Source organism: Phalacrocorax carbo, chromosome 7, assembly GCF_963921805.1.
Source record: "Phalacrocorax carbo chromosome 7, bPhaCar2.1, whole genome shotgun sequence".
In the NCBI taxonomy this organism is placed as follows: Eukaryota; Metazoa; Chordata; class Aves; order Suliformes; family Phalacrocoracidae; genus Phalacrocorax; species Phalacrocorax carbo.
Genome location: NC_087519.1, coordinates 32492336 through 32636514, shown reverse-complemented (window position 1 = coordinate 32636514; position 144179 = coordinate 32492336). Strand labels below are relative to the sequence as shown.

The window sequence follows — 144179 nt, the reverse complement described above, 5'->3', positions numbered from 1 at the left end:
AATCCAAATTCCTGGGGAATAAAAAAGTGACCTCTCTTTAGAGCATAGACAAGGACTCTTAAATTAGTAGAGGCATTATAATACACCCACTGGAGATGGTAGGAAAACAGCAGTGTTACACCACAGTGGGACTTTTCATGAAATGTCAAATAAAAAAAAGGATTACATGAGTCTTGCACTGATTTGGATGTCTCACTGCTTTGAAAATATTTTTAGACTTTTCCATCCTATACTCAGAGATTGGCCAATATAGAGCATTTTGCTGACAGCATGTTTTCAGCGGGTAGGCGGCTGTGTAACTTGCTTTTAATTGTACTGATTATGCTCTACAGAGCTGGCATGCTATTTGTTTTACTGCCTGAGCTGTCATAGAGCTAAATCCCATGTTTGCCTTTCTGAACTAACTGGTGGTAAGACAGCCTTTGCTTGGTATCTTCTCTTGCGTAGCTACTCTAGGTTTCACGCTCTTATCTGGAGTGTAACTGGTAGCAGAGTTTGCATGCAAAGTATGAAAATTTTTACATTTCTGAGGACTGAAAAAAAGTGATAAAGACTAAGTAGCAGAAAAAGAAACTGGTTAATGCCTCTGCAAAAAGTCCTATGCTTTCTAAATGTTTGAGAAATCAAGATTGTCAGCGCTCACACAGATGTTAAATAACATGCATGATTCATTGGAAGATCACTATCAGAGGCAAAGCAGAAACCCAGTTGTTCGGCTAGTCTTTTGCTCTACCCTTCAGACTCATCTCTTTTGATGGAGCAGCCATTGAATCCTCCATCTCTGATACTCTCTGATGCTTGCTTTCGAATATGAAATCTGTTTCCTTAAGAAAATGGTAGTGTTTTAGAATATCATCTTGTTATAGAGTAGTTAACAGTTAGTAGTACTTATTAGTCTTTCAGTCTTAGTTGTGTGTGTTCTGTTTTTATAGTGTGGATATTTAATACAAGATCCAGAAATAGCATTTATTAAATGTATTTACACCAGTGAGTAGCTTCTCTGGAGAGTAACAAACAGTCACTGATTTTACTATTCCACATAGAACTAAAGTAACATCAGGTTATAAGAAATACCTTTGGAGTAAAAGTAATCCTCTTTCTATGTCTGTCTTGATATTATGGAAATTAGCTTACTCGGGGCTTGCTTTGCATTAAAAACCCCCAAACCTTTAGTCTGCTAGAAATGCCTATTATTTGCATATACTATTAATTTAAAACCTCTCAGTAAAATAACATGGATAGATTTTGAGGGAAACACAAATACCTGCCCGTGACAAGTCCACAAAGTCATGCTGATGAAGGTGAAACATTACCAATAGTATCTGCAAACGCTTTCCTCACCTGCAGGTTATGTTACCATCACCAGGTGCGGTCAAATACCATGAAACTTCATTTTCTTCTCTTTTGGTGTTGAGATGGTATCAGTCCCATGTGTGAGGGATATCTGTCAGCAGTAAGTGTGGCACACAGGGGCATCATTTACTTCTCAAGTAAACTAGACTGCCAGGTCTACCCGACTTGTGACTTGTGATATGTCAGTTGTACATGTTTCATTCTCAAAAAACTCTTGTGTGATTATGTGTTCTTGAGCAGAGGGTTAGATGAAGATTAGGGAGAACATCAAAGCTGCAGTTAAAATGAAAGATGAGTTAAGCCAAGTCATTAGAGATCCCTTTGAAGTGTTTACAGATTAAGCCCTGTCTCTTTTAAGTGGCATACTTATCTGCCTTTCAATATTTAAATAATAAGACATGACAGGCAGTGATTTTCTGAAGGATTATTGTATGCCTATGCTGTGTTGTAAGGCATCAGGCCAAAAGCAAGTGACTTCAGTTGCAGAAAAACTGTAGTAATCCTTTAAAGTCACTGCTGGAATATCTTTCTGCCAACGTTAAGCAGACATTTTGAAGGTGAGTAGACCACACAGTAATACACTTTCAGATGAATGTTGTAGATGATAATGTGACACCGGCATTGGCTAGAGTTGGGTATGGCTTTGAATGTGATGTTTATGTTTTAGGATAGATAATGGATCTTCCTGTAAGATATTTTAGTGACATGTAACAAGAAACAAATTTATTATCCCTTGATCAGATTGAAACGCTGCCTTTTCCTGCTACCTGTGCTAATCCATTTTGGCCTGCCAATCTTAATACAAGTGTTAGAACAAGCACAGGAGACCTGGTGGACTATAACCATGTATATGTTAATGCAAAGAAAGGCAAACTGAGTGTGACAGCTGCTTTTCAGGTGTGTATCTACATATTCAGAAAACTGTTAACATTTCCACTAGTAATTTTACATATTTGTAGCCATACCTAGAATTATTATTTTTATAGTGTGAAATTAAAAGTTGTTTTTTGGTTTTGTCCCTGCACAAAGCACTTTTTCCTGAAAGAACTTGCAGTACAAAAGTTCATTGAATCATAGAATAATTTAAGTTGGAAGGAACTTGCGCAGGTCATCTGGTCTAGCTTCCGAAGTTGAAATACAACAAGAGAAACAAACAGGAGGCAGCGGTGGAACAGTCAATATAAACACAAAAAGTGTGCGGTTCTCATCCAGGTCTGAATAGGACCAGTGACTGCCTATGAGCTGGTGGATGCAGTCGTCTGTGTATTAACAAGTAGTGGTGAGTTCTGACCAGTCCTTTGAGGGACAGCTTGATTGGTAGGTGCACTAATAAATGAATGGCACTGATGGAGAAGGGGAGGGAAAGGTAGGCCTGTTTCTGCTTTCCATTGTAAAAAAACCCATTCACCATTTTATAAAACTAAATTTACATTATACTGAAAGATTTCTGTGCTTGGTTTTAAAAGCAAGATACTACCTGTATGTACTGGAATGAAGTATACAGTTCTATCAAATAATGACATTTATTGGGAAAAAAAAATAATAACAATGGCTTTGCATAATTGCAACTCCATTTCATGTAAACATGGTACCATAGACAAATACCTTCTGTGCACTCTTATTACAGCATGTGTAGTCATCCTTCGCCTTGAGAGCTGTTGCTTATAATTTCTCCTGAGTCATCTCACAGACTCTTGTAGATGGGAGCGTATTAATGGCTGGTAGTAGATGGTCTGTCAGTAGGACACTGGCGTTAGCTGGGATGTTACCTTGATCTGCAGTGGGGGGTACAGGTTTCAGAAATAGTAACTGTAAAGTAAAGCTTCCTCTGTTTGAAAGAATCTCAAATACATACATATGCCCATGGTGGGTACAAATCCATCCTGGCTGCTTGTCAGCAGAAACTTGATTTCACAAGAATCTCCTCTCCTAAGGATCAAAAGTCCTTTTTCGTGATGAAGCAAAGACCGAGACCAGATAATAGAGATGTTGCTAAGCAGCTGGCATGCTCACTTCTTTCCAGAAGTCTTTTTCAAGAGGATGAACACTACAAAATTATTACCTGTAGGTCTTCAGGGCTCATTTAGTCCCAGGCCTGCTAATATGAGCTCAATATGCATCTTGGTTTTTGTGGGTCACTTTCGATAAAAAAAGCCCTGCATTGCACACCTTCATTTTCCTATTTCATTTTTTTAGTGCTTTTTAAATTCATCATTCATCTGCATTGATAATGATAGGAATATCAAACATTTATTAAGGTTGTCATTGCTGGAACTGAAGTTGCCTAATTGTAGTGCTTTTAGTATGATAAAGACTGGCTACCCCCTTCCATGCTGTCACTGTCCAATGTCATTGTCATTTTCTACAAAGATACCTGTGGAGTTGCTGTCAGGGCTTGTTGAAGCAGCCTACTAAGTTCTGAGAAGCTGAATATTTACCTTGCTTGATGTTTAGTTCTGATATAAAGAAAAACTAAAAAAGAGGGTACACAGCAACGTGACGAGCAAATTCATATTCAATTTAATATGTATCTCTGATAACGCTAGAGCTCTCTAGGAAAAAGTAGTTCTTGATTTCCCAAACTTCACAGTCCAATCAGAGCAACAGCCCCTGTGACTTAAAGCAGTAGCTGAAAAGTGCGGGCAGTGCAGTGCCCTCTGCACGTGCACAGGCCGAGCTGGTCGTGCCGAAGCAGGGCCAGTGGTACCAGTCCCACCCTGGGATTCTCTCCCTAGGGATGTGTCGGTCTCGCTGTGCATGTGGAAGCTGTTATATAGCATGTCTGTGCATTTTCACTTGTGCCGGAGCTCTGAGCCTGTGTGGCTGTAGCCATGGCAGTGTGGGTGTTTTTCCTTTTTTGGGTATATTTCAGTTTTGCTTAGAAGTAATATTTTCAGTTTAGCAAATACTCTTTGCTGAAAGGTTCAGGTTAAATTCCAAACAAAACTGCTGTATCATAATGAAATCCCCTGTGGTTTATCCTGGCATAACAGTAGCCGTGCAACTGGCAAACACTTCCCTCTGTGCAGAAGGTCATTTTTTGGTAATGTGCACATGACATATGATTTTCAAGTTAATGCAGTTTTCTACTTGCAACAATTAAAGGCACAATATTTGGCAGCATTCCTGCTAAGAAATGCAACTTTAGAAGATTGCTTTGTAATGATTTTTTTTAAAATTCAAAGATGTATTTGGATCTCAAGTTAAACAAAATGATAACTTTATAACATACCTTTGGAAACTATACCCAGACCCAAACTTCTAGCTTCTCCCTGTCAAACACAAAGGTACCATGCAAGTGGTTCCGTTACATGAGGGAAGTAGATACAAAGAAATTACAGAACTCTCACAGATGTTTAAAGGGGAATTGAAAAGTCTCTGCTGTTTCAGAGCCTTATGGGTATTGGATGTCGTATTGTATCTTGTGTAAAATGTTTTTCCCTAACGTGGAGATAACCATCAGTATCACACAATGTGAAAGCTTATTAATCATTCATGAATCTTGTATTGACTATTTCTAAATGTACCTTCACATATTATCCAGAAGACACAGGCAAAATAATTCTGAAGAAGGCAGTAATTTATGGCGAGAATTCCTATTTTTTGTCTGCTGCAGGTTTTAAGATTGCTATAAACTCTGCTTGCTTGGGGGACAGCTGAATGTCTCTCAAGCAATTTCCTGGTGAGTAGCATTTTTAGTTTCCATTATTTTTTGCCACTTCTCTCCAAAATTGTCAATATGTTGTTTGTTTGTCTGTTTGTTTGTTTGTTTGTTTGTTTGTTTGTTTGTTTGTTTGTTTGTTTGTTTGTTTTTCCAGTGGAAAGCAGGAGAGCGCTTGTGTTTCATTGCTAGGTTAGGTGGTTTGAGAAATGAGTTGCTGCTTATGTGTCAGGTGAGAAAAGTCCACACACCATCTTCATGGGCAACAAACCTAGAGAAGGAGCCTCCTGCTCTCAGGATGGCAGGGGGGCGGGGGGTGGGTGGGTTGGGTGGGGGGGCGGGGGCAGGCAATAACAGCTCAAGTTGAGAAGAGCAGGAAATAATGGCTGGATGAGAGTAGCTGTACAGCAGGGTGGGACAAGAGTGGCTTCCAGGATGGTCTGCCCAAGGTGTTTGGGTGGGAGACCACTTCCTTGGAACAGTTATTAAAAGCTGGGACTGTCGAGTTGGATTTAACACAGAGTTTCTATTTTAACTTGCTCTGTTTTACTGTTCAACTCTAACAGGATGTAAGTGAGGAATGCTGTCTGTCTGTATTCAGGTTCCCAGTCTGTTCGGGATTTAGCTGTACAGTAGATGATGTTATTTAAACAGAAAGTTTTCCTCTTTTGGTGCCTTGTGTTACTCTTGTTGTTTTGGAGCTAATGGAGGATGCTGCTTACCCGACTGGAGCTTTCTCTTCCAAGTATATTTCTAAAAATGAGTTTCACAAACATGTCAGACTTACTATATACACAGTAAAACTGTTCCCTCAAATTATAACTCATACTACTAAAATATGTGGCTCCCTCAGATATATTTCATCTGCCTGCCCTTTTTGTTTCACTTGGCAGATAGAAGGTGGTAAGAGAAGTCTTTAGGATAAATCTTTAGATTGGAGTTGTCAGAGCAGCCTAAGGGAATTCAGGTGTCCAAATCCCTACCCCAGCCAGAGGCTTTAAAACAGTATTTTACTCCTGCCTATCAGCTCATCAGCAATGATGGGGCCAGATTAAGTCTTTCCATTCAATCAGGTTTTGTGGGCTAATGTTTACTAAGTGTTTGACACTGAGCCACTGGCTTTTTTCTACAGCACCTGCTGTTACTCCCCAGGGTTTTCCCTTTCTAGTCAGGCCCACGTCGGCTTCACTCTAAGGTCAGGTACGTCCCACCCAGTGTGCAGTTGTGTGACTGTAAAGCACCATTTGCCAAAAAACCTCTTTTTTTGTAAGATTGGATTTTCCACATTGATTTTTATTGTAATGAGGGGTTATAGTACCTAAACAAAAACCGGTAGTGGTTAAGATAAACTAATTTTCATCTTGTTTATATTGCTGAGGATTGTGCCTATAAAGATTTTTATTGACTACAGCATTGTGGATGTCTCATTAAAAACATTCATCATTGCACGCTGGTATTTTTTATGATGTCATAAAACTGCAATGCTGCATAATGTCTGATTTTTCACCCTACCGTGGTATAAAGCTAAATCCTGCTTTCGTTTCAAAAGGTAGATAGGTAGTTTTAGACTAGCAAGATTAGTGCTAAATCTTTCCAACCTCAGCCATATTCCTCAGAGGAAGATGAAACAAAATTCAGTGAGATGGTTTTGAGGAGGAATTCTTCTTAATTCTTCTTAATCATAGTCTCTACCATCCAATAGGTAGTGTAAAGCAGGAAGTCTGTTAACTGACTTAAAGAAAAAGAGCTGCCTGGTTTAAATTTAAATTGTATTGTTCAACAATGTTGTGTAATTAGATGGGAAAGCAGGAAAGTCCTTTTATTAGAGATGTCTTTGTAGACAGTAGCCATGAAAGCCACAGTGGTTGATGCTAATTACCATATTTTGTTTAAACTTCCATCTAAATGAAAGGATCATTCAATTCAGAAGCTGTAGCCATACAAAAACCACAAGTGCAGTTGGACTACTGCTGCCAAGCAGATGGGGCTTTGATCAGAATAAGTTATTTGCAGCTTTATTGTCTGGCTGCCAGGGTGGAGCTTGTATTGAACCACCTCGCTCAGAAGGGGAAGGGGAGAAATGGGTCTCGCTGATCTAAGTTCATGGGAGATTTTTCCTATTCTTGGGTTATTTTTGCAGATGAAAATCCAGGCTTGAAAGGAACAGCAGTAAAGTACTCAATATTGGGCTATTCTAAAATGTAAGATGGTTTTGGTAGGAGTACGTTGGTATGTTTATTTTAGTTTCAGTATGGGAAGAGGGGGAACAGAGAGTTGAGCACTAGTGACTGCATATTTTTCCAAGGTAATTCTGTCTAGAGCATATATCAGTTAAAAGTTGCAGTACTGTACTTTTTCGCTCATGTATTTCATGCTGTATGGGACAGACAAAAACTTAGCAGCTTCGCATATCTGTGATGCTTTCTGCAAAGACAGTGTTGGAAACTGGTCGATTTACACAGACTCAAGAGAGTAGGATTGGGGTAAGTGAGAATGAATGCAGGAGGAGGGACAACAGCGTGCTAAAAGTTTAGTGATTTCTGGGGGAGTTGTTTCTCTTTTTTTCCAGTTATATAGTATTCCTGGAATGTATAGGGGGATCTTTGATTACAGCAATTTACTGATACAAAAACTGATTTCCAACAATGAGTGGAGAAGGTAGGAAACATTACCTGGCACTGTGTGGATATGAGGTGGGAAATCTGTATAGATGGAATATACTAAAGTATAAAAGTAGAAATGACCACTGTAGAACAGGACTAGCCTGGGCAATACAAAGCAAACTTATTTTCTGTTTTTAAACTATATTGATTGTCCTCAGTGTTGTCATCCAGTGAAAGTGAAAGGCTAAAAGTGAAAACTAATAATTGCTTCTGTGATCGTTAGTCAAAGAGATAGCTATGAACATGGTCCTATTTTGACTTGTACCATAACTACATTCAGGCACTGAAGTTTTCTCAAGCATGGAAAGTCTTTCACATGCAAAGACAGAAAGCAGGAGAGTGGGGGGTGGGGGAAAAGCCAAACCCAGACCTGATAATTCTGAATTTCTTCAGTGTTGCACTACAAATGCTGTGGCAGAATAGTATCATTTCCAGGCAATTACAACTGGGAATATTTGGAAGCCACTTCAGAATTATATTTTTTCACTTTTTTCTGAGATGATAATCCCGTTTGTGTGCATGTTGGCACATGATGGTGCTCAGAGTATTTGGGATTTGGCCTTCACCATGTGTATGAAGCTTGATAATGGTTTACCCCCAAATAACAGTGCATGGTCTTAAATTGGTCTAGATGTTGAGACCTGTGTGATTAGTAGAGTTGAAGTGGATTTGAGATAAAACCATAGGCTTACTGAGACTGACTTCCATTTTCACTTTGTCAATACAAAACCAAACCAAAACCCACAAAAAGCCCCGAAACCTCCAAACATAACCATTTTGATACATTTTGCTTTTTTTCTTAAAGTCCTTTCTCTTTCTTTTACAATTTCACTTCTTGTCATCTCTCTGAAAAAAAGATCTCCATGGTGCTTTACACATAACAGGGTTTCAAAAGAAAATGTTTTAACAAGACAGTCTTTGTGTCAGACTATCTTAAAAAAAAGCATGAGAAAGTTTAAAGTCAAAGTGTAGTTCTTAGCACTTAGAAATTTTAACCACATAAGTCAAGCTTTGTTTTAGAAGCACAGCAACACAGATGTCTTTGTTCTAAGTAAACTGAGTGCTCCTCCTAAAATAAATATGAAAACTATTTTTGTAGTAAAAAAGAGACCCAGATTTGAGATGCTGTGTTAAATAAAACAGATTTTGGATGCAAATTACTAAACTTGTTTCATAATTTTTACGGCCCCTCCCCCCCCCCGCCTCGTCTCCCAAATGAAACCATAGTAGAGAATATATTTCAGTACCGCAGTCGAGTGTTATCATTAACATTAGCCATCTGCTTTTCTAAGTGTAGTGAACACAGAGTTAAAGGAATCTAAAAGTATGTCCCGCTGTCCTAAGTGGTATGGTAACATATGAACGAGATGCCCAGCAAATCTCCAGCTCTTCTGCAGAGGTGACATGCCATAACTATACACGTATGAGTAAGACATTCAAATATGTGTTCCAAGATTGTATGAATCTGATTTTTCTGAAAGATCTTAAAGGAATTTGAAACATCCAAGGGCATAATTTTTGGAAAGTCTCTTAAACTGTAGGACAGGCTTCCCACCCCGTGAGTGGTAGTGGATAAACAAAACCTTTTTGGCATACTTTTTGCAGTACTATAATCTTAAAAAAAATAGGTGGGGGGCGGGGGGGGAATCCTTTAAAACCTACTTTCTATAAGTTTTGGCTTTTCTCCAGGTAAAGAAGGCATCAGTGGTGGTGCAGAGACAAGGCTTCGGTGGCAGGCAGGAAGCAGAGACTTTGGGTTTTTTGGTTGGTTTTTCCATTGTGATGGGAGAGTTTTGATTTCACTCAGCTGCACAATTTGGTCTAATGAAAAGGTATGGGTAAAAGGCTCATGTTTTGATCATATACAGCCTGAACTCAGTGTGCTGCCAGCATAACAAAATTTTGCTGTCTTGCTCTTGAGAAACGTAGAGTACATGGATAAGCAGAGTCCGGTGTCTGCCGAACACTCATGCTCAGGGTTGGATAGTAGGACACGTTTGAATTGCTCCAAGAGATGAGCCTGCTGCTTCTCACTCTGTTACTGCCTCATACCAGTGAAATAACTGGCGTAGACTGGGGTATATGCAGACAATCATGGCTGTTGGGTCTTGAGGATTTCACCATAATGTCAGAAAGCATTTCTTTGATCAGTAAAAACTTTTTATCAGTAAAATGTTCAGATCAGTCCTCAAACTGTATTTGTAGGTTACATGTTATTGCATAACTGAGATACTTTTTGCTATTTAAATAATCCTTGACATATAATAAGATTCAGTTCTGAACTTTTCAAAAATGAGATCGAGAATTTTTTAATGTTGAACTTGTTGTGGTAAAGAATAATACGCATTCACATACTTTATTGTTTAAAGAGCTGCACAGATGGCTAGTCCTTGCGCTGATCCTGTGCATGAAGCTAAGGGCAGACAGTGCAATTTGTTATCTTGACAGCACAATGAGTGTTGCCGTCTAATTTGCAATTTTAAGAATTAATGGTGAAGTGATAAGAGATGACAAAGGTCATAATCTGTGTGAAGTAACAAGGACCAGGACAAAGCTGTGTCATTTACTTTGATGCAAGTAAAGTATTTGTTCGGCATTGCTCTGGTAGTTCATATGAGGTAAAACAAATGCGGAAAATCTGGGAAAGCATGTTTATAAGCAAGTGTGTTTACCATAGATGTCCGTTGATCACCAAGTTATGCTAGAGACCAATATATCTTTCTTGGCTGGTTTATATCCTTATGTTTGCATATTTTTACAAGAATAAAATAAAAAATGATTAGCTAAAGAGCACTATACTTATGTAGCTTGTTTTCTTTTTGCTTTTTTTTTTTTTGAAACTTCAAGGTATTTCATGGGCTATTATCATAATGACCTTTTGGTTCACAAGTTTCTGTTCATATTAGTGCTTAATTTAAAAATACGAGGTGAAAGCTCTGTGGCTGCTGTAAATAAGAAATGCAGCCTTTTTGAAACCACGAAGGAGCAAAAAGCAAACCAAATTCCTGATCATGTGTAAATAATCTAAAACTGGCAGCAAGTCGGACAAGAACTTCCCAAATTGTTAAGTGTGGATTACAGCCATTTGGCATGTTTTTCTCAGTTGTGCAATGTCATGTAATACAGTAGCTGGATGGTTTTACCATATTTTGGGAGACTATGTAAGCACTTGAAAGCTTTCATGTAGTGACTTCAGTCTTTTCAGCCTCTCAGGAAATAGTTCTATTTTTGAGTATTCAAGTCTAATCGGTGTCTGTGAAAATCATTAAGGATTACTAAAGCAAAAAGCCCTCTGGCTTACAGATTTCTGTTCCTTAGTATCTGCAAAGCTGGTGGTGCATTTTGGGACCTTTTCTGATTTATTTGGGGAAATGAGTGTTCCATAGGTTGAGGGTGAAACTACAGTGTATTCATGCTGTTTTACAGAGCTTCTATCTTTAGACTCCTAATTGAGGCTCAGAGGACTCCCATATAGCTAAAAGTAAGACATAGGTACTTCCAGCAGGTGATTTATAACATAACTTTAATTGCTTTCTAGAGGAGTATGCCCATATCCATGTAGGAGGCACCCTACACATGTCTTATAGGGGGTTGTGAGGAGAGGAGTCTCTTCACATAGGTACATAAAGTTAAACATCTGAAGTACTCTGACTATCTCCCTTTGTGTCTAGCAGCCACGGCTATACAGGGGCACACAAACCAAGTCCCACGCTGCACATTCACACCGTTGCCTGTTAGGCACTGTCTTCCACGGGCGAGTGCTCAGTGAAAGGACAGGAGTACTGTCTGTCCTGGTTTTGAACACACTCAAACATTGCGGGCTCCGGACTTTCAGCCACACCTTGGCAGTTACGCTTCTTCAGATTTTCAGAGCCTTTGATGATCTCATTTTATAAACATACTTGTTAATGCCTCTGAATCAATCATGACAATCTGAGAACCTGTTGATGTGGAAAGGTTGCTCCATACAAGATTTTAATCTCAATGACGTGCTTTCACATAGATTATGTTTATTCAATGGCTGTCAGTTGCCCCATATGTAGTGAGTTATGATTAACTTCTGTTTTCTGCAGAGTAGAATTTTCATTACATAATGTTTAAAGAACAATACTTTTGCAAACAAATGTTCCTCATATTCATGACAAATCTGCCACTCATTTCAAAGTGAGCCTGTTTATACAACAAGTCTAGGTGTAATTAAGGAAATAGTTTTAAAAATTCCTGTCCTGAGAGTTCATAATAGTTTTGTAAAGTTTCACTAAAACTTGAAAATTTTACAGGGAAAACTTGAGTAGGGCATCAGTAGCATTTAATCTGGATGTATGGTTATGTGATAGATGTGTGAAAGTGCCTGTTATTTCTTATATTTTAAAAAACTAGATTAAAACTCAAAATAACAGATCCTAATCTAAGAAGAAGGTTTTCCTGCATATTACTAAAATTAATCTATTTCTGAGTAGGTTCATTAGAACAGTGAATAATTTTGGTAAACTGATCCTTTTTGCTCTGCTGTAGGAAAATCTGCATGGTGAGTTGCTTAAAGAATTGTAGTTAACTCATACGTTGAGGATTACTCTCCTCTATAGAGAACCTAATTGTGCATTTAACCAATTTCAGGACAATTTCCTTATTTAGAGCAGAACTTTATTTTCGCAGAAGAGGCCTGGAGGGACAGACTGCAAAGGAAACGGAGTGAGCTTCCTCTGGGTTGTTTTGTTAAGATGGTTCTTCCCTTACAAGAGTTTCTCCTCTCTATTGGCTCAAGGTCAGCAGTGACTTTCCTGGCTTGCTTGAAGCACAGCAGTAATGAGAACACACTTCTGGAAATGTCTTTGTTGTCTGTTGCCCTTGGAACTAGTCCTTAAAAAGGGTTTTGTCCTTAGAAGTGTGGAGGAGCAACGTTCAGCCTTAGCTGAATTACTTTCCATTAGATTCATAGTTTGTAGGATGGGAGACTGCATATGTTACTTATGCTCCCTGAAGGTTTCTTCCTCCTCTGTCCCCTCCCTTGCTGACCTTGCAGAGGTATTTGGCTGGAGCCAGCGCTGCAGTGGTGCTGGCTGACACACGTGAATGGAAGAGGGGGAGATCGGAGCCTGAACTGCGCAACTATTAAAGCCGCTCTTCAGTGTTTGCCAAATGTAATTCCACCAGAATTTTACATTCATTAAGATTTTGGTACATTGTCTTGAAGATTAGTTAATGCTGTTATTGTTATAGTGCTGCTGACTAATACAATAAACAGGTTTTTTTAAGAAATGAACAATAACAGAATTTCCATATCAGCTCATTTTTCACAAGCATCTTTCCTGAGCTATACCTTTATGGCAAGACAGTACTAAATGTGGCCCTCTGCAGTTCTACTCGGTTTAATTTGAAATGGCTTAAGGGGCCCTAAAAATGTATTTGACTTATAGTCAGCTTTGTAACATATTTCAGGTACCCGTACCACATCTCGATATTTTTTTAGTTTTTTTTTTTTTTAAATTTATTTCCATCTTCTCAAAGCAACACTACTTCAAATTACAAATTACAAATTCAGTTGTCGGCAGCATGAATGAACATTATCAGTCAATCTTCCTTCCTCCAGATAGAAATCTTCTAGAGCCTGCATTTTGCCATGAAAATAATGTTGATGCCTTATTTGGCTAAATGATAGTTGAGATTGTTATATATATGGTTTAGCTATTTTTCTATTTCTTGTGGCTCAAATTGATTATAACGGGTCCTACACTTAATGTTGTTTAGTTACTTCCCATCAGCATTTTAAGCTATATGTCTCATGGTCTTAATGTTATATAATTAAATCAGATCTTAATAATAAATGGGATCTTAAAATTATTTAATTCAATTTTTAACAGATACATTTAGTATCTGTTTTTATTTTAGTAATCTCATAAAGAGATCATCCTTTACTGAGGAGTCAAAAATGTTTTTGTTATCTTGTTAGTAAAAGTCTGTGGATTTGAAGTGGGCTTTTTGTTAGCTGGAATTTTTTGAGGGTGTAATTTTTTGTTCTTAGGATAATTTTTTAAAATGAGAAATATCAATACTTTTGGGTAGTGAACAAACCTTTTTGCTGTAGTAAAAATGTGTGAATATATATAGTTGAACTAACATTTTGAAATGTTGGTTGAATTTTATTTAATTTTTTCAGTTATCTGGATCCACTTGCAGGAAAAAACTGAGAACCTTCTCAAAATTTCCTTATTCAAAGTCAAGTGTTACTACCTAGCAGTCGAGAGAGAGAAACGCATTCACATGGAGCCATGTCTCAATAGCAAGATTTCAAATGTTTCAAAAGCAAACAAGCAGTTATTTAAATAATAAAACAAACACCTGCTCCTTAAAAGCCAAAAGCAAAGAAAATCCACCCCCCCCTGCAAAAACCCAAATCCAGAAGCATACTCTTTAGAAGAAAATTAATTAGTGCCTTAGGAGTTTGCTGAAGTGAAAGATTATTCTAATCTCACCAGTTGAACAAAATAGTTATGTTCACAGTCTTCACTTTAAATAAATGTTCTTTGAGTGCCTCCCTTTAGTGAACATGCTTTTTGTTGGTTTTAGTTTTTCTGTAGCATCCTCCTTTCATTTCTAGATTTTGAATCCATTTATGACAGTGTGATTTATGTTTGGCTAAAAAAAAAAAAAAAGAAGAAAAAAAAAAGCTTTATGCATCTTGTATTTGGGACTTCTTTTTAACCTAAGAAAATGGTGAAGGATCTTGTCAAAGTTCATTTCATTGTGTTGATCTAAAGAACCCAAGTTAAAAGCTTTTTGAAGTGTGTAGCAACTGCAGCAGCAATTTATATGGATGGGAGATCAGAGCTATATAATAAATAGCTAGCTCCTATATGACTTCTAAAAGTCTGCTATCTTGTCCATTAAATAACTTTTTTTTAATTAAAAAAAGCCTCTAATTAACCATGTGGTAATATTGTGGTATGATTAAGGGAAGTTTAATTTGAACTAGAATTCATTTATTTGCCAACGTGAACACAGTTTGGCAACATACTCTTTAAGTCCATTTCTGAATCGAGCTTTCTGTATCACAGTAATATTATTACAGTTTAATGATAGAGCTGCTGACTTACAATTTAACAAGCATGCAATTACAAAGCTCCTTGAGCAGCCTGTTCTCGTCCCCAGCTCTGCTTCCACGGATGACTGCCTCAGAGGTGGCTGACACTCTGTAGTCAGTTCACTTCAGCATCCCACTGCAAACTATTTTGGGGGGGAGAGGCCCATGTCCCTGAATTATTTCTGGAGGGAAGGAGCAAATATCCCACCTCTGCTCTGTTGTATCAGGTTTTAACAGGGACTACTGAAGTTCTAAAACTAACAGACCACAGCGAAATCTTCCTCCACACCCTCCACCATTGCCTGCTGTGACTGGGTGCTCAGGTTTTGCTTTGCTTTCCTCCTGCATAGCCTAGGGAAAGGGTATCCATGTATGATCACTGCCTGTCTAGGAATAGATGGGTGGTGAATGCAGTTTCACGCTCCTCTGACCTGCCTCTCTGGGCTCTCTCGAGTACCAGCCACCCAGCGCGGTACTTGTAGTGAAGATGGCTGGTGGAATGGGGGAGCTGCACTGACTTACTAAAGCCCACAGAGGTTACTGTCTTATCAGAAGCAAGTGTCCAGTTGTGCCTGCTCCTGCTGGAGGCACCTGGATGTTCCAGGGAGCTTATGCCCAGCCAGTACCAAAAGTACTGAGGACGTGCTGCTAGGACAATTCCTCAAACTGTCTCTGTGTCTGATGTTATGCTGCTGAATGGGATTATTTCAAGTCACATTGAAACACGAGTTGGTTTTGTGATAAAGTACCTATGTAGTAGACCTCTGAGCATCATCTGAAAATTAGAAGTCACATAAATTCTCTAATCATGTGTTTTGGGATTGGACTGACTGCTGCAGGATATGAGAAGGAACAAAATTCATTTGAACCCTTCTTCCACAGGGTTTGATGCTAAACTTTAGTTTCCTAACTCATGATTGAAATAGTTGTCTTTAATGCTTTCTTAATGTGAAAAATCTGTGGCAAAAGTAGTCAAGCGTATGATCTCCAGTAACATATGGGACATATAATTTTGATTTGGCTCATGCTGATGGTGTTCTATCTACTGTGTGAAAACAAGGAGAGGTAACAAGATGACAATCTTTGCTTCCCTTTTTCTGAACAAAGAGGATAGTTTTTCCATATGTCTTTCATACTAAATGTTTTAGGTCCCATCCCTTACTCATCAAATGTTCGGTCCTGGTTTTTTTGTACACCTGACATAGATTGTGTCTTTTATTTGTAAGGAATGCACCTGACTGTACAGAAGGGGCAGGAATTTGTCTTTCTGGCAAAAAATATCCTAAAAGTTGGGCTTAAAACAGGAAAATGCAGTTTTCTATGTCTGCATATTTATATTTAGGTATCATCAGTGATGTATATGTGTGCTTTGAAAGATCTGTTTTGTTTTTCAAGTATATGATATGGTTGGTAGCTAATGTAAGAGATGAACGTGGCCTCGCTGGCTGAGTGGGTATGTTGGCCAATGGTGGGGCAGGGCAGAGCCAAGTAAGTCAGGACCCTCGGTGGCACTGAATTGTAACTTGTTCTGTTTAGATCAAAACTCAGCAAATGAATGTTTGGGAATGTATCAGCATTTTTGGTGCTGAGTTTTTTTCTAAATGGTACTTCATAGGCTTCTAATAAAACAGAAGTGGAGCCTGTAAAGTAGTATTAATTATCCCCAAATATGTTGCAGAGTGAGTTAGTTAGTTTGCTGTTTTGGAAGCCAGTTCTGATGAGTTTTAGTATTCTGCATGTCTTCAAGACAGGTTTTATTGTTCTGGCAAACTACTGGCATTTCTCACTGCTTGAATATGCTATTATTATCTGCTAACTTTCTGAACTCAGTGAACAACATAGGATGGCTGTTACATTTTCTTTTTCTTTCTTGGCCAAATTGTTCTTGTGTCGTGACAGAATTGGGAAGAAGTTATTGTTCAAACATATCCATTTTTCTTGACAGAACTATCTGCATAAGATATTTTATAATATATTTTGGAGTATACCCTGAGGATATCATTTATTAATAAAGCTAAACAATGACTAATTTTTTTTCCATTAAAGATGCCTTTTGATAGGTTTCTGATTAAAAGAAAGAAAAAAACCCCCAGCTTTCTCAAAAAAGTGAAAACAGCTGAAATGCATGCAATTCAGCATTATGCAATGCATAATACTATGCAATTATTATTTTAGATACAAACCAGTTAATCTTTCAAAGGAAAGGAGTACTTGGCATATCCAATTTCACGTACTGGCTGTGCTTCCTGGTGTCACCAGGCAAGGTGCGTGACAGCACTTTTTCCAAAGAAGCAGTTCTCCTTTTAAAATGTTTGGATCATGGCATCCAGGAAGAGATCAATTAGAGGTGAATAGCTTGTAGGTAGGAATGCTGTGCTGCAGACAATGTGTTGATCCAATTAACTGGTGGGGGTGGGGGGTAGGGGAGAAAATTAGAGATTATGAAGTCTTTGTTTAACTTCCAGCACAGAAATATGTCAATTTTTCCTCCCTCGCTCTCCCCAGTTTCCGTTAAATGTCCTTTCCTCCCAGTGAATTCAAGGAAACTCAGGCTGTTAACTAGCTTGTAGGATGGTGTTTGTAGCATGCTGGAGTTTGTCTCAAGCTAAATGCAGACTAAAATGTGGGAAGCAGACTCACCTTAGAGATTAAATATACAGTAGCATTAACTCCTAATAAAAATAGGTTGATGGAAATAATGGAAATTCTGCTTAGCTCTTGGCTACATCAATATGAACAGGACCACTTAATATATGACTCCGAAGGTGGAAAAACAAAGCACATCCCCAACTGCACACATGCTTCATTTTCATTTTTGAGTGCTGGAGCTCTGCTGTAATAGGCATACAAAAGAAATCTTGGGTCTCAAGGTTTAGGGGCTTTTACACCCAAAATTGCAGATAACAAAGGGGACTGTATATTAGTCCTGAATAGCTTTTCCTTCTTTCCCTAAATAAATTAACATAATCTTGTTTGATTTCTTTTTTACATCTTTAAACTTGCTTTGTGTCTTCTCTGTGCTGATATGGCAGCAACACATTTCCATATTTGCTCATTTAGATCTCATTCAAAATTCACACTCTTCCTGAATATTAGCTCTCTTCGCTTTACCCCTCATCCTTATTCTTCTGTGACCTGCTACACCCATCGGAGCAGCTGTTACTGCGATACTACCTTTCCCCCCATCTGGAAGGCAGATGGGCTAATCCACAAAGAGCCACTATTTGTTCATGGATCAATTTTCAGAGACTCTAAAGTGAACAACTGACAACCTTCCCAAAGATGCTGAACATGTCCACGCCTGGGCAATGTTCCACAAAACAAGAAAAGTCTTTCAAGACTTTTATATATTCCTCTCTCTATATATAGGAGTAGGAAGGCAGACAGACCATGGTAATTTTTTTAAATTAGGAGATTGTTTTGCACACCCCCTTATGCAAGTGCCTCTGCATTTTTTTATTTCATTCTACTTTTTAACAGAGAAAATATTACAAAAGGAAAAAGGAAGGACTTACTCTCTTCCCCTAGACAACTGCAATAGCTTAAGTATTTTACAAATTCAGCAAGGATTGTGTCCTATCAGAAGACTAATGCTTGTTTATATTGACCTATGATCTCTTAGATTTTTCAGTTTTTCTGCTGGCATCCTGCTCTTTATTTAAATATTTGGGCTTTGTTGCCTGGAAAGTCACTATAATCTTGCTGTTTAAATAAGATGTAAAACTATCCTCTGGTTTTGGAAACTTTGGAGAAATAAAAGACAGGCTAGAAGTACACTTAGTCTGTCAGAGTTTAGTTAGCAGTGGGGTGTATGCCATAGCATATCTGACATCACATAAACTGCATATATGTTGCCATAAGAAAAAGCTCTGTTGGAGGGCAACTTGTTACTTTATGAATCCTATTCTTAAATCAGTCATGAAAGATTGAAAAATAAGTGAATGATGGTGTTCAGGTGTATTTTTTGGGTGAGTTAAATGATGAGATTTTTTCTTTGTTTCCTCAGACCTGGAGTTTCTGGTCTAAAAGACAGTCAGGGAGATGGGTTCCCCTTGACCAACAATTATGCCAGACCAGTATCTCTGCTGCAGTCAACATTGTTCTCCATCACAGAGATTGTACATCTCTTGTGAGCCCTGTGCCTTGTCCCAGGTAGGGCAGGTAATACTTTGGAGAAAACATTAGCAGAGAGTCTGCGTATACTGTAAGTTGCTGGAAAGTGGCCCTGTAGGTGTGACAGTCCCATAAAGAAAATGATACATTTTCACTTCACAACATAGGATGTCACAAGAGTTGTAGCACATTTTAATGGAGGAGTGGAACCGCTTTCTTGCATAAGCTGGCCCAAGCGCATTGTGTGCTTGTCACCTTTGTTCACCATCTGTCCTTGCTGGAGCTGATGTCTGCCATCTGAGGGCTGCCTCCCTGACGCTTAATTCTCTGATTAGATGCTTATGGCACCCTCAGAAAAAGCCCCAGAAAACCAAAGATAATCGGGTGTCTTTGTATGGTACACACTTCCATATCCCCACGGTGCTTTTGTGTGTACACCCTTACGAACAGCCTTTTGTGTGTCCAGACCCCAGATGGTTGCCTGCAGTCACAGCCTTTAGTAGAAGAATCATACTCAAATTGTCTAATGGATAATAAACGGTACTGACTTTGCTTTTGATGTGAATGGATGTTTTCAAGTTGAAGAAACAAAAGATCTCCCGGGGAAAATTACTGAAAATGTGTATCATTGTAAATCTTGAAGAGGGGGGGCAAGCTGAATAAATTACAACTGCTTACTGGGTTCTCTGGGGAAGCAAGCACTGCAGAAGTTGAAGATTAAAACCCAGAAAATACAGTGGAATTAGTAGAATATCTCTTAAATCCTGTTGTCTAGATTATTGCAGCTAAGCAACTAACACAGACTTTTTTGTGTGTTCTGATTTCACACAGGCCATATTTGATACCTGGAATACTTAGCAGTTTAATTTTACTGAAACAAAATGCTTTCAAAAAGAAGACTTTACAGTTGCTAGAGTATTCCCCTCCCCTCTGCCCTTCAAATCAGGGAACAGAAAAATGTGACACATCCTGAGAGTTTCAGGTGGAGTTTCCTGGAGTTTCAGATGTTGGTAATCAGTCTGAGCAGAAAAGAGTCCACATGGATATTAATCAGGCTTAAGCGGTGTTTTTGAGTAAGTATTCCAGGCCTGGGAAACTAAGTTGTGGGGTTTTTTTTGTCTGTTTGGTTGGTTGGTTGGGTTTTTCTAATATGATGAAAAATGTATTAATGTAAATTTTTTTTAATCTCTGAGGTATGTTGCTAAAACATCTTTTTCTAACTAAATAGTTTTTAAATCTTTTTAGAAGTAGTAATTAGCACCAGATTTTTTTTAACATAGAAGGTAAGATTATGAAACAGCAAAAGTTTTAGATAGATCTAATATTCCTGGAATATTTAATATATATATATATATAAACCCCTATAAAACAAAGGCGAATGTCTGGAATATGCAGGGTAACAGCAGTAGTGTATTTTTATAGGGAGGTTGTGAATAAATCCATCTTTGATACAGTTTCCACAAGTTTTGGAAAATGCAGGATTTTTCTTCCAGAAGCAAGGCAGAATGCAGGGTAAATGACCTTTTTTTGACCTGTCCATTTATCTGATAGCTATATTTTGAAATCTCAGTTAAATTATCCACTAAGTAGTTTAGGAAAGCAGTTTTGAAACAAAAAACAGTCTGTTTCAGTTAAAAAATTTCTGGGCACTGTGTATGAGATACACGTTATTACTGACATTTCTAGGAATACCTCATGGGGAAATCTGGGTGACAGATCTACCCACATTAGCTCCTCATGTCAGGATTTAAAAGAACAGCTAATGTGCTATGGTTTTGCACGCTCAAATTGCCTGTGATCCAAAGAATGCGTCTTGTGGCTTTCTGCAAGTAATTATTTTGGGACGTTGCATTCACATTAAAAGAAAAAGATAGGAGAGAAAGATCATCGCAGTCACTTCTCACTAACTATAAAGTAAAAACTTTTCCCATGCAAGGCCATAAAGACCTATTATCTCACTTGACTGGCTCAATGGACAAGTACCAATATTATCAAAAGCATCAATAATATCTAATCTGAGTTTCCTCCACATGGGTAGTAGCTGATGTAATAGAATGAATACACAGTGACCTAATGATTCAGGGGGTCAGATCAGTCATGATCCAGTCTAAATCAAGCTAAGATGACATTGATGCATTGAGGAGACTTAAGGGAGCTAATGAGGATCCACTTGCACCCCAGACTGGTCAGTGTCACTGTCCTTTTGCAGAACAAGCGCATTATGTACTGCAGGATTAGCAGTCTTGTATGCTGACTTTGTTTGAAGTGTTCCTGTGACAGCCGTCATCCCAGGCTCTATATCCATCTCTTCCTACTGAAAATTTTGTGTTTGATTTCTCTCCTGAAATGGTCCTTCCTATGGTTGCATTTGATTGCTATAATGTACTCTGGGAAGTGCTAGATAGTAACACCACTTGAAAATTAAAGCTAGTGCAAAATATGATGGCGTGCATTATTGGATTTCAAAGCAGAGACCACAATGCCAGAGTTTTGTGATGTGAATTAGTTGCCAGTCAGGTTCTGAGGGGGGTTTGTGGCATTGTAATGACTTGTACAGCTCTAATGTAGTTTCAAAGCAAGTTCTAAGAAAATGCCTCTTTGTACTGGGCTGCAGCAGCCAGTGGAGGTACTGGCTCTCTGGGCTTCCCAGACAGGAACTACCTCCTCAGAGCTCTTTCTCAGACAGAGCTTTCTGTGTTGGAATTCAACCACTGGAATTTGCCCTTTAGGTTGTGCAGAACCCAAAATAAGTAAGTAGAATGACTTTTGGATTGTTTTCAGTACGGTAATAGCTATTGCCATTGTTTATCAATTGGTTCTGTTGTGTCCTCTGTGATGTCCCTACCTTGTTTACTGCTGGCACAGGCCAAGTAGTCACTACAGTGTTTAAGAAAAAACCCTTCCCTAAAAAGCTTGGACTGTCTTGTTTCTGTGTTGGTGGAAACTTATGGCTGTCTATGTCCCACTAAATTTTGCATGAAGGAAAGACTCGATCAATTAGTTACTTCAGACAGTCCTGAGGCCATGAGCTCTTCTGAAGATAATACATGAGCAAAATGAAACGCAACTTGAGCTGCTTTCTTCTTACCTGAGAGTACTGTGTGTGTATAGTCTCAGCATTTTTTTTCCCTGTCTGGTGTGTTTGGGGAAGAGGCTTGACTGTGTTATAGGATAGGAAGTATATAGTAAGCTTTGGAAATACATCTGAGAGTATGGGTAGCTCTGCTTTTGGATAGGCGGACTTTTGACATTTTAAAATCAGCTACTTTTGCAATGTTAAGTATTTCTGAATGTCATCCTTATTTCTCAAATGGGGCATGCAGAACCTTTATCCTCTCTTTAGAATCTTTGAACTAATGAAACATCTATGCAAGCGCTAATTTCCTTATCTCTGTGCGTTTTCCTTGTTGTGGTTGTAGGGGGATGTGCTCTAAGAAGGTAAATTTTAACTTCTGCCCAAGGGCCTATGGGAGCAGATCTCAGTCTCAGTAGCAATTTGTCAATTTATTAAGAGATACACATTCTCTAGCTTCCTAGTTAATAGTTTTGGTAGACTCCAAGTAGAAGTGGTAAAGTCTGAATTCACTGTTCTAAGTACATGGCCGGGTCAGAATGAAAACACATGTGTAGCGAAGCTCTGTCACCAGACAGTGCTTTGAGTGGTTGGAGGAAGGTGTGTGTGCTTCTGTGTATGTCTGGATCCTTTGACAAATGTCCAGCACTGATGGAAGCAGAGCTTTGGGATTGGAGTACTTTTAAGACTTAAACATCTTTTGTGGGAATTCTGTGAACTCTAGACAACTATAGCTAAGGTCATGTCTTTTGATGTGTATATCTAAAATGTGTGAAAACAAAGATTTTCATCATAATTCTCAACTTTGGTTCCTCCATAAGAATGACGGTTGTAGTATTGCTGTACCTAAGAGGGCTGGTAGAAATAATATGCGTTGCTTAAGCACCTTAAATGGAATATGATGCAATGAAACATAGTTCTTTACAGTCCATAAATCTCAGTTGTGTATTCGTGCTGTCTTGTGGACTTCAAGGTGGGCTTTGTCCATACTGTTCATTCTGCAGATAACCTTTTATCTGTGGCCTCCCTCAACTCTCCCCCCTGCCCTTATCTGCAGCTTGCCCAAAACTCAGACCTGCATCCTAACAGGAAGAATTCCAGGGATGTAGATATATGGCATATTGAAGGAGTGCTCAAATGATCTTTTGGGTGAGCTGCTTCTGCCTGTGCTGCAAGGCAGCTCTGGCCAGAAAGCTGGGTGGCTGCAGGGCAGGTGGCCTGGACTGTCAGCAGAGCAGCTCGGCCTGAACTGAAAACCAGAGCAGGCGTTGACACCCGAAGTATAGCAATACCCAGAAACCAAGTGGAAAAAATAATAGTAATTGATTTGTTATTTAGGTGGATTGTAGGGTCAGGGTTTGGTACTCATTGCATGTGTGTAGGAAATGCTTCCTAATGACTTTCGAGCTGAATTGAGGGTGGATGAAGGCTCACCATGCAGTAAGCGTGGAACTTACCTGAAGGTGAGCGTGTATGGGAAGAACAAATTTGGGCAGTTAATTCCTTTCAGTCTGTTTGCCAAGCTCAAATGCCAAGACACAACTTCAAACTACGATTCTCATGTGTGATACAAGTAGAAAGCAGATTATTGCCTTCTCTGTCTTGATCTAAATCAAATTTCTTTCTCCTCATCTTTTTTTTTTTTTTTTGTTAATTGCACTTACTCTTTCATGGGCAGCAGCGGGCAGCTTTTACTCTCCACTGTCTGCCCAGCAATTCCAAGCAGATAGGAGAGGCAGAAGATTTCTCACCTGCCCCTCACCACCTAATGGTGGTATTTCCCAGTCACGTAGTGAAACTTATATTATTGTTAAGATTTCTTTTCTGACTGTGATTTTAATTTCGTGAGGCAAATCAAATCAGTGGAAGACTTGGGGAATCTGAGTAATGCAGAATGCTTGTGATAGAGCCTGGGTTCTGCCCGTCGTGGTGCACAGCACCAGGAACTGTACCAAATAGTTCCTTTTGTTGATTTTGTGTCACAGGGTTTACCCTGAAAGGTTCATAATGTTATACAAACGTGTGCCTTTTCCTCCCCTCCCCTCCCCAGGTATTGTATGAGATCAGCTCAAAAGAACCGTCTGTATCTATACCATGTTCAAAGTCTTTTTTAAAATCGTGTTAGTATCTTAAAACGTGATTGTTTCCTATTCTTTTAATGAGCCCTGTGGAGAGGTGTATATGCATTCTCATCTATACACAAATAGCACGGTCTAGCTCTCATTAATCAAAATGACACTTCCTACACCCTCAAGTGTTTTCATATTTGCACATGAAGTGTGTTCCCAAAACTCTGTGCTGCCTGATTGATCTCTGCATTGTTCAATTTTCAGACCTACATGTCTAAAGCTGGCTGAAAAGATACAAAAGTTGACTTCTAATGTGATTTCTTTAATCTTCTTTTGTAGAATTAGTATTACAAGCCATGTAGAAAGTCTTTCCAAGATCGCTTTTTGCATCCAGCTTGGCACAGGCATGAAGGAGCACGTCCCATCTTACACTGGAAAACATACTGCTTGCTGCCAGAAAAAGTGTTAGGAGACACTGCTGCTTTGGGAAAGTGTGTAAGAGAAATAAGTCTGTTAAAAACTGAGGAAAAGAAAGCAAAACATCCTTCAAGGCACAGGCTTGCCCCACTTACCCTGCTCAAACATTGCCGATTCTAGGGCTCCTCTCCCCAATGACTGCTGTGGCACAGATACTAGCTGGTGCTCACATCCAAGAGGATTTAAATTCAGTAACTTGTCTACTAGTAAAGAGCACAGACAACTACTCATTTCAAGACTCTGACATTTGTATATATGAACCAGACAAAGACTGCCTGGGGGAATGGGAAGCAGCAGAAAGCCTTTTCGAGGCTTACAGAACTGTGGAGCATATAGAAAACTCCCCTTCATCCTCTGTTTTCTATTTACTGTACTTCTACCAGTTATCCCAAAGGCTGGGGGCACGGGTGTGTATGCAGGGCCTGGAGAGGAGCTTGAGTTTAGTGCTCTTTTCTAAAACATTTCAGTAGGGCTCTGGAGCGTCTGGCCCCTGGAGGCACCCCTAGGTCCCCACAGAAGGGGTGCTGCCATTATCTGCTGCTTTTTCTGCCCACATGGCCTGTGTGAAACACACAGCCAGTTTTACTGTGGCTCGTGCTGAGGATTTCTCGACTGAAGACTCTCAAAGAATTTGCAGAATTTCCTCTCCATTTTTTTATGGTCTAAGCATGGGTATTTCTCTTGTCTGGCTCAGTTTTTTGCTAAAAGCCTCTCTGAAGATTTTAGTAAAAGAAATAAAAATAATGCAGAAATAAATATCACCATGGAAGAGTGTGTGTGTGGGGGACCCTTGCGCTCTCCATCCCCAGATGTATAAAGCATAGGCAGAACAGCAGAATTTGAGGAAAAATATTTCCTAATATAAGTTCTTCACACTGTAAGTTTTTATTGTCTCATCCTGCAAAGGCAGTTATTTTATGTCACCTTCCCAGACTGCTCTAAAATCTCTGAGAGAGTTGAATCTAGTTCTGGGCCGGGACGTGCACAGGTGGTGCGAGGAGAAGCAGCATCTGGCATTTCTTGTCGTGAGCTCTGACACAAGCGCTCTGTGTTCAAGAGGCAAAACGCAACATTTGTGTAAACCTATGCTGGTGCTCCTGGGGGTGGGGGATATAAGCCAGAGATTATTAGGATTTAAAAAGCACTGATTTTCAGGTTGGTGTTTACTGATATTTATCAGTTGCCTTTTGGGTGTTTTATAAACTGCACTGGTTTGACAGGACTTGCCTTGCCTTGCCTGTAGCTGCATAGAAGACTCGAGGCTTACCTAAAAGTGTGTTTGGTTTTGGCATCCAAAAGTGTAATTAGAGTCTTACCTGTGCAGATAGGGCCTAAAGAGATCAAATCATGCAGAAAAAGCCCTCCCAAGAATATAGACGCTTCGTTTATACTAAGCCCACGTGCAACCTCTGCCGCGGCCCCAGCCCTGGCTCTCCCTTGCAGAGCACGCGGTGCCAGCAGGAGCCCGCTAGCAGAAATTTTGGCATTTTCCTGTGCTTCCTCCCGGGAGAGGCAGGCTGGAAGCCTGCCGGGGGTGGCGGCTGCTCCCGGAGGCGCCGAGCAGCCCGCCGGGCCGGGCCGCGCCGGGCCCCTCGCCCGCTCCCTCTCCCGCTCCCTCTCTCCCGAAGGGCTTCGGTGGAGGAGAAGGAGGAGGAGGAGGAGAAGAAGGGCGGAGGCACCGCGTGTTGTCTTTCACGAAAAGTTTGCGGGTGCCCGAGGGCGAGTTTCCCGCGTGGCGGCGGGGCCTCGGGGGGCGGGGGGCTGGGGCCGGCGCTCCGCTCTGGCTCGGCGGGGGCCGGGCGGGGCCGGGCCGGGCCGGGGGGAAGGGGCGTCGCCATCTGTTGTTAATTCCCCGGTCATTGGATTAGTAACCCGCGGTGATGAGATCAGCGGGATCGGCTTTCGCGAGGGGGCACGGCGCTGGCCGCGCTGCCCAGCTGCGCCGGCTCTCGCATGCGGCGGCGGCGGCGGCGGGCGGCCCAGGGGGAGGCAGCGCGCACAAAGCCCGGTAGCCGCCGCAGGCCGCCTCCCGCCTCGCCGCCCCCGGGCACCGGGCACCGGGCGGGGCTCCCGGCCCAGCCCAGCGGAGCCGAGCCCAGCGGAGCGGGGCCGTGCCGAGCTCCGGAGCCGCCGGCAGCCCCTGGGCGCGGCTCCCGCCGCGGTGCCGGGCCGCGGCGCCTCCCGCTCCCCGCGGCTCCCCGGGGCGGCCGCTCGCCCTGGCGCGGCGGCGGTTGCTGGAAGGCGGCGGCTGGGATCGCTGTGCTCCCGGGGAGAGCCCCGCGCCGGGGGAGCGGCGCCCCCCGCGTCCCGGCGGCGCTGAGCTCGGCCGCTTGCGGGTCGCGCCTCTCCCTCCGGGTTCTCTTTCTGCTCGCGTAACGGATCGATAGAGGTGCGCTGGTGGTTTTTTATGGTAAGTTTGCGATGGGTGGGTTCTTCTGTTCGTGGGAATTCTGTGTTTCGTTGCACGGTATGTGGAGACGGAGTTTTTGTCCCTTGAACAGTGCTGGTTTTTAAGGAAAAACACTTCTGAAACGCTTTCTGGTCTATAATGACATGTTTTACAATAGAAATTAGTTTCCTGCGCTGTAAAAGAGAATCACTTCTAGATGCTTTAAATTTACGTTTCTTATAAACTGAGTTTATTTGACTTTGCGCTGGTGAGAGCAAAACCTCCTGCCTAATGATTGCCACAAGCTAATATTTTACAGTGGTTACTCGGTGCTTTTTCCGGCAGTAAAAGCCAGACCTCAGTTCAACTCTTTAGGCAGATCTGAAACACCAAACTATCTTCCCAGCAAGGGTAGGAGGCGAGCTGAGCCTTTGTCAAGCCAAGCCCGGATTCGTATGGGAGGCTTGGGTTCCAACAAAGAAAGGTATTGACTGAATTTGCCCTCGGTTACTCCTGGGCGCGGGCGGCCGCGCTGCGGCGGGGAGGCAGCCGCGCCGCGCCGGCCCCGCGGGGACCAGCGCCGGGCGCTGCCCTCGCCCGCCCCGCCTCGGGAGGGCTGCGGCGTGACGGCGGCCGCGGGAGTTGATGTGGCAGCGTCCACGCTGGCAGCGAATCGGCTTTACTTCTTTGTGTTTAGGACTTAGCGTAGGCTGCTACCGAGGGAAAAGCGTCCTGTGTAGGGAGATGGCCAGCTACTGCCTCGCTTTGACGTTGGTTACAGCCCTTCGGTGCTTAAGTCGTAACAGGTATTTTCGCGGGGCTCTGCCTTCGGTGACAGAAGCAATCCCTGGTAAGGTACCTCCGCGTTGCAAAAGAGCCTATCCTCTGGGGAAAACACGGCCCCAAAAACTTACTCTTGATGCCTGTGGCCGAAACTGGCCTGGCTGGCGCAGCGTATCTCAAAGGATGCTACATTTAAAATGTTGTTTCGGTAAGTAAAGCAGCCCATCGGGGACACGAATATTAAATTGCCGTTAGGTTATTTGGTGCTGCTGACAGAGTAATGCCAGATACCATACGTTCTCTTAACAACAAGCGGAAGTTTTGTAACTGGCTTTGGTAATGGAAGTCTGGCTTTCTTGCTAGCTAATATGCCTCAGTGTCTTGCTGCTGACTTTGGATGTCCTTGGATGACTGTCCTGTGCCTCAGTGTCCCTGCCAGGGCTGATGGGAGGCCCAGTACTTCCCTGCGTCACAGGGATGATAAAACTTCAGAGCTCCGTGCCTTGCTGAGGCCCTCCTGTGGGTGTTGCTCTGGAAGTACATACTGGCGTTGTTACGCTTAGAGCCCTGTGCTCACACTGATACCATCCTACCAGCGTGCTCACTGGACTTCTGTTTGTCTCTGCAAATGTCACTTCACCCAGCTTTGAAATAGCAAGCTTCCTGTTCAACAGGCTTTGGGGCTTGGGAGTGGTACAGCGGTGCCACCTTCTTGCAAGGGACTTTTCAGAGTTGTAAGATTTTTTTCTTTTTTTTGCATAGAAGGTGAAGTACTAACTGAGTATTTTGCTTGTCGAAAGAACTTCTGATTTTTAGTTTGACCAAATCACAGTCATCTTTATGACTCGTGCTTGTGCAGCATAGGATTTTCTGTATGATGGGCCATTTCTCCTGAGACTCCATGAGCAGCAGCTCATTAATTTGTCAGGCTTCATTGTTGCTGTGTAAACTTCTGCAATGAATTTTCCACGTATCAAAAAAAAGTAAGCTGTTTTTGTCTCACTTTCCTTTACAATCACTGGTTGCTCCCCTTCCGTGTATAGGTCACTGTCCTTTTTTGTGGGGAAGGAAAATGACTTTTGCAGTGGAACTAGATGCCATGTCGCAGGACTCTGTGATAGTTACTTTGAGTTGGCTTGTCTTAATTCAGACAGCTGGAGACTTCCTTTGAGGAGTTGTTTTGCCTACATGTTTGAGGCATAGTGACAGCAATCAAGGAAGAAAGCAGAGCATGGTTTTCTGAGGTGTTAATTGTTAAAAATACTTGATTAAAGTGATTAGCATCATCATGTTAGATACCCAGCTGTCCCACCCCCATAATTCTTTTCGGCCAAGAAGCAGAGGGTGGAAAGAGGAATGCCTTTACCAGATTAAGTTCTGTAAGCCATGCTGTGTTTTAGCTGTCTTCTGTCTTATAGTCTGCTTGGCTGCTCACTACTGCTGCACTGACATACCTTACTCGATTTGTTTTGTGCTGGGGCAACATCACTTCAGTGAAAATTTGAGGCTTTCAGAGCATTTCCAGGTATGGTAAATCCTACCTTGAATAATGGTAATGCAGAGCGGCCTCGATATTCGCTTCTATTTCCTCCCTTGGTTAGTGAGGATAAATGCATTCTTCTTAATAGAATATATGTGTAAGGGAAATCTAGATGTATTTTCATTTCAGTAGCTTTCCCAGGGTAGAGGTTTGATGTAAATGTTGCTGGACTTCGTAAGTCCTGGCTTAAGGCCAGCGCAGGACTGATGGTAGAGAGGAGCAGAGGCTGGTATTGTGGGAGTGCCGCCTCCCCTGACACCATCCAGGAAGCAAACCTGGGCTCTTGACTTGAGCAGTGAAGGGCTCCATGCTGGCAAAATTCTGTTTAAATGGATGCAGCTAATTTAGCGTAGGCTTGCTGAGCTATGTTAATACAGTATGCAACTTGACACTACTGGAGATGTAGACCACACGTGTTGTCCTGGGGTCTTAAAGTATTTGTTAAGCCATTTTCTGTGCTGAAGGCTGCCTGTTGAAGAGCTAACCAATCCTTTTTTTTTTAAAGTCAAAGCTCAATGTAAGGTTGCTATGTGTAACTAAATATTTGCTAATAATTCTGGAAGTTACTGTTGCTGGACTTAACTGTTTGAAAATAAACATGTGCTGTGGATTGAAACTTGCCAGACCAGATAGCTGCCTCACCCACATGTATTTCCATGGGGTTGTGTACCTGCTAGGGAATCTCTGTCACTCTCTGCAGCACACACATCCTAAAGAGGTGGCTTAAAGCTGTTGTTTTAACGTGCAATTTAGACAATTGGGAACTCTGTTAGCTGGTGTATGGTTTTGCTGTAGGATAAGGTATTAATACAACACGCACTCCCGGGAGAGGTTTAGGTCTTCAGACTTCTTTAACTTTACTCAACTTATGCTCAGGTTGTTTGTGGGGGTTGGTTGGTTGGGGCATTTTGCTTTTTTACTTTGAAAAGGTGTGTGTGTGTATCACTAACATGGTTGGTAGACCACATCCTACAGATATAGTAGGGTGTACCACTCCAAAAGGGCTAAATCCAGGGTTTACTAATAATGAAGAATCAGCTGTTGTCCTTTACTTAGAGGAAGTTATTTTGTTACACTGTTCGAGCTACTGTTGCTTGAAGACAGCTGTGTATTTGACCTGTGCTCTCTCCCGGGTAAAAGTATTCGGAATGGTGGGTGCTATCTGAATCCCACTTTAAGATGATGTCCGGTATGATGTCAGGAAATGCCTTTGCCTTGCCTCACCTCAGCTGCTTGTGCTGCTTTACAGTGCACAGTCCTTTAGACTGTACAGTGATAAAATTGGTGTTTGGGTTTTTTATGTGTGTGTAAAGCTGACAGTGTAATGGGTAGCATCCATGACCTAGCAAGGAAGAATCCTTGCCCTGAGGAGATTTAATTTCAAAGCAAAGCTAAAGAAAACAGTGTGCCCTGGTAGCCTGCGTGGCAGCATGGAAAAACACATCAAAGAAGAGAGCAAGAAAAATGTCGCTTATGTTTCGGGAGCAGTGCTTGTGGGGTGCCATGACTTTAAGCTAAGAACTGCAGTTGCAATTTGACTGGCAATTTGGTTAAAACCTGATGACTATATTTTGGCTACCTCCACCTTATTAAAGAGCAGGCCTGTCCATCAGGAGCATTGGGTAGAGCTCGCTTTTTTCTTCTTTTGGTTCCTTTTGGACCAAAAATGGAGGAGTGACAGGTACTAGCCTATTTAGGTATGTGCATGTGTATATATATATTTATATTTGGGGTGCCTGTGTCCTTTTTTTTTTTTAAAGGAATGTTGTCTTTGCCTCAGACACCAATGCAGTGCAGCTTCTAATATGTGTAATGACTAAAATGCAGAAATTTAACACAATTTGCTGTGGTTTGTCCATAGGGGGGGAAAAAAGCAACATGTGGGAGTTCATAGCTCTTTTTTTTCCTTAGCAAGAATTGAAGTACCTAGGCTTAAACATGGGTGCTTGGCTTTGACATAAATCTGTTCATATTGAAGTCAGTGAAACTTAGACCAATGCTGAGCTGTGTTTTGTTTAATTTTTTGCTTCTCGCTGTTTATTCTGTGTATCTTTGGGGTGAACATCACTGACAAATCCTGCTCATGATTGGCGTCAGATGACAGGTTTTATTGTGTTGCACTGCAGAGTGTGGGTGACTTAGCAACTTTATCTTTGAGGATTTGTCAGAGGCTGATGTGACAAGTACGCTTTGGTTTGCAGCACAAAGTGCGGCAACGTATGAAATCCATCTTTGAGCTGATTGCAAACTAATTCTTTCAGAGCGGTACAGCAGACTCCAGTTGAGTTTGCTTTCTTGATTTAAATATGTGCATTACCAAAAGCTTGTTCTAATACTGCCTTTCTCGTTTTACCCTATCACCAAAGTCTGGCGTGTACTTGTCTTCTGTTAGACTGAGTTGTCCCTTTCTGTGTTAACAGTTCGCAAAGAAGATCTTGCAAAGGGCTTTTGAGAGAGACAAAAGGTGGCCTGTGTTTCCTCTGTCTTGTCAGAAGAATGAGGATTTCCTTCCTGCAGAAACAGGTCCATGCCCTGGAACCTAACCAGGGTCGGAACTGCAATAGCTCTGTCTCCCAAAACCCCTCCTTGATGGGGCAGCTGCTGAGCTAGGCAGCCAAAAGTGGCTTGGAAGAAAGTTGGCTGTTGTTATCTTTGAACACTGACCTGTTCCCCAAAATCCTGAACTTATTTCAAAATTAAACTATTTTTGGTAGAAGCCACACAATGCAGTTTTGTCAATGGTGACTGTATTACTTCTCAGGTGAGAAAATGCTGTGACAGTCAAAACTGTGTGACCAAGGAAATAGTTGGATTAAGTGTTGGGTAAAGGGAATTTTTAATTTAGGGCTTTAACTATTTTGTAAGTTACCAGCTAAATTATAAAAGGTTTCTTGTTTTGAGAATTACTTTAAGGATAGCTTGGACACGTAGAACAACCTGGAGGCTAGTACTGATACTTTTGAAACTCGGAAAACAAAGTTAAATATTTTAGACTCCTTTTCCAGAATAAGCTCTGCTATGTTCCTTGCCAAAAGTTGTCATGTGCTTCTGGCAGCAGAATCATTGTAGTGTTTTGAAGTGAAGAGTTGCTTTAAAATAAAGTTCAAATATTAATGCGTTCATACTAGTAGTGCTTGCTCAGTGATGTCATTACATATAACTTCATAGTGTATCCTGTATTTGACTTCATTCGTGTGAATTGTTGGCTCAAGTTAAAAATTCTCCCAAGAGTCAGTGTAGCTAATCTGGGTATTTAAGAGTTAAAACTGAAATCTGGGCTTTGTGGCATTGTTTGTATTTGCTTTTCTGGCTGAAAGACACACTTAATTGAGTTTGAAAAAAAGCCCATTGAAATTAAACTACTCAATTTGTTCAGTTATCTTCAAAGTTTATCCTTATTTAACCTGTAAAAATGTCCTGTAGACGTTTTTTTCAGATTTGTGTGATATATTTGCATGGGAAATTGAGTATCTGTTCCCCATGGTTTATCACTGGTCTGTGTGGACTTAAACTGAGGCTTGTGATACTCTTTCAAGGCCCTGGGAATATTTTGGGGCTCCAGCTAGTTCACTTAGGCAGGGTCATTATTTTATCCTTTGCCTAGGAAAGAAGCAGCAGCATGCCCTTGGGCATGCCTTAAACCTCAGACTCTGTTCATAATTCTGAGCTTTGGTTTCATCCCATGCTTTAGTGAAGTCCCTGCTTGTGGAGCACAGCAGCTCGGTCATTAATTTTTGGGTGTGTGACGCTGCAAGGAGGTTTAGGTGCATTATGTCATCTTGCTTTCATAAATTATGATGCAGCATAAAGAAGCCAAAATACTATTTTCCCCATTGCTGTTGAAAACTGTTGTCAAGCATGTCAGAGATGCTAGAAGCTGTTTTGAACTGATGATGATGAGACATCGAAGTGTACAAGGGACAGGAAACATTGCCTTCCTGACATCATTTTGACTGCGTTGCTGCATATTGGTGTTACACCTGGTTTGTGCCAGCTATGGACTGTGTCCTCGCATTTCAGTATTGTCAGCCTCTGATGCTGTTAACACCTGGGTAATACTGTGATATTCTCACTTCTAATTCAGAGTGTACTGATAGTTTGCTAAATATTTATGTAGTCCTTCGTTTTGATGTTGCAAGATGAAAAGGGTGTGTTTTCTGTCATCTTTGGTATTCAAAGGCAAGTAGTGCATTGAGTCTACTGATTATTTAAAATGATTAAAATATACAAAGGAACTTCTTCATTTTATTTTGGTCAGTGCTGACGTAACTGTTTCCAGTAGTCTAGAAAACCTTACACGTAGTCCATTGATGGCTTGTTTAGACTAAGATGCAGTGTTGTAAGTGCATCGATCATCTACCAAAGATGTGAGTATGTGCTCAGGAAGGATTTGTTACAACATGTATCATATCTTATCCTTTGAGGTTTAAATAAAATGTGTTAAACAAGTATGAGCATGAGATCTGGAATATGTACTGGTTGTTCTTAAGTTCCTTGACGTTCATATTAATGGTATGTGAAGGAAAATGTGTGGGTGGAGAGAAGGAAGGGAAGAGAGGCTCACCTGTGCATTAACTCTCCCAGTAGCTGTGTACTGAAGTGTGGGTGTAGCAGGAAGAGGGAAGGAGAGGAACTTTCAACAGCACAAGTTCTTGGAGGTGCACCTGGAGAAAAGGTGATTAATTTTTCAAAGGGATTAAGCTTAAGTATTCATCAGGATTTAAAAATGAAATGGGGAGTGAAAATAGATTTCATAGGGTGCACAGATGAAACTGTCAGAGTTGCTGCAAGATACTTCTGTGATGCTTGAGCTCCTGTGAGAAGTGAGCACTGATGTGGTAACATACCTTCCCTCGCCCCAGGAAGCTGCGGTGGGATGGGAAAAAGTGCATGAGGCTGCTGCCTTGAATTCCTATCTAGGGGTAGTGGTTCTTCAGTTTACTTTTTTCCCCCCAGTGAGCCACATACAGCGTTGATAATTGGCTTGCGTTTCCTACTCTTAGACCCTGTAATGAGAATCAACAGTTTGTTTACTCATATGCACCTCCCTCTAGCAATGTTGAATGATAGTGCATGCGAAGAAAAAAAATCCATACGTGCCAGGCTATCTCGGTTTGACTGCTGGAAGAAGGCACCAAAGGGAAATTCAAGCTGAAGTGTATCAACGCTCCAGGGACGTGAGGCTGACTGACTGAGCTAGCTTTTACTACTCTGCTCCATCCACATCCTGCTGATGGAGGACATTGGAGCAGGAAGTCTTAATGAATACAGAAGCCAATCCTCTCCTTTTCATCCCTTTATTTTTTAGACTTTGCTTTCCCTGTGGTAAAGTAGTTTGGAATTTAGGGGACTTATGCCTGAGGTTGGGCAGAAATGTGACTTAGTGAATGCTGCCTGGTGTGCAGTTATTCAGGTGGTGATGGGGGAGACTATTTCTCTTTCCCTGTAGCTAGAGGTTGCTGAGATAGATTGATTGTTGGTGTAACATAATTCCAGTGTGTGGAGGCCTGACATCCTGTTTACTTCTGCAAATGGATGAAGATAGTGAGTTCATGCAGAAGTCTCTTTCTTTTCATTTTGGGTGTTGGAAAGAGTGGAGAAAACCACTGCCTAAATCTGGTATCTAAATTTCAATGTCTGAATAGCAACACAGGAAATGTAGTAGAGCGTAGCAAGCTGCTCAGTTCCTCCGGAGCAATGCTGGCAGTATAGACAACCCGGGCACTTAACTCATTCAGGCATCTAAACCGTGCAGAGCGGACGGCTCTCTACACCCATTGTGAAAAATGCATGTGGGATGCTTCCTCTGGATATCCTTACACCAAGGCATAACTGGCATTTTAACATACCTTTCATTGCAGAGTTCCCACTGAAGGGGTCTTTGTGATGGATTTTCTGCTTGTTCTTTCTTTCATCTGAATATTTGCATATGGTGGTTTCTGCTTCCACAGCTGCTCTGTGTTTGGTTTCCAAAGTGGTAAGAAATGTGGTATGCTGAAATCAAAGCTGAGCCTGGTAGTATAGTGTATAAATGTAATTGTAAGGGAAAATTTAAGCAGTTACTGTATTACAGCAAAGATGTGTGGGTTGATGGTCTTGGGAGAATTTAGTTCTTGTGTTTAGGTCTCTTATGGTGCAAGAAGAAATTTTTATTGCATGTAATAATTAGCTTTTGAAATAAAGGGGATTATCTTTCATTTTAATCACTCTGCCTTAATAGCAGGGAAGGAAAACTATTGTTTTGTAAGAGCCCCATCTCTGTTCTCAGTGTTTTCTAGAATGACATTTTAATTGTATTTTATATTTATGGGACTCATAACATGTCATTCTTGTGGGTTCTTACCTGTTCCCCCACTGTATATTAATTACGTGTATTTTTAAAGAGTGCAAGCTTCTGTCCTGCTCGTCTTACCAAACAAAAATTCAGTAAACAGGTTTTTTTGTGAAGAGAATTATAATCCTGGTGGTCATTTGTAATGTATAACTGTGATATCTAGCTACACTTGTTAAACACGAGACATTACATAGTTGCTTCATATGCAGTATGTGATTAGCTTGTAAATAAATAACAAAAGTAGGTTTTAATTTCATGCCTGTACTTAGCAAAACTAATGTCTGGTAATCAGTGTAACAGCTGATGATAGATTGTACTGTGCCAGCAGGGGAACTTGTGCCCAGAAAAAGTAACACGAGATCAGGAGTGGTGAGAGACTGGTTGGTGAATGTGGTGTTCTCCAGATGATTTCTTTATTCCTTCAATTGACTTGATTAAGCAGCTTAGCTTCAATAATCAGAATTTGTGACTTGGAAGTTCCCCCATGGAGTATTTTCCCATTGCCTTAGGAATTAATGCCTTTAATATTTTGTCTGTGTAAAGCAGATGGTCTTGGTTGCTCCTGTGTCTCGTACGGACATGAGATGGTGTATGCTTAGTATGAGCGGCACATACAGGGGTGGGTTTTTTCCTCTCTGCAGTTGGATCTAGGCAGAAGTCATAAATCATAGTGATTTCTGCACAGTGCAATTGAACGGAGATTACCTTATTTTTTATTGGCATTGAAAGTTCTCCCCTGCTTAGATCACTATGAATCCTTCCACAACAGAGAGGAGCATGCTCTTTTTCCCCCTTGCCTTTTATTCTACTAGAGCTGTGGTTTGTAGTGCAAGGTTAGCTCTGAATGTCATCCTCTGATAGCTGAGCTGGGTGGCTGTTATATCTATGGTAGAGCCTGGCCAAAGCAGTGACTGAGAAGATTTTATACATGGGATTCTTTGAAGAACGCTGTGTGCTGTCTTCCAGTTATACCATTTGAAGGTGCATTTTTTCATTGCTCTTGGATATCTGTGTTGGCTGCAGCTGTGGCACAGTTCAATTATTCTTCCTCTTACACTTGATGGTCAAGTGGCTGCTCTTGTATTCTTCTGACCACTGTTTTAAGGCAGTGCTTTCCAAGCAAGGGAATTGCTCTCAGGGACCATTTTGGAATATAATTAAACTTCCTAGTTGTCCCACCAGTGTCCTTACCAGGTAACCTGGTACATCCCCTTTCCTACCCAAAGGCTATATCTTCACAGTGCTAGATAGGGAATAGGTGTAGGGATGTTAGGGAAGTTAAGATGGTAGCACAGGGTTCCTGTCCATCTCTCTTGGCTTTCCTCAAGGTTATGTTATAGTGTCCTCTGTTTTTCAGAGCACAGAAAAGTGGCCTGAGATGAAACCTGAGGGTACTAGAGAACTCACCCATTAGTAACTCTGCAGCACAAAACCAGGGTTGACTTTTGGGTGTGGTGTAGCCTGGAGCTCCGTGTGGCTCATTTTCCATGTTTTCAGCTGCTAGCCCAACAAATTGTTGATATCCAAATTGTATAGGCCTTTCCATCTGGTTCTGGCTTGTGCTTCCAGCAGGAATATTCCCTCGGTTCCACTGTTACATGGCCACAGATTATTTTGAACAGCTTTATGAGTAAATACAAGTATTTTTTTCAGTATTAGAAGTAGCAGTGTCTCACAAAGGTTGTCTCTAAATTCATGCCATAGCTTTGGAAATGGGGATCTATGTTATAACTCTTTTCTTGTGAGAATTCCAGAGAAGACCCTGACACTACTGCTGCCTTTTCTCCTCCCCTTGATTATATTGTGCTAATCAAAATCACAACATAAATGTTTTGATAATTACTGGTGAGTCTGCAAATTGGGATTGAATCAGGTATCTGCTGCCTAATGAAAGGGGGTGGTTGAGTGTGCTTGTGTAATCTTGCACTTTCCAGCAGTGCCAGGTGGGCTGTACTAGCCTTAAGAACAGCTGTGGCATTGGAGGTAAATGTCTTAAAGATACTAAAATATGAGAAGAATGTCCGAGTATTTTTTAGTGTTCTTATGTGTTGGTTTCTCCCTCTTTCTCAATGCTGGTTAAGAGGAGAACATTAAATTGAATTATGTTGCTTCTGGAGGTGTATGAGATGAAATCCTTACTCTTCTTTCTCCTTTAATTTTGAAGATTCTCTTATGTCCATTGCAAAATGGGCATTTACAGGCCTGAATTTTATTCCAGTGATGACCTCATCTTCGTTATAGAATCTCGACTCAGGTGAATCCCACCTGTTGGGGTCTAGTTAATATTTGCAGCTCATTTTTATAATTTGGAAACAAGTGGCCTTTCAGGAATTGGAGTGGGCCAGTACCTGTGGTGAAAATAGGAGCAGCATCCACGTGATGATGTGTCTCTGAAGTCAGGTCAAGAAGACTCACATGGAAAAGAGCGCTGTAGGTGGGGGAGAGTCAAAGCCTTAATTCTTAAGAAGAGTAAACTCAACAGGAATACACGAAGTCTTTCCTTCTGTTGTATAGTGCAATGAGTTTGGTGTAGAATCTTGTGTCCTGGATGACTACTGACAGCCAGTTAGCTTTTATGAACCAGTCTTGCCTAACTGTAATTATTTTGGGGGTGTTTCAGCTTTTTGTGAATAGTTGAGTCCTAATATGAGAGCAGATTTAAGTCCTTCAGGAAGGCTGCATGATTAAGCAAGCCACATGTATCTTCCTGTATTAAAGTAGCTGAAAATGGGATGTGCAGGGAAAGGAGAGGGAGACCTGAAAGACCAGAACTATAACAGAAATCGCTTTGTAAATCTGTGATGAAGATAATATGCAGGGGAATTGAAAATACCTGGTTTTCATGCCTTCTCTCACTGTGGGGGAAGGTCGCTGTTCATGAGAGAGATTCTTCAGGTAATTAGAAGTGTTTGTAAACTTCTGGATTTTAACACTCAATTTAACTTCTTTACTGAATAAATTACTTTCTTCAAACTTGTCTGTGTTTGATCTGTCTTTAGTGTAACAGAGTTAATGATAAATATACAAATGCACACCTGCTGTTGATCCCGTGATTCTAGTAGCAATTTCTATGTCTGCACAATGTTTCTGGGAAAAGTATATGTCAGTTTGTCTTTTGAAAGAATGATTGAAATTTAGAATGCCACAGATTTTCTAGTATCTTTAGATATTCTTTTTGCTTAACCTGGTGGTCAAAGGGCTTGCTTTCCTCTACTGAAGTAATTTGTAGCGTGTATGCACCACCAATACGGTCTTACATTCAACAGAGTGGGGTGGTTTGTATGTGACTTCCAGGTCTTTTGCAGCAGTAAATCAGAGTTTCTTGATAAAAGCAAATTTGCATTTACGCTGATGTGAATAACTTGGTTAGATGTCAAATGATTCTGGAAGGATGTTTGTATTAATCAACTCAATCCTATCCTGTCTGTGCTGTTCTTGAGGATGTGGTAAACAAAACCAAGTCTAGCTCTGATAAAGTTGAGAAAAGAAAAATTCTTGCAGTATTTATTCAGGAATGTGGGCCATATTGAGTGTGGTATGGTTTTATAATGCAATGGGAAAATGATTTTTTTTTTCCCCTAGAGGTAGTCCCTTACTTTTAAAGACATTTCTAAATGGGACTTATATTCTTTATTATGCTGGAAATAAAGGTGGTCTGTATATCCCAATGCAATCTAGGGTTTCATTTGTTTTTACAGTATTAAAAACTCTGAACAATTTTTTTAACACTATAGAGCTCAGCTTGTATTTACTGACATGCTTTCTCTTTGTGTGTAGTGCTGCTGATCCAAATTTAGACTGAGCGTATTTTTCTTCAGGGCAAAGCAGGGGCCTACCTGAGTTATTGGAGAACTGGTGTCTGGCGAATTCAGGGGGTGTTCTGAAGATTCTTTGCAATAATATCAACTATAGCTTTTTATTTTTTGTGTGTGTAAAGATTAATTGGAGCATGCTCACTTTCATATCGCTTTTGCAAGGCTTCCAGAATGTGATGCAAGTTATTTTATTTCAGTGACAATAGAGATTGAGTAATAATACCTTTTTATTCACGTCAAAACATGCATCCTGGAACAATTTTCTTCCAAATAATTTCAATCTCTTTCCCTTTTCACCCCCAATGCATTAAAGAATTAAATATGATTTGTAGTTAATTGTTACAAACAAAATGCTGCTTGAAAGAAAATTCTCTGTGGAAGGCTGCTTAGTGGTGGGAGCTTCAGTGTGAAGTTATTTTGAGAAAGGCAGACTTTGCGTTTGAACTTACAGATCATAAATCAGCACAAAGCTGATTTATTTTCATTCATACATCTATTAGGAAGTCTAGTCTGGGTTTTTTAAAGTACTTTCCTGGGGTCAAAAATACCTGGAATTGTTGGCACTTGTAACATGAAATTCTTCTAGGATGTACTCTGTTAGGTCAGTAGCAGAGAGATTTAAACAGTACTCAGAATAGCAACTTCTTTCTCCATGGCTTTTCCTAGTTGCAGGCCCTCTCAGATTTTAACACTGGATGCAATCTGGGATATTTTTTCTCTGTAGAAGGGCCTTTGTTTGAAAAGGCAGCCTGTTTACCTCATCTGGCTCTAGGATAATGGAAGATCCAGAAAGAAAATAACATTCCGCATAGCCTTCACTGCTGCGAGACCCATCCTGGGGTCTCACCAAGGCATCCCTTGTGTCTCCAGGAGTCCAGACTCTTGACGTGGGGCCATAACTGGCTGTAAATCTTTAACTCCATAAATCCCTGTAGCCTTTCCCAGCCTCTACTGCATTACCAAGTGCCCTGTTTCCTAAATTAATAGCAAACACAAATGAAAATACTACTCTGTAAAATGGGAAAGTTTTGATGGACACAGAGAAAAATCAGCGTTGTTGCTTGGAGCTCAGGCGGTTAGGTTCTATGATATTACTTTCTCCGTCATCCTCATTTGTCTGTGCAATTGTTCTCTACTGACAGATGGGCTTTAGCAGAGGCATGTGTTTAAGACAGATGAAGTTTTTTGCTGTTACTTAAAAAAAATGTGGTGAGGCTTTCTGAGAAAACTTATTTAACAGCAGTTTGGTTTGTCTTTTTGTTAGCATTCAAAAGTTGCATGTAACTTCATTTATCTCCTCCTGGGAAATACAAAATCATCTGCATAACCTGAATTTTTGATGCTACCTTAAGATATATGAAGTTTGTTTATGTAATTTCTGTTCTTTAAAAGAAGTTGCTTTAGAAACTGCAGGACTGATGAAGCATTGCTTCCTGGATTTGTCTCTTGTGGCTGACTTACCTTGAAATCTTCAGGACACTGTGCAGTTATAACTTTGAAGTGAGCTCATTCTCTTCTGGGTTCCTTGGCAAGATGTGAACTTGCAGCCCAGCCTGACCTTCCACGGGGTTGCTTCCAAGATGTCTCTTCTCTCCCCAGCTGCCCCTCCTGTTCAAACATAGTTATCTTTGACCCTGCTGTTGTGTCGGGTTTGGCTGATGGTGGCTATTGGCTGAAATAGTTAAGGGGGAAGGGTTAGGCGGGATGCAGATGGTGTGATTGTGTAAGCCTATTTTCCTATTAAACAGAAGAATACGCTTTTGTTCAGGATTGAGCTTGTTCTCCTGTATTCATCTTCTCCATGTTTATGCAAGTACAATGGCTGGGTTACCTCCAACCCTGGCCTCCCCCTCTCCCAACGCAATCCTGAGCAGAGGGAATGGGCTTGAGCCCTGCATGCATTTGTGGCTCCCCTACAACAGATCACCCGTTGTTTGTGTGAGACAGACTTTCTGGGCATCATCATCTTCCGAGTCTGTTCAACTTGCTGCAGGGGGGAAGACTATCTTCAACTCTTGTCTGTTGTATTTGGCCAGAGGCACAATATGTTTTTGTCACTGGAGTTTGGCAGCACTGTTGGAAGCATTAAAGCCATCCAGGTCAGATCAGGAACTGGTTCTAATGGGCTGCTTCTGCTGGAGCATTTGCTGGGTTTGCTTCTGGCCCACCAATGGTGAGAGCATCTGACAGGTATTGTTCATATGCTGCTGGCTCAATTCAACTGAGAATTAAACAAAGTAAGGCTTAAAAGCAAAAGACGACAAAAGTATCTTGGCCATTCCAAGAGCGTTGCAAATTTTAAGCTGTTAGCAAATGTCTTTTTGCAGACAAAAAGGTAGAGAGGCTAAGCACTTGACTCATCCGTTGACTGCAAAGCATAGACAGGCACTGTGAGAGTGGAGCCATCTGTTGTAGAGTCTGGTAAGTCCACAGCAGCCATCTGATTAAAAAAAGGAGTGCTGCTGTTAGTGGGTATTCTTCCTTACCCCCATCCCCATCATGATACTGCCCCTAGAAAACCAGCTGTAGATCTAAGCTCCATCATGAATTACAGAGACTCACCAGGCTTGGAATACGCTGACATTTATAATACAGTAACTGAACCTTGAGCTAAGGGGCCACATTTTCACCAGAGCATATTATAGTTTCTGCAGTCGCAATGAAGATCTGGAGAGCTATTGTGTTAAGCTGGAGGAGCTCTTGTCTCTGATAGTCACTTTCTACCATCTTTGGGCCTCCCCTTGTTCCACTCAGGCGTCATCTCTGGCATGTCCCCTGGGTTTTGTGTCTGGCTAGAATAAGGAATGATGCTTTCCAGGAGTCTTTTTCTCATCTGCAACTTTAACTTTTCTTTCATTTTGAATACTAACTGGCTCCACAGTATATTACAGCAAAAGGAAGGCAGTGGGAAGATATTCAGCCATTGTGGTCATCATTTAATGAATTTGAAATTGAGGCTGTAGGGGTATTGATCCTCTACAAAGCTGTAGAGGTAAGAGTAAAATAAATTGTCGAAGCAGTGTTAGGCTGGTGAAAAGTAGTAATGACTGGAGAGAAATTGCAATATTGAAACTTAATTATTCTTTGGGCTTTAAATCTCACATGGTCTGACACCTATTGGTATTACTTATTTGGTGAAACATGGCTGAGTAGAAATGTAAAATGGCAAATGATCCTATAAAATGCAAAATAGAGCTGAAAACAATTCTGTGTTAAGCCTTTTTCATGTGTTAATCACTCTTTTAATATAACTCTGACACTTGAATATTCAAAATGGCTACACCAGGCATTCAGGAAAGACAGGAAGGTATTTACTGTAACAGAAGGGTGGCTGAAGGATGAAAGATGCATGATTTTGTGCAGAAAGGTGAGAAAGATGTAAGCAGAAGCTCACAACTGTACTGGATTTAGATGTAAAGTTCAGCTGTGCCCCTTAGGGCAACCTGAAGTGACTGGAAATTCTTTCCACAGCTTGGGCTGCCGCTTAAATAGATGGTTCTGTCTTTCAGCTTTTATTTTTTTCTCTTCCTTTCCTTATACCAGAGCAAGTGTTTACACGATGACTGTCTGATGTGCCAGATCAGAGGGCTTATCCACCTGAAAATAACCTGGCAAAATAAAATACTAGATTTTACCCACTTTAGATTTCTGAGGCAGACCTATCTCAAGGCCATTTGAATGCAGGTGGATGCAAGACAAAAGGGAAGAATGAATAGGAAGGGGTGGTAGAAGGGGATGTAACAGTTTGAACATCTGTAAGCTTATGGTAATTGTGGAATCACATGGGTATTCCTGTTAAATACCCTGAAAAGAAAGTAAATGTTTCCTTTCAGTAGCTTTAGAACGGGAATGTTGCTGTTCTAAAAAGTAAAAAGTACTCTAAAAAGTACTTGCATAGTAACATAATACAATTAAAATTACTTTTTTAACTATATTTGTTTTTTCAAATTACATTTCTGTATTCTGAGAAGTCATTATGCAAAAAACCTGTTTACAGAATAGAAGTGGCTTTTTGTCATCTTTCATGTTTCTTCAGAATGTAAATGTTTGCATTTAAAACCAACTTTCAGCACCAGAGAGGCAAATTCCAGAAGCACATGCAGAGAGGTAGAAGGCATAAAACCAACCCAAAACCTCAAATTGGCTCAGTTCCAAAGTATGGTAGATAGGAGTATTTAAAAATATACATTCCGCTGTATTCATAGCTACTCAAGATTCTTTCTGAATTCTTCATCATATGACTAAACTGCTTCTAACTCTGGTGGTACAGATGGTGTGGTTTTTCAGATTATTCTAATTCCAAACAGCTAAATGCACAGTCTGTTTTAATAACAAGCTTATCCTGAATTTTGAAACAATTACACTTTTGTAACGTTACAGAACAAGTTACCCTTTACGGAGGAATGTCCTTGGGATTTTCAGGATTTGCTTTCCTTTCAGGAACTGAAGTCATGATTTACTGCTGCATTGTTCATCCCACATGTTAGATGTCATTTGCGAAGTGTGCACGCAGCATAAAATTTTATCTGTAGCACAGGATAGTTTAGAGTATCCAAGCATTTTTGGCTGGTTGCATTGTTACTGTATATTCCCAGTTCGACAAAGAAAGCCAACATTGTTCAAAACGGGCAATAAATCAGCAATGTTGGATACCAGGATCTGTAGTTGAATCCAAACTGGCCAATCTTTTTAGGGTGCCAAAAATGCACTTAATTCATTGTCACCCTCAAAACAATGTTGTCATGGTTATGTAGCTGTTTGCACACTGGGAACATAGTTGATAGACACTAGGCCTCATGCCTGTACATTGTCTGTGTGGAGGTAAAAGTCCTTGTTCTTGAGCTTACAAACCCTTCTTCATCAGCTTGCCCAGCAGAACAGAGCTGGTGTCTTTCTTCTTCCTATTCTGCCTGTAGAGACATTAGGACTAGGGTTAGTCTCAGAGTACTCCAGCACTTAGGATATTGGTTCTGTTCGGGCATCTGGGGAAGGGGCAATTGTGGTGTCCATGGGAAAAAGACCTTGGTTCAGAGACTCCTGTTGTAACTTTCTTAGTGTTCAGGAGTCCCTGCTTGCTGGTGGCAAAGGCCAGGTTGGCAGGGGAGGTGGCAGTGAGGTCTGGCGGCAGGAAGGAAAAAAAAAACCAACAATGAGGATCAGTAGCAAAAAGAGTGGGAACTGCTGTGTAGAAGTTTGAAATGCTGGTAGATAGAGGGATCACCTCCCCCGCTTTTTCTGATAGACAATTTCACCTGTCAGTATCATTAGTTGGGACTCACTTAGCTTCTCACTTTTTTTTGTAAGTGTCAATTTAGCAGAATTACCCTAAGCCTTAGCACATTCTTATTGTAGTTTTGAACTTCATTTATGTGGGGTCATTTCTTATGCATGTTTTTCAAGCTTTCTGCATGTCTAGCTCATGATAATCCAGAGGGAAATATAACTATGAATGCTGAAAGCTGACTTTGCAGAAAGCGTGTTTCTTTTATCAGCAGTTGTGGTCTACTGATGCCAACATACTGAACTGTTAGAAAATACACCCTATTTAATTACAGCAAAGTGATGTCCCAGCAAGCCTGTCTCTGGTAAGTATAATTTGTGTTTTTGTTGTGAATAATTTCCCTAAATATTTTGGCAGTCTGCATGAGGACACTGCTAAGTGACACTGACACACTTTTCCTGTTTGGAGTTGGCTTGTTCTTGTACAGTATGTTTAATCTAATCATCATACCCTGACAAAGCATGGCATGAGTGTGAAACTGAGACAGAAATAATTTAGGTTATGAAAAATAACAGTCTTCTCAACCAGAGATTTCCAGTTGCCACAGGGCTGTACTAATATGTGGTGTTTCTCTTCCTACGGAAGCACTACTTCCTTTTCTACAAAATAACTTTTATCATAGGGATAGCTGATAAAAATCTAGTGTTTCAGTTGTAGTTGCTACACGGATGTAATGGCAAGGTCATATATATTAAGCCAGACTGAAATATTTTATATCCTAACTCCTGCAGTAGTTTGAAATTGCTGGAAGAGCAAAATTTGGGGAAAAATTCAAAGCAAAGCTGTACAGTGAAAATGCATGTTCTTTTAATTTCAGAATATTTTTGTGCCTAGTGAGAAGCTACAGGCAAGGAAATGTAAATTTCTCTAGCGTAAGATTACAAAAAGTCACAGTTGAATGATGGAATGAAGTTTTTATTAAGGAGATAGTGAGAAGGTTTTACAACCTAATATTTCTGTAAATGGATTGAATAGTACGTAATCTGAAAGGAATAATCTTCTGTCCTTTCAGGTTGATCCACAACTTCTACTAAGCCTGTGTGGTTTAGCCATTCAGTCCTGCAGACAGGAAGCCAGTTTGGAGTACCTTTGCCAGATGACTTGATAGTCACTCCCCTTCCACTTGTGAGCATTGTGCTTGGCTTTCCCAAAAAATGCTGGTGTGTGATGGTTGTATAGCTTCTGGGGGAGAAGCTTCTTGGAGATCCTGACAGTAATGATGTGAGTGTGAGAATTCCGAGGCTTCTGCATTGGAAGTATGATATTACCTGTAGAAGTAGGGAGGGGATGCTTGTCAGTGGAGATGGGCTGGTCCCTAGTAAGCAGCTTCTGGCAGGGTGAAGTCTTTTCTGCCGTTCCTTGCCTCAATGTGGGTCTCCGCCATCTGCTTGGTGTAAATGAACAGGATGCAGACAAGAAGAGGGAATAGATGGTCTTGGCTTTGCAACAGGTGGTTCCTGCAAGCAACTAGCAGGACCATTGTGAGCTGCCAGGAAGACTTTCTGCATGAGTCACTCCCTGTAGAGTTAATGTTTCATGGGTTGTGAGCAGGAGGCATGCATTGCAACCCCTCACTGCTGCCTCATATAAAGTTTTCATGTCAGCTGCTACTAAACACCAGCAATCAGAGCCATTAGATCACAACCAGCATGGCGTTACACCTTTATTGCTGTACCGGTACAAATGATTAAATGTTGACTCTTCTTGCATTCACATGTTCAAGACCTCTCCAGTGATACTCGAATGAGATTGGTGTGGCTATGGTTGGCCTTTTAACAGAAGCTGAGAACAACTACCAGCTACACAGAACTAGGATGTGAAAGAATATATGTCACAGTGGGTGGGAGAAAGTATTTGACGAAAGGTAGCTTTTGAGCTGTACCACTGCTGCATCTTGAACCCGTCAGTAACTGTAAGATTTTAACATTATTGTTCAGCCCTATGTCCATACAAAGCTATTTGGCAAAATGTTACATTATATAATTGTGTGATAATGTCCATATATGAACAAAGGCCTAATATTGTAAGATGCAGTTTCAAACCAAAGTACTTACTAAGCATATCCCAGAGTAAAGGCACAGTTGTGCGCATATCAAGGTACTTATAATCATGGATTTTACTCCTCTGAATTACAGATCTATCTATTAGCAGCCTTTTTATGTTACAGTTTGGGGCACATTAGGACGAATGTTTGTGGCTTGCCAAGTGAGTGACTTTGGTATTTATAATCTCTTGGTGATTTGCCAGGTAAACCTCTGCCAAGCTTAGTTTCTCATGTGAACAGGAAGCGATAGAGGAAGATGCACTGGGGACTTCCCCAGCCGTCTCCCCTCAGCACCCTGACAGGGATGTGGCAATTGTCTTGTGCTTTTAAAGGGGAAATTTTCAAAGGCATGTAGAGCTAAATATCAAACAGAAGTCACTGGGGTTCCCTTTGAACATTGACGTTTTCCCTTTTTGTATCCTCCTTTCAAGCACCATTTTTAAAGGAATTACCCAATCCCTGAGCACGTGTCCTCCGAGGAAAACATGCTTACCTGATGATGTTTACTTCCTCTTGCTTCCCTGTGTCTATATTAGCATCAGTATTTAATTTCCCCCAGGATTATTGGTATGTAATCAATATTGAACTTGCCTCAGTGGGCAAAATTTGCCATCGTGCCTTTGAAACAACCTACGACTGCTTCTGCAATAGTGGAAATGGCAAGTGTCAGGTTAAACGTAATTGCTTTTTAAACTTTAAGATTCTTTTTACATGGTTTGGAAGGAAGTAAGTGGGATCATTCAAACTGATTTCACGTGGGTTAATCTTAAAGTTGAGGTATTCTTTCAGTGAGAAGAAGCTCCTGTGAATTGTTCTGAAGTGTCCTGTAAGGGTGATACGAGGGTCTTGGGGTTATGTTTAATTTTTATTTTAAAGATTAAAACTAGGTGCAAAGAGGTGGTTGGTTATGCTCAGGGGTGCACATGTGCCCATACGGGACCAGCCACCAAAAAATCATATTTTTATGTGGTAACTTAACTGTCCCGTGTGTTTGAAATCAACTTTTTATTTCTTTTTTTGGAAAGAAAGCTTTCACATAACGCAGATGTTTGTTTCATTTCTGTATTTAACACATGCAGAAAACACTTTACATGGTATTGGCTGTTGTAAATAATACAGGGACTTCATTCACATCTAAAACATGGTCAGATGGTAAATTTTACAGGTGTTTTCCTAGACTTCTCTTTATTTCCTTTTATTGTAAGTGCATGTTTCTCACTTGTTGTCTTTCAGAAATGATCTTTGCAATGGGACAGTGTATCTGGGGTAGAAGTTCTTTGAAAGGAAGGACATGGGACTTACCAAGTGAAGTCTTGCAAGATGTTTTTTTACAAGACATCTATGTCCTTGTCTGCTGTTTGGTGCTTTATGAAAACGAGCTGTCACCTAGTCTCGTCAGGCTTTTGAGAGTGATATTTGTGGGTGATATTTGCTTCTTCTTGAAACACTTCATCACTCTGTCGGTAAAAAAAACCCCAGCAGTATACCACCTACTAGGAAAAAAATTAACTGTCCCAGAGCTGAAACCAGGGCAGTGGGTCTCCTCAGCTATATTTGAGCATTCCTGGTCTTGGCACTTATTTTGCTAGAAGACAGAAGTGTGTCAGCTGGTGTAGATAGTTTATTTGATCCCATGTCAATCGTTTACCTGAGTTTTATAGGACTTTGTCTTCATTTTTATCCCTATAGTACTTCTAGAGGTTCTTGGCTTCCCTTTGCACTCTACCTAAGCTCTAAAAGGTGAATGGATCTAACTTATCCAGGCTGTAAAGAATCTTTCCTGGGTGCTTTTGAGCCTTTCTAGCTACATTACTATGTTTGTCTATGGAAGCACAGAAAGAATGCATTTCAAATATCATGTATTCCCCTTAATGTGTCTTACTGGGTTTCACTCCTTTGCATCAGCCTGATACTGCAATGTAGAAAATGTGGATTATCCTTCTGTCCAGTAGCATGAAGAAATACCCTGCTGTAGTAGCTACCCATATAGAAAAGTCCACTGAAGAACTGAAATTGCTATTCTTATTCTGTCCTTCCATGTTTCCTCTTTCCTCAATGCCTCTTTTTTTTTTAGCTCCTTTATTAAAAAAAAACCCTAAAGCTTGATTATTTTTTTCTTTTATTTAAGGACAGGGTATGTTAAAAGGAAGCATTTGAAACTTGTAGCCATTTGCTGTTGGCTGCATTTGTTGTAATAATGGCACAGAAGCTCAAGCCCTGTGTTGCCAGGGCCCAGGGAAGAGAACAGCTAGAAATAAAAGGAGATTCTGACATAATGCATATTTCTAAGACTATGAAACAAAAGCTCAAGTGAAAGTGAAGCTACCGCTGAACATAAAGTTTATCGCTGTCACTGGGGAATAGTGTATGCCTTCTTCAGGACTGCTGTGAACTTGGCCAGACAAAATGGGTGGAAGGGCAGAAGGTGGGGAACGTCTGCATCCTATTATGAATTGGAGGAAATGACTGTCTGCACTCTGTACGCTGGTGGGCTCAGAGTATCCTGCTGGCAGGCTGGTTAGCACTGTAAGATACTGAACAAAAAGTGGTGAATTGTCAGCTTTGGTGTTTAAAATAACTACTAGGGATGCAAAGAAGTTCTTGAAAAATATGCTGTGGGTTTTCTGTTGGATTTCTTAAACTAACTGGAAACTTTCTGCTTTCTTTCAGGAGCATTTTTTCTCTGAAAACATTGCTGCTAAAAAGCTCCAAACAGAAGTAAATCCAGTCAGCTTGTCAGATCACTGGCTCAGTGTAAAAGTGCTTTCATGAAGTAACATTGGGCCAAAGTCAACTTTTCTTTCTCCTTTGTAAACCTGCAGCCAAGCAATGGGCCAGAAAATCTCAGGGAGCATAAAGTCTGTGGATGTGAGGGAGCCCCCCTATAGACCTGTTAAACGAGAGCTGAGAGGTCCAGATTTTTGCAAGCCAGCGCGACTGGACATGCTGTTGGATATGCCCCCTGCCAAGCTGGAGGTCCAGTATAAACACGCTTGGAACAATGAAGATCGCTCCTTGAATATATTTGTAAAGGAAGATGATAAACTGACTTTTCATAGACACCCAGTTGCCCAAAGCACAGATTGCATCCGGGGCAAAGTCGGCTACACGAGAGGCCTGCATGTCTGGCAAATCCACTGGCCCACGAGGCAACGGGGGACGCATGCTGTGGTGGGCGTCTCTACAGCCGAAGCTCCACTGCACTCGGTGGGGTACACGTCACTGGTTGGTAGCAATAGTGAATCTTGGGGCTGGGATCTGGGACGCAACAAACTCTACCACAATTGTAAAAACCAGCCTGGGGTCACATATCCTGTCTTTTTGGAACCGGATGAGTCTTTTGTACTCCCAGACTCCTTACTGGTAGTTTTGGATATGGATGAAGGGACACTTAGCTTCATGGTAGATGGACAGTATCTTGGAGTGGCCTTCAGGGGACTAAAAGGGAAAAAACTTTACCCCATAGTCAGTGCAGTTTGGGGGCACTGTGAAATTACAATGAGATACATCAACGGACTTGACCGTAAGTGTTACCATATATCTTAACTACACTGTCTTTCAACTTCTCTCACGTAGGACTTCTTCTCTTTATCTTTTTGCTGGGAACAGAGTGGGCTGGGGGGAGGGGACTGTCCACTGTGAGTAGCCTGCATCCCACAGTTACTGCCCACAACTAATATCTATCAGTTATGTGTCTTGTAATGATAGTATGGATTGTATCAAATATTCTCCCTTTTGGCAAGCACAGTGACAAGAAATCTGCGTCCAAAGAAAGTGAACAGACTGAGAAAAAAGATCTTGAGAAACTTCCTGGGTATATTTAACAGTAAAACTCTTGTTTACTGGAGGATATGTTTTAAATCTGTGGTTTTCAAATAGGATTTGTGGATCCTGTAAAAATTTCCTGTAGTAGTGGGAACTCTCACATGGTGTGCATAAACATACTTGAATTCAGGCCAGTAGACTTCCTTTCTGTAGCTGCCTTTCCAGGACCTTCAGAAGCAGCTGTGGATCCCCAAGAATCTGGGAGCTCAGGTCAAATATTGCTCTCAGCAGTTTTTCTGAAAGAGCTCCGTTCCTTAGTTGATATCAGAAGGTGCACTCTTGGGGTATTTTCTTCTCCAGAAATATGGGGTTTTGGATAAGCATTAGCTATTTTTGATTTAAAGGGATAATATAAAATTAAATGGTTATGTAGTAAGGAGCAGCATGTTGCTGCTGTTACCTTGAAGTAGTAGCCCACCAGAAGATGAATTCCAGAACTGGGTCTCGTCCAGTTCTTACTGCTCAGGAAGATGTGTGCTCTGCCAGGTCCATGCACAGCATACGTTCGGTCATGCTCAGTTATCCCCAGTCAGCTTATCGGCTGCTGTGAATTGGGGAATGGAAGGCTGAATGAGGTAGTAAATGGAACTTTGTTCTTGTTTGACTATATCTGAGCTGTGGGCGGAACCATGAATATGAATATACAGATTTAACAAAAATAGATGATGGGACAAAATTTTCATGATTTTCGGGCTTTATGAATGGAACTTGGTCTCGTAAAAAGAGAATAATAGCAAGTGTACAACGCCTGCCTCTCAATTAGTAATTTCTAAAGGAATTTACTCTTCTTTTCAATTAGGACGAGATGGTCTAGTTTTTCTGTCAAAAATTCTCTGCTCATTAGCTTTACATCTGACATACCAAGTAGAAACATGATTAAATAATTTGACCTTGTTCAAGATCACGTTTTTATAAACATCTGTAATAAGCACTGGGGGAAAGAATCTTTATCCACAGAAGCCCTGCAGTTTATTACAGCCAGATGCTAAATGGCAGCTTCCTGAGTGCTTTCGTACAGGCGAGTATTGGAGGGTCGTGAGTATTTTTGCAATTACTCAGGCATTGCAGAGTGGTGTGCTGACTTTTTTCTTTTTTGAGAGTGGTGTGGGAGAGGCACTTTTGCAAACTGAATATTTGTGTGCAAAAGCAGTTTTTATAATACTGGGAATATCTGCCAAACTAAGCAAAGTACAGCTCGGCTTGGTCCACCACGTCCACACAAGGAATCGTTCTGCATTCCTTTTGTAGCCTTCAAGGCTGCTCAAGGGAGCTCTTGAAAGATGAAAACACAGGAGGATGTGAATGAGTTTGATAGAAAATATAAAATAGAAAGGGTGAAGTAGAGAAGGATAGCTGTGGTCTGAGATGGCATAGAGAAAAATTCCCATCCGGTTTCTCGTGGGATAGTTTTGCTGGAAAAGACAGGATAGCTTCCTAAACTATCCCTGAGAATATCCAAGTGGTCTCTCTTTTTCATGGTGAACCCGTAGCTAAAAGTAAACTTGTACACTAAACTTTTATGTAAGTCTGAGTGTTAATCTGATCGTGTGAAGAAGTTTGAAGCCACTTTGCTGTGGGGCAGTTTGACATCCTGGAATCACATCATTTGTTATCACATGTTCACTGATCCATTACTGTCCTGTAATAAAAACACCATTCAAGAAACCCAAGTAGTTTATCTGGTGCTCTAAAGCAAACACCGTTCTCTGCCAGAAGTGTTTCTATCCAGCCAGCCCTGTGTAGCAGTCCAAGTTTGGTCGTGGCACTCTTCATGTTCACTCTCACAGCACTTTAATATACAGGGTTTTATAATTGTTTGTTCTTGTGAAAATTGGTATGGATCTTGAACAGCAAGATGTTCATGTTGCATTCACAAATTTAAATACATTGAGCGTACATATATGGGGGGGTTCTTTTGTTGTTGTTTGCTTGCTTTTTTTAACCTTACAAATTCTACTCTTTTTTTTTCTTCTTCCCTGCAAGTATCTCATACTGCTGATTGCAGCTTTTTGTAGAGTTGGCAATAGTAACTTAGCTGTTCATGAAACAGTGCTGTCAAACAGTGACCTGTAGCTTGCTATTTAGTGATTGACGGTTACTGCTCAGAATGCATTCCACAGCTTGCAATGGTTGTTTATATGGTGTCTTACAGAGCAAATGGAGACCTCAACTGCAGGGGCTTCTAGTGTTTTAGTGTTTTCAGTACTTGCTGTTTAAATAGAAGACCTCTGAATACTTTAAAGGCCCATGTATTTCAGTTGCCTGGCAAAGAGCAAAAGGCTTGCAGGAATGGAAGAATGAAAGGATCAAATGATGGGCTTGTGCAGCTGCAGTGAATTTAAACATATGTCATAGTGGTACAGAGACGATGCAGACTTTGAAGTATGTTAATTGCTGCATAGATGGCAGAATCGTAGAAGGGTAAGGCTGCAGGTCAAAGATCAAGAATGTTTGTGCCCTCTGGGCTCTGGATATAGCTCCTAGAATAATGCTGTAGTTAAAATCAATTGTAGCTTTTTCAGCTGCATCTGATATCCAGAGTATTCTGCTTTCAGAAGCTACTTTGAGCATCACATGATGATGTGCTGTGACTTTCACAAGACAGTTTTTCGCTCGCATTTGGGAGACTGAGTTGCAAATACTTGTCAGGGTTTGGGAGGGAAGGCAGTGGGACGGGATGGAGAGTGTTCGTCATAAGCACATCGACTTCTTCCCAGGACAAACATCTTTGATCAAATGTTATGAGGATTTACCGCACTGATGTTTATCTAGTGCCGAAGTTTTACAGAATTTTACATCAGACTCCTTACTCACTGCCTATTGCAATAATTAAAAAACCCAAATAACATAAATGCACTATATGTTATTTTTCAGATGCTCTTTTCATCAGGGTATGCGCATGTTTAAAAAAAAAACTAGTCTGTCTATATCTGTTGTCTGATGAGTCCTGAAGACTATAGACTAGGACAGAGAAATCGTGAAACACTTGTGTAAATGTCCATTGCAGATCATGACTGATACATTAGTACTTACGTGTTTAAAAGAAGCGGTGGGAGGACAATATAACAGTAGTAGGTGAGTTAAATGCAGAGATTTATTTTTATCCTTAAAAATACTTGACAGAATAGTCAGTATTTTGACTTCCGGAAGTCAAAATACTTTTTAGAAGTGTGGATTACAGGTCCGACTCAGCCCTGTTCTGAATCAGTGTGGAAGAGCAAAGCAGATGGTCTGTATTCTCTATATAATAGTAATAATAGGTGATCCATGGACGTAGAGTGTGATAATGCAACTCGTAGGTACAAAATTTAGAATTTAATATCTTCCTAGGCAGAGAAGAGACAGGAGGAAGATGCTGAAAGATTTTTTTCCATCCATCCTTGTCTGATAGTGTCGAGTTGGTTGACATGAAATATTGGGTGCTGGCAGGATGGTTTGTGGAGCTCTGCTGGTCTTGGGAACTGTGCCACATGCATACATCAGCACAGCACCCTCTCGCTAGTGTCTTGAAGAAACATCTGCAGGTGTGTATCAGCACTGGCCTTCTGGCCATCTCTAAAAATGCCTGCTGGTAGGCTTTCAAATTTCTTCATCCTGTAACATGCACTTCTGCTGAAAGTGCAGTGCTGGCTGCTGCAGCTGCTGCCTTGGAGCGAAGCATCTGGTTGGGATGTGTTGTGCGATGAGTCCTAATTAGAGATGCTGTCTCTGTGTGATCGTGACAATTTTAAAGAAAGCTACAACTTGCCAAACTCTTGCCTGAGCTCTTGGCTGTTGTGCATTTGCATGAAGGAAGGATAAATGAGTGTTTAAATGAGCTCTAAAATCTTGAAATTGCATGTGAAAGGAAATAACTGAGTTCTGTATTACATCATGTTGAGTAGACCACAATAACTGAAAAAAATACACCCCACTATCAATTTATATATTTCTAGTTATAAATTCCAAAGCTATTTCTTAGAGATGAGTATATTTGGGAAGATTTTGGGGTAAAGATGACCAACCAACTTTTCGGTAATAATGGCTGATGTCCAGCACAGCCATGTTTTACTGTTAGAATTTCTTTTGCCTTTTTAAGTCTGTGTGCTTCGAATTTACCTACTGTGAATGAATAGGTGGATTAAAGCAATAATCCAAACATGGGGTCCTATTTATATGTGCCAGGAGCCTGTTCGCTGTGCCAGCGGCGAGCTGGCACAAACAAAACTTGAGGGTGTTTGGAGAATGCTGGCTCATATCTGCTCCTGCATAGAGGCCCAGGAACAGGAGTTCATGTTTCTGGATCCTGCGCTCCCTCTCCGCCCCTGGGTTGCCTGGGGGAAGGGTGATCCCTTTGGCTCCTGCTTCTGGGAGGCTTGGCTGCTGAGGCTGCCTGTGCCTTGGGGTTGTTCCACATCACGAGTGTGGGGAAGGGCCTCGGGGTGGTGGTGGAGGGGGACACTCAGGGCGCATCCCCTCTGTTTGATACACCTAGGTAAGTCTGGGATGTGGGATCTGTTTGAACCTTTTGCTCTTAGCCTTGCAGAAGACCACAGCTTAACCCTGGGATCACTTTGAGACTTTAGGTTGCATGTGTGATAAGGTTGTGTTTTGAAATAAGGGTGATGTTTCTAAGTGAAAATAACAAATTTGGAGCTATGGAGTTAAGCACAACTTCCTTTCCTCTTTCCTACTGTTCTCAGTTTATTTTAATTTGCATTGGTCTGTCTCTTACACATCACAAATGCTAATTATAAATATGGACTCTTCCCCTTGGAGGCCTTTTTACCATAAAGAGATCTAAATCGCGGAATTGTTAACTGCTGGGAGAAATATGTAATCTCTCATTATGCTCTCTGGGTTTTCCTCCCAGGTGATTTTAAATTAAAATTTTTAAATGGATATGGTTTTTTGTTTATCTAAACCTGCTTGTTTTACATGATATTTATATAATGCATTACTCTGGAGGTTGCAATGGAAATAATTCACTTGGAAAAATCCTGTATTGCTAAACCTTAGGAAGAACTTTCACTACAGATATGCAATCAGAGGATGAAGTGGTAGTAATTAAGTAGCTAATGCTGTGAAGAAGCAATCTTTAGCTTTTGAGATAATTTAACAGGAAACAGCATTTTTAGTTCTTACTTCAGGAATCAGATAGCTCATTGTTGGGGTGTCTTAGTCTTCCTCCACATGCACCCTCCTTCCCTGGGTAAAGTGCATTTCTTGTCCTTTAATCCTAATTTGTTGACACTTTCTAATTAATTCTCAGCCTTTTCTTAGCAGGTTGAAACCAGTAAGTTGTCACTGGAATATGCCACTCAGTTAATTGGGTTTTTGCCCCAGTCACCTCCTGCCCTTTCTTGGTGGTCTCTGCATTACATCTCTCTAAGATTCTCTTCTTTTTTCAGTCCTTCTGCTTCTTTCCTCTTTCCCAGCTGAGTTTCTTTTTTTTAATGTTACCACAGTCTAATTAATAATAAAGTTTTAGCTAACTTTTTTCTCAGCCCTAACTTCAGATAGGGCAGGTTTTGTTACTGGTAACAGTAGGACATTAAGTGCAGCGTCAGTATTTCAGAAGAAGGGCATTTCGGTCTTAAGAGTGTGACTTTAGCTGTAATGGTGGTGAATGGTCTTTTTGAGTGAATGTTGAATAGGTTTTTTTGTTTGTATAAATTAATTGTAATCATGCAGAGAATCATCTGATTACCTCAGGATGGTAGCACATAGTTGCTTATAAAAGTATGTAGCTAGAAAGAGCTTCTCGAGCTTCTCAAGCTCCTACTCTTGTAAGATTAGGCTTGTCTGATTTTATACAACTTTGACATATTAAGACCTCCAGTGACAGAGGCTCCTCAGGCAATCTAAGGCACTCATTAGCTTTACAGGTAACCGGTTTTTTTCCCTTACAAACTAGTCTAGCTTGTTTATTTAGCAGGGAATCCTGTTATCATTGACCTAAAACATAAGATGATGCTATAAATTTCAGTAGCTCCTAGGGCTAAGAATAAGCATCAGTGCTCCACAGCTGTGTTATGGTTTATTTGCATCCTGACATACCTGTGCTTTTTCTTCCTGCTCTGGTTCATAAAGGTGCCACGGCAACTGCCTTATCTGACAGTTTTAAGGAAAAATGCATGTTAATGTGTTCTGACTACATTTCCACTTATTTCCCACATCTTCTTTTTAAGAAATAAGAACCTTTAAAAGCAACGACTAGACCTCTCTTCTCAAAATTGAAGTGAATGTTGTAATCTAAAGTTACATGTTTAATATTGTATTTATTACTCTAAAATAGCAATTAGAAATTTGGTAGCCTTGCTTAATCCTTCGGTGAGTTTGCTCAAGCTACAATGTTGGACTTGCTCAGCAATGTGAACTAATTCTCACAGGTTTGAATTAGAAATGGAAATCTGCAAAGGGTATTTATTTTTGGATTTGCTCAATCTGTGTTGCTGTTGGGCATTGTGCAGCATAAATCCAAGCTTCAGCACAAATAATGATTCTGCTGCAATACATTATCCAGCAATATATATTTATTGCCAAAACTGTGTGCTTTGTCCATTTTAGCCATGATTTCGTACAAGTTTCCTCATTAGTTATAGTTCTTCTTAAGATACTACTGTATCTGTAGCTCTAGCCATGGAAGTTTCTTCCCTCCTCTCATAACAGGCTTCTGTGGATGGCCTCTTTTTCTTTCCTTAAAGACAGTGTAGCTTGTATTACGAGAGGCAGATAGCAACCTGATTTCTAGTTTGGGCTCAGAGCAAATTCCACTTTAAAAAGATAAATGTGAGAAGACCTTGGTCTTCCTGGAGTATATTGTGGTGAGTGGCAATTTATATCCCAGTCTTCAGATTATAGCAGAAACCATATTTTTATGGTAAATCTACAGGCAATGTGCTGGAAAATGAACATGTCCAGAAATGCTGCCACGTTCTGCAGATGGTTCCACTGAAAGTAGAGACAGCGTTGTCTACCTCCCTGTGTAAATGAGAGAAAAGGTGGCCCAGCAGTAACACTGAGTTAAAATAATGCTGAGGCTGTGAAGTCACTCAGAAGTTGGCAAGTGGCAGAACGGGATTTGCTTTCTTGCAGCTGTAATTCTGAGCTCGTCAGCCTTCAGCTGAACTGTGTCCCCCTTTCTCCCAGATAGTGTTTCATGCTTGTGAAAGGTGGTAAGTTCTGCTGCAAGTCATCCTTTTGTGTTCCTTTTCTGCCAGCGTTTTTTCTGTTAATCTTTTCTACCTGGGCCTCTGTGTCTGTGAGCTGATGTATTTTGTAGTTTCCTGGGACAGCCAGCGGGAAAACCTGATGGAGCATGACAGTCTCTGTGTGCTCAGGTTCAGTTTTGTGTTGCCCTTTGAAGATAACAAATGAAAAGTCCTGCTAGTGAGGACAGGACTGGATCAAAGCTCCCCCTCGTCTCGTATGATTTGTGCCTATACAGAGAATTTAAGTAACTTAAGTCTTTTACTTTAAACTGTGTTGTGGTGGGACTGATGATCAGGTCTGTCTTCAGGCCTGTTATCAAACCTGATTTTTGCTGAAAGACCTCCAACCCTGGAAGCATGAGATAGGGCATTTCAATCTTCAGCACTGAAACTCAGAGCTGAGGCAGAGGAGATGTTATGTTAGAAGTCATTGACACAACTGAACTTCATGTACAAGAACTACGAGGACTCTTTCAGTTGTTCAAACACTATTTTTAAATGTTGGTGAAATACAGCAGACAAAATGATGACAGTCCTCAGAGGATTTCTGTTGGTGATTTGAAACAGCGTTTCGTATAGCCACCTGCACGTTCACCGGGATTCTACACGACTGGTTTGGAGTTGCACATTCTTCAGTGTTGGTGCTAAGAGTCTGTTGCAAGGGGAAGATCATTCACTAGGAGCATTGGATAAAATATTTTCGGTAATGCTTGTTCAGAGTGGACTCGGCAGGAAGTAACGGAGTGAGGCAGGTATCCAGTGTTACTTCAGATCAGTTAGTCAAAGCTATACCTGTATTCTCCATGGAAGTGCCTAAGAAAACGTGAATTTCATAGATGTGTCAAACCCATATGATGAATAACAATATAAGAGTATATCTCTGCCTTATGTGAACATTTCTTTCTGAAAGTAATGAACTTCCAGACCTGGCATATATGTGGGCTGGATGTTTTGGTTTCACTTGGGTTTCCTGTTTTGTTTTTTTTTTTAAAAAAAAAGATTACTACTTATTAGCTCTGTCTCTGCTGATTTCTTATCACTTGTTGGCCAAACAAATTATCTTATCTCAGAAAAGTGATTTGTATGAAACTAAAATGTATTTTGAGTGAGGAAGTAGGTAATGCTAAAATGGGATAACTTTTGTTTTGGGTTCACAGTTGCATTTTCTCACAATGGACGTTTTTATTTCTACAGCATGCTGCATCTCCAATGCAAATGGGAATTCATGCCTGCATGTATTGTTTGGACATGAAATTTAAAGAAGACGTGCTTCTGCTTTTTCAGTTAAAACTATACATGTTTAATAATATTCTTCCTGTGTATGCCACTGAATAGGCCACAGACCCTTGATACAGCACCTTGAAGCTAAAAAGAATTGCTTCCTTTTCTCAGTGGTTTCAGCAAGCTTCACAGTTATAATAAATTTAAACAAGACAAAGTGATTAGTTTCTTTTAGATCCTGGTGCTTCCCCTAATTTCTTTTAGCGTGTACCTTTTATTTTTTGGCACTTTCTTAAGCGAAGCGCCTGTAATTTCTCTCAAGAATGCGTACCTCTGCCCATCAAAAAAAAGTGTGACATTATATTAGTACCCCGTCTACACTTTCAAAATTGAAATGCTTTACGCTTCTTTCTGAAAATGCCTCATTTCCAAGTAATTTGTATTATGTAAAATATGCTGTTTGGAGAGGCTTTTTAAAAGATCTTTAAAGGTTAACATTTTTAAATGCTTAGGAATTATTTCTTTTTTAACCACTTAATTTCTTTTTTAACAGCAAATTTTAGTTTTAGAGCTAGCATAAGTATTATGAAAACAATGTATTTTCACTGGGGAGAAGTTCTTTGTTCATTAAGTTGCCTCTGGTGAAATGCATCCTCCAGCCATGGGCACCATATCAGAATCTGCTGTTCAAACAAAGGCAGCCCAGCGTGTGCTTGGAGTTCATGTACCTTCAGTGACAGCTTATCTCCCAGCCTTGCTTTGTAAACTTTTATATTCTTTGTAGTGTTAACTGCCACAGTGCTGAACTACCCCTTGCATATAAAATTTGTAAAATTTTGACACCGATTATGTCAAAGGCGGCTACTACTACTACAGTGAGTGACTTGGGTTAGACTGGACTAGAGCATCTGCATTGGCTTCTGAAGAAATGCCAATTAATTTCTTAGTTAACACTGAGTTTCATTCACTGGAAGGTCTCCTCATCACGTATGTGGACTCACTGTATCTTTGTTATTTTAACTAAAGCAATTGCTTTAATGTGCTGTGTATGGTTGTAGCCATGACTACGTTGCTGCTCCATGTGTGCTTGCCATATGTGTAAACAATTTGCTGATTTTAGTGGTATGACCTATTGGCCTCTGCCTGTATAAACAAATGGAGGCCAAAGTTCAGAGAGATCAGAGGGGAAACTTTAAACATCCTGCAAAATCTGCAGTCCATTAAGTGTACATTAGTATTTGGTTACAGCCAATCCTTTTGTACTTCTAAATAATTTGTTCATGACACATTTGGGAAAGGGGGATAGCTTCACCTGGTGCATGGGGACTTCAGGGAACATAATTTGCATTGGTTTTATGTTAAGAAACAAGCTTCAGTGCTATTTTCTTGTCTTGGGAAGGGAAGTAATGCTAACACATGCTTTACTTCTAATTTAGGTTGAGATATAAATGTTAAAGTTATGGGGACAGTCCTTGGGAAAAAGGGCTATAGTGTACAAAGTACAGTATCACGAGAGACAGATGACTCACAGGCAACAGAATGAAATGTGTGTCAAGGGAGGAGGCAAAGTAAGAGGTAAAGTGAGAAGTGCCAGCAAGATTGAAGAAGATATATTTGAAAGAACAAATTTGAAAGAAGTCACTAGTGCATAAAAGGAAGAGAGAAGACAGTATGGTAAGAGGGTTAAAAGATGCTAAGATTCTGACAAAGAAATAAGCCTTGATGTAGTAAGCCAAGTAGCACATGGAAAAGAAAGGTCGGGACTACCCAAGCTCCTGAATGACCAAACACCTCTACTTTCCTTTCTTACTTTAGTCAGCTGGTTTTCTGGCAGGAACACAGGAGCTCAGATTCCAACCCCCAGCTGTGTGGTGGGGAGTGAAAATTCACTTGGCTCCTCCTGGTGTTAAGCACAGCCATGCCCTGACTGCTGGTAACTGCTTGTGTTTGTAGGTAAAACCAAGAGCCTGTATAAGTCAAAGAACTTGATAAATGTTTGCTGTGTTTTCAGTATGAACTTTACAGGAATCACTGTGGTGCTATTGGCATCTCACAGGGTCTGTTGTTATTTGTGTCTTTACAACTGAACTTTTCAATTTGAGTAGAAATGAGTGACCTGTTAATATTTCTGGATCTGAGTCTGAATTAACCCTGCAGACTTTTCTGATTGAAATATTTTAAAATTAATTTCTGATGGACTTTTATGTTTCTAAAATTCTTTTCTTAACTTTTTAGTAAGTCTTAAAAAAATTAAATCTGTTATTTCTACATAACAGATCTTATCTCCTCTAAAACTTCCCTTATTATATTAACTATCTTATTAACTTCCAGGTATAATGGATCACCACTAAGAAGTTTTAAGGCATTTTATCATTTCATTGAGCAAGAATAAAGCAGAAGCTAAATTGTCTATGATGCTAAGGCTTTCAAAATCCAGTATGTAACTTGATGTACTAGAAATACTAGTACTAGAAATAGTTATTGCCTTTTATCATCCTGGGTAACGTTCCTGAAATGAAACTCTGATAAATTGTGCAGCATGAAAAATGCTAGCATTTGTATGCAAACAGCAGCTTCCTGAGAATGCAGGGTTTTTTTCAGAGTCACTCAGAGGAACTTCCAGGCCTCCTCTGGCCTATTTTTTTCCCAACACCTTTAGTACATAATACCTATATAAGCTGTAGGCTTAAAATATTACTGAAAATAAGTCTGTCTTTAAAACAGAATGGAGATTGAGAGAAACAGAACGATGGGCTGGACTTTAGTACAAAGGGGTTTATGCCTTAAGCAGCTTCTCTGGCTGTGGAGCAGTAGCAGTTCTGTACTTCTGCTTCTTACCCATATGCTGCTGTTCTGGTTCTCTGGATGTCCAGGGTCTGGTGTACCTGCCTGGTTGGGGGTGTATATGAGATGCTGCACACATGAGCAGTTAATGGGTGAAAGCTTACTGCTGAGAAGGAGTTACAGTAGAAATTGTTTAGAGATGGACTATTTCCAAAATCGTCTAAAAAAGTGTCCCTTTTGGGGCCTCCCCTGCGATGTTTTGCTGCTGTCGTTGGAGACTTTCTATTGGGGAATACAATATTGTGGAAGTAGCCCATCGTTTCATGTACAATGCTACTTTCAGAGCAAGAAAAACCATTATGCTGTTGTGGTGGATGGGTTTCTCGGCAACCCACTTGAACGTACTGGTCAACAAATCCCGGAGCTCCAAGTAACTTCTCATCAGACTAGTCATCTGGAACCACCATCTGCTTTCTGTTCCCCAGATTTCTGTGTTGATAGAAACTTCCTTAAAATGCAAGTATCAGGAAACAGTTTGTGCATGAAGCATTAGTGAGCATAAAATCTAAATGTCACTTTTACCATAGTATACTAAATCACTTAGTCCCCATTATTCTGAATTATTGTCACGTTAAGCATACCTGTTTAATTTATAAGACATGCTAATAAACTGTTGTAGGAAGCATGTTATGTTAAATGGGGAAAAGGTTTGCTTTTCTAGGTAGAAAACAACAAAATACTGTGTCTGGTAACAATGTCAGTTTTCCTTCAAATATTCTGAAAAGAACAGCTTACTTGCAAATGTAAATATTCAGAACTCAGTATGAGATCTACCATTAAGTGGTATTTACGTATGTGCATTTTATATTCACAGATCCTAACTGACTCATAGATAGCATTTTGATTTTAAGGATTTTTTGGTAGTGTCGTGAAGATGAAGTCCTTTGCAGGTAGAAGATGACTACTGTATGAAAACTCAAGAAGTGTGCCAATAATCATTGGGTGGGGAGAGATCAGTTAACACTTTGTACAGTTGTTTGTTTTTTCAATCATTGACGATTACTTGCAATAACAAATGTCATTATCTGCTATATTTCCCCTGTTGTATGTTTTGTCACCCTTATAAACAGGATAAGCTGCAGATCCAAACCCCATTAGTTTTAATGACTTTTGGGTACACTCTCTCCTCAGTGCACAACTGCTTTTGCAGTGTTAATTTTTAAAAAAGAGGTTAGGCTTTTGGCAAACTCTGCAGGGTTAGTATTTGAGGTAATACATGAAAGTAGATGTTTGATAGGAACTGACCTGCTCTTACAGCAGGTGAAAATGGTAATCAAATCTTCTCTCTACTTGAAGTTGCTCAGTACTAAGAAAAGAAAAACACATTTATATAACCAATATAAGAACACATACTAAGTGTACAAAAAAAAAAAACCAACCCAAAAAACTGAATCCCTGTTTTTCCAGCTTTTAGGATTAAGAATTTGAGCCAAAAAGGCAGATGGTAAATCCATTTCCCAATGCTAATCTGACAACAGTGTTCTGATCCTCTGTGGAGCTCGGTAAGGCCATGTGCTTGCCTGAAATCCACAGGCTGCCAGTAGATGGTATCTCTTCGTGTGAAAAGTCGTCTCTGATTTAGCAGGAGGCACTGCTCTGTCACCAGCTAGTGAGCAGGTATGGGTAATGCTGTTTCTCTGGTTTCTCTGCAGTGAGTATTATAAAATACTGGGGTTTTTAGGAAGCAGGGAAGAAGAGTGCTATGTTGTCCTTTCCTGAGTGGACATCTGTAAGACATCTTCTATTCATTTTTTTTTTCTTTAAACTGCAAATCATAGAATCGTTAAGGTTGGAGAAGACCCTTAAGATCGAGTCCAACCACTAACCTATCACTGCCACGTCTACCGCTAAACCATATCCTCAAGCACCAAGTCTACCCTTCTTTTAAATACTTCCAGGGATGGAGACTCCTCCACCTCCCTGGGCAGCCTGTTCCAATGCCTGACAACCCTTTCAGTGAAGTTTTTCCTAATATCCAACCTAAACCACCCCTGGCGCAGCTTGAGGCCATTTCCTCTTGTTCTGTCGCATGATACTAGGGAGAAGAGACTGACCCCTGCCTCACTACAACCTGCTTTCAGGTAGTTGTAGACAGTGATAAGGTCTCCCCTCAGCCTCCTCTTCTCCAAACTAAACAACCCCAGTTCCCTCAGCTGTTCCTCATAAGACTTGTTCTCTAGACCCTTCACTAACTTTGCCCTTCTTTTGACATGTTCCAGCACCTTGATGTCCTCCTTCTGTTCAGTTTTGGGCCCCTCACTACAGTACTTGAGGTGCGGGCTCACCAGTGCCAGAGTACAGGGGCACTATCACTTCCCTGCTCCTGCTGGCCACACTATTCCTGATACAAGCCAGGATGCCATTGGCCTTCTTGGCCATCTGAGCACACTGCTGGCTCATGTTCAGCCAGCTGTAAACCAACACCCCCAGGTCCTTTTTCTCCAGGCACCTCTCCAGCCATTCTTCCCCAAGCCTGTAAGGTTGCATGGGGTTGTTGTGACCCAAGTGCAGGACCTGGCACTTAGCCTTGTTGAATCTTATACAGTATTCAGCCTGTCCAGGTCCCTCTGTAGGGCCTTCCTGCCCTCCAGCAGGTCGCCACTTCCACCCAGCTTGGTGTCATCTGCAAACTTACTGAGGGTGCACTCGATCCCCTCATCCAGATCATCAATGAAGATATTGAACAGGATCGGCCCCAATGCTGAGCCCTGGGGAACACCACTCGTGACTGGCCGCCAGCTGGGTTTGACTCCATTCACCACCACTCTCTGGGCTTGGCCGTCCAGCCAGTTTTTAACCTAGTGCAGAGTGCACTTCTCCAAGCCATGAGCAGCCAGCTTCTCTAGGAGAATGCTGTGGGAGACAGTGTCAAAGGCCTTACTAAAGTCCAAGTAGGCAACGTCCACAGCCTTCCCCTCATCCACTAAGCAGGTCACCTTATCATAGAAGGAGACCAGGTTAGTGAGGCAGGACCTCCCTCTTATAAACCCATGCTGGCTGAGCCCAGTCCCCTGGGTGTCCTGCATGTGCTGTGTAATGGTATTCAAGATGATCTGCTCCATGACCTTTCCTGGCACTGAGGTCAGGCTGACAGGCCTGTAGTTCCCCGGATCCTACTTCCAACCCTTCTTGTAGTGGGGCGTCACATCTGCTAGTTTCCAGTCATCTGGGACGTCCCAGGTTGACCAGGACTGCTGATAAATGATAGACAGTGGCTTGGCAAGCTCCTCTGCCAGCTCCCTCAGTATCCTCAGGTGGATCCCATCCGGCCCCATGGACTTGTGAACATCCAGGTGAAGGAGCAGGTCGGTGACTGCCAACTCTTCAACAACTGGGACTTCATTCTGCATACTAGCTCCATCTCCCAGCACAGGGGCCTGACAACCCTGAGGATGACCAGTCTGACTATTAAAGACTGAGGCAAAGAAAGCATTAAGTACCTCAGCCTTCTCCTCATCTTTCCTGGCAAGGTTACCTTCTGCATCCAACAAAGGAGGGAGATTCTCCCTGGCCCTCCTTTTGTCACTGATGTATTTATAAAAACATTATTTGTTATCTTTAACAGTGGTGGCCAGTTTAAGTTCTAGCTGGGCCTTCGCCTTCCTAATCTTTTCTCTGCATAACCTCACAACATCCTTGTAGACGTCCTGAGTCACCTGCCCCTTCTTCCAAAGGCAGTAAGCTCTCCTTTTTTTCTTGAGTTCCAGCCAAAGCTCTCTATTCAGCGAAGTTGGTCGTCTTCCCCTGCCTGCTCGACTTATGGTACATGGGGATGGCCTGCTCCTGTGCCTTTTGAGACTTCCTTCTTTAATAACATCCAGCCTTCCTGAACTCCTTTGCCCTTCAGGACTGCCTTCCAAGGGACTCTGTTAGCCAGACTCCTTAACAATCCAAAGCCTGCCCTTCTGAAGTTCAGGGTAGCAGTTTTGCTGACCCTCTTCCTTACTTCTCCAAGAATCGAAAATTCTATCACGTCATGGTCACTGAGCCCAAGACAGCCTGTGACCACCACATCTCCCAGCAGGCTTTCTCTGTTTGTAAACAGCAGGTCCAGCAGGGCACCTCCCCTGGTTGGCTCGCTTACCAGCTGCGGAGGGAAGTTATCTCCCACATGCTCCAGGAACCTCTGAGACTGCTTTCTCTCTGCTGTGTTGTGTTTCCAGCAGGTATCTGGTAAACTGAAGTCTCCCACAAGAACTAGGGCTAGAGATTGTGAGACTTCAGCCAACTGCTTGTAGAGTACTTCATCTGTCTCCTCATCCTGGTTGGGTGGTCTATAACAGACTCCCACCAGGATGTCTCCCTTATTGGCCTTCCCCCTGACCCTTACCCCTAAGCACTCAACCTTATCATTACCGTCATTGAGTTCTAGACGGTCAAAGCACTCTCTGACATAGAAGGCTACCCCTCTACCTCTCCTTCCTCTCCTGTCCCTTCTAAAGAGCTTGTAGCCATCCATTGCAGTGCTCCAGTTGTGCGAGTCATCCCGCCATGTTTCCGTGATGGTGACCACATCATAGTTTCCCTGATGTGCGATGGCTTCCAGCTCCTCCTGTTTATTGCCCATGCTGCATGCATTGGTATAAATGCACTTCAGTTGATCTATTTTTCTTTTTTCCAGCACAGGTATGCCACCCCTAGGCTTATTCCTAGCAAGCCTGGTTTTATCCCCTTCCCCCTTTGTATCTAGTTTAAAGCCCTCTCAATGAGGCCTGCTAACTCCTGAGCCAGAATCCTTTTCCTACTTTGCAACAGGTGAACCCCATCTGTCTCCAGCAGGCCTGGGGCCATGCAAACTGCCCCATGATAAAAAAAAAACAACAAAATTCCACTTCTGGCACCAGCCTCTGAGCCACGTGTGAATGAGATGGGACTTCCTGTTCCGTTCCGTATGTCTCCCGGCTACTGATGGGATGGAGGAAAACACTACCTCCGCTCCTGATCCTTCAAGCAATCGCCCCAGTTCTCTGAAGTCCCTTTTGATCGTCTTTGCACCTCTCTCAGCTACCTCATCACTGCTGACCTGAACAACCACTAGCGGATAATAATCAGATCCTTTTACTAGCCTAGGGAGCTTCCTGGTAATGTCTCTTACCTTTGCCTCAGGGAGGCAGCCGACTTCCCTATGGGATGGGTCCGGCCGGCATATCGGGCCCTCTGTTCCCCTCAGATGGGAGTCGCCTACAACAATTACCCTTCTTTTTTTTTTTCTTTTCTTACCAGTGGCTGTTGTAATGCGTGGGGCTGACTGGTTCCCTCTAGTCAACCCCTTGGGTGGATCGCTGTCTGTGATTTGAAAAATGGGCTCTGTTCAGCTGATTCTGATAGTTGTTTTGCAACTGTTGTTGTATTTAAAAATAGTCTTTTGAGGTAACGTGAGAAATGACCTTTGAAGAAATTGGGGTAAGCCAAGTGAGTGAGTCATAAAAATACAGTTGTGCAAAGCTGTCTAAATGTATCTTAAACACATCTAAATTTGAATTAATCCTCTGAATTAACTCTAAAATTTTAAATTTTTTAAAGAACAATAATTTTCTTTATCAAGAAGTCATTAGTTTTGTTTAATGTTGAAAATCACGATAAAACTGATTCAATTGTAGGGCATTCTTTAACCTGAACCTTGCAGAATGAGAAGCTGCCAAAGAGACGGATTTTCAGCTGGTAGATGGGGAGGCACTGACTAAAGGACCTTCTTACTGCTGATGCTGGGAAGGGCCTGTTTTGCTTGTGTTTCTGTGTCAAAGTTGGTTTCCTAAGGGCTCTTTGACTTGGTTTGGCAGCTTGCTTTTCTGTTTTACTTAGAGTGCAATAAATTGGTAAGCAAGCGGAGCCTTTTTCACATAAGGGCTAATGTTCAGTATTACGTGACACTTTCAAAGGATGAAATGTTCTGGATTAAGCAGGATTAGACCTGTAATTTTTCCAGATCTTTATCTGGTTTTTAGGTGACGACTTCCACATTTGGCTGCACTATAATTTTACAAATAAGCTTCTGCAGACAGAGCCAAGGTATCCATGCCCTATATGGGCCAATCAAGATAAATTAATACATATATTTAATTCTTATCCATTTTAGGGCCTGTCTTGAAATTCTCATAGAATGCATCTATTTTTGAAAAAGCGAAACCAACTGCTTCATTAAACATATAATTGTGTGGTGCAGACAGCAGTCTCCGAAGACGTTACTACCCTTTTTGCTAGGTAATTGTAGTAGGAAATTCAGTGCCCTCTGGGGCACTTCTCCTGCCATCAGTCTCTGGTTGTTTCCTGCCTCACAGGAAAAACAGTGAACAGTAAATGATTTCTGCTTTTAATTAGGCTGACAAAGATGCATGCCCTGAAGTACATTAGACGGTGTAGTCATTAAGTGTAGTGTCCCTATAGGCATTTCCTGGATGTCCCTTAGAGTTGCCTGTGTCCCGGGATGTGCAGTTAGCAGGCTGCGAGGGTATGTGTGCACCTCTTTGGCCTTGTTTCTCAAACTTGTACTAAACCGGCATCTCTGGTGGTCTGTACCACCCAGTGCTGGCTCTTGCTCTGGTTGCCAAACCTCCTGGCACGCTGCTGGCTGGGTTGCTCTTGGCCTCTGCTTCTCCTTGCTGTTCCGATGCAGCCAGCTGAGCCTCTGAATTCAGCGCAGCTACAGAAAAGCAGTGAATGTGTTAACACACGGCTCTAACAGGCTCTGCAGTGTGAGGCTTTATTAGCAGCAGCGAGCTGTTGGTCCTGAAAGTAGTGTTAAATTGACCTCCTTTTGGCTATTGAGGGACCAGGGATTCATTTTTATTGCCTATTTGCTGCTAAAATTTTACTCCAATGATAGTTTTGAACAAAATAACTGGCAGCAGTGGTGGTCTTGATGAATGCTTTAGATGCTTCGTGTAGAAGGATTTAGGTGTCTCTTCAGCCATTGCAATTTGAGTTCAGTCCCTTCTTAATAAGTGCATGAAATTAGAACTTCACCACTGGAATGGAGACTCTGCAGCACTTCAGCTGGCATTTTTGTGCTCAGACTACAGGAATTTTCATGTTGCTCGACTGAGGCCTCAGATCTACTTCTGCAGTGCTTTTCAATTTATTTAGTTGTTCCAGCTGAGAAAACAAGTATATTTTCAATTATCTAGTCAACATTATGCACAATAGATTCCACTACAGAGGGGAACTCCTACAGTTTTTGCTTCCTAGTGATCCAGGCTGGAGATCTAGTGCTCAGATAAAGATTAAATTAAAAATTTAAGAATTTGGGCTTCTGCTATTAGAAACTGTAATAAAGAATAGAATTGTCAGTCAGGTGAATATATGTGGTGATAACTGTGATTGTTTCATGGAAGGGAGTTAGTGTAATGCTTTTCAGAGTTCTCTGGAGGTGGTAACACTTGTGGGAGTGAGGGCAATCTACTAGGCTTTGAAATTCCAGATACTTCAGGGAACCTGACAAAAGCACCCCTTCTAAGAAACTTGTACATTGTTAAAGCTGGACAGTTCTTTAGGGAACTTTTAAAAAAGACGGGCAACAAAAGATAGAAGCAAATGGTCAGATTTTAAGTTGGAAGAAGATTATTAGAAGATCTCTGATGGGGTCTGCTCTGCTCAAGTATGTTAATGATGAACTGGAAAATAAGGTGAAGTGATAATTTACACAAAATTTTTGAATAGATAGATCTAAATTGGACTCTAAGAAGAGTCGTAGAAGAGTCTCACAGTACTTAACTACTGAATAATAAAGTGGTGGGTGAAATTCAGTGATGTTACGTACCCAGTAATGCACAGTGGAAGACAGGGGTGAGGGAAGCAAATCTGCCTGTTATGTAGTGTGTGAAGAGTTCCTGTCAACAATGAACTGTTGCCACCTGGAACGAAATCCTGGAGGCATTTTGCATAATACTATGAAAATATCAATATTGAGTGATCCAAAGGGTGAATATAATGATGTGAATTGGAACAGAACAGGAAACGTGGTTAACGATTGTAGAGAGCTTGTATCTTGAGTACTTGGTGCTCTTGGTGTTCATACCTGTTGTCCTCTACACCTTCTCCCCAGCTGTAAAAAATTAGTATATAAATACTAAATTAAATAAATACAAAAACTTAGTAGGCTGGATAAGAAGGAAAGCATGGCTTCTGCACAAGGAAAGAATAAACAATCGTGGATCTGACTGATGGTCCACCTAGCTCAGTATCCAATCTTCACTAATGACAAGTAATAGCTGGCCAAGGGAGAGTATGGCAACAGGCTTATAGGGTGCTCCCTATTTGTTCACTGATTCTTGTGAACCTTATTTCGTGTGGGTGATCCCTGAGCCTCTAATCATCTGGATTTCAATGACTAAGCCAGATGCGTAGGTGTTTAAGCTTCCTAAACTCTGTAGTCTCTTTTTGTGGAACTGTGTAAGCTTTTTGCATCCCGAGCACATTGTGGCAGCTTACACCTGTTATGTGACAAACCACCCCCTCTGGTTTGTTTTGGCTTAATTTTTCAGCCTGAAAAAGAAATAACTGCAGAGAATATTAAAAAAGTCTATACATTCATAAATGGCACAGAGAAGGTGACTATGGAATGTCTTGTGTTGAAATGTGAAGACTGAGGAGTTCCAGTGAAATATCAGATGCCTTGTTTTAAAAAAAAAAAAAAAAAAAAAAAAGAAAAAATCAGTCCTATGAATCATTGCAGTTGAGATTAGGTGGAAATAAAAAGTATAAATGGGTTTGAAAATGGATTAAGTATATTAATAAAGGATCTACTGATATTGGTTGAATGTGGCAGTCCACTTACATCCTTCAGCACATGAAATGTCAAAAAATGGAAAACAAAGTAGCATTAAATAAACTATAATAAAATTATGTGCTCATAAAAAAGTTGAAGTTTCATTTGGCGCTTCCTTGTATATTAAAATAAATACAAGATTTAGCTATATGTTTATTAAGACTAAAATGCCAAAAGGTAACAGAAATGAATTTGCGGCTCTGGGAGAGAGAGCATAACTTGATTTTTAGTAAAATGTCAAATAATTTTGAAGAGCACTGAAGCTGTTATATGAGTTGCAGCAGGGATTACAGGACTGGTTTGTCTGGTCATATAAGGTGAATTTCATTTCCATTTTGCCTCTATGAATAAGATTAAAATAAAGTATGGAAATACTACTGTTAGAATTATTTGATATTCTGTTTCTCACATACGTTTTCCATTACCAACTAAGTGCTTAAAATAGTTCTTGGAGACTTAAAACAAGTTTTTGTCAGATGCAGTTTATAAAATAGTTTCAACAACTTAAAATGGAAACAGCTTAAAACAGATTGTTATAGGTAAACCTAAAAACTGCCCTCAATAAAGATTAGACCATGGCAGAATTCCTGCTGTTGCTTGATAGTGGAGTTAATTCCACCTTTTTTCTTGAGCTGAATATGGGCATCTGTTCATTTCTAGGTAACCTTTGAACATAAAAGGAAGCTGTACGTGGTGTTTGCCAGGTATCCTTATAGCCACTCACCAATCATTCATTCAGAACTGGTCATCACAAACACATTGTAAATGTAAAACCTTCCCTGCTGAGGAAAAGCAGCAATTATTTTGCCTTTCTCTCTCTCTAGAAAGTAGATGCAGCCCAACCTGTGAAGAAGGAAAATGTTCTAATTACACTGAAGTACCTCCTATCACTGTTCTTCAGGATACCAAGGGAAGCAAATACTATCTCCTGACTAATTTTATATGTTCTTGATTAGACACAACTTTGAGAGTTACGTCAGCAGGTTAGCACTAATCACATAACTGGTACAGGATCTGAAATAGGAGTTGTATTCAGAAAATGGGTGAAAACTGATATTGCTAAAACTGCTGATGTGTACCCTTGAAATGGTTCACTTTGAGTTTTGTCTGAGTTCATGGCAAATTTGCCCTTTCTGGTTTGCTTCCGCTATATATATGTGGATCGATTCCTTTTAAAGACTGTGTATTTATATCCTAAACACATGGCAACTGACGCTAGCCTTCTGTGTCTTATTTCTGCTTACATTGGAGATTGATGCTCTATAATAGATCCTTAAAGCATTTTGCAGCATGTGACAAAAGCTCCCTCTTGCCTCATGCTGTTACTACAAGTGTCGGTGAAAGTTTTGTCTCAGTGTGCTGGTTGTGGAACATAATTGCTACTGAGTCTGAAGGCAAGGAGTAAAGCGTCAGGGTACCCTTTTGGTGGTTGGTGAGGTGGTATGACTCCCTTTGTTGTAAGTCTTCACCTGTCCCAAGACATCAGTAACAAATACGTCACTGAAATGGTGTCCCAGTCAAGCTGTCTATTAGCAGCACTTTACTATGTAAAAGAAGATGGATTATAAGAAGAAAAAAAACATTCATTTTTAGCTTCTCTCTTTTTTTTTTTTAACCCTGAGAAGCTTACTGAAAAAGATACCAAGTTTTAAGTAAAACTAGTTATAGATACCTTGAATCATTGAACAACCTTGGGGTAGTTCATTTGCAAATTGACTTATCTGCCAGCCAGCTTAATCTATCTGACATGCATTGATGCAGTTCATTAGAGACGGTCACTTTCTCATTATTCCCTGAATTGGAGCTTAAGATCCCAAACTGCCCAACTTTGGCAAGGTCTTATATTAGGTAACCAAGTCTTCTCCCAGCCCAGAATGACACCACCGCCACCCCCCGCCTACTTTCTTCCATGTTTTATCCTTCAATAGCACCAGATGTCCAACAAGCTTATCTTTTCAGCAAACCTCTTGGGCCTATGTGTTGTTGGACAATTGTACTAGAGAGTGTTGGGGAGGTCAGCAGTTGACCTATTAAAAAAAAAAAAATTGATTTCAGAGAAAAATTGTGTGCCTTTAGTGACATGTGAAGGCAGTGTGCATTTGTAATGTTAAATTTTGTGTGAGAGAGAGTGAACCAAGGATATTGTTGTTGGCCCGCAGTGATAAGTTCTTAAAAATAAAAAACAAAACAAAACTGTGGCTTTGAATTCATTGAGTAGCAAATCTTGTAGTAGCTTCTGCACAATGGCTTAAAACCATACCAGAAGCTTGGTATTAATCTTTTTTTAATTCAGTGCTCTGTTCACTTTCACTTAGGAGGTTTCCTGTGTCTGAGATACAGATACAGCCAGTCATCCCCTCAGTTGCTGTAAATCAGTGTGGTGCTGATGCAGCCAGTGCACTGGGCCAGCCTGTGTGTTAGGTGAGAATTTGAGCAGCTGTCTGTCCTGTCTAGCTAGTTTCTTTATTTGGTGAGGTTTGCAGGTCGTTACAGAGGCTAGTGTGTCAAGACAAATTCTGTATGGTATCTGATTCACCCTTCTGGCTCTTCCACTCTTCAGCTAAACTCATGATTTCAGCATTAAGATCTATTTTGGAGCTAAGTGTGTGCTCTTCTAAAGGAGTTACCTGAACTCTACCTTCTCTATTTTATTATTTTTGTGTCTCTTAAATGCTCTTGTCTTCCAAGTGTTATTTTAAACTTGACAGTATGGTCTGTGCAGTCCTCCCTATGCACTGCCTGCTGCTGGTTTATTGAGAGAAACTGACCTCTTAAGTTATAACTTAACAGTGCTGTGATGTTAGGGCTTTGAAACACTTCATGTTCTTTCCTGATGTTAAGGTCCCATTAAAGTGCGAAAAATACCAAAGAAGGGAATAGATAACACGTTGTGCACATCACACAAAGGATCTGGCCATGGAAAACGCTGCTTTCCTTTCAGTGTTGATGGTTTGTGTTTATTGTCACTTGTCTTTCACCCTTCACAAGCATAGAACTTGCCTTCCCTTGGGATAATGAAAATATTGAAAGTAAGCAAACTTTGACTGTGGTCGCAGGATAAGAGACTTGGTCAGTATTGTCCAATGACATTTAATATGTGACTAGATTGCCTACTGGGCATAGGAGCTAAGTTTAGTTACTAGTGCTGTGTTGAGCATACTGAGTTAAGCTTCAAGTGGAAAGAAGAGCATGTAAAATAGCACAGCATAATTCTTTGCCTTATTTATAAAGCTCTGTTCTGAAATATCTGGGTAATATATAATATTTTATTGAAACTGTAATGAATCCTGGACTGAAAAGAGAGGAGGGTAACTTGCCAGTATGGTCACTTTTGGGTATAAGATGATTGTGGGGATAGGCTTATTAAATGTGATTTCAATAAGAAAATTACTTGAGCTTCATATTGGAATTGACTCCCAGTCAAATGGACATCAGCATATTTAAAAAATAAGTTCTGTAAGAAACATGGAAAATAGGCATAAGGGGCTTTTGTGTAAGAAACAGTTTTATCAGATGCTTACTTTTGTTGGTGTGCATTTGTGTACCTCTTTTATTTTTGAAACATGTTTGTAGCGTAAGTTCATAGTGCAAATTTTTATTTGCTATTAAATTTTATTACAAAAATCTTTTGACTAGAGTACTACTGTATTAGAAACATAGACTCTGTTGTTTCACTTCCTGCTTGGCATTGCTTTATTACAAAGACACATTTTGTGGAGAAAATGGTTCTGTCTCTCTTGCTTTAGGTAGCTACGATTACTGTAGAGTTAACATGGCCATGTGTTCCTAGAAGGTTCATAAGGTAAGGAAAAAACCTTTGCACTCCTTTAGCTAAAAAGCTTGTGTTGGGATGAGGCCAAATTAAACACACCAGTACCTCTCTGGGTTTATGATTTGCGTCTCTTTCTTCAGCTTTTGGAGTTCCTTGGGATTCATACCTTTGCTTGGGGTCTGCCTGCAGGCACTATGGATCCCAATATCATCTAGAACAAATATATGGAGTGCATCTGGGGAGAAATAAAATTTCTATTCTTTGGCTTTTTTAAGAGAAATTTTACTGCATCTCCCTTGACAAACAGTTCCTGTAGGTGAGTGATTACCATTTTCCATGAGGGGAAATGCTAGAAAATATGTGGGTGAATCCACATGTTTTTCCATTACAGTTTAAACATGTGCCTTCAACGTTAGATTTTAAAAGTATGCATAAACCAAGCAGCAAACCATAAATCCTCATGAAAACTTACTGAAATTATGGAAATGCATATTTTTTTTTAATCACACTTGGACCTTGTTTGGGTTTTTTTGTTTAGAAAAGTTCAGAAACATTTGTTATTCAGAAAACTCCACATGAACTCCTCAATCAGATTTTCTTCTCTCTCTGTACATCTGCATATCTATATAGATACAAATAAGAAGAATCACTGTCCTTAAGCTTGGAAGAACCGTCTCCTATCTTTGTCCATCAGAGTCGAGGTTGCCCTCTGCACTGCAGTTGTCAGCTGTCTTGCTCCTTTCCCTGTATGGTTCACTTCTTGCCGAATGCTCCTTCAGCCAGAAACTGCATCGTGGTTTAGGAGTTTGTATTCAAGGAGAAAAATTATGAGAAAGAGCTCTTTCAGTTAACATGTGTAGGGCCCAGAAGGATCTGCTGGTTAGAAGGAAAATATGAACTGGAAATAAGTTGCATGTTTTAATAGTGAGGGTAATTTATTATCCTTTGGAACACTACATCAGGGGATATGCAGTAAATTCCCCTAGGTGCGGGGTTGGTTTTTTCTTTTATTTTTTCTTTTTTTTTTTAAGTTCAGCTACTTTGATAAAACTGTGTTCCATTTATTAGATCTGATGGGGGGGTTGCAGGGGGAGATTGTGGCTGTCACTATGCATGGTTAAAGTTGGGGTATTTTGATTCTTCTGGCTGAACAGGAGCTGCTGAGATTCATTCAGTCTCTGCAGAAGTAAATGCTGATTTGGCTTTGTTCTACCTCAGCCAGGGCAGCTCTGCTCCTGATATTTCAGTGGGAGTACAATTGAGTACCTCTGAAAACACCACCCGTAGTCACTTGCGTAGTTTGTAGCTACGGCAGCCAAGGTTACTTGCCTGTTGCTACTCAGAGCAGGTTTATAACTCTGACAAGTAACATCATACGGCCACTGCATTCTCCATTTTAGAAATGGAAAATCAGCACAGGCTGGTGTTCCTTCGGCTCTTGGGCACAGCGAGGCAGCCACTAGTCTTTTCCTCCAAATGAGATCTGGAAGTTAAAGGTTTTCAGGAGCATATGTTGCAAAGTAACCTTTAATACTGGATGATTTACATGGTTGGCTGGATAAGGCACAAAAGATGTGACAGTTTTTTGGTCTGCAAAGCCTATGAGGCCCTTGAATAATGCATGGCTGGCTGGCCGACAGCTGCTTTAATAGACTGTGTGTCAGGAATAGGGTTGGCTGTTGTGAGCGGGCTCGCCCCCAAGAGTGGCACCACAGGATTCTTGTCCCTTTGTCATTAAATATCATGTACTTACGAACATTTATTTTAGATAGCAGCTAATGGAATTATGGATATTTTACGTCATCTCTACATCAACAATGCAATATGGGCCATATAAAGAATTTTTTTGTTTGTTTGGGGAGGGAAGTAGAAAGACTTTAACTCTTGGCAATAAGAGATTTCTTTTAGTAATTCCAGTTTATTATAGATTCTAGTTGTGACCTTGAAGTCATAGCTAGAAGCAAGGAGACTCATTAGTAAAATTTTATAATTGCCTTGGATGACTCTAAATTATAGCAATGCAATAACATCAATATCCAGTGGGGCAAAGCAAGTTGTACTGCACAGACAGGTTAGTACTTAGGACTGTTGTGGTTGCATTGCTGTGCTAAATAGGTTGTAATATCAGTAGTTTATTGTGTCTGGAAACCAGGTTGTTGGATTTTGGGGGTTTTTTGTTTGATTGTTTTGGTGGGGTTTTTTGTTTGGTTGTTTTTTTTCTTCTCCTGGGGTAGCTTGTGAGAAGAATTGTGAATTCTTCTATGCGCTATTTCTATGCCTGTTCTGAAGTCAGAGAAAATGAGCGCTTTTGATTGCTGGTGCCAAGTTTGCTGTGTCCTTTGAGACGACCAGTGGAGTCCTCTAAGCTGCCTTCAGAAAGTAGGAATAACTCTAGCTAGCCTGTGCCTTTGCAGGTGGCAAGGAAATGCCATAATTCAGAAGAAATTATCCAAGTCAGGAGCATATTTAAAAGGAGGTGGCGGTTCCATGGTGCTGTACAAAGTGCAGGGAATGTTTGCCACTTGTAGATAAGCAAGGACTGGACTTCGTAAGCTGCAGTTTTCATTCACAAAACTTCCCCTGAAGGTAGACAGTAAGCATTTAATTCACTATTCAACATTTCAGAAGTCTGGATTTTGTATGCATGAGTTAATATATACCTGCTTGGCTTTGTTTACCCTGGGTAAGTATTTGTGTTTAATAAACTGGGTGTTAAGTATTGAAAAAAACAGCGTTGATGTGTTTATTTCTATAACATTTTTTTTTTCTTTTGCACACTGTAAATATGTATTCAAACACTTGCAGAAAACATGCATTTGGGGAGATGATGTGCAAGAACTGGAGTTCTTAAAATATAATTGCATTTTTTTTAAAAAAATCATATTAAGCTTTTGCTGATCTCTCTGGTACTAGAAGCTTTCTGTTTGAGATGCAGCATTCCTATGTAGCAAATACTTCAAAAGTTGTTATTGCCATTACTGTTAATCCACAGTCCTAACACAGATTAATCTGGATGTTGATATTCCTAACATAAATTGAATTGTGATTTGTACATAAAGGATAAGGAGTTATAGATGTGGTCTTCACCTAAACTGCTAAAGAGAAGCCTTTTGGACATTCGATCTCTTTAATGCATTAATTTTGATAAAAATATTTTTTTTCCTGAGACCCAAGATTAACCCTTTTATTCTTGACACTTTGGTTCCTTAAGCTATGGAGGAAAGTAACGCATTTATGCAATCTTTTATTTTAGGCTTCTAGGCTGGCTGAGGCAATGTTTATATATCAAATCTGCACCCATCGCGTAGTAGGATTCCCACAACTGATGAAATACAAGTGTAGCTTTGTCCAGGAAAACACAGGGCCAAGTGGATAATTAGTTGGGAAAAAGTTCAAGTATGTCGTTCTAGCCAGCAAGTCATTGTAAAGTGTATGAAAGAATGTGAGATGGGTAAATATGTGTTTAAACTCCCATTTTGTTGATGAAATGTATGCTTCAGGTAACATTTCCAGATTAAATACGTTGCTGCTTTCTTTGTTTTATATGGCAAGGTGATAACAATAAGTGAGATTTCTCTTCCGTGTTTTTTTTGTTTTTTTTTTTTTTTTTTAGTGGTTTCTGAGTAATTCCTTGAACTAGCAAATGGGGCACTAAGAAATGATGAAGGCCTTTTTTGGTGCTGAAAATCCCCCCACAGATATCACTCATTTCAAGAGAAGTTTTTTTTTGGTAGGCTGAATCTTGTATCTTGATGGACTAGTTTAGCAGCTCCATTTTGACTTCAGACAGGGCTTAAAACATAAACAAGCAACTTTGTAACTGAAGAACTATGCAATCAATACAAATGTGTTAGATGCCTTTTACATAGCACACAGTGTTGTGTTTTATTCAGTATTAAAGATTCTAGTTCTGTGTTATGCTACAAACCACTCCAGGTTTTCCTTGTATTGCTCAAGAAGTTAATACAGAAACTATTTGTATGTTTACCCAGAAGCTATTCACCCAGTGCTTATGGGCACCAGTGTAGGACAGAAGTCGAACTTCAGTGTCCTTGTGTTTAGTTCAGTAAAGGCATGTTTCAATAATGAGAAAAGCTGGAAGTGCTAACGCCATGGCCATGCACTGAGCACCAATCTTAGTTCAGGCCATCATCCCTATTTAGCAAATTCTTCGAATGTGTGCCTAAATTCATTTGAAGTCAATGGCATGTAGGCACTTGCTTAACTGCATTTGAAGACTTCCTGGTGCTTGGCCCAAATCTGTAGAAAGAGGCCAACCTACCAGTGGCAGAAGTTGGTTACATGCGTGTCTTACTGAGCCAGCTGATTCACGAGTACTGACAGAGCTTATGAAAGACTCATTTTTCTGTTGGTACACCATACATTAAGATAATCAGCTGTGATTGTAAACTGACTTATCCGGTTTAAAAAAAAAACAAAACCAACCAAACAAAAAACAAACCCACAAACTCTTTTCAGTCTTTCATCAAATATTATTTTGCTGATGCTGGCAGAAATGAGAGGCAGGCATGCTATGAATACACTTACCCTCTTCTGAATTTGCCTGTGATAATGAAAGCTCACATCCTTCCCCATTGACACAAAGAGCAGACATGCTTTTTGCCTGCAGACTTGCTGAGTTGACAGTCTCTGTCACCCAGTCTGTGCTATCAGCCCATCATCTGGTCATATTTTTATTCTGCTGGCAAATCTGCACCATCTAGATGGTGATGGAAAAAGTCCAGGTTTTGTTTCTACTGACACTTCATCTTCCTGTGATATGTTTATGACCATTGATTTTTAATTTCTTGTGTTCTGTTTAATGTGCACAACAGAGAGATGTGCACTCATGGTGTTGGGATATTAGCCTTTGCAAGCACACAGATACTGGAACTTTGAAATAAATGCCTGTTTATTGGTGGATTTACATACACTGAAATCTTAAAAATGATAAATTTTCTAGGATTATTTTTTGTCATCGCACACACAGGTAAAGACTTACGTTAAATGCATTTTAAACACAGAGCAAGATCTTTGCAGCTCACCTCTCCTTGTGAAGGAGTCTCCTGTGGCAGGAGAGGGGAGCAGGGGCAGGCGGGAAGGGATCCTCGCTTCCTGCTGGCTGTCACTGTGCCTCCATCTTACTTTTACTGATTTCAGCTGCAGGGGGAAAAAGGATGAGTCATCCGTCAGCTTATTGTAAGACAACGTAGACAGCTGTAAATGTATCCTGTCTGGAGATTTGTTTCTAGTAATCAGCACAAAATCACCATTGACATCACGCAGGGTATCTCGGAGCCTGTCTCGCTGGAAAAGCAGCTGGCGGGGGAAGGAATTAATGGTGCTGAAATAGCAAAGGGCAATATTCCTTCTTGCATAGACAGTGTGTGTGTGTTCCCGTGGTGTGTGTTTGCCTTCACAAACTACATGGAAACAATTAACTTGTAGACTGTTGCTCTCGGTTAGTATCTTAATATGGCTTTCTTTTAAAAAAAAGAAAAAAAATCTTAACACGATGGTATGGCAGCTTCTGTGCCTGGGGCTAAACCTGTGGTACGGGGAACAGGTTTCTCATAGTACATTTCTTAATTGTAGGCAACTTGGGTTGAAATCTTGAATTTAGCTTGCAGAAATATTTGAGACGGATGTGTCTGAAATAGGATGTATATTTAATTCTTATGAGCGTGGCTTTTGTATTTTTGTGGTTAAAAGCTTATGAATTACATGTCTCCATTTGAACTTTGAAATAAGTGGAAACGTGTGAAGTGAACCAGTTTCCCCTGCATACCTTGCGTTTGTTTATTTGGAGTGTTTAAATCTACTAAGGTGTTAAAGCAATACAGCTGCCTCCAAAGGCAGATTAGGAACATGGCCAAAAGTGAGGAATAGCATGAAGGTTTGGGGTTATTTTCTGTCTGGCTGCACAACAGCTGTACAGACAACAAATATCCAGGAGAGACTGAGTGAGGAAGAGATTGCGCTCTCTCAGCGTACCTATGGCCAGCTGTAGCTTTCCTTCATGAACAGTATTTTAGCAGTGTGAGTGTCTGTTAAAGCCCCTTCTTCTTTCTGAAGCTACTAGTGTACTTAGGATGACTCCATAATAACCCTGTCCAAAGCAGCACTTACAATTTATATTTTTCTTTTATTCAATATTATGAATTTCATAATCTGTTAAATATGTGCACAGAGTAAATTAGGGATTTTGCATTCATTTGGAAAAGGCTAATTTGTAATGCCTCATGCAAATTAACTCTTTAGCAAAAAGCCCCAGGGAGCATATGTACACTTTGTTTTCATGCCTTTATCAAATGGATCTGTAGGTTGGAAGCTTTCACAGTACAGAACAGAGGAAGCAGGTTATTTCTCTGCTTGGCATATGGAAATTAGGTTTAAGAAATCATTCAAATAGTGATGTCTAGATTTGCTGCTTTGAAATGGAAATTGGTTGCAAAACAAAGACGTTGCTTTTATATGGGTCTCTGATAATCTTGCTAGTGCTGCTACAGGAGGCAGGAATGAAATGTAAGATATTAAAATAACAAAACCACCAAATCTTCTTTTTTCCTTTTAACCTTGCCTTATGCAGTCCGTGTTCAGAGAGTTGTTGCTTCCGTCAAAAACTTCTCAAATTAACATAAGTTAATCAGTAATAAATAATAAATTCTGCTAAACAAATGTTTAAAATGTTCACATCAAATGTACGTCCAGTAGGATCCACACACGTGGGTCTGGAAATGGGTAGCCTGAAAATCCTGCTGGACCTGCAGCTCCCAAGGCTGCTGTGCCTTCACGAGACCCTGAACTCAGTGTACAAGCACTGACAGTCCTGGGCCCCAAGTAATGTGTCTGGTTCAAGACAAGCAGGAACCTGAGGTCCTAGACTGGGATTTTAAGACGCTTAGTGTCCTGTGGAAATAATTACTGTCTCTATGGAGCATATATGAGTTCATCAGTGCTACTATGTGTTTCTTTCTCCTTGTTTTCCTCCAAGTTTTTGGAACCTAATATTCTAAAATGTAATTTTAGGTGTTTTAGTGTGTGCATTCCTCCTTGAAGCAGGAGCAGGTCTGAAGCAGCTCTGCCATACATGCTGTTGCTGGGGTCAAAGTACAGGTGACTGCAGCCAACATAATGCTGTTGATAACGAGCAGGGCTCAAACCAGCCTGAGCATCGGTCCTCCCACATGTATAAAGTACAAATAATGAAAAGTTTCCTCTTCTGACTCATGACTATTTTTCACGCATTAAAAGTTTAAAAATAAGAGGGGGGGGCGTGATTGTGTGTGGTCTGAGGAAAGAGATTCACCGGTTTAATATTGAAAGATGTGCATTAACTGCTGAATCATCTTTTTCCTTTGAACTTTAATGTAGCTGAAAAGAAGTGAACATGATTTTTCTGTGCAGTATAGCATAAATATGGTATCATTAGTATTTAACATGAATTTTGTTATTTGCTTTTAAAAATTTATTTAGAAGTTTATAAATAAGCAGCACGTACTCGTTAGTTTTTGGAATTAGCATGTGAAAACTGCATGCTCTTTCCCAGAGGGAATTCTGGATGAGCACTTTGAAGTTTATTCTTTGTGCAGCTACCTAATTTTTTTTTTTGATGACTTGAAAGGCTGCCAACTTCTCTGCTGATTCAGAACAAGCTGATAGTGTTCTCACTCTCTGCTGCAGAGATATCTGTGTCGTTGGTGACTGGCCTGAATGAATTAATGCAATGTTTATGGGGTAGAGTCCGTGAAGCCTGTGCAGAATAATTTTTAGAGGCCAATGGCCCCTCTTTTCATGTAAAATCAAACAAAGAAGAGAAGTATATTTCATATGCTTGTAATTAGGAAATTTCAGTGAGGTGTGTGGCAAGTGTTACTGCTAAGAAAGGTCATAACCGGGTGGAGATAAAGAGCTTAGTATTTCTGTGTGTTTTCCGGTAATTCGTTCATCAGCTTGAGCTGTCAGTGTAACAAGAGGTGTCATGGCCTGTGCTTCTTGTGGCTATCAGTAGAATTGGTATTCTTGTATCTATGCCTCTGTTTTGGAAAAAGCTTTGATTTGAATGCTGTTAAGTTTATTGAAGATAATGCAGAATATGCAAAAAGTTACTCTAAACGGTTGTATGCAATTCTTTTTTATTCTCTCTTTTCTGGGCCAAGATGACTGTTTTACTGTATTGTGGTCTACTTACTGTTTTAAAAACCCAGGTATGAGTTGCAGTCAGAAGCACAGCGGAATTTGTGTGTGTTTGATTCCTAGTGGTGTAATGTGGGAGGTAATCCTGCTCGCGTTGGCGTCGGTAGGATTTGCAGTACGTGCTGTGGACTTGTTTAAAGTTACTGCCATTAGTGATTTCAACAGCTCTGGGCCTGGCATCTCCTCTTCCTGAGGGCGCATTGGCCTTTTTCTTAATGTTTCCAGCCCCTCAGCCTTTTAGCTTCAGATGATGTATTGTAGCTCCATGTATTTGGAGTAGTGGTTATGTTCTAGCTCTCCAGGTGTGTTGCCGTAACTGTGGGTAACTTTCATCCTTCTGATAATGCAGGGAAACAAGTTCAGAAACTTGAGATTGTATCACCCTGCAAGAGGAATTACCAGATTAGGATTTACGGGAGGTTTTTTGGAACATGTTTCTTCGTGCTTTATTTCTCTGTTATTAAAAACCAATTTATCATCATAAGATTTTTATTGATGTCTTTGCATTTAATTGCTGTAGGTGTTGAAATTCATGATTAGACAGCTTGCATTAAAAAGTCTAGTGTTTAATTTGATGCTGGTGTGTAATTGTGTGCATGCAACATAGGTGGTATACTTTTAGTATTGGATTTGGATTTTTTAGTATTGCAAAATAACGTTTGCTTCAACAGTCGAGCTATGCCCTACAAAATGCTTTTGTACAGATGTAGGATACAGAGTGATAGAGGTTTCGGAAAATCTGTGTTCCACTTTTTTTCTGTTAAAATATGGCCCTTAACATTGTATCAACATAGTCTGATAATCACTCAGGGTACTTTTGCAGCAAGTTTGAGGAAAGAAATAAAGTCAGCGAAATGCAGTAGATGAATAAGCAGGTGCAGTCTGTGCAGAGAAGATGTGCTGGTTTCCAGGGAGGGCGGTGTTCCTGGAGACTGGGTCCATCCCTGGCTAGCTGTGATCCAAGACAGTGAAAGCCCATTGGCATATGTTTGCAGACTATCAGATTTTTTTTCTTAAAATCCTGGAGATGAGAATATGAGGAGAAGGAATCCAATCCAGGCCATATGTTTCTGTGGATAATGGTCCTCAGGAAGACAGTCTCAGAATAAATCTGGTTTTTATCAATGAGCACCTGTTGCTTTTAGTGGAAGTGATAATCCTGGAGCAGCTGCTGGTTAGGACTAGTAGTATCAGCTCTCAGGCCCCGCCGTTAGCACAACGTGTGTAAGACCCTGTGTGTGGACTCACTGATCTGCTTTATGATAAACACAGGCAGTACTTGGACTGCAAGGACTGACAAATGGAAAGTTACAGAAGGCTCCTTGTTGCAGCCTGGCCTAAGTTTCTTTGCCCACTTCACAAGGCAACATTGGTCACCTGCAAGTGTTAGATGCCATGGGTCCATGCTTGCTTTTCTTTGATGATGCAGGATGCAGTAGCTCTCCAAGGCTGCCCTAGACACTGCCTACTGTCTTTCTCTTCCTGCCTGTCTAGAGGACAAAAAGTCCTGCAGTGTTCTAAGGTGAATAAATGTGTATCTTTCTGTTTCTTGAAACTGGTTTAAAAAATGTCACAGCATAGAAAATTGCCAAATTGCGAAAGGCTTCATATTGCAGGTTGTGCTGCTTCTGTCTTAGGCTGAACTGGCACTGGCAGGAAGACGGGACTTCAGGAGGTCCTGATTTAACAGGGGCTTGGAAGCCTGGTGGCACTGATAAGCCCTTTAAAACCTATTTAAAACCTATTTTTAGACTAGAAATACTGAGGAAAGTCTGACACTAGTCTTCTGGGGTCAGTCTTTTCCCATCTTTTTCTTTATGCCAGCCCAATGGATGTTTTATTTGCAGAATGATTGCATAAAATGAGGAAAAAACTGAACCCACAACATTTTAAGATTTATAAAATCTAATAAAAGCACAGAATTATTTCTGTGTAATCATGCAGAGCGTGCTTCTGAAACAAGTCACGTTTTTTCCTGTATCTCTTTTTCCTCCCCTTAAAGTACCTGAAGACGATGTTCCAAAGATGTAATTATCCTTACAAAGGTTGCGCAACTTCTTGTTAATGTCATTTGTATAAACTCCCATGGCTATATTTCGGTTATTTTCTTTCAGAGAATTTGACTGATAAGCCCAGGTGGGATCCACTAGCCAGCATCAACCCTAGTCAGCTTCTCGTGGTCACTGCTCCTTTGCAAAATGCAGGGGGGAAAAGAGGCAGCGCTTGTAACATCTCTACTGCCACAGTTTGCCTGGGTTTCCCGGGAGCTGATACTTGGCCACCCATGGGAAGCTGTACACATGGGACGCTGCTCTTACAACTACAGTGATGGGGTCTGTCTCCCTTCCATTCCTATACCTGTGCAGAGGTCTAAAACTGTGGGGTTTATGTACGTAGATATATGTATTTATAAGCAGAAAATCAGGGGATGCTAATTCATTCTTGACCACTGCCTTTTTAATGTGCCTTTTGGAGAAAATTCCATATACATATGTATATATGCAAATACACAGAGTATATATGCGTATGTATGCATATGCACACCATTTCAGTATTGATATCGTAAAACTTTCGTTAAGGCACAGGATGAGCAGAGAGATCCCACAGTGCCCCCAGAAGAGACGTTTTATTCTCAGTAAAGTCTATCCAGCCCTTATGCAGCTCACAAGGAAGCAGTTGTTATTAGTAAGAGCGCTGTGGCTTTCTCAGTCATGTAAAGGTCACAAAGCATGTCATAATCACATGAAAGACAAGATTAAAAATCTGTTTCCCCTCTTCCTTCTCTCCCCACTATTTCTACTTCTCTTTTTGTCATGGGTCTGTGTAACCAGGATCTATTGCAAATTTTTGAGGGGTGGGGAAGTTGGTGGTTTTGTTTTTGTAATCAGTCCGTATATTCCTTTAATGTATTAGAACTCAGCTTTTTAATCTATATTTATTGCAGTGTTTCTTGGAAGCTGGGAGGAGGAAAAGACACAAGGAGCAAGAGTCGCCTCTTAGATGGTTATAGCCTGTATCACACAACTAGCTCTTGAAATGACCAGATACTTATTCATGCTTCAACTTCTTTCTGTTTAAAACACAAAAAAACCAATTTTTTTAATTCTTTTTTTTCTTCGGTTTTTGTTGTTAGGTATCATTTGTCAAGGTCAAGCAAGCATGGTAAATCCATTGGCAAAGGCTTGTACTGGACTACTGTGCAGTGCCTGCAGCACGCTTAGCGCTGAACCCAGCGTGGCTCTTGGCCCACCTGGAGAAGTTGATGAATCTTGATAATGCCACGGACAGTGGGTCAGCTTTCTGTATTTGTCAAGGCATTAAATATGTTTATGGCAGAAAATGTAATTACAGTATTTTTAGGCATGCAATACATGCTACCAGTTGTACTAACTTTCTTATTATGCCACATTTACTCATTCAGGGTTTTATTTGCAAACTGTCAGGAGAAATCATGCTAGGTTGCACAGCAGTGTAAATTGGGCTTTCAGGGTGCAACTCAAAATCGATGCATGTCCAAATTCTCTGTATTGTTTCAAAAATGGGGTGATCGACAGTCTGTTCATTGATTTGGTTAACAAGCATCAGGCACCACAAATAAAATTGTGTAGATGCAGTTTACATTAGCTAAGGAATACATAGGAGCTCCAGAAGTCAATACACTTCACTTGTATTTTCAAATGTCAGATTTCTTGTGATTGTTTCATGTGATGAGCTTCTGACATGCAGCTGTTGTGTGGCTCAGAGGAGGATTGTTTATTCATTGCCAATATTTAATGAACGTTTTGACTGCAAGAACCGGATCAGCGTTCAGAAAAACCAGGGCAGCGTGCGGCTTTTGTACAGGGTTCACAGCAGTGTTTCCTTCCACGCTGGAACACGTCAGTGACATAAACTCAGAAGGCTCCTCTTTTTGTAAAATGTGACCTGAAAGCTGTTGCCTGCTGAGGTCCATCCCAAAGGATGGGTTGCGTCCTAGCAGAGCTACGTGCCTTAGACTCTGGAATAGTATCTCCAGCTGGTGTATTTTGAAGTGAAGAGCGTTTTCCCTGGGGGTTTTCTTTTGTCCAAGGCCCATTATTACTCTGAAGCATAAGCAGAAGGTATATAAGTGCTGTTAGAAATAAATACACTGTTTCTTTGGTCTAAGTTAGATGGAAGTCTTTATGTGGAGGTTTTCTATTATTCCTCCTTTCAGTTGTTCTGGTGAACCTCAGTGTTTCTGTAACTTGGGATATAACATTTGTTAGTTTCTCAAGATAAAACACTTATCACAGTACCATTAGCCCAGTGATTGAAACAATACACTTTGGAATGTGCGTAGGTGGAAAATTAAGTGATGCTCAGATTTTATAAGCAGAAAATAAAGATTCATAGTTCGGAAAATTATGTACCCATTACACAGCATGCAGTCTTTGAGGAGCAATCTGTGTGTCTTGTACTGCCCGGTACAGGAACACCTGGCCTTGACAGAGAGGATATCTCATGTGGGACAGAGCAAGGTAAGCTGGTGGATGCATCTCCTGAGCCTGAGAAATGATAGAAAGATGAGGCCACTTTTCAGAGAGCTTTTTTCTTGGGCATTCTGCATGATTGCCAGCAGAGGATAAGCCTTTGTCAGTGAGGGTCTGCTGTCATGAAATGCAGTGGTGGTGTTCTGCTGGCGTCAACAGCAGCAGATCAAGTTCCTTTATGTTCATAACACTTGAAGCTCCGTTTTCTACCTCACCTCCTGGTCTGGCAGCATCTGGTGAGCATCTGCGTTCTTTGGGTTGGAGCCACAACGAGGCTTTTGTTGCATCAAGTATTTTGGGAGAGGAGGAGAGTGTGTGAAAGTTAGTTTTGGGTGGTAGCTCATCACTGTTAGCATGTTTCCCGTAACCCTTTGGTTGTTGCTGCTGATGCAGTGATGGGTTGCCTGGTAAGGAAAACATGAGCAATTTTTTAACAGTGGAAATTAAGCCATGTAGAGGAAATAATTCTCTGGAGCTGTTTGTGGTTTCCTTAATGACTGGGAGTTGGGATTTGGGAAACTATAGAAATAGGGCTGATGAAGTGGAACTTTTCCTGCCCCTCATCTCTGGTAGCTTATGATTCAGCTGTTGTTTTTTGTATTCAGTTTTCTCATTTTGTCTCCTACTGCAGCCAGATTTGGAGACATGCTGATTAAATTATTTAGTAGTAATAGGTCTGAAGCACTCACATATAAATCTACAAGAATAATAAGGAAGTCAAATGATATTCCAGGTGGGAAATAATATGTTGAGTAGATGATTCATAATAACATGAGCTCTTAAAACTTTCTCAAAACTGGGGGAGGGGAGGTGGTTTGGAAACACAAACTCTAAATGTCAAGTTTATCACTTGTTGATAATATATAAATATTGTTGGTAGTAATGTATCCCACAACTGTTCTATGCAGCCAACTTATTTTCTTCCAGTCATGCAAAAGGGTTTAGTATATGTAGGTATCAAAAAGCAGGGCACAAAAGCAAACCATTGGAAGTCTGTGACTGTGTTTGCTCTCAGCCTGTTCCATATTACAGAGGTGGCCCAAAGCTGTGGTGGTGCCTGTTTTGGGGAGCAGGTTAGGTGGGTTTTTTTGCTGGCTTTTTTCCAGATCTTGTAGCAGGAGAGTCTTATGACAGAGCGGGGACTCCTGTTGCTGGATTGCCAGAATGCCTTTCTGCTGGTCATGCTGCTGTCCCCCGTACGTGATACAGGAGTGGGCATGTTCCTACTGGAGGGGGAACTTCTGGGTTCTACTGAAAAGTACCCAGATGAAGTCCTCATACTGTTAAGCTCTGTGGGAGTTACCTTGGGACTACAATTTTTTTTCCAAGACCTTTTTCCTCTTTCACATGCTGCATATTTTACTGCATTCTCACACAACTGGTACTTTGATAGCGCAAGTGCTTTGTCCTGAGATAAATTTAAGAACTTTTTCCCATTTTTTTCTACATAGTAGTAGAAGATAGACTCTCCATGTGAGCTAATCATGGATATTACCATTCAGTTTAGAATATGCTATGCTGCCTTTGCACTCCTTTTAACATTGCATCAGTTGAGACTGGAACAGGCATTCAAGAGAATAACGAGATACAAGTAGGAAGAGATGGGGGTGTGTTTTTCTGTAGTTCTTACAGGAAGGATGAGGATACACTGCCTGCCGGACAGTATGTGGCTGTTGAGTTTCATCCAGAGGTAAAGATGACAGCAATGTACCCGTAGTTAAGTTTACTCCATTTTACAATTTGGCTCCATTACCACTTCTGTGGGACCATGCTAGTACATAGTATTTATGATGTGATAAAAGCAGACCTTAAAAAAAAAAAAAAAAAGGCTTTAAAAATATTTCACAATAAGCAACAAAACTTAAGAGAGACTGCTGTTTATACTTCTGTTCTCAGACAGTAGTTATTTTTGAGAGAAAAGCTGCTAGCGAGGAACCAGTTAGTATTTTCATTGGTCCAAAAATAGTGGGTTTTTTCAAGCTTGGTTGCCAATATTTGGGCATTAGGTATTACTCAGAGTCTATATGGAACGTATTCTTTCTTTAATGATTCTAAGTCTTCAAGTATTAAGGAACAAGTAATTTTTTTTTAAGCTACAATGCAATTGGAAAAATTATGCCTTTGTAAGTGTCACCAACCTTAGCAACTTCTTGCTCATATTTAAAGTCTATTATTTCCACAAATAGAATAATACGCCAAAGATAAAGGATTTGCTCTGAATATTTGAAATCTGCAGAAACGGTGTGTGTATGTGATGAAGCAGTTGGCTTCATTTGGTTTATGGTGAATATTACAGAAGACAGCGTAAGTAAGGTATTTGACTGAGGTCATGCTCGCTAATGAGTTCAAAGCAGAGCTTTGTCATGGGATTTAGTACCTGTATCCTCCAGAGAGGAGAGTAGGGATTTGTGAAAGGAAGGTAGGCTGCAAAGAGCCATGAAAAGGCCCATGGTGGTGCTGTAATGAAGTATTATTTCATTGGCCTGGTGGCCAGCAAAGAGAGGGTATGTGGGGGAAAACTCTTAGCTGAAATGATCTTTGACAGATTATAAGTGCAGCTTTTCCACAGATTTAGAGAACAATGGCAAGATTATACGTGAAAACTCTTTATTTTAATAGTCTTAGTTAAGCTTTCATTATGGCAGATCTGTCTGGAACAGCCTAGTATGTTCTTTTTTCTGTCTCCATCTCTGCGCTGTGCGGGGCTGGGGAGACATGCTCCTCACTTGCCCTGCCTGCAGAGAAGCTGTCAACATTAAAAGAAAGGATTCAGTGGGGGAAAGTACAGCTAAATCTCTTGTAAACATTGAAACTACAAATACCTCTGTCCTGAGGTTCTGGAGGTTAAAGCCGTACCCCAGCCTGGGAAGCAGCAGCCAGGGCTGGCTGTGTTACGCCTTGGTGTGGCTGCGCTGTGCAGGGTGGTGCGTGGGGCTGGAGCTGTGGGGGGCTCATGGCACCCTGGCTGCCTTCGTAGTAGAAGGAGAAAGGAGCTGTTATAGATAGAAAGATGAACAAGCAAAGAGGTTTGAACAGTCTCAGTGAACATTAAATATTTTCCTCATGGGATGGGATTGGGCTCGTCATTTTTGCTTTTTAAGGAATTGGAGAAATCACTTGGAGTTTATTTGCAGAGCACAGTAAATACTTGTTTTGTAAGTCGATGGTAGTAAGAACTAGGACAAAATTTTCTGCTGCAGCTGGGCTTTCTCTGGAGCACCTGGGTTCTGCCAACCCCCTCAGAAAGCAGGGAAGATCCTCTTGTGTTGAGCTGTGTGGAAGGGGTGAGGAGGATGGAGTGAGCAGAGGTAGCTCTCCCACCTCGCTTCACTGGGAGCGTCACCCCCAGGGTGGTATGGTGCTTCTCATGGCTGCGTGATCAGGCCTTGTGGAGGGCAGGAGGTGACAGGTACGTACAGCAGCAGCTCCAGCGTGCAGTAGGACAGCTGACAGCAGGGTGGAGAACCAGCTCCTTTGCAATGCTCTTCCATTGCTGAGCACAGCTCAACATCCAGTCTTGTATTTCTGACTTGAGAGGTTTGCTGCCACATACCCGTCATGGGACAGACCAGCAGCTATGCAGGTACGGAGAGGTATGGCTGAAATGGAGAAGGGTGAGCTCGTGCCCTGCCTAAGGCTGTACAGAAAAGGAGATTCAGACAGTGGAGGAGGAGCATGCATAGCCAAAGCAGAAGATGGGGGAAGTAGGGAAGAATCGATAGTTCATTAGATTTGTAGAGTAGAAGAAGGAGAAAAAGGATCAGTAGTTTATCAGATCTGGAGACTCGGCTTGTGAAATGTGGTTGGTTAACAGAAGAATATTTTAGTGGAGTCATTGTTCATGTTCCATGTTTTAACTGGTGCATATCATAAAACAGCCCATATCAGTATATGTAAAAGAATAAAGGAGTAGTAGAAATTAAGAGTAGTCAGCCTGCAAAGCCTAGTTTAGGGGAAGGCGTCCCCTTAAAGAGAACTTATTGACAAATGTGAAATAATTCTTTGGGGTTCTTCTGTCCTCCATCACCGACATTGTCTTCACCATGAATACTGTTGCTCAAAATTCTGCAGTTTTCAATTGGGATTTCAGTGAATGTGAGTTTTGTCTGCAAGATTTGGCGTTGTGGTTTTAAAAGTTTACAGCCCAGGTGAAAAGTAAATACCATATTATAACCGACAGATTTCAGATGTGGGTGTGAAATTTTCTACAAAATGAGCTCACTTATTTAACACATGGGCTAGAAGTAGTGCAGTCATGCAGTTTCCATGATTATACTATAGAGGAATAATAGCTACTATAATATAAAGGTGTATTTTTAGAAAGAAGGTGGCAAACATGCAATATTAGTTTGGACTGGCACTTCATAGTGGACGTAAATAATTTAAGTGAAAAGACTACTTTTAGTACAAAGTAGCTATTTTCTGTGTTTTTATTAATTTAAAAGATTGTCTATTGGCCAGCATTGAATGCTGATGGTCTCACTAGGGCCCATGAAAGCATGCTGTATAATAGCCACATGCTCTAACGTCTTATACTAACCCAGGAATTCTTTCTTGCATTTAGGAATGTCAGTTGGCTTAAATATTCCTCTGTGTTCTACTGCTGCATCCAGGGGAGAACAGTCAATCTCAGGTGTTAGCTCTGCAACAGGAGCTCCAGCACTGTCTGTGAGAACTGGAAGCCATCCCTTTGCCTACATGTGGCTCTGTGAGCACCGCAGCAGTTAACTGTCCATTGCTTTCAGCTAAAATAATGCAGCTAGCCTTTTTAATGGCTACAAATTATGAAAGCTTCAGGTTCAGGGTTCCCTCTAGCCCTCTAAGCTGATGAGTGTACTCCTGTCCTCCATGCACGAATAATGCGTGACCTTGCTAGCTTTAGTAAGATACAGTTAATTCTCTTGGCCTTTAAGGATTTTTTTCTCCCCCTATTATTACTTAGCTGCCATCCTCTTTGAAGGGAACGAGTTAATTGCAAGTCTATAAATGCTGGTGAATTTAGGAGATAATTGCATTATATGGATAAAGCAGCTCCAGTGTTCAAATTCTTCAGCAGGTATCTGTCTGTCCAGACTTACTAAACTTCTCTCTTGTGCCATGGGCATAGTTGATACACCAATATTTGGATAATTTTGTCTGTAGAGCTTTAAGAGATCTCAGTGAGACCCTCTGGGCGTTGCTGTATGAGGGTGGGGAGCACCCGGCACTGTAGGCAGGGCAGAGCCTGGAAGCAGCACCACGCTTTGGGGCAGCCAGCACATCGGGGCAGCTGGTTCCACGTGTGCTCCCACTCTGGCCTGACCCTGCCAGTTAGCGCGGCACAGGGGTACGGGCAGGTTTGCCATTTGCTGTCCTTTTTGTATTTGCATTTTGTGTGTTTTGATATAATTTCCGCGGGTCAGAAGACTGTGTTCAAACACTGATGCACCCTTCCTAGGATGGCTAGGCAACAGAGACCTGCCTTTCTGTTTTTATCTGGATGGAATATCCTTTTGAATGTGTTAATTAAAGCTTAAAACTGCTCTCTGCTTTACCCAGCGCAGCTGCGGAGGGATTTTTGGCATGCTCTGTTAATTTTAGAAACATATTCTTTCGACTTTGAGTAGGTAAGGAAAAACTTGAGAATGGCAGGGATTGACAGTGCACCTGCTAAAACAGACTGCTCTTTATAATCTGTAATTCAGATGTTTACTTTAAAAGGAAATACTTTGGTTGGCAGGCTATGAATTGTGTGATGATAGCGGAGTAACCCTGTCTGGATAGCAGGAGGTAGAACCAGGTCGTGACATGTTGTGCTTTTTCTCAAGGCACTATGTTCAACAATTCTTCAGCTATTTAACTTGATAGAATAATGGAACCCTAACAAAAATTTTTTTTTGATTCATGAAAAGCTGTAGCTGGACTGGAGAAGCAGGAACATCAAAATTCTTCTGTAGTGTCTGGTGACATTTACATACGGTCCTAAAATAGTTGAGATTTATTGGCATAACATGTTGTCAGCTCAATGTTGGATCTTAGTTTTTATTCGATATATACTATATTATATACTATATCATACACAGGCTTGGGGAGGAGTGGCTGGAAAGCCACCTGGCAGAAGAGGACCTGGGGTTGCTGGTCTACAGCCAGCTGAACATGAGCCAGCAGTGTGCCCAGGTGGCCAAGAAGGCCAACAGCATCCTGGCTTGTATCAGGAATAGTGTGGCCAGCAGGAGCTTGAATATTGTGTTCAGTTTGGGGCCTTTCAGAATATAAGGAAGACATTGAGGTGCTGGAGCGTGTCCAGAGAAGGGCAATGAAGCCTGTGAAGGGTTTGGAGAGCAGGTCTTCCGAGGAGAGGCTGAGGGAACTGGGATTGTGTAGTGTGGAGAAGAGGAGGCAGAGGGGAGACCTTATTGCTTTCTACAACTAGCTGAAAGGAGGTTGTAGTGAGGTGGGTGTTGGTCTCTTTCCCAAGCAGCAATAGGACAAGAGGAAATGGCCTCAAGCTGCATCATGGGAGGTTTAGATTGGATGTTAGGAAAAATTTCTTCACTGGAAGAGTGGTCAGGCATTGGAACAGGCTGCCCAGGGAAGTGGTGGAGTCACCGTCCCTGGAGGATTTAAAAAGATGTGTAGATGTGGCGCTTAGGGACATGGTTTATGTGGTGGTGTTGGCAGCGCTAGGTTGACGGTTGGACTCAATGATCTTAAAGGTTTTTGCAGCCTAAACAATTCTACTATTCTGTTTTGCATCAGTTGATCATTATTACTATTACTGCCAGGCCGGAGGTGAAGGGCTGGTTTCTCTGCTGGTGTGCAACAGCCCAGCTTTGGCTTGATCACAGTGCTACAGCAAATGCGTAGGCAGTAAAAGTAAGGAGTTCATTCCGTGTAGTCAGAGCCTTTCTGGTGCATCCAATCAATATGAATAGTTTTCTTGCTAAGAAATTGTTCTACCCGCATCGCTGCTGCCTTCACTTCCACTGCTGCATTTCCATTACCTCCAAGATCAAATTGTTCATTTCCACTGTCACTCTCAAGTTGAGAAGTATTTAGACATTTCTCCATGCAGAAAGACCACTTAACATCAGGAGCAGATGCAGGTTTTAAAGAGCACTGGACGGGTTGAATTGGTGTTGGGGGGTGCTGTGCTGCCTGAACTGCTGTTACCTCTGTGGTGCCAGAGGTCTGTGCGGGCAGAAAGCAGTTACAATAACCAGCTGAAATAGGACTATGCTGTTGGATTCCTTAGTTCATTGTTTTTTAGGTTGGAAAGAGTCATGCTTCTTCCAGACTCAGTTTATGTTGAGCTTCAAAAATATTTATTTTCTGTTTCTCTCTAGTCACTTGCATGTTTTTCTGTGTATACATACACATACATGCATATCTATTTTTCAATTATAGTTACCAAACTTAAGTTTCTAAATGTGGTGTATAATTAAGTCACTTTGTAATATTCATCATTGCCATGCAAAAAGCATGTCAAAATTAAGAAATTATGACACTAGCTCATTCAATAGTTTGTAGCTGGTTTATTCCTTGGATATCTGGCTCACTTTATTAAGCGTTGGCACAGATAAAAAGAGAAAGGGGGGGCCACTCACATTATTTCATAGCACAGGAGGAACACTGGAGAAAGACACTTGATGGTAGGTACGAGTGGTAATTTAGGCTGACAAAATTGTGTATTGTTTGCTATGCTTAATTGATATTTTCTTACAGAAGAAAAGTGGTTCTGTTAGATAAGATTATAAATCCACCAGTGCTGCATGTTATATGCTGTATTTGTCTGTCTGGTTTAAATTTTGGCAAGTTCTAACAATTGTTTAATTGTGGTGTATAAATTACCTAGTTTGTTGTTCTTTTCCCTGATGATGTTCCACTGAATTTTGTAAAGACTAATTACTGTGGTCCCTGCTAGAGTTGTGCCCTTACATCGATAATCATTCACAACTTGCTAGATGCCTGCAGCTAAAGTCAGTCATTTAAGCAACCCTGGGAAGTGTTTTGTAATTTATTTTTCACATTATACAGCCCATCTGGTAGTGGAAGAAGCTAGTAGTTATAAGCATATTATCAACTTGAAATCAAGCCATTTCTGAAACATTGTAATTACCAGTTACTTCAGCCACTGCCATCGCCTCTGAGCGCGCACACGGGTGCGGCTGGGTGCATATAAAAGACAGGGGCTTTTCCCCTCTTTCTTTTTTTGCTGTGTAAAAGACTTCCAGGAGAACAAAAAGTCTCTTAATAGGAAGAGGACTTCCTGCTTAGGCAGTGCAGTGCCACTTTCTTGCTGTGCCAGCTGCATTTCAGAGATGCAGCCGCTCACGCACTGCTGATGGTGTCTCGCAGTGGGGCTGGGGCACCCGTCTGTACCCCCAAGAGCGGGCAGGAGCTGCTGGCCGGGCTCACACTCTGAGGGGCTGCACTATGTGATGTGCCATCATTCAGCGCCACACAGCACTCCCGCAGCCTGGCCTTTCAGAGGAAAGAAATGGTAGTTTGTGAACTGAAGACATGTAGTATGTACAAAATTTAAATTGAAGGCCATAGCTTTGTTTAGCCATCCAGGCAATTTCTGATGGGATTTAAAGGTTCCCAAAAAAACAGTTTATACCTTGAGACCTGCTGCCTTTGAATGACCTTTCCCTCTGGAGCAGGGAAGAGGCAAGCTTTAATTTGGGAGGTAGTCACTCATCCATAAGCTTAACAGGGGAAGTGGGCATGGAGCAGACTTCCAGGAGCAGGATTTGGATCTGCCCAGGAAGAGGAGCCGCCTCTCCAGGCAGCCCTGTGTCACCCACCCAGCTCTGCCCTCGCCGCAGCAAGTTACCTGTACTCAGGTTGGAGTGTGCTCTGGTGCTGCAAACTAGCACAAAGACAACACGAAACCTGCTCTAAAGGCATATTTAGCAGTGGTCTGTGGTAATGGCAGGTACATTTTATAGCAAGAGTAAGTTTAAAGAAAAAAAAATCATTAAAAAGATTATATGTTTTGTTAGGTTCCACTGTTCATCGGTGATCTTTAAAAAAAAAAAAAACACCAAACAACCAAACCCAGTTTAATTTAAATGGACTTTGAACAGAAGCCAGCCAAAAGTTCACTGCGGAAATGCAGAGTGACTTTTCTGTAGGTCAGATGATAGTTCTATTTACATTATAGCTGTATATTTGGTGTTTCATTTTCCGGTGCCTGTTTGAGTGATGAAGGAGGATGGAAAACCAAAATTCTTTGCTTATCCGTTTTCCAGTTTACTCGATCTAATTATAGATGTTATGTCTGACCTGTTCTACTCTTTTTAAAAGGGAAAGAAACTTGGGCTGCTCCAAGATAAGGCTTGATCAGTTAATGAAGTAGTCTATATTGCATTATTTACATTAGAAAGATACTAAACTCAATGACCTAGTCCTCTTTTTTTTTTTTTCTTTTCTTTTTTAAAATGTCTTCTGTTCATCTGCCAGAAGACTCACTTGTTCTGGGCTGAATGGTTTTAGCATCTTCCCCCCAGCCCTTCCTATTATACAAGAATGAAATGATGAAACTTCCATATTCTGGCTTGGGAGGTTATTTAACAGCTCGTTTCTGATATTCATCTTAAACCACTTTATTTCCAAAGTTTCCTAGGCAGTTGCTCCTCGTGCTGAGAGTTACAACCATCTCCCCATTACTGCTTTCATTTTAACAAGGTCTGTGGTATAAGTTCTTTCAATCTCTCCATCCAAGCTAAATTCAGTCAATCTTAAATCAGGCTTCAATGTCGCATTATTCCATACAAATGTTAGAAACATTCAAAGTCTACTAACGTAATCCATTCATTTACCATATACTACAATGTAATGGTTTTGTACTAGGAAACTGGATTAGGGATTTCATTTTACAGCAAATCTGGGAAATTGGAGGCTGTTTTTCTTGTTACAAACTAGAAGGAGCTAGGGGTATGGCTGAGCTTTGCCTTTGACTCACCCTCCATAATTCACTGCTGAAAGACACTTTCTCTGTCCATCCCCTTGACATGTTTTGCTGCCTGTTTTCAGAACAAGCCATCTGTTATGCTCTCAGTATATTCCACAGTTAGTTTTATTCAAATATGATGAAAGCTGCTGAAGGAAGAGATGATTTTTTTTTTTTTCAGGCACTTAAGTCTGACTAAGTGGAATGAGTGACGTTTAGCTTCACTCCTCAAGACTGAATGGTTTAATAATGGAATTAGGCTGGGCACATCCGAACCAGACTGCTCCAATGTCATTCCTGCCTGCATGAAGACCCACTGTGATTCTTTCCAGCTTGTCATGATAAACCACACTAAGAAGGGTATTCATCATATGAATAATTAATTTGACAGGCATTTTTGCTACTAAGTTAGCACTAAGAACTTTGCCAGCGGTTCTCAGGCTAGCTCTTGGTGCTGGCAAGTAAGTAACCTTGTCTCTCCTCTTTTTTCTAAATATGGTGATAGTGGATCAAAGGCAAGGATGCTGACAGCAGAGCTATTGGTAAATAATTCAGACCATGGCTGCCACTGGCTTGTTAATAGGTGGAATATGAAGACAGTGTTCATGAGCAGTGGCTGAGTGTAAATAAAGGTAAAGCTTTAGTTTAGATTAGAGAAACCTGCAGTGAGTCAAGCTGTGGTGGTTTGTCATAGCTCTTCCCAGCTTTCCATTACAGCTCTGCAGCAGGGTGGGCAGGGAGTGTATGTGCATTGCTGGAGGAGGTAGGGAGCAGAGTGTTCCTGGTGTTCATACCCCAGGGTGTTCCCAAAAGCCCCGCTCCCTCCCTCTGTGCAGAACAAGGTGGTTCCACCGTTTGGTCACAGCGGGCGCAACTTCTGTCCCAGTAATGTGTGTTGTGTGTAACCCTCATGAACGGCCCCACAGGATAAACATCCTAAACTCTGCAGCTCTTCAAATGGCAATCGGATATTGCAGTTTATTTATCCAGCTAAGATATTGTAGCACCTCTTCTATATTCTTGAAAAATACAGAAGTATTTGGGTCTCAACCATTCATTTTTATTGATAAAAAGAAACAAACATGCTACTTAATGCATTAAGTGCCTCCCGAGTGGCATAGCTGTTTTTTGGTTTTTTTTTTTTCAACTTCTTTCCTTGGTATTGTTTTTAAGTGAGGAAACTTAAAGAGGCACTGCAAGTGCTTGTTCTGTTAATATCTTCAGAGATTTTTCTCACTATGTAAAAACTGCTGTAATGGAAGCCAGTCTGGCTGAAAGGTCACCTCCTTTTACTGACTCGCTTTTTACTTTCCTTTCTTAGCAACAGCAATAGGAGAACCTACAACTCTTTTGATATTGGTCTTTAACATATGTGCTTTGGAAAGGAAATGTTTTAGGGTTTTTTTTTTTCTCCCAGTGAGGAAGGCAGATAATGGCGATGCATTGTCAAATGTTGCTAACAGGACAGAGGGTCCACTCTGAGCCGTGCTTGTCATGCGTGTGGGCAAAAAAATCTGCCAAACTCCTTGCACGGTTCCGTTGAGGGTATTTGCTTCTGGACAAGGCTCTGGATGTATTTCATGTCACTTGAGTTTATTATGGTAATATGTACTTGTTGGCCTTTCATTCACATGGGGATTTCTCAGCTATTCGGGCCTGTATTATGCACATGCAATATTTGGCAGGGCTGTCTGCCAGTTTTTACCACATCTCATGTCCAGCACGTTCCAAACATGAGCTGTGGCAAGACAAACATTGCACCTAGCTCAGCCTCTTGAGTTGGATCTTTGCTGCTTCAGCATTTGAAACAGAGGGCATAGGCAGAAGCCTACGTTTAAATGTTCTCTTACAAATTGCTTTTAAGACACAGCCAAGCGATGCAGCATTCCTCTAAATTCCAAAGCAGAAGGCTTCCAGGGACATGTCAGGTCTAAGTGCAACACAAATATCAGAAATGGCTCAATGTTGCTGTGCAGCGTGATGAACACAGCTCCTCTCCATATATACGTGCAGTAGAGGTAACTCAGTTACACTAACGTAAGTGGTTTGGCCAGCATTGTGTAGGAAATGTGTCAGAGCTAGGAATAACTTCTTTGTGACTGCCATGTTTTCATGTCTGTAGTGGTTTGGTATTCACAGAGTGTCCAGATTCCCCAAACACACTGTGGTTCTTTTCACAGTGTTGAAATAGGTTTTTTTGTAGTGCTTTGTAGGTCCTTGTTGGAGCCTAGTTTGGAGGCCTGTAACTAGCAGTGTTCCCCAGGGGTCTGTGCTGGGTCCAGTCCTGTTCAACATATTCATCAGTGACCTGGACAAAGGGACAGAGTGTAACCTCAGCAAGTTTGCTGATGATACCAAGCTGGGAGGAGTGGCTGATACACCAGAAGGCTGGGCTGCCATTCAGTGAGGCCTGGATAGGCTGGAGAGCTGGGCCAAGGGAAACCCGATGAAATTCAGCAAGTGCAAATACAAGGTCCTGCCCCTGGGGAGAGACAACTCCATGCACCAGTACAGGTTGGGGGCTGACCTGCTGGAATGTGGCTCCGTTGAGAAGGACCTGGGAGTGCTGGTGGACAGTGAGTTGGCCACGAGCCAGCACTGTGCCCTTGTGGCCAAGAAGGCCAATGGTGTCCTGGGATGCATTAAAAGGAGTGTGGCCAGCAGGTCAAGGGAGGTTATCCTCCCCCTCTACTCTGCCCTAGTGAGGCCACATCTAGAGTACTGTGTCCAGCTCTGGGCTCCCCAGTTTAAGAAGGACAGGGAATTACTGGAGAGAGTCCAGTGGAGAGCTGCAGAGGTGATCAGGGGACTGGAGCATCTCCCTTATCAGTAAAGGCTGACAGACCTGAGTTTGTTCAGCCTGGAGAAGAGAAGACTGAGGGGGGAATCTTATCAATACTTATAAATATCTAAAGGGTGGGCGTCAAGAGGTTAGGGCCAGTCTCTTTTCAGAGGTGCCAAACGACAGGACAAGGGGCAATGGGCGCAAGTTGGAACACAGGAAGTTCCACCTGAATATGAGGAAAACTTTTACTTTTGAAGGTGCCAGAGCAGTGGCACAGGCTGCCCAGGGAGGGTGTGGAGTCTCCTTCCCTGGAGACATTTAAAACCTGCCTGGACATGTTCCTGTGCCCCCTGCTCTGGGTGTCCCTGCTCAAGCAGGGGGGTTGGACAAGATGATCTCCAGAGGTCCCTTTCAACCCCTTTCATTCTGTGATTCTGTGTGATTCTGATGCCTCGTGAAAGTATTTATCACTTGCTGGTGGTACTTTGTGTCTCCGGTTTTGGAAGTCTGCTCCCAGGCTGATGACTTGTCAAAATGCTCAACTTCTGCAGAAAATCCCATTAGTGATGCACAGTCTCAGTTGTATTTAAGCCATTCCTTCCTTTCTACAACATCTTTCTATAAATACTTTGAAAGCACGTTAATGCATTGTTCTTAACCTACAGTGACCTTCCTGGAACAAAAGATTTGTTGAGGAGATTGTTAGTAAAGGAATGAATAATCACAGGCCAAAATTGGAGGATGTATGTGTAGAAGGTCTTGCAAGGGAGAAAGTGCACCTACTGTCTTGTACCAGAGCTCCAGCATTTTGAAAGGTACTGCCTGTTGTCTGACCACAGACATGTCTCTGACCTGAAATATGTCCGATGTTCTTATATTTGAAATTAAAAAAAAAACTTGCTATTATTTGAAAAGTCATTTTGGAGCCAAGTAAACTAATCTTTGCATAGCATTTTGGTGCATTTTCCAAAGCTTTGTTCAATGTTTGTGATATTTGTTCTGTTTCAGGTATAGCAGTTTTCCATAATAAGGGCTAGTTGAACTTCCTGTTAATATGGCCTTTAATCTGTGTTAACATATAATTAATATAGAAAAAGCAATATATAATTTGCTTTTGCAGATAGACCACACTTTTATTTTAAAGAGGCTAGCAAAACTTGATGGTTTACTGCTTAGGGACATAACTTAAACATTCAGAGTCCATGGTATTTCCCTGGAGTGATTTATAATACAGCAAGAAATGGAAAGCTTAAGAAAAGAGAGGTGGGTTTGGATGGGAACACTTAAAATTTCTTGGCAGATGCTTACTGCTAGGGAAGCTTAGTTTTTATCTTTTCTTCTGGGAATGAGAGGCTTCTAGAAGGAAATGGCTGATCTGGGTTCCTGAGAGTGCTTTCTGAAGACAAGCTTAGAGAGCAATTTCATTTACATTGCAGACCACATCCCAGTGAAAAATGTAACATGGCTCTTAACCTGCTGGGGTAGGCTGATGTGTTTGGGAATGGAGTCACAGCTCTCTGACAAAGGCAGCTGGCACTGGTGCCTGACTGGGGCTCCCTGCACTGCAGAAAGCTCATAGTTGAGTGGTAATGAATAGCCTTTTTCTGCTGGAGAGAATGCAGTCACATAGGCGCACCTAGAAACTTATGTTCTTGTTTCTAAAAGCCAAGGTTAAAGACTTGTGTAAGATTTAAAGTGTTCTGACACTGAATGAACAGTGCTATTTTGCTCTTATCAGATGAACTTCAGTTTTTTGAAGTGATACTTTAAATTCTTGGAAATGGTAGATGCAGAGGGGGCATCATAGTTGTTAAAAAAAATACTGAATTTCCAGCATCATTAATTGTTTATGGCACTTAGGGGAATCATTATTATTTGAATTTCTGATAACAGGCCTTAGTTTTAGCTCTTTTGAGCAGAGCTTCCCAAACACCTGGTTTAATGCTGTGGTAGGTAGAGTTTACTGAGGCTCTGGAGGATTAACATCATACACTGTGTTATGTCTGCAGAGCACAACTTGTGTAGAGCAAGAGGCAGCTTTCAGGGATCCTGAAAAGAGGCAGAGGCATCAGAGAGCTGCCGGTTTGCTTACTTTTTGTATCCTGTGTTGTTCCTTCAGCTTCATTGCTTCATGGGCTCTAAATTACTTTGTGCATACAAATGTAATTAGTTTAGACATGAACACTAAAGTTCCAGTGTTGGATTCGAAATCTATTATGGATGTTTCATCTGTATGGCAATGGGTTTAGCTGTATAGTAGCAGTGTATCTGTGGCCTTTGTAATTGTAATTATTGTAAGTCTAATGTACCATGTTGCCCAGGAGGCATGTTTGGAAGAATGGGAAAGCCAAAAAACATTTCAGGTGTCAGTATGGCTACTTTTCAACCAAAAATTTGGCATTGCCCTTTAAGGACTTTCTATGGGGTGATGTTTGCCTTCACTTTCTCTAAAGCTCAGCTTTGGCCAGGATAGGCAATGGAAAGCAAATACAGAAAATCATAACTTTGGCTCTGAAATTGGGTTTTCAGGAGCGAGACAGCAATAGCTATTTGGAAGAACAGCACTGAAACAAAGAGGTGTGAGAGCTGTCAGCACCTGAGGGTCACTAGGAACTGGGAACTTATGGAAGATGGAAATGCATGTAAAGTCCTTTTTCTCTAAATGTTTTGTTATTACTGATAAATCCTCTATTGTACCTCTTTCCCCCGGTGACGCATTTGTTGTAAGAGGAGCCTCAAGTCCCATTTTGCTTAGAATTCTGGTGGGAAGTGGTGTGGTTTAACACTGGTATCTTGGGAAAGAACTACATCACTGCTGCCAAGGGCATGGCAAAGCCTGGAAAGGGGAAGAAGTCCGTGCATATTATATCTTAGAGTGAACAACTGGAAATACCTTGCTACTATGAAGTGGAAATAAAAAAATAAGAGTTAGGTGTATAGCTTTTATAAATGGAATTTGAGGAGACAAAATTTCAGAGCAGGCCTTTAAAAGAGATATGGTAGTTGCAACAGAGGGTGGCAGTTGTATAAGAAGACAACTTTGGTCTGTTCTATGTTCTTGTTCTGTGATTAACAAGCAACTCAACCTTTTGAACTCTCTAGATTTGTGGGTGTTTTCTAGTCCATGGATTACTATTTGGGATCATGTTCTCATTTCAGGACTTATTGAAAATGATTTTCCATTAACAAAATTCTGTAACCAGGATGTCTCCATAAAGTACTTCCCAAAATGAAGAGATATTTCATTTAGATATTCTAAATAGCCTCAAAGGAAATAATTTTTGTGAGTCTTAATGTTTGAATGGTCAAGCTGAATCTTTCACTGAAATTGGCCAAAGCCCATAAGGAAAAATGCACATAAAATTAATTGAGCTTTACATATTTGAAAGCCAGGATTCAGCCCTGCTGTGACTACTGAGCACAGAATAGGAACAGAAGGTTTTGGAACAGGCAAAATTTTGTGTCCTTTTCTGTCAGTAGTAATTGCTAAATCCATATGGATCACCCCAAGCATGAATTGATGAAATGAGAAGTATTATGCACAACTGGCTTCTAAAAAATGTCACATTGTGCTGGAAGGTTACAAACACAGTGCGCTGAGTCCTGGTTCATACTGGAAATCCGCACACAAGAGCTGCGGTCTGCTTTCGCTGCAGGGCGACCTTTGCTCTTCTGTGACATCTTCCAGCAGTGATACAAGTTGCTCTCTATGAAGTTTGCTTCTGCTCAAGCATAGAAGTCCTTGTTCTAAGCTGTATGGGAGGGAGGTCCAGAATTTTGAACAATTTTAACATGGCTTTGATGTTTCAAAGGGAAGAATGTCCTGGAAGGTCAGTTTTAATTGTTGTTACCTAAGAAGGGAAAGGCAGCGCTGAATAATATACGGTCCTGATTTTTCTTTGGAAGATATATCAATAAAGCAAATTATATGAAAACATTGCCCTCTCTTATTACTAAGCTGGAAAGTTCTTAGAGACAGTAAAATGCATATTTCAATGGGTACCAGGATCCTGAATATCCAAACCCCAGAATTCTGATTTTGCATCAGTAAATAAAATTGAAGTATATATTATAAAAAGATTCATTCAGATTATTAAATGCATGACATCAACATACAAATATGTCATTAATAGCACAGATGATGTAAAGTATAAGGTTTGTATCAAAAACATTACACTAAACTGTAACACAGAGAAAGGAAAAAAAAAACCTTTGTTTTTCCTTTGTTCGACTTCCCCCCACCCCGATCTTGGTGTAGTGCTTACCGCTCCCAAGTTGCTTTTGTCTTTGTCAACTAGTGATGTTTTCCTTAGTCTCTTGCTCTCCCAGTCTTCCTCAGCGGGGGATCGGCAGGAGGGAGCATGCCCGGCCTCCCTCTGCGCCTGCAGTCCTGGGAGTGTCTGCAAAGGAAACCAGGAGGTGCAGATGATGGAGGGCTCCAGGTCTCCGCTCCATCGCTAGCGTCGTGGATGTACTGAGTGAGCAGCACACTCAAGAGCTGCACTTTACAGAGTTCCTGGGGAAGTACTCCAGATGGTCACTGCCCGCTCTCCTTGGTGTCTCTTGAGCTGGGAGATGCTTGGAAGGATAAAGTCGGTCCATTTCTCATTGCTCTGATACCCCAGGTCTTTGAGTCTCTGCTTTGGTATTGTTTGCCTGCTTCTGTCTCACAACACTGAAGGAAAGCATCTTCCTTGATTTATCAACTCGCTTTTTGAGGAAGTTTTTCTGAGGTTTTTGAAAGGACAAGAAGGAGATGCAAAGCAAAAGGAGTATCAGCACTTTGGGAAATGGGGTACATGAGTGGATCTAGTTACCCTAAACTCTTTAAGCTTTCTTCCCCCTAGTGCTTGACTACAGGCTTTTTTGGGGTTGCAGTTTTGAATCTATGTGTGGTTGAATAAGATTTAAAACAAACAGAAGGTCTTGGTCTCCCCTGGACAGGGGAGTAAAAGCATAACCAAAGTAAACAACTAACTCGTGATGGGTTTAGAGGATGGGTTAAACTGAATGCTCCCTAGGAAGTCTGGTCTGGGTGGCTGTTCCCACTCCTACAAAGGATGATTTTGGAAAGCTGTGTGTAGCTTTTTACTCAGTCATTGTTTATGTGATTAACTTAATTAGTTAAGAAATATCCAAGATGTCAAAATGGTATGGGCCTATTCTTATGCCCAAGGGCTCACTGTTTGTCTCAAAACTGTGAGTACTTAGGGGAAAAAAAAAAATCCATTTAATCTTACAGGCAGTTGGCATCAGAAATGGTTTGGTACCAGGGGAAAAGTGAAATATCTGTGGATGGGGGACCCCATTTAGCAGTATTTACCCTGGCAAAATTCCCTTTGGCTTTGCTGACAATGCTGGTGGAATGAAAAAGGCTGAGTTGACAGGGAGCAGAAGGAATTCAGTGGGAAGCATTCTTTTGTGCTGTGCGTAATTCTGAATGTGCTTTTAATATTTGGGGAGTTTGTACTTTGGATTAAGTACTGAGTTAAAGAATTTGTTTTCATAATTTAGCATTTCATCTGTTGCACCAATGTCACCAAGATTTTAGATTAAAAAAAGCAAAATATTCTGTGCCTGATGTTCACAGACCCACAGGTAGAAGGGTGGTTCATTTTTAAACCCCAGTTCACTGAATGACAGTTTCCTTTGAGAGTAGGAGCACAGAAGAAGTGGAAGGAGACGGCTGATAAGAGGAGAAAATAAGACAGACTTAAGTGGTTTAATAGATCAGAAATTTGGTTGAAAAGAAAATGGTCATAGTGGAGTTTTTAATAAATATATAAATAAAAATATGTATGTTTATACATGCTGTACAAGCATAAAATGGGATTGACATTTGTGTCTGACCTTTTTTCTTTTTCTTTTTGTAATCATATTAAGAAAAAGATTAAAATTAGTGTTCAAAATACGAGGCTGATAGTAAAAGGAGACTTTTCAGAAACTATTAAAACATAATGAGAGCTCAGCATCGAACTGATACTTGACTAATAAAAAAACAACTGGCCATTCTTCACATTAAAGAACTTAATATGTAATTTTGAAATTGCCATATCCCAAACTGTAAATAAAATATAAAAGAAAAAGTTGACAAAAAATGCCATCCTTTTTTTGGGGGCTGGAAATGGCCTTATTGTCTTCACTAAGCTCAGCTGCCTGCTTGACACTGTAATGAATCAAGTCATTTGTTGTGGTATCTAAGTATGGGCTTGCATAAACTCACTTATTCTTGAAAACCTTCACCTGCATATTTACCAATGCCCGGATAAGGAAATGTATCCTCTTGTAGCTAAATCACGTTGAAATTAGTTTATATTTTGTATTAAGAAATTATTGTATACCTGCCCAAATTGTAGAATTCTAGAAATATTTTTTCTGTGCTATTAATCACAGCATTGTTCTTAGTATAAGTAGAACAATATTAATTCCAGCTCGTAGCTTCATCTTTTTTGTGTCTTTCCTTTTGTTTAAAATAAAATAGTAATAAATATTTTGTGTCACTGTGGCATATTACTGCCACTAAAATAAATGAAGTATGTATATAGGAAGGAGAGGGTGATTCACATGTTTCCCTCGTATTCATACTTTTTATGTTCTTGTGTGTGTGTTTTTTATATATATATCTACATGTGAATATACATGCACATATAGTAGTGAACTGAGTGCCTCAAGGTACCACCTGAATCTTTTCAGGAATCTGAAAACACAAACATGTAGAAGTTGTTATAAGGACTTTAGTACATATTCAAGTTCTTTCATTCCAGTTTTTTATTTGAAATCATCTGTATTACTGGGTTGATGGGATTCCCTTTCCTACAGAAATAAGGTGTGCAAGTACATAGAAGAGGTGAGTGAATTGCTCAGCTTTGCTTTGTTGCTCCCAGATGGAATTTTTTAATTGCCGGCCTAATAGATTGACTTTGGGATCCGAAAATATAGATAAATCTTTGTTCATAATAGCTTTTCTGCAGGCCAAATGATGCTTTCATTTACACCTATGAACTGCATTAGCCCAGCAGCTGGGGGTGGAGGGAGCTGGAAAAGGCTGTTTATGGACAAAGTGTATGTGATAAAGAATCAGTAAGACTCAATAAACCCAGACCCTTTGTGGTCTTTTATAGTTCCTTCCGAAGCACAGCCACACCGCTTCGTGGTTCAGCTGCACTTGTTTTTCTCCTCATCTTGTTTGACATCAATGATGTCCGGTGCAGATGGTGGTCATAAAACCACGAGTGGATAACATAAAGCATGAGGACAGAAGGATGAAGCGTGAAGCTGGGAGGTGTGTGGGGAGGAGAGGGCTGGGGTTAAAGGCCCCCATGTCACTGCTTCTTGTCCTCCCCTTTGTGTCTGAATTCACTGAAAGAGCAAGCGACATGGGGGGAGGAGTTGTCATGTGTAGTTTTGAGATGTCCAGAGAACATGTGTTAGCTGGATCTGGTGAGCTGGAGGAGGACAGGAAGGAAGCCATGAGTGGTATGCTGCTGCAGGCCTATTCTCTAAATATATTAAGCAGTGTTGTGAGGCGTAGGATGATGGATGGATGGAGAATGGCAGCAGGTTCCACCACAACTTGCCACCTCCCTTTCAGCCGTTCAGGCCACAGAAGACAGCTCAGAGAGGGCTCCTGCTGCTGTCCACGTATCCACTAGGACCACGTACAGAAAGTTTTGCCCAGTGATGCTGCCCTGGAGGTGAAGAAATTCTGTGTGAGTAGAACTCGAGTTAGCTATCAGATTCTAGTAATCCCATGTGAAATTCCAGATTTTTTAATTTGAATTTTAATGTTTGTTGTCATGTTGGATTCCCTCCACACTCCCAGAAACAGGAAAAGTCAGTTTAGCAGCAAACCACTCTCCCTAGCCCACCTACCCCCTCAGCTCTCCATTCCCATCAGGGAGCATTATGCTGGCGCTTCAGAGGCTTGGGGTGTTCCAACACATCACATACAGTGGCTGTAGGAATGTATAGTATGGAAATCATCTTTCCACACTCTATTTCTTAAAAATGACCAGACTATTTGTAAGACCACATGCCAGGAGTGTCAGTTGTAGGGGGTGGCACAGCAGTGTGAAATTTCAGACAGAGCTTTGCCAAGGTTGGAAGATGGTAATAGGAGCTTGTGATGAGAAAAGCTGAGCAATGGTGAGTAAAGGCAGCCCTGTGCATTCTACCTGTGATATGAGAGTGCATTTGCATTCAAAAGGAGTGCTTTAGAAATGTCTTCAGAGAGCATCAGCTGTGTTTGCATGCCAGGAACAATGACAAATCCTAAATTAAGTATGAAAATAATTCAGATTGTCTCCACTACCCATTTTCTGCTGATAAAGACTATCGTACTTAAGAAAAAAAATAATCACTTTCAAGAAATCGAAAATATAAATGGTATTAACAGGATCAAAATCATTATATTGAGCCTAATTGCAACTTCAACACTCCAGATTTATTCCAGTGTAACTCTTTTAATATCAAAACTAGAGTAACACAGTGATGAGTCAGGTCTGTTGTTTGCAGATCTGCCCTAGACATCATTAGCTTGTGTACAATTGCATTAAAATCTAAATCACATAGTGCTGCCATTTTTTCACTTGGTTTGAGGAAATCTGTGGCTGTTGGAGGCTCTGGATAATTTAAATTGAAGCAGCTGAGAAAATGTCATGTAACAATGATATGAGGAACATAGTCAAATATTTATTGTCTTAAACAGCTCAGCAGAATTTGTATAAATTTGAGGAGAGTCATCAGTTCTGCCTCCATGTCAGTATGGTGAAACTTGGAGGAAGGGTGCTTTGAATCCATTTAATTGCTAATTAGAGTAAATAACTTTGTTATTGAGTATAATACTAAATACCCATACATAAAACTGACATGTTTCAGCTGAGAATGTATGAGCTGTAAGCAATGGAAATCTTGAATGAATGTATGTTATTTAGTATGGTAGTATTTAGAAAATCTCGTGAGGCTCCAGCGTGTAGAAGAAAGATGCCAGGGTGTATTTCATCATCCCACACAAGGAGTATGTCATCCAAAATACAACAGGTAGACAAAACGGGCCAGTGGGAGAAGGGCAGCAGGGGCAGCTGGGCAACCAGGTGGGTTCAGTACAGACTTCCAACGCATTATCTTTTTGTATGCATCTCTTCCATTCACACATACTCTCTGTCTCTCAAAAAAAGTGTACTTGATTAGCATAACCCAAAACACAGAATGTGCTTAACTACTATGAAAAATTATAATTTTGAATTTTAGAATTTTTTAATATGTATGATTAAGTTTTCCCACGAAGAAATCTCATTTCCTGCTGTAATACTACTAAGGCAGAAGTGTGCCAGTGAATGGAAGGGTAGGGAAAAGATTCACCTAAAATCTTTCTGATCCCCCCCTCACCCCTAAACAATAAAGACGTGTTCACAGCCATAAAGATTGTTATAGGTCTGTACCTGTTCATGGGTGTGTTTGTTTTATTTGCCTGTTTCTGAAGCACATTTCACGAAGAGATAAAACGTAAGGAATTGTTTCATCCTATTTCAGCCGTCATGTTGCATAATGTTTGCAGTATGCGAACTCCTGTTGCAATAGTTGTCTGCAGTGGTTCGCCCTTGAAACCTGAACTTTCCTTCAACTTTTGCCATTATTACTTTGGCTATAAATCTGTCTGTAAGCCCTGAACAACATTGCCTTTGAACTCCAACGCATCTACTCGGTAAAATTCTCATCCAAGCTTTAATCTTCTCTCACCTTGATATATTTTAACTTTTCTCTTTATGGCCTGCACACAAGCTGAATTTAATGGTGATAAATGTGTTTCTAAGAGTAAGAGCTATGAAGTATATGCATTAGAGATTAATCTAAGCCAAATTCTCATTCCCAACATGTTAAACTTGGGGAAGTTTGAGCTGGGAGGAGCTAAGGAGCCAACAGTTGCAGCTTAGGCTCATCTCTGACATCAAGAACTTCTTTTGTGTATTTGTTTGTTTTAAAGAGCGTGTATTTATGTTAGGTGTCTTTCCTACTACAGAATATTTAGGTCATCGCTGAAGTAACTGTTTCAAAAAGAAGAGCTTTTTTTGTGCAAGTATTTGAGGGGAGGGGAACAACAAACAAATCAAGGCCAGAAAGCAAATCTTTCCAACTTGTCCTTTCTATTTGCATTTTCCTGATGCACACAGGGAATGAAATCATAAGTGCGCTTCCTCTTTCAGGAGGGAAGTGGCCACTGTTATCGCTCACACTATCTGGCAGCATTCAAATCTATCAAGCTGTAACCAAAACAGCATATTATAGGGCTTTGCTCCTTTTTTTAAAAAAGCCACTCATTTGCTGGTGAAAGTCATTATTATCTGGCTCTGTTTTGCAGCTTCTGAATTATGTAGACCAGTACATTTTAGTAATCTGTAGATTGGAAAGAGTCTGTTAAAATGTTTTCAAATATGAATCATACCTGTGATTTTTTTTGTTACAGTAAATTGAATTATTATGATGCATATGTACATTTAAATTAGCTGTTGTAATTCAGAAAATGACGGTTCTCAGAAAAATTTCCACAGTGAAATTTGCTTGTAGATTAGGCCTGGGACAGACTTTGTCTTGTTCCTGTTCTACATATTAAATGTGGTTGATCTAGAGCCCTTTTTAGGTGGATGATAAACCCACCCAGAGGGTAAGAACTGTAGAGCACATTGAGCCTCTCAGAAGAGGGTTTCTACAGGTATATATGTATATGACTCTATATATACAGCTTTCCTACAAATGTACACAGACAAATTACATTTCTAGGAAAAATACTCCTATAACCAATAGGATTGAAGAAAAGTGTTTAGGCATATGCTTAAGTCTACTAAATTGAAATCTTTAAGAATTAATTTTAACCCTGTGTTGAATTCATTGGATTTAGGCATGTGCTCTGTATGAGGTGGGACCAGTTGTCGAAACCTTGTCGCCTTTATAGGAGATTGAAAACACTGACATGCAAAAAAGAAATTGCAAGTAGATATGTGCTTGTACTCAAATGACAGATTCTTGATGGAACCCCTAACAGGAGGCCACTGGCTTTGGGTTTGGTTTGTTTTCATTCTGTTCTGGTTTTCAGCTCTTTTACTCTCAAGAAAGCACAGCTGCATAGCATGAACAGAAAACAAATGATGCTGCAGAATATCTGCTTGTTTGTTGCTGGTTTTTCAGCTTAATTCTACTAAATGATGCCTGATTTAAGTTTTAAACTGTGCTTCACTGCATTTAAAACTTAAAAGCCAAAGGTATCTGTTAAACAGTCCCCCCTTGCCCAGCACAAGACATGGAGAGGAGGAGGAGGGAGGTTTACTCCCCAGTCCTTCCCTCTATTCAAGCTTTCTTGCCTTCCTGTCTCCCTTTAACAAATTTGATTTCAAGGACCAAATTTTTGTGGGATGTGGGTGTGAGCTCAGGTACGGGGCGGTGTTTGTGGTATTCTTGTGCTTTTACTTCTCTACCCTGTCTGCTAAAAGCAAGGTACTGATGTGGTACTATGTAAAGCTTTGTTTGTCCTAGTAGACAACTGCTGGAGACAGGGGCTGTTTATCAGCCTTGACTGATAACAAAAAATCTCACCATCTGCCACCCGTTATGCTTTTGAAGAAGCGAGTGCGATAGCTTCCAGCTGTATGTGAACAAGCTGCATGGGTGGGAGGGTGATGTTGGAGGGGCTGAAGGAGGGTGTGCATGTGCTCTGCCTGCGGTAACAGCATCAGCTGCTATGGATGCTCAGAGCTTTGTAGCACACGACTTTTGCAAAGCCAGTGTAAGTTCACGGCTCTTGGATGGATAAACACGGGAGTTAGAGAAAAACGGCAGTGTTCTTTTGAAAAACTGTGGTGTTCCATTTTGAATTGCAGAATTTTTGAGTGGTGATTCCTCTGAATCACCTGAGCTGTAATTAAAATGTGAGGGTCTAAGGTGCTTTGTAAGGTTTGCTGGGTTAGTCTGCAGAGCTTAAAGACATCTGTGGGAAAAATAGACAAGTTATTTCTTTTATCCTGTTATCCTTTGACTGAGTTTTCATTGCTGTTTAGAGATTTATTAGCATTTTTTATGACTGGTCATAGCCTGTGTTCTTTAATATATTATTTGCAATTTCCTTTCTCTAGATTGTGCCATTTAAGGAACACGACTCAAATTTTCCATCAGTTGCATCAGGGAAGCCATAAATATGTCACAGGGGTTGTATTTATGTACCATATTATGTGGGGGAAAGAATGTGGCCTGAACTGCATAAAATTAAAACAATAATTAAGCTTTGGCAGAAAAGTTGGAAGGAAAACTCCTGGCTCACACATATTTGTATATTTATTGTACGCAATAATTAAATGGTAGTTACAAATTTCTGTATACCCTGAATCATCCTAATAGAAACACTTAGGCCACATTACCCGTTAGGAGGTGTTTTAAGACCTGGAGGAAGGGGGGAAATTCAGAAAAAAGATTTTAGAAAGCATGCTGCAGTCTAGAATAGGGCAGGCACTCAGGTGCCCTGTAGGGGGGCAGCACTGTCTGTCAAAACAGGTAGGCGTCGGGTAGCAGCGTGGTGACAAGCCGAGAAGATAGCTTTCCTTTCTCCGCCTGGTTTATGGGAGACCCACCAGAACAGGGGCAGTCCAAGCATGTAATCTCGTGTCTGTATTGGATCCCCTTTCCATGACAAAGGGTTAATCTTTTGGGGACATAATCTTTAGCAGGATGGTGATGATCATTGATCCTGGCAAAGTATGAGATGAAAATTGAGCTGTGAAAACAAGTGTGGTGCGGGAACCTGAGTGATGCTGACTTACTGTGGCAAAGAGCAGAGAGCAGTAAGGAGAACTGGGCAATAGCCACCAAGTACATAACGTGTATAGAAAACCTTATGCCCAATTAGGATATGAACAGAGGCATCATGCATTTCCTAGTTTCCAAGACTCCTCTCTCTGCACCAGGCATGTATTACTTTTGCAAGAGGTTACTTTCTTTCCTGCTTTTGAGGTGGTGCTGCTTCACCCGGCTACTCTTGCCAAGTGCTGGGCATTCTGGGGCAGCAAAGGTTGTGCCACCGTTGCCTCTAATGAGCTGGCTCTTCCTGCGTGGCACCATTGTTAGCACAGCAAAGTTAGGACTGGGGAGATGTCATCCGCTTATTTAACAGGTGTGATTGCACCTCTGTCTCGTAACACTGTATTTTTTCTTTATTTTTTTTTAATCTGACTAAAGCCGCTTTATTGCAGTTGGAAACCGTAACATGAATCACTGAACATAACTGCTCTTTAATGAGTTTAAGGCTAAAAATATAAAAATGTAAGAATTTGGTATCTTAGGTAGACCTATAAAGTTAAGAATTTTTAAAAAGTTATTTTTGGTGACAATGATTCTCACAGAAACTTCCTTTGTTTTTCAAACAGCTTGAATTTTGCTTTGTGTTTCCCCTCCCCAACTCTGATTCTTATAAAATGAGATAAAAATATGTTCTTCATAGGTTAACAAAAGCCCTGAACATTATGTGCTGTTAGGGCTTTAAAATTTCTTTAAATAAATGAGTATTGTAATTTGGCAAATAACTGTTGTGTGCTAAAAGCTGCTCTTTCATATAAGCCTTATGTAACATTGCAGTTAATAACATTTAGTGTTATTGAATGTGAAATGACTTCAGTATCTCAACTATAAAAGCCTGTTTACAAAGATGAGGCAGTCTTCTTGGAGTGCCAGATTGTTAAATAACTGCAGGTTGCCAAAACTAAATGAACTTTTCAGCTGGTAATGATGTGCAAATTGCAATTGCAGATGCATATTTATGGGAGAAATGCTCGCAGGCACATAGTTGTTTCGAGTTACAAATGTTTCTTTGCCTTTGTGCTTGAACCGTCAGTGATACTGTTAGAACGAATATATCTAGATGTATAAATACAGCTATTTTGTGTTATTGATGGCTATTTAGTTGCTATTCAGCTATTTTTGTTTAATTAATTTAATTTATTGTCTAGCTATTTAAGCTATTTTTAAGCTATTAGCTATTAGTTAAAGAGCTATTTAAGTTACTTTGTACACCACTTGGTGAAACCCAGCTCTGCGTTAGAGAAGTGGCTGTTGCTGTGCCTTACCCCCAGCTCCCAGGTGTTTAGGTGTTGGTGTGCGTGTAACCGTAGTGTAGGGAAAGGCAGGTTCGTGACAGAGCACCCTGTACTGTGACCCATGGTGGCCCTGTGGCAGGTACGCTTCTGAGGAGTGGAAGCAAAACTCTGTTTCTTAGCTATTTGTTTGGTGTACAGTTGTTGTTGTGTTTTGTTTTGTTTTTGTGTGTGGGTTTTGTTTGTGTGTGGGGGGGTTTTTTGGTGGTTTTTTTTTTTTTTTTTTAATTGGGCCCTCTTGTAAACTACTGGTACAAAATTGAAAGATGTGGGAATTAAACTCTGACACATAAATTAAGCAGTACTATTTTTTCACGGTTGCTTTTCCTCTTGAAGAATAGTTTTTTGTAATGTGCCAGTTATGAAGAGCTGCTTTTGGGTGACGAGGTTTCACAGTTAAACGTTAAATGAGAAGACAATTTGTTAAAGTACAGTCAGGAAGGTGATGGGAGTTGGCCCAAGGCTCGGTGCGTGTGTTGGCCAACAGGCTGGTGCTGCGCTTTTCTCTCTGAGTTCTCCTGGAGCCTGAGAGGAAGCACTGGGTTTCCTGTGCAAAGCTTGCTGCCTTGCCCTGGAGTGGCTTGCTTTTAATTTCTTAGCCTGGTTGGGAATTAAATACAAAGAGCCATTCTTGTGAATCATGTTTTCTTTACAATTTTGCATTCCAGCTCAGCAATTCATTCCTTCTTTTTCTAATGGCATGAACATTGCTGGAGTTCGCGTAACTGGCAAAATGGCTGGTTCATATTCTAAGGGGCTTAAATGCTCCAGTTCCATTCTGTTGTGGGTTATTTTAAAAATACAACACTTAAAATGCATATTCGGTATGGTAAATAGTGAGATGTTCTGACAATCAGTCGTCAGCATCCCTGGATTTAAAAGTTTTTTCAAATAATAAATATTTAACGTTGTGAATGTCCTGGCGTCAGCTGACATAGAGTTTATTTTCCTCCTAGTAACTGGTACAGTGCTGTGTTTTGGATTTAGTATGAGAATAATGTTGATAACACACCAATGTTTTAGTTGTTGCTAAGCAGTGCTTATACTAAATCAGGGACCTTTCAGCTTCCCATGCTCTGCCAGGTGTACGAGAAACTGGGAGGGGGCACAGCCAGGACAGGTGACCCTGCCGGGCTGTAGGGATATTCCATACCATATGACGTCATGCCCAGTATGGGGGGTGTTGGTTGGCTGGGGGGCAGCAGTCGCTGCTCTGGGAGCTTAGTTGCTGGCTGGGGTCAAACCACAACAGTGAAAGAAAGACTTTTTCAGCCACCTGTATTTAACCTGGAACAGGAACATGTGTAACTTTATATATGTTCAATAAATAGCCAAACTCACAGCTACCCATGTGGCTTCAGAATATTAATCTTCCCATCTCTTGCATTATTAGAATATTCTTTTCTCAGCATTATTTGTATGATCTCAAATAGCATTTTGGGAATATCGTTTTGAACATTTGAATGTGCTGTTGAGTGTTTTGGATAAGTCAAGTCTGTGTGTGTGTTTTAGGCGGGGTGCATAGCAATACATACTCGGGAGGGATGAACTTTTCCTCTCCTTTCTGAAAGGACCCAATTACTTGTGATACTTTTATTTCTAACTGAATTTCCCTGAAAACCTGAAGCACTTTTGTGTTTGTGTGTATGTGAAAGAGACAGTTCAGCTGTTACAGCAGATGAAGAGCAACCTCTTTGCAGCGGTCCGTTTCCTCGCTGGCATGCTGTGCTATGCTAACATCATCCCAATTCCCTCTCCCTGAGCTCCAGCGCAAGAAATGCCTCAGAACTGGTGAATCATCAGAGCTGTGGTGGGGGGTACAGCACAGCCTGGGCTTGGTACCCAGCGTGAACACCAGTCAGTGGCACCTGATGAACGTTAAAGCATCTCTGAAATTACCACACCTTCGCTCTGCCACTTCCCAAGGCAGGGGACCTGCTGGGGCTCATGGTGGCACCCGTCTAGCCCAGGACCCGGTGTGCTGGAGAAGGGCGCACAGCTGAGTCTGTCTTCTCAGCTTCAGGGCACGGTGCTGCTGAGGGGTGCACCCAGGTGCCAAATTGAGAAGCACTCCCAGCTGCCATACAGCACAGGTCTGCACAGTCCTTATATAAGCTTTCTTCTGCCTCTTCCCGGTATTAGTACAAATGCCTCCCCCTGAAACTCACCCAGTTTTCCAAACCTAACTTCTGCTTCTTAAAACCCAAACTTTTTTCCTAATTATCTTCCTTTAAGATATGTAGCGAAAATGTGAGATGTGGTGGATGGGAGAGTGCTTGCATTAAGGTACATACCAAATGTTTAATAATGGTTCTGGTGAGTTACGCTGCCTGACAATTGTTGGTCTTCAATTTTAAACAGGTTTTCATTTATCACATAAACTATTTTGAAACCTAGTGATTTGTTTTCCTGAGTTTGATTTTTGATCATTTGGGATTATTCATAGCTGTCAAAAGTTTTTACTTAAAATGGTATTATTACAATTTTTCATCAAGTTCTTACAGCTGGCAACCCAGAAAGTATAACTTCTATTTAGTATTATAGGACAAACACATTTTAATTTTGTTGTAGGTTTGAACTGCTGTTGGATAGAAAAGAGAATAAAGAGTATAGTTAAATTTTCAAGTTGCAAAACCACATTCAGTACGTGTAATTTAGCAGCTGTGGCAAACACTTGGGGACATATTCTTTAGCATTTGAAAATTCCCTGTAGAAGTGAGACCAGAGATATTCATTTAGTATTTCAAGCTTGAAAAATATTTTAACCTTTCCTTAAATTGTGTTTTGAAGTTTGGGATTAACTCTGTGCCTGGCTGCACAGATGGCTACATTTTACATATTCCTTTGTCTAGGGAAAAAAAAAGAGACTGCATGGCCAGTTAATGGCTTTAAACACTCTTAGTCTTTATTTTACCTCTTCTTAATGGGACCACAGAGATTCTAGTAAGATACTCAGAAAATTGTTGTTTGTGGTGTAAGAATTGCAAGATGTGTTGTATTCTCTGTTTTGGAACTTATGAGCTATTTTTGCTCCTACTTATTAATCCTGGTTAATGAATTTTATAGCTTCATCCCTTAAGATTTTATGTTCATAATTCTGGTATGTAAAAATAAAAACTAAGATCACTGGTGTATAGAAATTGTTACTTTATTACTGGAATGTGAGGGATCTTATTTTTTAATAGCCAAAATTATAGGTGAAGTGGATTTTAAGGAGAAATAGACTCCACATCCGAGTCACTGAAGTGGTTATAAAGTTAAATACGATTTTTAGTCTTTCAGCATACAACAGAATGCTTTCTAAGCTTTTTCTCTAGATGCTTCTGGGAAACACCATAGTGAACTGTGGACTATACAAATCAAATGTGATGCTCAGATAACTGATGGAAAATCCATTTAGTCAGTGACGTGTCACCAGAGTAGACAATTACAGCATATAAAACTAATCCTTAAATCAGATATTTTGTGCTTTGTAATGGTGGTTTTCAAATAGGTTTAAAAATGACATCAGCTAACGGACTGGTAGATTAACATAGTTTGTGTAAATCTACATAAAAGAACTGATAAAACCACTGAGTGCTGTACAATGTTGAGAACTTGTAAGTAATCTGTCAGGTTTATAAAAGGGGTATCAGTATAATATAGGCACAGATTTTTTTTCCCCCCATTTGAAAGTACTAGTAAGGTTTTAAAGACTGTTTTATTATGTAAAGAGGAAGAGTTTCCTGTAGTCTTTTAAGCTCTTACCTTTTGGTTTACAACATATGCAACCAAATCCATCTGATGAAAGTTGTTCTTGAAGATGTCTGTAACTGGCTAAAAGCTTTACAGCTTTATTCCAGTTCCTGCTGCAAAAAGATTTCCATTGCAAACCCCGCAATCACAGAGGTCATTCATGCTACTATTGCATGGAAATGTGATGATGTTCCCACAATTCTGTGTGAGTCTTGCAGGCCAGGATGGGATACGGGGTGGTATGGTTTGAGATGCTGCAGAGCACCATGTTTGGGTCTCAAACCTTGGGTGTTATTAGCCAGGCATTTCTGACAGGTACTTCAGTCACTTCTATTAAATTTAACTAAGAGCATCTAGAAATGTTTGTATATTTTGGGGGTGTTTATGTATATACATATGAGAACACATGGTGTCTTCTAGTCAGCTGAATCATCCATCCCTAATTTATTCATTGAGAAAAAGGTTACATTTCCTCTAGATTTTTGAGTGTTTAGGTTTTTTTGCTTCCAGCAAGCTTCCTAGAAAGAGAGTCTGAGTGTTGCAGGAAAAGTGGTGTTTGCAGAGAAGTTTGGTTACCCCTAAGTACCATTTGCAGTTCCTAAAAATAGAAGGAACTGGTGTGTGAAGGTCAGAAGTTGTCAATTTAGTTCATGCTAACACAACATGACAAATGTTGTTATAAACACAGTAGAAGCTCTTTGTCTTGTTAGAAATCTGGAAATATAATAACTTCTTATGCTGTAACTTGGTATGCCTGAGGAGTGGTTTTGGGTTATTATCCTTAGAGATAAGGAAGCTTGGTCTGAAACTTTGCAGTCACTTCTTATGGTTGAAATGCATAGAATTCTGTCTTTGCTTCTATTGATTATCTTAATTGCCTCATGGTTGTCAGGTTTTTCACAATACAGTTACTATCTTTATAACTGTTTAATACTGTACAGAATCTATGTTAATAAATAAAACATTTCCTGTAAATGGAGATGCTGAAAAATTAACTCTTTATTATTTCTATTCTATTTTTTTCAGCGGAACCCTTGCCTTTAATGGACTTGTGCCGAAGATCAATTCGTTTTGCTCTTGGCAGAGACCGCCTGCATGACATAGAAATTCTACCTTTGCCTCTGTCTCTGAAAAATTATTTACAGTACCAATAAGATGTCTAGAATCCTCTGGCCTCACATTGGACTACATCAATGCAAATGGCAGAAAATTGTTTACAACAAAATATAAATCTTTGTGATGGACACTTAAGTGTTATTTAATTTTTAATATATATTTTCTTCAGAACCAGTGAAAGCAGATCACTGTGGGGGACTACTAAAGAATGTGAAAACATTGATTTGATTGAGATTTGTGTATTATCTGTTGCCTGTTGTGTTTACAGTTCTGAAGGCCATTATTCTCATCTGTCATAGATTGGTTTATTCTTGTTGCCTCTGGTAAATGCCAATACAAAATCTGACCTGCAAGATCCACTGTCGTGTAGGACAGAGCATTCTTCAGTAATGTGATTTTTTTTCTTCTTCTTTCTCTCTCCTACACCTCACCGCAACAGATAAAAATTAATTAGCAAAGGAAAAACCTTGCCTTTGTTATCCAGAGTTGTTGAGAGCTTTAGTGTTCAGCACTCAACATAATCAGGCCTATAATATCTAAATGTTCTAACATTTAAAATAAAGCAGATTACTGTCTAGAAGAAGAGTATGTCATTTACAAACACTAGAGGAAAAAAACCTGGTATATGTGTTGGAAAGATCAGGTTTTGGATGTGGTAACAGTATGATGCAGTCCATTGTTTTCAAGACCAAATCTAGTCCCTCCAAAGTTCTGCAGTTTATAACAAAGTGTTCAATATCCCAAGAATTTAGGTTATTTGTATTTTAGAAAGCTTGTCACTTTTTTATTTGAACAAATTTATAATTTTTATGTGGTATGAACTCTAAGTACTTTGTTCTCTTTTTAATGTATGTGTGGTTATAATGTTTATTTATCTGTTTAGAGTCTGTGGAGTTCTCATTTAACTGTTTCCTATCTTGGGGTGACTGATTTTGGTTTTTCCCCCAACTCCACCTGAAATGTATTAATTTTTCAGGCTCATCCCATTTTTTAAGATGCTGCTTTCTATTTGCATTTCTTACATGTTTCAAGTTATCTGCCTGATCAGTTATCTAGTTTTTAAACTGGAAGTTGTTGTTATGGCAGGATGTCAAATGTTTAGACTGAGCTGCCTTCAGCATATTTTAATGTGAATTTACTGATGAATGAGGAGAAAATTTCTAATAAAGTCTACTGTCCAAATAAAATTTATGTCTCCTTTGATGAAGTGTTAAATAACATAGCACTGCGCACAGAGTGGAAGTTCAGTTCTTCCTGCAGATTGCATTTGTTGAATGAAATTTGAACATTTGCAAATGTTTCTGTTCAGCACTCCTGTGGAATTGCTGCTTTTGGTTCATGTGCGAGTGATATCGTGGCAATGTAATGTCGTGTTCCTGATTGATCCCACTGACTCTGAATATAGCTGTACTCTTGCTTTTAACACAATTCTGGCCAGATTCCTCTAAACAAAACCTCAGTTTTGTACTAAGTTGCACTTTGAGACTCCATGCTTTGAGGTAGGTTGAAGTTTGACCACTGTGTACTCATGATACAGGGAAAACCACTGAACCGCAGATGGTTGCTCTTCTCTCAGTCACCCCAAGGAACAGAATTACAGTCGGAAAACAGAAACATGAGATAAACAAGATACAACAACATGAACAAGAGTGGAGGCAATAAGGGCAAGGTAACATAGGGGTGTCAAAAATCAGTATTTGCTTCTCTGGGCTTAGCTGTGTAAGTTGATGCTTACTTCAGCATCAACTTACTTTCGGACTTGTTCTTGCTTAAGGCGAGAAGTACATGCTGTATTCCTTTCCCTAGTTTTGCAAAGGGGAAGAAATTATAGCTGTGATCTGTGATTTAAACCTTTTGTCTCAATAGGTAAGTAGGAAGAAGGAGATATAAAGGTGTAATAACTCACCCAAAAGGAAAAATATAGCTCTGTCAATTGATCTTTCATAAGCAAGGTAAGCAGCTGTTCAGGAGTGGCATAGTAATCCTGCTGGGCCTTGTTTTTCCACCACTGAAGTCCATTTTAGGTAAGCATTTCCTAAAATTAGTGTTTCAGTGTGTGTAACTAGACTTCACAGTCCTTCAAATAACGGCAGTGACACAACTGTTAAGTGTTGTCTTCTCTGTTCGTTAACTTGACCCAGGCTGACAGCTTTTTAATGCAATAGTAAATTGTGAACTGATATAATGAGACAAATGAATGGTGCCTCTATGTGTTAATTAACCTAGTTATTTTGCAGTTGGATTGGAATTTCAGTTGGTGGCCCTTCTATGATGATTCCTTTAAACCAAACATCCTTATTTTAACTTTCAAACATTTTTTTTTTCCTAACACGTAGTTGTCTTCCAAGAGTGCTAGCTTTACAGGAATGATAGTTTGATTCTTCTGTTGTTCCCTAACTGTGTGTTGTAATGCTGTGGATAGTAGATACATGCCTTCATGTGGGGTCAGGGCCCTGTTTTCAAGGGTCAAAGTCTCTTTCATATAGTTTTCTTGGTCCTCAGAAGTCTTGCAAGGAGGCTATACCATGGGATATATTAACGGTACTTCACTTTTCCTGCTAACCATCCCTTTACAAATAGATTCTCTTCCAAGAGGGGCTTATAGGGAAAACAGAGTGCCAATCTGTATTGCTACGGATGAGTCAAGCATTGAGGCTAGGCAAGTAGTCAGAGTACCTCCTCCCTGTCTATGCAGGGCGGGTTGGACTAGATGATCTTTAAAGGTCCCTTCCAACCCAAACCATTCTATGAAAATGTACCAAAAAAAGAGCCTCCTCTCTGTTGCTGAACTGCAGCCTGGGCAGTATGTTCACCGCATCGATTCTCATGGCTTACTTTGCTGGAATGCAACCATTGTTTGCTGTATGCTTCAAGAGTGAATTAAGCAATAATTTGTAAGGTGGCAATGCATTGGCTTTTGCCCAAAACAGAGGTCAAACACTAAGTTATGTTCGTTCTTCAACCAATGCAGCTGAAACTTCTCAGTCTTTCTATACCGGAAGCCTAAATGCAGCAAGATACCTACCCAGAATTCTGCTCTCAGGCATATCTAACCGTGAGAATGATTGCTTACCATAAAGCTGTACTACTTTGAAAATTGCAGTAAGATCTCTATTGCATCTGTATTTTTAATTTCCAGACACTTTTGGCTCCCATCACACAAAAACCCACAGATAATAGATGTGATGGCTTTCAGCTTTTGTGTCCCTGTGTCCAAGTAAAAGGAGTATAGCTCCTCTAGACATGATCTGGATGTGTTCTATGGCTGGTAAACTAAGGCTAATACAAGCTCTTTAGAGCAGAATGCGTAAGTCTCTATTGTAGTATTTAAAGCAAAAGGGCACGTGCCTGGGAGCTGCATCCAAATTGCAACCTTTGTGATGGGTGCATGATAACTAGTGTGTTGCAGTAAGAAGTATTTCACTTACTCTTTGGGATTTGGATCCCTTATATGGCAACTTCCTAGGAAGTATTGAAGGTGCAGTACCTCTTCCATTAAAACTGTGGTTAAGACTTGTGGATACATGCATCATAGCTTCTCTTCTTTATTTTCTCAGTATTTCTCTTTATTTCCTCAGCCATTCCTCATCCTTCTGCAGATATTGTGAGGGAGGGGGCTTGATTTATCCACTTAGAGGTGCTGCTTTTGTGATCACTATTTACAAGTGCTATAACCTCAGTGATGTTTTGGACCACTCAGCTTTTAGACTGATTAAAGCTGTAATTTTATAACATCTAAATTTGGGGTCAAATTTGAGAAGCCCTTATCCTTTGGTATGGCAGCTGCCACGCACATGTTCCTGTACTAGGCTGACAAATTCAGTGCTATGAAGGCTTTATTTTTGCTTCAGACTGGACCAACAGAAATGTATTGAAATGTTTACATTCTCATCCAGAGGTAATGTAATACAATCTGTAGAGAAATTGTGAAGTCTTATTTTAGACTTCATATGTAATCTTTCTGCTGTTCAAATTTTTATCTCAACAGATTGATTCAAACTGTTACTGATGAGGTAGGTTCTAACTTTGCAAGTTTCTCAGTGTTCACTTGAAGCTGGGAAAAACTGTTAGAGAAGCAGATATGTATGAATCATTCAAGTGTTTCTGATAGTTGTAAAAGAACAGCAAGCCAGAAGTGCTATAAAGTTTCCTTCTCATCTCCATTACTGTTGGTATTGTTAAACTATAACCATATGTTCTCATGTCAGTTAGCAGCAATCACTGCGCAGCAAGCTTTGTAACAGATCCAGCAGTACTCATTCAGGTACAGTTCCCACTGACATCAGTGGGAGATCTGTCTGAGTCAGCACTGCTGCTTTTGGTTCCCATGTAAAGATCTCCAAACATTTCCAATACATTGTATTGAGCGGTACTTTATTATATGTAAGCAAAGTCAAGCAGATGTTTTCTGCAGCAGTTTTTCTAATTTGGCAAAACATGCTGGCAAGTATAGTTAGGTAAATGTGAGAAAGTTGAATGAAAAAATGCATCTTGTTGAGGCTGAGAACGATATTCAAAGGGGAAGCTAGACTTTTTGGCTCCTTGATGAAGATTTTTCAAAAGCCTTTTAGTTTATAAATCTTTAAAATCTCACAGTGGTTTTTATTCTGTATACTTAAAGGGATGTAGGATCTTTATTCATTCTTGTTTATCTCACAAAAGAATGTCTACTGATCATGAAGTGGAAATCCTTTGTTTGCTTGATTCAAAAAGACACCAAAAGAACCTCCTTCCTCCTTGGGAAATGTTCTCTATAGACATAGAGCCATGAGAAATATACAACACACATCAGCCTGTATATGCCCCCCCCCCCGCCCCGCTTCTTTTTTTTGAAGATTGCAACTGTTCCTTCAGAGAACTGCAGTGTGTTCTGCAGGCAGTGTCTAAAATAAAAATGTTTTGAAGCACCTGCTAGAAAGTAGAACACCCTACTGAAGGTATACTGAAGCAAATTTGAGTGCATTATGGTGGGGGCAGAAAACAAAGGATCAGAGTGCTAGAGAATAGCACTCCCATAAGTGTTTACCCTCTTCTGGTTTTTTTAGCCCCACTACAAGAATACAAGTAAACTTAGGAGGGAAGAAAAAAAAGGCTGTTCATGCTTCCACTACCACCAGGTGTTTAGTGTTGATGTTTAAACAATAGCACCTTTTCCCCACTAAACTCTTGTTGCTTGCACAGCCTTAACATCCCAAAGCTCTACCACTGGCTGTATGTGCTTCAGAAGCCTCTGAAGGAGGCTGGGCTCTGCTGTTGTATGAAGTAGCACCCTATTCCACTTATTGTCCTGTTGGAACTTAATGAATTAACATCTAGGCAAAGAGCACAGCTGCTTTGTCGTTATTGCTATTACTGTAGTAACATGGGGGTACGCAAACTAGCTTAAATACTAGCCAAATGGAAGTCCAGTAATTGGCAGAACAAAGCTCAGTATGGGGTAGCTCACTGGGCCAAGCAGCAGTGAGACAGTAGTGGCAGCACATCTGAAGTGATTGATAAACGGCTGAACTTAAAATTTTCTACGTTTCAATTTGGAGGCGTCTTTGCAAATCCTGTTTAAAATAGGTGTAAGGATTAGATACTCTTAGTTTTGTTTGTGTAGCTGTGAACATTTGTAAGTTATATAGCCTCTAATCTGGCCAGGTGACAGTAGATGTAAAAGTAGAGCTCATGTTTTTAAAACGGGGTACTTACAGTTGAGAGAGCGGCATTCTTGGATTTTAATATATTGTTTCTTTGGCTTTTGAACGCTACAGCACAAAAGGCAGGTGTCTTCAGACTTCTAAGGAAAAGCAAGCAAAACACAGAAATGAGCTGTTTCTGACAGTCCTCACATACAATGAGTTCTACTGACAGTTTCAAATACCAGTCATGACTCATCATTATAGAGCACTTAGGTCAGCATCTGTTCAGTGGTGCCTGGATCAGTTTCCTCCATATTTATTTATTTTTTTAAAAAGAAAAAGGTTTTAAATAAGGCTATTCAAGTAGCAAGCTCCACTTGAAAATGTCTTTTAATGAATAAAATGTTCATATTACACTTAAGACTTTATTAACAAAGACATAAGTAACTGCTACACACATACCTGGGAAACTAATGCATGATCTTAATGGCAAAATCCTTCAGCCTTTTTTCTCTTCACTAAGAAAAATCAGTTCATGGCAAGTTCATGGCTTCTTGTGTAGCAAAATGTGAACAGCTCTAAGGCATGGAGCCAGAATTTCAATATATGCACTTGGAAGTGACTTCTTGAGGACAGTGAAGGTGCCTGTAGCGTTATTTTGGGGATTCATAGGTAAATTTTCACTGCATATCATTCTTGGGAATTAATAGGATACAGATTCTACTGAGCTAAGTATCACATCAGGGCTTGTCTGGAGACAGAATAAACCAAACCAAATGCCCCACAAATTAAGCTATCTGGGTAAACATAGCCTGGTATCAGGTGCTGCTGCTATTAAAATGTTTCCCAAGTCCTACCATCTGATTGCATAAATGAACCTCCATTAGAAAAAGCCCTCTAAAAAAGCAAAGGATGTTCTGAGTATTAAATTGGCCTCCAGAATATCTAAGTTGAAATGCAGGTTCGGCCAGAAATTCTGTCACCATTTGGTTTGTTTTGGTTTTTTTTTCATTGTTTCCTTGTGTGCATCCAAAACAGCAGTCATTTTTCTTCCATCTTTTATAGCTAGTGTCTGTGTAGGTTCTAATTCCTTTCTAGGACTCTTGTTTTATATTTAATGCTCTAATGACTTCTGCAGCGCTGCTGTAATGCACATACACATTGTGGACAACATCTCCAGTTGCATAGTCACTGCTAGCAAATAGCTACGAGCTTTTTGGCTTATTTGTAGCTGGCATAGCAGAACAAGGACTTCTCTTTCTATGACAGTTATTACACAGAGAAGGCTCATCACTAGTCTTGGCTGACTCTTGGGTAACAGTACTATGGACAACATCCTACTTGGCTCTTCCAGAAAACTTGCACCATAGTGTAAGTGGCTTTGTCTGGAAGAAACAACGTTGCCCATAACCCAGTCTAGTTTCCATGGGTCTAATGCAGGAACTCGGATAACAGCCAGTACGTTACCCTTTAAGTACAAGAGTTGGATCTCTTTTGTAGAGAGATGCAATTGAATCCACCAGCTGCCTCCTAGTCTGTAACAAAGACCCTGAAATATGGGTCCGTAATTTTTCTGATTTTTCTTTGTCACTAAATTTTTATTATACAAATAAAAACACCCAGTTAATGTATTCACAGTTTTTAATCTTACTGCATATTTTTACCTTGCTGATATTTGGGAATCAGACTGTGTTTCCCAAGCTAAACTTCATGAAAATACAATTTCTTGTAAAATGTTTGATATATTCCAGTGGGAGTGTGTCCCATGCCATTTCTGAAGGAAAAATGTTTCTTTATTTTGATTTTTCTGCCTTGTAATTTCATTCCTTTCCTCACCATCCACATTGGGGAGAGCATCTTTACTGTTGAACTTAACTATTCATGACCCCAAAAACCTACTCAAAAGCACATTGAGACACACATGTCATTAGTGGCTTTTTGTTGAACTGACCTCATTTGTTTTAATACCTGTCCCGTTCTTAAGTCCAGTGCCCCCAAACAGCCTCATTCTGCACATACATGAGACCACTGCTCATTTACAGTTTGCAGCTAATGTGCCCTTCATCTCGTGCATCTTGTTTGCCTGTTATACGCAACTTCTCTTGGCTCTTCTACTGGGCCATCACTTTGAGAAAACCACTGTGTGTGCTTTAACTTTCAGTGAGCTTAGTTTAATTTGCCTTCTCAGAAGGATCAGCATTATTTAAAGTAAGAATTTATTTTAGATCAATGTTCTTAGTGCTGTCATGAGTATTACAGAAGACTGGAATAAATATGAATTTCAATAATAGAGCTGCTAATTGTGGAGGTTTAAAACTGCACACTTTAGTTTACCTCACCTCTTTAACTCACCACCCCCAAAGGAATGTTATACAGAACTTCACTATGAATGATCACTCTGACATAAAAATAAAGTAAATCTGTAGTTGTAATTCAGAAACTTCCTTCTCTCAGAGATTCATGACCTCCAGCTTCCTGCTGCATCTGAGCTGGAAAATAGACATATGTAGAGTCTTTTTCTTGCATTACTTGGTATTCCCATCCCCCACAGAAGTGGGAACAAACATCAAATAATGGGTGATAAATGGACAGCACTGATAGAAAGCTCTACTAGGATGTTGTGTCTTCTGCACCGAAAGCTGAAATCAGTGATTTTCTTTTTTTTTTCCCAAGAACTTTATCTCTCCAGAAAGATTTCCTAAACGTTTATCTTCTAAACTTGTGCATCTCGTTGAGCATAAGGAGACGCTCCTATTAATTTTGAAGTGCTAGCTGAAATACTAACCTTTTCCATCAGAGAACTTTTTGACTTGGAAAAAGCAAGGACACATTAGATCATGCCCTCTTCTTATTTCTTTGATTTTTAATTAAGGTGTTAAAGTTTTGTCATTCTTTTTTTTTGTGTTTTGGAATTTACTTGTAGAAATATAAAAATATTCTTCTTTCTTTTGTGAGTTTCCTTACTGAACCTATATGTTTTTGTGGTCTTGCTACAGTTAAGAAATCCAGAGGGAGAAATGATGTCTTTTATGAGACAAACTGATCGACACACAAAAGAGGAGACACTTTCAGGCATAGAAATTCTTCTCCACTGAAATACAAATGCCAATTTTCAAAGTTAAATTCAGATTAAGCACTGTTTAAATTTGATTCTGCTATGTAGGAATTTTAGAGTCAATAAATATATTGGTTCTGTGCCCTATTATAATTTTTTTACATTCCTGAATTTCTCACACTTCTGAAAAATCTGCTTTTCCCCTCTCCAAAAGGAACTAATGATTTACTGAGTTTCTTCTTTTTAATAATCTTCCCCCTCCATAGTTGCAGGTACAAACTTCTTTGATGTAATTGATTAACTTGGGTAAGTTAAACTTGTATCACTAGTTTCAAGTTGTATTTTGCTTTGAGGATCAAAGCTTAAGTCTGCATATCCTGAAAGCTGGTCCATGTTTTTAGAGTATAGCATTAGTTTCATTAAAGATATTATCTTTGTCTATAAATTCACTCCTATTTATATCTTGCAGTAATCATGCCTAAATTCACACCACCATCTACGTAGATAACAACTAAAAAGAGCAGATGTCATATTTAATCAAGATCTTTTCCTTTCATGATTTTCTTGTTTAAAGAAAACATAGATAAATGAGTTCTGAGAATTTAAAATCTCTGCTGTTTGCAGATAATGTTTTCCTAGGCCTACACGTACTCTGCTGTCATGGAAAAACATGGTAGGAGCTTGCTATGAATGTCTATAATTGAGTAAAAAGAAGAAAAAAGTCTTCCAATGTTCCCTTTTCAGTACAGTGGAGAGGAGGAAAAAGGAGACAAAGCAAAATTGCTCCTCTTCTGTTTTTACCAGTTAGAAGGCTAATTGTGAGCTTACAATTTGAGTGCAATAGTTTAATTTTCTATTTTGTCAACCATCCGTGCAAACACTCATACTTTGCTTGTCACACAGTTCCCTGGTTTGCCCACAGATTTAAAAACAGTCAGTTAAGGGCACTTTTCTATGTAGCAGTCAGTCTTGTTCCTGCTGAAGCACAGTCTGAAGTCTTGACTTCCCTTGGCCTGCCTAGGCCAGCACCATCAATGTGTGACTATGTTTTTTGGCTGAAAGCTCTCTCTGTTGGTCTGTAATGGAAATGGGAGCCCTCTGCCTGCAGGTCCTTGTGACTAGAGGTCATTTCTAACTCCATGAAGTCTCCAGAACCTGTTCCAGAAGTTCATCTGGCAGGTACTTCTAGATTTATGGTTGTTCATTAGAACACGTAATACTGAAAGCAGCCTTTCCATGAGTTTAGCAAGGGTTTCTAAAAAGTTTCTCCTCACTTTGGGTAGCACAAAAGTAATATAGAGACAGACAAAACAAATGAAAACTTAGGTGTATTTCTAGGCCTTATGTTCCTTCCTGTCATTAGCTATGAATAGGTTTGGTTTAGTTTTTTTTTTAAGTAGTTTAGGCTGGAGTGTTTAGGATGCCCTGACATTGCATATTTAAAATTGCTTTTATTTAAAATTGCAGGCTTTTTTTCACTTTTCTTTATCCAACATCTTAGCTTTTAGGCAGAAGCTGTCTCCTGGCACAGAAGTATGTCCTCTGTGTTCTTATGTTATGCTGTCCGTTCCTGGAATGTATAAGTTATTTCACAATGATGTGTATCCGTTTGTTCTGGAGAAACTCCTTTGCTCTAATCCTTTTCTGCAAGAAAGTAGTACAAAACGGTTGCCTCCAGGCTTATCTGGAAAGTGTTACTCCCTCTATCAGCAGAAGAGGCATGGAACGGTAAGGAGAATGCAAATAAACCAGAATTTTTAAATTTCAGAGATGGGTTCTTCAAATCACAAAACCTACATGTCTTGGCAGGCTAAATTGCATCAAAAGTCCAATTTCACTCTTAATAGGAATTGCTAAGCAATGCATGGGAAACATAGCTCCAGCACATGTCTCTGAGTTCCTCTGTCAAACCCAAAGCAGATTTTCAGCTGTCAGTGGTTCCTAACTCAAGAAATTCTAGGCAAGAGAAGCTGCTCTTGGCCACCTGTAGCTCTCCCAGGGTCCCTGTGCCAGATGTTTGCTGTGTCTTTCTGTAGCGCAAGCAGAGCAAGGAGGTCCCAGAACATGGTTATCTGCAATACACATTAAGTAATGCAAAGAAAAGTTGTGGTTCTTTGGCAAGCTGTGCTGCTTGCCCCTGCTGGTGAAGGGAGGGAAAATGATGAAAGAAGATTTTCTCAAGAACAGTTTTTTCCATAGCACCCACGTGGGAGTAGAAGAGGGAAAGAATTTTAAGTCTAGAAGAAACTGTTAGCTCATTTAATCCAATAGTTTTACAAAGAAGGTCATAACATCTCACTTCAGCAAGTCAAAACCCTTCTATTGGACTATGATACTTAGCTAGAAGAAAACAAATGTGTTTCTCATTCACCACTTCTTATTATAGCTTGTTTCAATTGTGCATAACAACAACAATTAATGCTGAGAATTGAGGCTTTTTTCCCTCACCTAAAATTATCAATCTCGAGCTGCTAGCCGCTGGTGGTGCTTTCTATATGAAATTAAAGAACAATGTAGCACTCAGTATTGTCTTACCAGGTTGATACAAACGCATAGTAAATGAGCCACAACTTGATCATCTTTTGATGATCTAACCATACATTTAAATCGTAAACTGTAAGGAAACTTCTCTATACTTTTGATGAAGGACATGGCTCTTTCTGTGTGCCAGATTCTACCTTCTCTTAAAACTTGTTTTGTCAGTCAATGGTCTATAGCCAGGTAAAAATATTCTGCCTCTGTCCCTTTCTCCCACTTCATTATTGGTGCGAGGAACAGATTATTCTTTTTTTTCCTTCTCTTCACTTTCTTTCCTTCTTTGTTTCATTTGCCACAGCATTGCTTTGAAAACTCATATTTTAGCTGTATGTCTGCGGTGACCCTCATGTTTTTTAGCTGCTACTTCCTGAAATAGTCTCTCCTCTCATAATTAAAACCTGATGTCTTGTTCTTTGATACCTAACTTTGTTTGGCTTTTTCATGAACATTGTTTTTGAATGGGTCTAATTCTTCAAGTGATTCAAATTTTTCTGTACAACTGCCCTGTTCTCCCTCATTATCTATCACCCCATCAGTCCTTTTGTAGTCTGTGAATTTGATAAACCATGATTTGATAGTTGCAACTAAATCACCAAGGAAACTTCAAAGAGCACCGAACTAACTGGAAATACTTTCCAGTAATGATTGCCTGTGGATAACCTCTTCAGGAATTGTCAGCAGCTAGTGCTTATCTGCTCAATGTGTACTTTGAGGGTCCTGCCATTTTCTAAAATAAGGCATCAGGTACATGGTCAAGATATTCACCAAATATATTCCACCAAAGATATTCTCCTGCAGCTTAAAATGAAGTTTGAAAGAAGTATGTGAGGGAGAAGACTGGCAAACAAAAGTGTATAGTTGAGGAAGGGAAATAAAACAGAAAAGGTAATGGGGGGAAAAAGACAAAAGGAGCTTTGTTACTAAGTAGAAGTATAGTAAGGTCTCCTGTTGACCCAATGATGCCTGGAAAGCTGCCTGGCGGAGAAGGAACTAGGGATGCTGGTCAACAGCCAGCTGAACGTGAGCCAGCAGTGTGCCCAGGCAGCCAAGAAGGCCAACAGCATCCTGGCTTGTATCAGGAATAGTGTGGCCACCAGGAGCAGGGAAGTGATTGTGCCCCTGTACTGGGCACTGGTGAGGCCGCACCTTGAATATTGTGTTCAGTTTTGGGCCTTTCAGAATATAAGGAAGACATTGAGGTGCTGGAGCGTGTCCAGAGAAGGGCAATGAAGCCTGTGAAGGGTTTGGAGAGCAGGTCTTCCGAGGAGAGGCTGAGGGAACTGGGATTGTGTAGTGTGGAGAAGAGGAGGCAGAGGGGAGACCTTATTCCTTTCTACAACTAGCTGAAAGGAGGTTGTAGTGAGGTGGGTGTTGGTCTCTTTCCCAAGCAGCAATAGGACAAGAGGAAATGGCCTCAATCTGCATCATGGGAAGTTTAGATTGGATGTTAGGAAAAATTTCTTCACTGGAAGAGTGGTCAGGCATTGGAACAGGCTGCCCAGGGAAGTGGTGGAGTCACCATCCCTGGAGGTATTTAAAAGGTGTGTAGCTGTGACACTTCAGGACATGGTTTAGGAGGCATGGTGGTGTTGGGATGATGGTTGGACTTGATGATCCTAGAGGTCTTTTCCAACCTTAATGATTCTATTATTCTGCACGACACAGTCCTTATCACAACCTCTAAGAAATATTGAGCAGGTTCTTCAAGGCTAAATGGCAAATCTAAAATTTTGGTTTCCTAGCAGCTTGTTTTTTACAAATTTTCATTTTATTTCAATTATGATCTTCCTGTTACTGTACTCTCTCCAGTTGTTGATTGCATTGGTTTATTTCTATTTGTGTGCATGTTTTCTGACTAAAACATTGAGGCATTGCCAATTCACTTCCACCTGACTGTATTTTGTGAATGTATTTACAAGCACTACACTAGAAAGCTAGTAGTAGTACTCTAAGTTTGTCCCATCTTTCTCATGTCTTATATTATCAAACCTGTAGAGGGTGTTGCACGTTGGAAGGATGATTGTAAAGACTTAATGCTTTATAGGTGATTGCCTCAAAAGACACAGTGCTGAGCTGAAAAGCAGTTCCTGCAATGCATGTCATATAGAAAGCATAATTGCTTCCTAAAAACAGTGAGGCAAGATCACTTTCTAGTTTTGCCACACATTTTTTGTACCTGGCTCAAGCCTGTACCTTGGCCACTCCTTCATTTGGAGGTGTTTACACACTGTCACTATTTCCAAGGAATTCGTAGATGAAAATAGTTTTTCTAAAGGTATACCAACCTTTGGTGCCCCAAAAGTACTTTGTAGGATGGCTGGTGAACATGATAATGAGGCACTTGAAGTTACAAAGCACTGCTGGAGTAGTTGCAATTAAGCATCAGTTTCTTGTTCCTACAGAGGTTGATCCTACCATCCTAATGGATTTATAGTAATGCCACTGTATCAAGACACTCTGTGAGTTTACTGCTAGGATGCTATGACTGACTTCTGTGCACACAGGATCTCAGGAGATACCTAGTTTTACAGCTTGGCAGCCTCACATGTATCTGTTCAGGAAGGCAGGGTTACCTCATGCTTTGTAAGGAGCACAAATTGAAAATATGCTTGGCCAGATGAAGTTTGGCTCAGCACAGGCAATGAGGGAGGGCTTGAGGAGCAGTGCTCCGTGAATCACTGCATACCAGCTGGCCTCAAGCTCACTGGCAAGCACTCTTTCCCAGAGTACTCCACACCACAGTGGGAGGCGGGAGGAGACCAAGGTGGGCTTGTGAACCTATGCCTCTCCACAGCAGCTACAAGCGAAGCTCACCTCTAAAAGATCCTGGTTGCTCCCTGCCCTTCTATATTAGCACTCTCATGTTATGATTTAATTTATTTCCGGTCAGATATGACCACTATCTAAAATAGCTCAGGAGGTACAAAACCAAACAAAAGCTGTCATTATCCTTCCTTCCTCTTAAAAAGACTGTTCTTCAGCTCTTCGGGGATAAGCTTAAGAAGTGCATGTGTCTTTTCTGTCTTAAAGTTTCTGTTTAGTTCTGCATTTTATATTTTGTTTCTTTCACTTGATGATACCAAAAAATTACTGAAGTGTAGGCAGGTCACTAGGTAAAGCCTTCGCACCACCCTGTAAATTTATGCAGCTCTATCTCTGGTGAATTTTAGGTTTCTGTCTCCATGTTATATAGCAAAATGCAGTTCCATACAAACTAAAAACTGTGCTTGTTTTAAAGCTTACAAAATACATTCCTATTCAGTCTATGCTCTCTTTGTTTCTAGGCCACAGAGTGACTGTTCTTCTGTGTCATTCCCCCATGATGTGGTTACAGACAGTAACAGCATCCCCTCGCCCATCCGCTGTTTTTCTCACAGGCAATGTTGTTCAGACATCCTTCCTGAGTGAGGAAGTCTGTTCCACTCATGGCCCTTTCCTGGGCATGGGCAACCACAGCTGTTGGTAGGGCTCTGGGTGAAGTCCCATGAGGGCTCCATACAACCCCCTTTCTAGGTCTGTTTATAGATTGTACTTGCCTTATTCACAGGTCTGTTATATTGGTGACTCACACTCACAAACGTGAGCTGTTCCTCATGCCCTTTTCCCCTTTGGGTATATTTCTAGACTACAAAATACAGACACAAGGACTATCCTCTAGCCCTAAGGCAGAGCAACACAGACTGGCCAAGGTCAAACTGTCCAGCAGCCATGTCTTTGTGGGTCTTTCAGTTGAAAACATCTGAAACGATGAGGAGAAGTCATAGCTTGAAACTGGGGCCTGTGAAGGTGCTGGAGGCACCAAGCCACCGGGGTGGTGGTGCGGGGCGATGCGGCCTGGAGGAGCCAAACCCGCAGCAGTGCTATCCCCTGCTTGCTGGAGCTGTCTCTGGGGTGGCCTGAGGAAAGCCATGCCTGGAAACTTCCTAATAAATACTCCTTACCTTCAGAGGTATTAGCGGGAGGGAGGCTCTGTGGTAGTGACCAAATCGTAATGGAGTTCAATACTGCGGCAAGGGCAAAGAAGGCCACAGAGATTCAGTGTGTAGATACTCAAATTTAGGAAAGGGAGTTACATGGATTCCCCCCTGCCTCAGCAGCTCCCCACCTGCTGGCTCAGCCCACCTGGCTCCGTGCCCAGCTGGCTGCTGTGGCAGGGGCACTCGCTACTTCCCCACACAGCCCACTGGGTTGGTAATGGTGGGGGCTGTCGCTCCACCGGCACCTGGAGAGTAAACCTGTTTGTGGGCCACAGGGCTTCAGGCCAGGGCTCAAACGCATTTTGTCCTTGCTTGGGGGGCGGTTGGTTTTTCTCCAGAGGAGGGATAGCTGGTAGAGGTGAAAAACAGGGAGGAAGGAAGGGCAGTTGATTCAGTTGTGTCTGGGGGGATGGAGGGAGACAGCCCAGATGGTGGTGGAAAAGAAGCTGGGCCTGAATCTTGCCAAACACAAACCCCTGGTTGGGGGGAGCCCCCCTGAAGTGCCAAATGGCACTAGAGGGGCAGCGTGAGCGTAATGCGTGTGCCAGGGTGCGAAATGCAGCTTTTAAGGAGAAGATGACTAATACATGTTTTCCTAGTGAGTAACACAGCAGGTACTCCTGAGGTGGGAATGGGCCCAACTTCTCCTCAGGGGCAATGATGGTGGTGCCAGGGAGGTGAGAGGCTGCTCCTCAAACCCCGAAGGCTGAGCTGGGGGGATACAGGTGCCCTGTAATGTTCTTAGTGATGTTTGGCCTCCCCGGGTAACTGCATGGTGGGTTTGATGGTCTATCCTGAACCACGGGAAGGATTTGACTGAGCAACAACTCAAGCATCATAAAGCGCTTTTAAGTTTTGGGTGTAATTAATCTCTTCGATCTGGTTATCTTTGTCGGATGTAAGTCAAAACTGAAGGGGAAATTCAAAAGTCATTCTCTACTCCTCAGCTCAGGCCAGGCATGGTTTCGTCTGTCCTTTTCCACAGCTGTTTTTAACTTCTTAGCTCAGCTTCTTCTGGCCTTAACTGTGTTGTAGGGGAGTGGGAAATAAGGCAATTGTTTTGGTATACTTCATGTTATTGCTGTATTTTTCTGGCATGTCTGTAGGTACATATATAAGTCAGGAATCCAACTTGGATTGTGGCTGGTGGTGTGGTCTTCAGACTTTTTTTCCTGATTTGCTGTTAAATAATTCAAACCTTATTCAAATTGATCCATTTTAGTCTATAAGACCTGAAGAGATCATACGATATGGCAAGAGGCCACAAGCTTATCAGTTACTACAGAGTGGAGATACCCAGTGCTGGTGCACAGTGGCAGCTGTCAGCAATTCTAATAACCCAGCACAACCCACTCAGGAAGTTTGACAAATATCTGAGGTTTTCTTCTTTTTCGTGATATCTTATAGTGTCCATTTCCAATTTCACTTAAAAGGCTATGCTATGATAATTGTGTGTTATTAACTTTTGCTTAATTGCCTCAATATTCTGTATTTAGCTTCATGTTTTACAACACCCTATTCATAAATTATTACATCATGATTCATGTCCTGTTATGTCTGTTGCTTAATTAACTCCAAAGAGTGAAATACAGCATATATTCAGCACTTTTTTCACAAAAAGTTTGTGAATGCACTGAGCTGCCTGCCTTGGAAGACTGCCTTCTGATGCTAGGTGGCTTGTGGCGTCCTTCATAGAAGATCTGCTAGCTGCTAGGTGTTTCTCATAATTCAGAGTAATAGGAAAGCTTAGAAAATTGTGGTTATTCCATGAACTTACTTTCCCAGGTTCAGTGTCATAAATCACCCTAAGAGCCTGTAGCTGCTGCTGAAAAGGGCAATCCAATCTTTTCCTCTCATCCACAGAAATGATTGTGCACTTCTTTCCCTGTGTTGATGCTAGCAGTTGTGTTGCAACAGGAAAGGAAGAAGACAAATTAACTTTCAGCTGTATCAGCAACATGGTCTGACTTGCCGCATACCGCTGATTGCTGGTGGTGACACAAAAAAGGGCAGGAGCATACAGACATACAGCGTGGGTTCAGATAGGTTTAAGTGAAGATAAAACCACATCTTAAGCAGCAGCATAAAGGGAGAAAGTATTCATCTTTTGTGCAGATATACTGTATCTTGAAAGAGATTTCTGTGTTGCTTTCATCTTTCTAGCCTATGGACTGTTGCACCCAGCCATCTGCTATCACCTTTCTGCATGCAGTGCAGCGCAATGCAACATCTCTTCCTCACTTTTCCATTTTACTTGTTTTGCCAAATCAGCTATTTGAAAATAAATATTTTCTCAGTTTTCATGTGCAATTTTTAAAGCTTCTGCTTGTGCCACTTATCTTATATTCCTCAAAACGGCAGAGCATTTACTGAGCAGAGGGAAGTACACTAGCTGAGGAACCAGGAAATTGTGTGTGAAATCCTTTTAGTAACATTGGTCTTTCATCCCAGCATGTTTTTCTTTTCTTTCTGACTTCTGTTTTGTTACCTTAAAAGGAGGTAGACAGCTGTTGCTAGGTTATGAATGGTAGCCCATCATGTCTTTTGCGGGCTTTCACATATCAATGTTAGTGCAAGTACTTACCTATTAGCTTAGTTGAAGTTTGCTTTTGACTTTTTTATTTTTTACTTGAAGTTTTCTCTTGTTTCAGGTATTTATAGAGTTCTTTGTTTCACAGAGTTTCTTGGTTTGGTTTTTTGTTCCCCCACAGTGTTATTGGAAAACAACTCAAGGTTACTGTTCTAGGCAATTATTCTTGCTAGATCTGTGTACGTCACTATACATTTTGTAGATTTTCCTCAATTCCAGACCCTTCCTCAGAAAGGTTTTGTTTTCATTATTTTCAGAATATTCATTTCATATTGGGTGCAGTGTGGGTTTTTGTTTGTTTTAACAATATCATTCTTATTGACAAATTGATTTATAGTCCTTCTGCTCTTAGGGCAAAGTCCTGTATAACCTAACAGAAAGCTACCACCTTTCTCTGAATTTTCTTAAAGAAGCCTAAGGGTTTTCTAATCATCTCTTAAACATGGTACATATTTGAGATACAGATGCAGAACCCTTACTAAATGTTTTATATACGAAATACTGTGAACAGCTAACATGGCCAGGATGCAGGACGGTACATCAGTGAGTGGTCTCTGATGAAATGTCTGTCTCCTAATGCTGATATTTTGTTTGAATGTTCAGGTAGTTTCTGTGATGATATGGATTCAGTGAAAGACCACATGGATTTTCACAGTTGATTTTTGGATTTGTTTTTCTTACACTGCCACTCAGCGGTCAGGAATGTCGTGCCATCAGGAGATTCTAGCTTCTGATAGCTGAAAAATTGCTATCCCACATGTTCAGCTCTTTGTTTTGGCAGTTCTTATTTCATGGTGGGATTGCACTAGAACTATGTCTCAGCGTTCAGAGTAAGCCTTACTACATCACCAGATGAAATCTTGTTTAACCACAAAGTTTTCAAGCAATACAATTGAATCCCATGCCAAGAACTTGCTGTTCTGCTGTAGAGAAACAAGATTGCACTTCCATTTAGAGAAATGAGAATTACGTAAGTTAAAACAGTTTTGCTTTACGTTTTTTAATTCTCTTCCCGTTGAGGTAGTAAATGAATCTTGAGATCTTGTCTAACTTGAATGATTCATCTCTCTAAAGGCCAGTAGAGAAATGGGAACATCTAGGGGGAAACACATCCTAGCCTGAAGTCATTCCAGTGAAAGGAAAAAGAAAGGTGTTGGGGAGGGGAAATGAAGCATTTTTCATGTCCAAAAATATAGTAATGTAATTTAGAATTGTGATACTGTAAAATTCAAAAGTATTCTATTTACATTTAGAGAATTGAATACATTTAAATGCTGTCCTGGTTTCAGCTGGGATAAAGTTAGATTTCTTCATAACAGCTAGTATAGGGCTATGCTTTGGATATGTGCTGGAAACAGTGGTGATAATGTGGAGATGTTTTAGTTGTTCCTAAGTAGCAGTTGCACTGGTGAAGGACTTTTTCAGCTCCCCAAGCTCTGCCGGGTGAACAAGAAGCTGGGACGGGGCACGGTCAGGACAGCTGACCCAAACTGACCAACGGGATATTCCATACCATATGACGTCACGCTCAGTATATAAAGCTGGGGGAACAAGGAGGAAGGGGGGGATGTTAGGAGTGATGGTATTTGTCTTCCCAAGTAACCGTTATGTGTGATGGAGCCCTGCTTTCGTGGAGATGGCTGAACACCTGCCTGCTGACGGGAAGTGGTGAATTAATTCCTTGTTTTGCTTTGTGCAGCTTTTGCTTTACTTATTAAACTGTCTTTGTCTCAAACCATGAGTTTCCTCACTTTTACTCTTCCAGTTCTCTCCCCCATCCCACCAGGGGGGAGCAAGCGAGTGCTGCATGGTGTTTGGTTGCTGACTGGGGCTAAACCACGACAATGCAAAGTGTTGTTTTACGGATAATCTAATTATTTCAATTGTAATGCTTTCATAATTGTTTTAAATTTTTGATCAAACGCATTGCAAAATGGTGAAGGGTTTTGATCAAGTAACCATCTGGAAAATTTTGCTTCTCTTTGTATTCTAGAACCATTTCATCTTCATGTGCATTTGGTATGTAGTGGACTCTTTCACAGGATGCTGCAAGACCAACACAGCAATTCAGTTTGAAGGGAAAAAATCACAAACACAGCACTGTTCATCATTTCTGGGAATGAGTGAAGAGATTAGTGGGACTTATCTGTGATCAGTTTTCGAGCTGAACATACCTGTGTTTTCTCTGGTACTTTTCTATGATTATTCTTTAAGCTCTGAGCTTACTCAGACAGCTGCATTTTGTCATTTGAATCCCTGTTCTTTGGTTATCTACATCTCATGAAATCATTTTCCAGTTTCTGATTGCATAATAGTGTTATCTTTCAGCATATAAATTATTAGGTAGGTAACTTGGATATCAAACATATGTTGTTATAAAATGTTCCTGCAATCAAGGATGCTTGTGAAAATAAGCACTTGTAAGTGCAGGAGACTCCCCAGACTGGCATAAGAATAGGGCATACAGCATGCATAGTCACCAGTGAATTGTGCCAGGGCCTAAATTTTGCTGGTATTTTCAGATAGGAAAGTTTATAGATACTTAGAGATGAGAAAGTTTAATCTCTTAATGATAAAATGTGCAGGAACATCAAAACTCTTCTCTCCAGAGTTAAAGGGGCAGGTGGAATGCTTCCTTCTCACTACACATCCTTTACTGGCTGCATTTCGCTGATGGAGTTTGCAGGGTAGGGATGTGAAAGTCTTAATCAACAGATATTTGGGGTGAAATCAGAAGGTAATTTTCAGCCTGTGTCCTGACAGCTAGAAGCATCTGAAGCAAGAAAAGCAGCACAAAATTATGGTAAACTTCTCTCCAAAAGGAGAGATGTTTGGGAAAGCACAGTAAAAGCAATGGACATTAAGATCAAAGACCACTGTTTCTGACCTGGAAGAGAGTACAGTTTCTTATAGAAGAATTTGATGTTATTCGCCCTATTTACAGGCTTATCAGTAGAAAGGAAGAAGAAAGGATGGTACATTGAATTATACTGGCAAAGATGCAGCGTACAGAACAGAGGAGGCAGCACTTCACAATGTGCGCTAGTTAGAACTGCTTTGGGCTGCTGCTATGCAGTGCTGGCCATTTCACAACAGGAAGGATACAATCAGTGAGAGCCTGTGATGTTCCCAAGACATCAAGTTAAAGGAATGTTTAAAAGGAATGCTTATTTTTTTATCCCCCACTAGACAATATTCAGGGATAAACTGAAGGTTTATGTTTTGGAAGGAGGGGACAAAGCAGGTGGGAGCAGATGGCTTATGGTGGTTACCAACAGAAATGTGAGAGCCAGAGTTAAATAAAAAGCTTGGACTACATAGTTCTATGCTGAAATAAATGAACTGAATAAGGCTGCAATTCAGCAAAAGCTTTTCAAAACCATCTCCAAATCCAGCCTTATTCATCAACAGCATAGTTCTTCAAAAACGCCAACCTGCAAGTGAACAACACTTAATCTGCTAAATTACTTGACTGCTCTTGAAAATGTCACACCATAACGTGGAAGTACTGATTCAGGATGACATCCCTAGTGAGGAAAGAGTTTAAACAAGGGTTTATGTCCATTTCTGAATTAGGACTATTAATGTTGCTTCTATACAAATCCGTTTTCACAAACTTAAGAACATGTTTAAATTTAAAGATGATTAAATGGTCTCTTGAATGGGAAGGAAACAGCTGAAGCAAGTATGATAAATTAATTGAAAACATCTAGAAATTGTTTTGGGAGGAACATGACTGAGAATCAGGAAGATGAGTTTAAGCTGAAAAGGATTGTGGTATCAAGAAAATGTGTTAATTCAAACTTTTTTTCTTTACCTTCTCTCATGTGTCATGAACTGCTGTAAAAAAAAAGCCTGATTTTGCGCCTTTGAGATAGGAAATACACAGGTTCTGAGGACAATGAGAAGTATGCAGCAGTCCTTGGTAAATAAGCTTCCTGAGACAGGAATAACTAAGAGCGATGAGTAACAGAGTGGTGGTGTTTAGTGTCTTAGAATGATGGTGGGGCTCTCCATTGAAAACTTTCTTGCCTATTAATCATCCAAATCAATACAAGCTATCTTCTCTCAAATTTTAGGCTTTCACAGTTCATGAAAATGTGAAGTTAGTCAAGCAAAATAATTCTGTCACCACTCTGTAACAAATATTTAAGGTTTATTGAACATATTTGAAAATAGTCCAGAGGAACAGCTGCGTAGGATTAATCATTCTCAGGGCAAAAGCTAATTTTTCCAGACTTTTGCATATGCTTCACAGTGTCTTTTTCTCAAATGAAAAGCCTGTTCCTATTAAAAAGCTGAAACAAACAAATCAACGATTTTAAGAAATTTTTGATTTTGACAAAACAATCAACTAACAAAAATCTCTGGCAACGAGCAGTTAAATTATGACCCTTCTGGCTGTGGGTTTTCATTAAATTCCAGCCCCATCGTTGTGCCTTCTGATGCTGTTCAGTCCTTATTTGGTCTTTGTATGGCAGTTGACATCTCCAAGCCTACACGGCTGATTCTTTGTGTTGTGCTTGGTGGTAACACCAGTCCTGAAGTGTGTGAGGACTGAAAGGGTCCCTGAAGACGTCTGGAGCATAGTTTCATGAGGTTCTGTAAGAAGCATACATTGTCATTACTTGCCTTATATCAACTGTATGAATTTAACAGATGTCTGCTGTCTGTCTCCTGGGTTACCAAATGAGTATTTCTAAGTTCATACACATGCCAAAAATAACAGAAGTTGCAATTTATTTTTACTTCATCTGTTTTTGTTTTCTTTAGGTAAAGGGAAGCAAATAAAGAGTTTATTTATGACAGAAGGAAATAATCTGTTTGCAAAGTTCCATGGTCCAAATTACCCTTTGGCTTTACCACATCCACTCCAGGATGAGAGTTTTCTGTTGGCTCTTCCCCTAGCTGTAGCTGTATCAATATTAGTCAGTAGGAACTCTGAAGTCTGTGGGGCAACAGGTGCCATGTAAAGAAAGGCCTCTTTAATGAAACAGCAGCTTTTGATCTATGGAAGAATTTTTGCAGCAAATCAGTGATTTCTCCTTATGTATTAACGTCATTTGCAGTTTCCATTTAAAATCTGGAAACTTCATTAGTTTTTCTCCTTATGAGAATGGAGCTCCTAATTCTGATCTTGCATGTACCACTGGTTTTGTGGGAATGACTCCAGAACTAAGCAGTATGAGATCAGTCTGAGAACACAGGGTGCTCTCGTACCAAAGTTAACTTGGTCTGGAACAATTTATAGTTTTGCAGATAGCTGATTTCTGAAGATGCACAAGAGGTCACCACCTGGCAAGCTACTCTACTGAATTTTACATCAGTAAAGATGAGCGGCTTTTTTTTTTCCCTGAGAAACTGGTGATGGGTGTGGTGCATCCATAATTAGAAACCGCAGAGGTATATCAAACTTTTCTGACACTTGAGCTTTCTACCTACATGAATTCTAATGTTCATTTCATGGGAGCGTATTTTTTTTGGAATATATTTATAAACACTGTCTATTGAGGTACACTGAATTTTCAGCAGGTATAAGCTAGCAGTTGGTGATCTACAGAATGAACAAGCGTTCATTGGGACATATTTTACTCGCACTTTCTCTTTAGAAAGCAGAATTCTAAGCATCTGATTAATCCAAAAGCACAAGTGGCTCCAATTAAAAGCTGTTTGGCTCTTGTTAGACACTTTTTGCTGTTTGCTCTAAATAAATACCTAAAGTGCCAGAGAGATAAAAGGAACAAAAACCCATGATTCACCTGCCAGTAACCTGGTCTATTATTCTGTACTGTAATTAATTTTAAAGATATTCAAACTAGAACGTTTGTTTGTCTTAAAAGCAGGCTAGAAGCCTGCAGTTCCTGGCTATATTACTAACTGTTAATAATTGGTTGTGATGGATTTTTCCAGTTTATTTCAAGGATCAGGGAAAAGAAAGGTGTTTAAGTAAGAAAGCAGCATATGAGTGTTGCTCAAACAGGCCTGCTAGACATTTCCAACCCGAATCCAAGAACAGCAAGAGATCACGTTAGAATCATTGAACATCCTGCGTGCCACCCCAGTGATTCTGGGATTCAGTAACCGCAGTGCACCTGGCGCCAGACAGTGTCTGCATTTTCAGAGCGTTTCTCTGGATAAGAATGATCCAGCTATCAAATACTGAGTCTGGAGAACTAAAAGATGAGCATGACACAGATGTACAAAACTCTCTTGTCAGATTGTGTTTCTGAAAAAGCAAAGTTTAAAAAAATTCATCAGAAAAACCTACTCTAATTTTTCAGGACAAAAATAAAAATAATCTTTTTGGGCATAAGTCAAATACTAAACAGGAGACAACTGCATATTTTTAGGAGTAAGGAACTGAGCTAAAACAGGGTTTCATGGAGCCACACGTAAACATATAAATTATTAAAATATGTTGCTGCTATTACACAGATGCTCAGCAGGATGAATTAGAACTTGCCTGCAAGGAACTAGGCAGGAATCCTTTAACCCTACTACTGCTGTTTATATGCTGTGCTTCAGTGCTTATGGCTTATATGCCTGGAAAAGGAATAAAGTGCTTTGTGGGAACTGGTACTTGAAATTTACTTTGATGGGAAGTTGTTTAAGTCAATGAAAACAAATTATACCACTGTAATTGTTGTTCTTTTTAAATAATTTACTCCAGTGTTTTATGACAAGCAATGTTCTGCTTTCCAGAATCAAGCCCTTTCTAGCCTGAATCTTGAGTAGTATTATCCCATCAAAATGGTGCCAGTAAAAAGTGAGGATCTTTCAGACAGGTCAATTCAGATGAAGGAGTGACAAATACTAATGTTAATTTTTCATTTGTGGAAATGAAAGAACTTTTCAGTGTCGTTACATTTATATTACGTGATTGGGGCTATTGAGGCTAGTCAGCTTCCTCAGGGTCACAGCAGCAGGGCCAACACAAGAACAAAAATCTCTCGATAGATAGCTGTTTGCATGCTTTATTTAGAGCTTCAGAGGGCACAGGTCTCTGCCTGAAAGGGGTGTTTCGTGAAAAACTGAGTACATTCATGTTATTTTCAGAAACCATTTTATAGCTATAACAGTAAGACAAGAAGAGACCAAGGACTCTAACATAGCATAGTTGATAGGCAGGCTTAAGTTAATTTCCATTCCTCACTTATCATTTATTCAAATAAAATCTTTGGCATTTAAAATGAGTGAGAGCTGGAAACACTGGACTCAGAAGCAAATTGAAGTGAATTTCATATAAAAGAGAACAGAACAAAACATTTTGTAAAGGCTATGCAGGTAGGCAAACTGCATGAATTTAAAGTTCTAATACATACTAATAAGTTTTAAATGTTTGTGACTCAGAGAGAGATTGCCTGAAATAATTTAGACTAGTGTTTGCTAATGGCTGTGCCAGCCAGAATATAAAGATATACAAAATTTGATGCAGATATAGTAACTTTCTTGTCCTGCTATAAATCTATTTATATTCAGATAACTTATGAGTTGTGGTGTTCATAGTATGTCTATAGAATAAATATTCAATATAAGTAGAGACATAGCAGTGGCAGTATGAAATAGCAGATTTTTATGTTATCCTTTCATAGGTGAAATATACATCTATGTATAATGGAGCCCTTATTCATCTATTTGTAAGTTGTTCCTTTCCTTCACGAATCAGCCCTGGGGTTTTTTTGTGAAGATGT

At 40.5% G+C, this 144179-nt stretch overlaps 1 protein-coding gene across 5 annotated transcripts; it reads left to right on the top strand.

Annotated features, from left to right (window-relative positions):
- The first annotated feature begins 26320 nt into the window (after positions 1–26320).
- SPSB4 (splA/ryanodine receptor domain and SOCS box containing 4) lies at positions 26321–119891 on the top strand. 5 transcript variants are annotated; one of them, XM_064457348.1, is made up of 3 exons: positions 26321–26900; positions 49347–50199; positions 118615–119891. In XM_064457348.1, the coding sequence occupies exons 2-3, from the start codon at positions 49506–49508 to the stop codon at positions 118740–118742; spliced, it is 822 nt and encodes a 273-aa protein (XP_064313418.1). In that variant the 5' UTR covers positions 26321–26900; positions 49347–49505; the 3' UTR covers positions 118743–119891. The 5 variants fall into 5 exon arrangements, with proteins under 5 accessions (XP_064313418.1, XP_064313422.1, XP_064313421.1 ...); XM_064457352.1 differs by lacking the exon at positions 26321–26900 and adding an exon at positions 27601–27685; XM_064457351.1 differs by lacking the exon at positions 26321–26900 and adding an exon at positions 27711–27729.
- Positions 119892–144179: the final 24288 nt, after the last annotated feature.

What these genes read in the sequence shown, in the direction of transcription:
- SPSB4 (XM_064457348.1), top strand. Translation starts at nt 49,506, where the DNA reads ATGGGCCAGAAAATCTCAGGGAGCATAAAGTCTGTGGATGTGAGGGAG. An exon ending in ATACATCAACGGACTTGACC is followed by an intron (nt 50,200 to 118,614) that starts GTAAGTGTTACC and finishes TATTTTTTTCAG; the next exon opens with CGGAACCCTTGCCTTTAATG.